Genomic DNA, 138,439 nt, shown 5'->3' with positions numbered 1-138,439 from the left:
CTTTCCCACTCTGGTGAGATAAGTGTCGGGCAGGATAGACCCATCTAGTAATCGACCGATTACGAGTCAGGGTCAACTGACAGAGCAGACTTTCCCACTCTGGTGAGACAACTCGGGCATGATAGATTGGAAAGATCTTTCTTGGTGAATCCATGTCAAGTGACTTGGATGAGATCGAGGGGTTCATCAACTAGTTGAATGGGTAGAGAAGCCAATCTGATTGACAGATTTGACAGAGGGAATGAACTCTGAAGTTGACTATCTTGGATGAGAGAGACGGCTGCCTGGCAGAAACTCTGAATTGGCAAATAAATAAAAGGATTTGAACAGCGAAGAGTTGTTTTTGACATCATATAAATTTATAAATTACAAGACACAAAACAAAAAATCAAATTAAATATAATAGCAATACTTTTATCAACAAACACAGCTGTTCTGCAGGTTCCTCCTGTACTTCCCCAAGATCGGCTGCTATTTAATCCTGGTCCCTCCCACGCTGGTCCTCCTGTGCAGCCACAGGATCCATCTGAATTTAATCTCGACCGTTCACGCGAATATCTCGTTCCTGCAGACCTACCGCACCACTATATTTATTTATTTATTCATTAGCAAGAGAGCTGGAGAGGAAAGGCATCGTTCCCTACCTCCCTCGCCAACAAAAACATGTGTAAGCGGTCCCCTCTTCCACATCGCCGTGCTCCTTGGTCTCGCGACTACAGATAAAATCATAAAAAAAAAAAAAGAAAAATACGCCTCCACCCTTCCCTTCGTCTTCATCTTCACTTGATAATTTAAGCGTCAGTGTTTTTTTTTTCTAATATAATCATCAGAGTGGAGCTTAGTCTATTGCAAGTACAGACAGATAACCGAATCCAATGATAGTTATCACAAACAACCCATTAGTGTCACAGTTATCTTTATTTTTGTTTTCGTGTGAATTAAAAAACAGATTCTTGGATCAGATTCAGAGCTGTGGGTGCGCCATTTAAACCACCTCACATGGATTCAGGTGGGTGTTTTGGATTGGAACTGAAGATCCAGTTGATTGGATCACGACCACTATTATTATGCAACTGCTAAAGGAGGCCTCCCTCCACGTGATCCCATGTGAATATCTCCTTAGGGTTCTTTTGTTTCGCGTAATATCGTGGCTGGTCTCTCTCTCTCTTTAGGTTTTTTATTTTATTTTTGCGCCCCAGGGCGTTGGAGTTGATGTCGAAGTGATAGACTTGTATCAAACGAACAATAATTCGGACTTCAGTACTTGATTAGCGATTATCGTTTTGCATCAATTGGATGCATTGTTTTTGTTGTGTTTTTGACCGTGAGAGATCTAAAACTCTATGCATGCAGAGAAAAAGACTTGCAGAGAACCAACACAAAACAGACTGAAAACAGAGCCCCCTCAAAAAAAAAAAAAAAAAAAAAAATACTACACGAATGAAACAAGAACAAACGATGATTCGATCGCTGGCGGTGGATTGGAAACTAATCCAAGCTTCTGTTTTATTTTTTTTGGATCAGGGTCCGGTGGTTCTGATCTCGTTGTGGTTAGCCGGTTGCGTCAATGAGTTTTTGCAGTGCGCTATGGCGCTTTGTATGGCGCTCTGTAGCTCCTCCATGGACGAAGGCTGCAGCGAAGCGGCCGGAGGGGCGTCGCCGGCGTAGAGAAGGCCCGAGTGGCTCGGGGAAGACCGCATGGACGATGGGCAGCTCGCCGCCCACCGCTCCTTCCTCGCAGGCGGATGGAGGCCGAAAAGGTTGCCGGAGAAGGACGACTGCGAGAAGGCCGCCGCGTCGGCGCCGGTCGCCGGAGTATTTTTCTTGCCGGGGAATAGACGGTCGGAGAAGGAGAAGGTCGTAGGCTTCTTCTTGTTCTTCTGTTGCATGGCGGAGAGCTTCTCGTAGATTGGCCTCACTTTTTTCACGTACTTCTTGATCACCTCCTTCGCGCGCTTCGCTGCCGGAGGCGGCGGCGGCGGCGGTGCCGCGGGGGAGGCCTCGATGGGGTCGAGTTTTTTGCTGCCGCCGCGGTGTAAGGAGAAGGCGGAGGAGAAGCGGTTGGCTAGGGAGGAGAGATACTTGGCGCCGCCGCCGCCGCCGGCTGCGGCGACGACGGCTGGGCGTTTGGCAGCCGGGGCGGAAAAGCGGCGGGCATCGTCTTCGGCGACGGAGCTGGGGCGGGAGGAGGAGTTGCAGCTGTCGGGGAGAAGCGAATCGGCGGCGGAGAAGGCGGAGGAGGAAGAGGAGGAGCTGGCGGTGGAGTCGCGGGAAGCGGTGGTGGCGGTGGAGGAGGAGGAGGCGGAGGCGGAGCTGAGGAGAAGGGTGCGGACCATGCATATTCGGGTGGAGGGGTGGAGGGGCAGGAGCTGCCCCTTGTAGAATAGCTCGTCGGCCGGGCAAGAGCGCTTCGAGGCGGCGGGGGAGACGGACACAGTGAACTCAAAGTCAGAGGACGAAGAGGACGACGACGGAGACGGAAAAGATGACATCACTGGTGCGGCGGCGGCGGCGGCGGCGGCGTCCGACGTCTCCATGGCCGTCTTTGACCGTTTGGAGTTGGCAGAGTGAAAAAGGAAAAAGGCCGGAACAAAGGTTTTAAAGCCTCCATCTTTGCCACATCATCTGCACTACGACCAATGGCGACGCGCCACATCATCGCCATGTTTCAACGTGGAGTATTAGAAGTATGGTTTATTAGAAGTCAGTATCAATAAAAAATCTTAAAATTAAAATTTAATATAATAATATTAAATATAGAATTATATGACTTTTTTATCAGATTTTAATAATAAAAGACGCTACCTTTTATGTCTACTTACTGAGGATCTCGTTATTTTCATAAAAAAAAAATAAAATAAAATATAAGATTTGCCAGATCCAATTAGTAGAAGTAGATCTGAGAGTAATTAACTAATGATTTGCTAATCACTTACAATTCACGTGGGGCAATGCTCCCGAAATGCATGTAAATGGGAGTGCTGATCATATTAGAGGATGGATCCTCCCTCGGAGTGATGCGATGGTTAAAATATGGAGTGTTGTCATATGAGGTCTTAGATCGAAATTTAATGTGACTGAGCATAACCTTCCTTATGTATTGACCATTTGCACTAATGGCTAGTAGCCACCCGTAATTTACCTCCTCCGTGTTGGCTTAGGGATGAGTTGACTAAGGCGCTGGCAACGAGCGAATTGTCTTTTGCCACATATTAGAGGATGGATCATTTTCTATCATTGGTGGAAAAATGATAACTCCCACTTATTTTATATATAGAATCATTACTCTTCATCAATGATAGAGAATCGTAGACTAGAAGATCTGAGCTATGTAAATAGTGGGATGAGCTTTGTGAATCTTACTCAGGGCATAAGAATTTGAATTAGTTGTTATATTGATCACGTCCGGAAGCTGAGTCGGATGAAAGCGGGCCTTGTTGTCCGAAAAATTGACGGAGAGTCGTTGAAGCGACGGTTGTATCGGGTACCCCCTGGAAAGGTTCACACGGGCGGTTGACGGCCAGAGAGGATCAGGATGATGACGCTGTTGCTCTGCAAACACTTAGACGAGTCCCACAGTCGTTAGAGACCAGAAACCAAGGAAAAAGTCCCCGGGTCAGGCCCTCCGACGCTCAAGTTGTTGGATCGTGAGAATGCGATAGAGGAGGGGTGAATATCGATTCGAAAAAATAACGAGTGTAAAGAGTTAAGCGCAGCGGAAATTAAAAACAATAGACACAGTAATTTTACTTCGTTCGGAGCCTGTGACGACTCCTACTCGAAGGCCCGTACTCCGTGAGTACTTTTGTTGGGCAATCACTATCAATTCGAATGATGATTACAAAATAATTAAGTGCAAGAATTGACAAAAAAAAATACCGACAAGAGAAGAAGAATTAGACTTAAGAAAAGCGCTTTGTCGGAATGGCCTCGCGGCGTCGCAGGAGCGTAGAGCAGTAGAGCAAGCAGTAGATTCTGAGTTCTGAATTGAATACATAAAGCTCCACCCCTGGGGCTTCTTTTATATGCTGCTCCGGGCGCCTGGATCCCTTCTGGGCGCCCTGGTGAGACGTGGCAAGTCCAACCAGCAAACTCCACGTGGCGACGACTCGGCTTGGATAAAATTTGCCTCCGGGCGCCCGGACCTCTCTTCTCCAAAAAGTCCTTCTCCTGTAAGAAAAAGGTTAGTCCGAGGCAAGTATACCTTACAACACAGATTGTTAGCACAGTTTTATAGATAAGCAAAAATGAGTATGACTTAGATTCCGTCTTTCCGAGACCGGAATCTAGTCACGATCTCGACTTAGATATCCGAAATGGATCTAAGCCGGATTGACGCCTAATGTTCCCTTCCCGGGAACGCGTCCTCGCAGTCACTCCCCTCCAGTGACTTACCTTACTTACCTGCCAGACGTCCGGTCAGCCCGTCGACCCGTTTGTACTTCGTGCTAGCTATCCAGTCAGCCCGTCGACCTAGCTGAACTTCGTGCCTAAGCGTCCGGTCAGCCCGTCGAACCGTTTGGACTTCGTGTCAGCTATCCAGTCAGCCCGTCGACCTAGCTGGGCTTCGTGCCAGACATCCGGTCAGCCCGTCGACCTATCTGGACTTAGCCTGCACACTCAATCAGAGTGTTAGATAACAACAAACTAACTTAACCTGATTTGTCATTCATCAAAACCTGAGTTAGACCGTTAGTGCTACCCGCACCAACAATCTCCCCCTTTTTGATGGAATGATAACATGGTTAAGTTAGTGAAACAGATGCAAGAAAAAGCGAGTAAATGGTTTTTAAGTTAAGTTTTGTGTTTTCAAAAATTGGTTAGCTAACTTAACGAACTTAACCACCTAACCCTCCCCCTTTGTCATTCATCAAAAAAACTAATGTCAAGTAAGCATAAATACAGACTTCATACAAAGTGAAAAATAATGTCAAGTTAACCTGGGGGAGTTAAAAATTAAAAGATGGTTTTACCTTTACTCCAAAAAAAACTAAGTCTTGAAAAATAGCTGATTTATAACTTAGTAACTTTGAAAAAAAAAAAAATTTAAGTTTGCAGACACCACTTTCAAAAAGGTAATTTCCAACACTAAGTTTTTGCAAATCAAATTATCAAAATTAAGTTTAACCTAATTTTTCAGAACTAGATTCAGGACAATTTTCAAAGTGAAGTTAAATTAAATTTAAAATTTACTTTTAGTTTTCAAAGGAGTTTGGTAAAACTAATTTTGGTAAAGTAAGATCACATTTTTAAAATACTTTTTTTTTTAAAATGAAGTACTAGTTTCAAAACCATGGTGTAAAATACTTGGAAAGTTCAATTTTCAAATACTAAGTAAAAAAGATAAAAAATTTATGATTTAAAACAAACACTTATGAGTTGATTTAAAAAATTTTCACAATTTTAAACAAGATTTTGAAGATTGATTTTTAAACTTTGATTTTCAAAATTAAGTTTAAAATTCAATTTGAAAAACTGAATTAGTTTTATTTCTCCCCTTGAACCTGACATTAAATCAAATGTCTAACCAGTTTGTTACTGACTGACTTATCAGAAGATAGCAGTTTTCACTTGGTTAGTCAAGTTAAATTCAACCTTAACTTGTTTAATGTATATTTTGTATTTAACGTCCAGACTTATATCGATGCACTGAAATAAGCATCTTAAGTCTTAGGCAAGTGGCCTATGCATCTCACCCCTTTCTATGTTTGTCAAACACAAGCAAGGTAAGCCTAGGGTTTTGGTGAGATGCTCAAAAACTAATCCTATGGGTACATGCTTTCTAAGGATTTAAACTAGTCTAAGGCTAAAAGTATTTTTAAAAATCTAAAAATAGGAAAGTTTTGAAAATGAAACATGTTTAACCTATAATTTGAAAACAGTAATTTTTTAAAATATTTTTGAAGTTTTGAAAATCCTAGTCTATTAGGCACATTCCTAGTTTTCTACGCAAATTGCTAAATTCACTTTCAGGGAGTGGTTTGGTGAATATGTCAGCTAAGTTTGACTTAGACTCAATGTATTTGAGCTCAATGTCACCCTTAGTAACATGATCCCTGATAAAGTGGTGCCTAATTTCAATGTGTTTGGTTCTTGAATGATGCACTAGATTTTTTGTTAAATTGATTGAGCTAATATTGTCAATTAAAACTTTTACATTTGTGATTTTTAAGTTGAATCTTTTAATGTGTGCATCATCCATAATAATTGGGCTACACATTCTCCTATGGCTATATATTCTGACTCAGTTGTGGATAGTGCAACACAGTGTTGCTTTCTACTAAACCAGCTAACAAGTGATGGGCCTAGTAGTTGGCATCCACCACTTGTGCTTTTGCAGTCTAATTTACACCTAGCATAATCTGAGTCAGAATACCCTATTAATTCAAAGTTATTGGTCCTAGGATACCAAATTCCTACATTTGTTGTTCCCTTAAGATATCTAAAAATTCTTTTGACTTGAGTCAAATGGGATTCTTTAGCACAGGTTTGGTATCTAGCACACATACTAACTGCAAATAAAATATCAGGTCGGCTTGCAGTTAAGTAAAGTAGACTACCTATTGCACTTCTATAATACCTTAGATCCACTGGTTTTCCATTTGGGTCATTGTCTAAAATTGTGTTTACTGCCATAGGTGTTTTTATTTCTTTTATATTTTCCATTCCGAAATTTTTAAGTAATTTCTTTAGTGTATTTGTGTTGATAAATGTAATTTCCTTCATTTGTTTGTTTGATTTGTAATCCTAGGAAATATGTCAATTTTCCTACTAAGCTCATTTCAAATTCTTGTTCCATTAGGTTAATAAATTCTTCTAAAAAGTCTGAGTTAGTTGAACCAAATATTATATAATCTACATATATTTGTGCTATAAATATGTCGTTATTTAGTAATTTAACAAACAAGGTTGGGTCAATTTGACCTTGGTTGAATCCTTTGGATGTTAAGTAAGATGTTAGCCTTTCATACCACGCCCTAGGTGCTTGTTTAAGTCCATATAATGCTTTCTTTAACTTAAAGACATAATCAGGGTGTTCTAGATTTTCAAACCCAGGAGGCTGACCTACGTAAACTTCTTCTTTTATTAGTCCATTGAGAAAAGCTGACTTAACATCCATTTAATATAGTTTGAATCTCTTATGGGCTGCATAACTTAGTAACATTCTAATGGATTCTAATCTGGCTACTGGGGCATAGGTCTCATCGTAGTCGAGTCCTTCAACTTGACTAAACCCTTTGACAACTAGCCTAGCCTTATTCCTAGTAATTTCCCCAGTTTCACTTAATTTGTTTCTAAATACCCATTTTGTTTCTATTATTTTCTTATCTTTAGGTGGTGGTACTAGATCCCAAACTTCATTGCGCTCAAATTGAGCTAGTTCTTCTTGCATAGCGATGATCCAATCTGGATCAAGTAGAGATTCAGCCACCGTTTTAGGTTTAATTTTTGAAATCAGGGAAATTTGACTTAGGTTCTTAAAGGATGATCTGATCTAAACCCTTAGGTCTGGGTCACCAATTATTTGATCAGTTGGATGGTTAGGGTTGACTCTTATAGTTCTAGGGGGTTGATTTTCTTGAGTATGTTCATCTTCTTCATAGTCTAGGGATTGATTGATTTCTTTAGAATTATTATTTTCAATTGGTTGAGGTTGAGTTTGTCCTTGGGTTTCTTCAAATTTTACATTCGTGGTTTCCTCCATTTTTAACATAATTTTATTATATATTCTGTAACCCCTACTGTTTAAAGAATATCCTACAAAAATTCCATTTTCTATTTTAGAGGTAAATTTTCCTAAATGTTCTCTAGTATTTAAGATGAAGGTTGGACACCCAAATACTTTAAAATATTTTATGTTGGGTTGTTTGTTATAAAATATTTCAAAGAAGGTTTTATTATGTCTTTTATTTACTGTTGTTCTATTTTGCACATAGCAGGCTGTACTAACAACTTTTGTCCAAAAATATTTAGGGAAGTTATATTCATTTAACATAGTTCTAGAAGCTTCCAGCAAGGTTCTATTTTTTCTTTCTACAATTCCATTTTGTTGGGGGGTTTTAGGACACGAAAATTCGTGATGGTAGCCATTTTCAAAACAGAATTTGTTAAAATTATGATTTTTAAATTCTCCTCCATTGTCACTCCTAATTCTTTTAATTTTAAGATCTTTTTCATTTTCAATTTGTTTGCAAAAGTTTGTACGGATTTCAAAAGTTTCGTCTTTATGTTTTAAGAATTTTACCCAAGTGAACCTAGAATAATCATCTATTATGACTAAACAATATAAGTTTCCATTTATGGATTTGACTCCATGAGAGTCAAAAAGGTCTAAATATAGAAGTTCTAATATTGAGTTGGTTTGTGGCTGATTGATTGGTTTGTGAGTGGATTTCGTTTGTTTACCTTGTTGACACACATTACATATGGTTGAATCTAGGTTAGGTAATTTTGGTAAGCCTCTCACTAGTCCATTTAATTTGCTTATATTTCTAAAGTTGGTGTGAGACATTCTCCTATGCCATAACCAAGTTTCTTTTTTTTTTTGTGTTAAATAACACTTAATTGAAGAAGTGGTTAAGTTGATGGCATAGATGTTGTCTTTTCTAAAACCTTTTAGGCTTATAGTAGGATTATCTAGATGTTTGATTAAACACTCTGTAGATAGAAATTTAACCTTATACCTAGTATCACACAATTGACTTATGCTCAGGAGATTGTATTTAAAATTTTTGACAAGCAGAACATTTGTAATTATGAAATCTATTTTAAATTCAATATTATCTATACAAATTACCTTGAGTTTGCCGTTGTTTCCAAAGGCTACTGTTCCTAAGCTTTTGTAAGTGAGTTGAGTGAACTTGGTGTGATCTCCAGTTATGTGTTTGGAGCAACCACTGTCCAAAATCCACTTGGTTTCCTACAATGAGTAGGAATTAAGGTTAGTCTTTTAAGATTATTATTTTTTTTATAATATATTTTTTAAAAAGTTAATTTAATAATTAAAATAATTTTTAAAATGAAAAATAAATTAATCGTAATTCATTTTAGTTATTTAATTCGAAATTTGATTAATTCAAAATTTTAACTTAACTAATTTAATTCAAAATTTAATTAACTTAATTCGAAATTTAATTTGATTCGAAATTTAATTTAATTAACTTAATTCGAAATTTAATTTTGATCCTTAGGCATCTCACCCGATCTAAGTTTTCAATCAGGAAATCCTATAATTTTGTAAGATGAATTAAATTTAATTATAGAGTTTGGTTTAACTTGTGTTAGATTCAGGTTTAGCTTTGGTCTCAACAAATAGACTTTCTTCGGATAAACTTCTAAGCTTGGTGAGTCACTTGAACGTCGTTAGAAGTAACCAACCTTTCGAGGTTGTCCGAATAGTCCTATCCACGGAGCTTAGTACTAAACCTTTGTCTAACTAGTTAGGATCCATTTAAGGGTAGCTTTGGTCAGTTCCACTTGGCCAAATGCACCAGATCGAAGCCATATCTTTCTAGACATGCGATGCCCAAGCTTCCCTAACATACTATCATCCAAAAACTTCACCGGTACCATGATTCAAGTTAAACTTGGTCCCTTTTTAATTAATCCTAATCATCTTGCCGGGTTAGTTTGTTTGGGTCACCCTGTCGGATAAGTTAGTTTTGAAGGTGCCAGCTATTCTGGAGCCTCCCCCTGAATTATTGGCCTTTAATTTAAATTTAGGTTTGTGTCTATTTTTATAGTTATAATTTACTTGGTGATAATTTATATTTTGTTGAGTTTTAAAATGTTTAAATTTTGAATTTTTTTATTTAGGTTTGTATTTTGGTTTTTGATTTGGTTTATTCGAGTTTATATAATATATTTTTTCTTTAGGTATGTAATATTAATTATGTCCTACTTGCGTGGTTAAACACGCTTTCGGAACCCAAGCTTGGTTAGTTGATTTGTATTGAGTTATTAATGATTTAAAAGTTTTGTTTGAGTTCGACTTGTATCCGAGTCCGGTTTTATTATAACACGCCTTTTGATTTTTCAGAATTAAGTCTAAATTTTTTGATCTTGTTGTGAATTTTTCTAGCATTTCTTTTAACTTATTAATTTCTAATTTTAATGATGAATTCTCCTCAAGTGTTAGATCTTGAGTTGGATTTGAATTTTTGATTTGTTCCTTGAGGTTTTGATTTTCCTCAAGGAGTGATTTGTTTTCATTTTATATTTTAATTAACTTACTATTTAAGCAGGAAATAATTTTTTAAAAAAATTTGTTTAAATTGAAATTTACCTCATCCGGGCCTTCGGAAACGAGTACGGACTCGTGGCTCGATTCGGGTTTGAACCTGTCTTCCGATTCATCTCCCGATTCGTCTTCCATTTCAGCTTCGCGGGCCATCAGCGCGAGGTGGCTCTGGTGCTTCTGCTCTTCTACCTCCGATTCGTCCGAGGAGGAGTCGTCCCATGTTGCTTTCAGGGCCTTCTTTTTGATCGGCTTCGGTTTGTCGAACTTCAGTCTTGGGCATTCGTTCTTGTAGTGCCCCTTTTTGTTGCATCCGAAGCAAGTCACGTTCTTTTGTTCCGCGGGAGAACTGATCTTTTGAAGGTCCTTCTTGTTGAAGCTCCTTTTTCTCCTGGTGAACATTTTTCTTACCAAGTTCACCAGGTGTTCTTCGTCTTCGGAATCTTGATCGGAATCTTCTTCAGATTCAGACTTGCTCTTCTTTTCTTTGGAGGAGCCTGCAAATAAAGCAATACCTTTCTCGGCTCCAGCATTAGTTTGTTCATGCAGTTCTAACTCACAAAAAAGTTCATCTAACTTTAATTTAGATAAATTTTTGGAAATTTTGTAGGCATCTACGATTGATGTCCACAAACTATTACGGGGAAAAGCATTTAGTGCCTACTTTATTAAGTCTCTGTTTTCCATCTGGTGGCCTATCGCGTGGAGTCCGTTGAGGACGTCCTTAATCCTCGCGTGCAGTTGATTTGCCGTTTACCCTTCCTGCATTTTTATATTGAATATTTTATTTAAAAGTAGGTCTCTTTTTGTTACCTTTGCGTCGCTCGTTCCTTCGTGCAGCTCGATCAGTTTGTCCCATAATTCTTTAGCGTTCTGATGCGGTCCGACCCGGTTCAGCTCTTCTCGTGTTAGACCGCAGTGTAGCGTGTTGATTGCTTTGTTTTCCGTCGACGCCTTCTTCCTCATGTCCGGAGTCCACTGTCCCGGGTCCAGTGGATTTCCGGAGTTGTCGACTGGAGCTCGGTAGGCCTTTATGACGCTGAACCATTGATCGTAGTCCGTCTTTAGGTATATCTCCATTCTTTTCTTCCAGTACGAGAAGTCATCCCCGTTGAATAGGGGAGGGCGTACTGTGCTGAAGCCTTCTAGTTGAGACATCCTGCACACAAGTAAATAACGACAAAAAAAATATCCCAAGACTTTGGTCTTGGATTAGCAGTGCGGGAAAAATAATAGAAGTATCTAAATTGGTGTTGCACCAGTTTAGATTTAATTGCAAAAAAAATTTCAAAACAGGTAATAAAAAAAATGAAAGAAAATGAAGGTTAATATTTTCACCCCCTATCTGATTGGTGGTTGCACCAAATCAGAGCGGTACCCGCTCTGATACCACTTGTTGGATCGTGAGAATTCGATAGAGGGGGGGGGGGGTGAATATCGATTCGAAAAAATAACGAGTGTAAAAGTTAAGCGCAGCGGAAATTAAAAACAATAGACACAGTAATTTTACTTCGTTCGGAGCCTGTGACGCCTCCTACTCAAAGGCCCGTACTCCGTGAGTACTTTCGTTGGACAATCACTATCAATTCGAATGATGATTACAAAATAATTAAGTGCAAGAATTGACAAAAAAAATACCGACAAGAGAAGAAGAATTAGACTTAAGAAAAGCGCTTTGTCGGAATGGCCTCGCGGCGTCGCAGGAGCGTAGAGCAGCAGAGCAAGCAGTAGATTCTGAGTTCTGAATTGAATACATAAAGCTCCACCCCTGGAGCTTCTTTTATATGTTGCTCCGGGCGCCTGGATCCCTTCCGGGCGCCCTGGTGAGACGTGGCAAGCCCAACCAGCAAGCTCCACGTGGCGACGACTTGGCTTGGATAAAATTTGCCTCCGGGCGCCCGGATCCTTTCCGGGCGCCCGGACCCCTCTTCTCCAGAAAGTCCTTCTCCTGCAAGAAAAAGGTTAGTCCGAGGCAAGTATACCCTGCAACACAGATTGTTAGCACAGTTTTATAGATAAGCAAAAATGAGTATGACTTAGATTCCGTCTTTCCGAGACCGGAATCTAGTCACGATGTTGACTTAGATATCCGAAATGGATCTAAGCCGGATCGACGCCTAATGCTCCCTTCCCGGGAACGCGTCCTCGCCGTCACTCCCCTCCAGTGACTTACCTTACTTACCTGCCAGACGTCCGGTCAGCCCATCGACCCGTCTGGACTTCGTGCCAGCTATCCGGTCAGCCCGTCGACCTAGCTGGACTTCGTGCCTAAGCGTCCGGTCAGCCCATCGACTCGCTTGGACTTCGTGCCAGCTATCCGGTCAGCCCGTCGACCTAGCTGGACTTCGTGCCAGACATCCGGTCAGCCCGTCGACCTGTCTGGACTTAGCCTGCACACTCAATCAGAGTGTTAAATAACAACAAACTAACTTAACCTGATTTGTCATTCATCAAAACCTGAGTTAGACCGTTAGTGCTACCCCGCACCAACACAAGTCAAGTACTTTTCCCCAGAAATCGCAGAGAAATGACGAAAAAGTAAAGACTAGTAAGAAATGACGAGTGAGCGTACCTGCGTAATGGACAGAGCCTCCCTTTTTATACTGCAACTGATGGTTCTGGAACCTGGCGAATGTCAGGGAATATCGGGTGTCAGGCTTTGTCTGGCGGTGGTCGACACGTGGCTTCCTCCTATAGGCTGGCGGAGGAATCGAGAGGAGTATGAGCGTTTAACTGTTAGAATATGCCCTGACATGTGATGATTATTCTCTGACAAGCGGTTACGATTCCTTGTGTATTTGCAATGTAGAGTCTGATCTCCCGACCCTCTCCCTATCTGCCTCTATTTGCTGTTATCCAAGGCATGTACATCCCGACCTGCACGCTGGGTCGGCTTCCCGACCTGTCCCTGTCCGCTGTTATCCATGGCATGAACGTCCCGACCTCCACGCTGGGTCGGCTCCCCGACCTGCCTTTGTTCGCCATTATGCAAGGCATGTACGTCCCGACCTATACGTTGGGTCGGCTCCCCGACCTGCCTCTGTTCGCCGTTATCTAAGGCATGTACGTCCCGACCTGCACGCTGGATCGGCTCCTCGACCTACATTGTTTCACCAGAAGTCTCTTCCCGACCTGCCTTTATCTGTTGTTATCCAAGGCATGAACGTCCCGACCTGTACGCTGGGTCGGCTCCCCGACCCACATTGTTTCACCGGAAGTCTCTTCCCGACCTGCCTCTATCTGTTGTTATTCAAGGCATGAACATCCCGACCTGCACGCTGGGTCGGCTCTCCGACTTGCCTCTATCTGTTGTTATCCAAGGCATGAAGCCCCGACCTGCACGTTGGGTCGCCTCCCCGACCCACATTATTTCACCGGAAGTCTCTTCCCGACCTGCCTCTATCTGTTGCTATCCAAGGCATCAACGTCCCGACCTGCACGCTGGGTCGGCTCCTCGACCCACATTGTTTCACCGGAAGTCTTTTCCTGACCCGCCTCTATCTCTTGTTATCCAAAGCATGAATGTCCCGATCTGCACGCTGGGTCGGCTCCCCGACCCACATTATTTCACCGGAAGTCTCTTCCCGACCTGCCTCTATATGTTGTTATCCAAGGCATGAACGCCCCGACCTGCACGCTGGGTCGGCTCCCGGCTCCCCGACCCACATTGTTTCACCGGAAGTCTTTCCTTCGGTGTATCTATCCGATCAATAGGCTGACCCTCGAGTTGCCCCCAACCCATGGGTTGCATCTGACCCAGGGGTCTTGTCCTCAGCTAAATTTGACCCTGTGGGTCGAACCCGTTTTCGATTCCCCTTGAGATTAGATCTGGCCCAACTCGTAAATACTGCCCTTTGACCTCCTTGTAACCCTGACTCCTGACCTCCACGATGCGTGACTTTTGACCAGTCACGGAGGCAAAACTTTTGACCTCCATGTTGGCGTGACTTTTGACTAGCCACGGTGGCTAGACTTCTGACCTCTATACTGGTATGACTTTTGACCCTTCTGTAACTTTGACTCCGAATCACATCATCTCATAGACCTCACATCAATGCACCGTATCATATATCAAACCCTCTGTATGTATTTTTTAATTTAATATCCAATGATAAATTTTTATAGGTCGAACCATAACCTTTATAATTAAACAATTCACATGGGACAATATTTAAAATTATTCACTTACAGATAAACTCAATGAAGTAAAAAAGATAATTTCACTTACCTAAGTCTCTTTCATCCATTATGTATAATAATAAATAATAGGCTTCATAATTATTGGGAAAATTTACATGCAGTCCCCATTAGCAAACACAAGTTTGCATGCACTCCCCATTAGAAAAAATCTTTCTTTTCACTCCCTAGTCTAATATACTTACCTAATTGTCCCTGATATTTTAAGTATAAAAAGCCTAAAAATGAGTATAAATCCTCTTAAATTCAGTACAATTAAACTAGAATCTAGTATATTTTCTATCAAATTGAGTACGATTCTTTTTCCACCTCAATTGGATGGAAAATATACTAGATTTTCTTTAAATGATACTCAATTAGATGTAAAATATACTAGATTTTCTTTAAATGATACTCAATTGGATGAAAAATATACTATATTTTTTTTCAAATAATACTGAATTTAGGAAGAATTATATTAAATATGAAAAAAGTCGTACTCAATATAATAGAAAATATACTCGATTCTAGTTTAAAATGCTGAATTTAATAGGAATTATACTCATTTTTAGACTATTTATACCTAAAATATATGAAGGACAATTTTAATTAAAAATATACTCGAATATACTAGATTTTCTTTAAATGATACTCAATTGGATAGAAAATATACAAGATTTTTTTTTTAAATTATACTCATTTTTGGACTTTTTATACCAAAAAAATCTGAGGGGCAATTATGTCACAATATTTGCATGAGGGAGTTGAAGCAAATAAAACTTTGCATGCAGGGAGTGGAAATAAAGTTTTTTATGAGTGGGGATTGCATGTAAAATTCAAATTTTGATTGGGGATTTTTCTTTACTCTTCGATATTTATATTTATTAATTATGAAATAAGAATTGATAATTGAACTTTAGTAATAAATTTAATGTAGTAAATATGCGGATTTCATTTTTAATTTTATATGATATTTTATTTCAAAATATATATTTGGTAAAGTAATAAATTATATATATAGTTTTTACCCTGCGGCATGTAGCTGCGGCGTATTTGTAGCTGTCGTGGCACTGCCACGTCAACAAAGGCAAAAACGACGGGAATCAAAACTCGCGGAAAACCCTATCCGCCGAAGAGAGCCCCCGACCTCCCTCCTTCTCCTCTCCTGCGGAAAACCCTAGCCGCCGAAGAGAGCCCCCGACCTCTCCCCCCTCCTTCTCCTCTCCTGCCGTTCTACCGTGCGGAGAGAACCCCCGACCTCTCCCCCCTCCTTCTCCTCTCCTGCCGTTCTGCCGCGCGAAGAGAACCCCCGACCTCTCCCCCCTCCTTCTCCTCTCCTGCCGCGAGCCCTAGGAGAAGCGCCGAGCTCTCCCCTCTCCTGCCGCGAGCCCTAGGAGAAGCGCCGAGCTCTCCCCTCTCCTGCCGCGTCCTCTCCTCGGCGCCCTAGCAGAAAAGTTTTTCCTTTTCCGGTAAAAGCTGTTTTTCCTGAACATCTAGCATTTTTTCTCTGAATATGTTGAGGTGTTGCCAGTGGATATATTTATGTTGATTTAAGAACAAACCATAATCTTGAGAGTGAACTTTCAACCCCAAAAAATATGTGAGATGCCCTGTTTCATTTAAAGCATAAGATAATCCCCAAACCCAAACATAGGCCAGATTTATTAAAAAAATCCCCAATTTTGAATTTTTTGCTTGATTTCAAATTTGCCAAATTTTCAAGTATTTAAGGTTTAATGGGGCATACTTGCAAAGCATATAAAAGTTTAATCATTTTAGTAATCAATACATGAATCATTTATTATTTTTTAATATTCTTTGTCACTTCATAAGTAATAAATAAATAGTATACAACAATGTAACCAAACCCAACACAAAATATCTCACATCCTAAAACCCAACCATATATCCCATTTATAGGTCAATTTCCAATTTGGGTCGGACATTTTGGTTCTTTGCCCAATCCTAGTTAAATGTATACCTACCCTACTAAGTGCCCTTTTTCTTTTCAAATGACTACTTGAATCCACAAGTTTACACAAGTAAGAAATCATCACAAACAAATCAGATGGTTCAGGGTATCTGAATAAGTGGATAGGGTATCTGAATAAGTGGATAGCGTAAGAAGAAAAGAACAATGAAGTAGCTTACTGATTTATGAAACATCAAATATTTCTCAGCATAGAACATGTACAACACTTGAAAGTAAAATTGTTTCATCACTGATAACCAAATCATCTCTACTGCTATGGATCAAACAACATAGAAAACTTATGTTCACAGTAAAAAATTTCTAAAGTAACTAAATCACAGTATTGTAAGGGGAGTCTTAACGCAATAGTAAAGTCGTTGCCGTATGACCTAGAGATCACAGGTTCGAGTCTCAGAAACAACCTCTTCCCCAGAACCCCGCATTGGCGGGAACTTCGTTCATCGGGTTGCCCCTTTTTGTTTTAAAATAAATCAGAGTATCACAAGGGTATAATCACCACAAAACCAGTTCTTTCCAATGGACATAGAGCCATATTTAGGATTTCAAAATATGAATGAATAAACCCTAAACCCTTTATCTACGATTCCAAAATCCAGAATGAATGACCACAGTTATGGATTCGGAACATGAATGAATGAACCTTAAACCCTTTATCTATGATTCCAGAATCCAGAATGAATGACCATGGGAACACCAAAATATCAAGATGATAACAGTAAACTGAGTTTTTACCGGTAGCATAAGGATATAATCACATTGAGACCAGTTCTTTTAAATGAACACATATTCATATCTATGGTCAGAAGCATGGATGAATAAACCCTAAGTATTGTCAGAAACATAGATGAGTAAACCCTAAACTATTTATCTAAATTTCCAGGATACAAAATTAATAATCATGGGAACAAAGACATCAAGTTAATGATATAAAATTGAAGTTTCTATCAGTAGCATAAGGATATAATCACAACAAAACCAGTTCATTCTTGCGGGCATAGAAACACATTTATAGTTAGAAACGTGATGAATAAACCCTAAACCCTTCATCTACTCTTCCAGAATCCATAATTAATGATCATGTGAACATCAAAACATCAAATTAATACTAGAAAACTGAATTTTTTACAGTAGCATAACATTATATTCACACAAAAAAAAACCGAAAATATAACCATATTTATGGTTTAGAAGCATGACTTTGTATTCACTTCCAGAATCCAGAACAAATGTTCATGAGAACACCCAAACATCAGCTAATAACAGAAACATACTTACTTGACCGGCGGTAAGGAGATCGAAGACAATTCTTCGAGGTTGCACGCCGAGAAGGGGGAGGTTCCGGAGAGAGGATGAGAACGAGGTCGTCAGATGAGAAGGCGGCGACGCCACCCGGCGAGGCCTCCAGGAGAGGGAGAGATGCGAGATAATTCGAGAGAGGTGCGACAATGGGGGGCTGACAAAAGGGTTAGTTTCGGACAATTTATATTAATATTTATTAAATAAATACTGATTAATATTTATTAAAGAGAATTTCAATTTGACCCTACAAGAAAAGTTTTTTTAAAACCACTCTCGTAATTTTAATATTATTAAGTCTCATCATTTTGATCTATTATTGAGATATATCTATTATTTCTAAGGTGAAAAGTGACTTCTCAGTAAAGTTATGTGTTTTCTTAATAATCTATGTGTCAAGCTTCGTAATCTTATCTTATCTTTTCTCCTATAAGAAAATTTGAAATATAATTTATCTACACTTGGTTTGGTGGAGTCGAGAGCCTAGATCAAATAGTATAACGTCACTGTAAGAAGTTTGATGCATTTGATGCTATTAAAGAGGTTAAAAAATATATAGAATCGTCACATTAATAGTCTCTTATAAAGGATTCATGTCATATGAAGGGAGATTCAATAGGAGCACAACTGGTAAACACATGACGGAATATATGTCGGTGATGCAATCCATGGGATTTGATGCATATACAATTCAGACAGAATACTATGTACTTTGCCAAACCCTAGGGCTTGATTAAAGAGGTTAAAATATAGCAAAATGTGATTATGCTCACTCTAGGTGTCCTTCACTGTCCGTCCCCATATTATATGAAGGGAGATAAATCATGAGATTAGCTTATAGTCAATCGTCAAATTAGCTTGAGGTAGAAAGGGTTTACAATTGTGATATTTCAATTCAGTTTTATCATTGTGATATACATTACAATTGTTCTAATGTACAAAATGATAAAACTGAATACAATCCTTAGAAAATAAATATCACAATGAGACCAAACCAGCTATTATCATATATCAAGAACTAAATTGAAACCTTTTTAGGCACAAAGAAAAAGAAAAAATAAACTATATTTTTTATTATCTAAATTAGAACAATTGTAAATGGTAGAATAGAGACAAATGGAAAATCAAATAATTTATGATTGTAAATATATTTAAATAAAAGTAAACTTAATGTCTATCAAGAAGCGAAATGGTAGAAGTATTTAACTCGTTATTGTTAAAAAATAATAAAATCTTCCATTTTGATGAGACACAATATGGATGAATGCATGAACATTTGAATTTAATCAAGCAACAAGCATCGTAGCACTGACTGCATATGTGTGTTAGTGTTAGGTGTGATTTCTCTTTTCCAATCTTAATGAGTAAGAGAAGCACAGAGAGAGGGAGTTGGAAAAGGGGAAGAGGGGGAACTTAAAAAAATTAGTATTTTTTATTTTGCATTGTATGGATAAGATAAAAATGTTTAATTCATGTTATTATTGATCAAAGGAGAAAGCATCACCAATGAATGATAAATGTAACCTATGATTGAGAGATATTGAAGACGAATATATTAGATTTTATAAAATAACATCCATAATTAAAAATAATTTTAATTTGTTTAAAAAAGAGTCCACTCTATCCATTGGAACCCTAATTAGCTCTTTGTGAAATCCGAAGTTTTGATAGATTGCGATAATGTAAATATTTAATCACGTGGGTCCTATTCTTTTCCATTATCTTAAAAAAATATACATAAAAATATATTTAATATATTAAAAATAATGATCCTAATTTTTAAAAATTTTTAGAGAATAAGATTGTGTAATTTTTTATCATGTGGGCCCTATTTTTTTATTATCTTTAAAAACATATAAAAATATATTTAATACATTAAAAATAATAGACCCCAATAAAAATTGGGGCCCTAGGCATAGGCCTTAATGGCCTATGCCTAAAGCCGGCCATGCTCTTCACCTGGCACTGTAGCTAGTGTCAATCTACCATGTTGTGGTTGAAAGATCTCAAGTTCCTTAATTTTCTAAACTCATACAAGCTAGTAAATCTATGCTTGCTAAAACATTTATACGTGTAGTTTATTTATGCTTAATAAAAAGTTTACTCAAATTTTCCAATCTCAAATACCTCAATTTTATTTCACTCATACAAGCTTTGTTGAGTGAAATAAGTTCATCTTAAAATTCTTATGTGGTAAGTCTATAAACACGAAAGACATGCATTTCATGGCATAAAGGATAAGTAGATGTATTCTTTAGGGGAAGGAATTTTTCAGAATTAGGGGAAGAATTTTTTTTTTTCAAAATTAGGGAGAAGGAATATATAAAACTCTTGGTTCGTTCTCACATGCCAGTTACTCTTGACCATGAATTATTTATTTATCGTTTAGTGAACATTTGACCTCATAGTTAATATATTTTTAAATCCTTAAGTTTGAGTTATATTTCCTTTAAATTGTGTTATGATATAAAAAAATTATTTAGTTGAATGTAATACGTATGAAGGGAAGAATTTCATTTTGTTTTCATAGAAAAATGCACTGCATTCACTACTAATAAAATTACAAGTGGCAAAAAAGTTAATGATATTTTATTTTTCTTTTCAATTTTCATATTATATTTTCTAAAAAATGAAAAATAGAAATTCCAATCCAAACAAGGTTTAACAGAAACACACTTTATTTTCGTTCTCTAGCATCAAATTGAATACAAAGAAGCCTTCTCAAGTGGTTCACAATCAATGCAAGCCTTCTCAGCAAGATAAAGGAAGGTAAATTATGTACTGAGCAACTTCCTAGGTGGGAGGACATTTAATCTTCACAAGAATGAACTCTACAGGAATTGATCCATGTCTAATAAAATAACTTTGTCATTCGAATATCAACTAGACTACATCGAAAGGCCACCTGCAAATAAACTTAAGTGGCAAAAAGATGATTTGCTCTCCCCTAACACCCCCGCCAATCCGTCCCTAGGCCAACACGGAAGAGATAGATCACGGATAACTACTAGCTATTAGTGCAGGTGGTCAAGGCATGAGAGAAGGTATGCTCGGACATGCCGAATTTTGATCCCAAGTCCTCATATAGCAATACTCTATGCCTCAAGCACATACATGTATTAAGACATCAAGTGCATTGAACTTCTTAAATTTACTTCAAGCTACTTGATCTAACACTTCTTCCCATCAAACCTTTAACCTATTTAATTGCAAAATCCCTTTCTACCTCAAGCTAATTTGACGATTGACTATAAGCTAATCTCATTATTTATCTCCCTTCATATAATACGAGGACGGACAGTGAAGGACACCTAGAGTGAGCATAATCACATTTTGCTATAATTTAACCTCTTTAATCAAGTCCTAGGGTTTGGCAAAGTACATAGTATTCTGTTTGAATTGTATATGCATCAAATCCCAGGGATTTCATCATCGACATATATTCCGTCATGTGTTTACCAGTTGTGCTCCTATTGAATCTCCCTTCATATGACATGAATCCTTTATAAGAGACTATTAATGTGACGATTCTATATATTTTTTAACCTCTTTAATCGCATCAAATGCATCAAATTTCTTACAGTGACGCTATACTATTTGATCTAGGCTCTCGACTCCACCAAACCAAGTGTAGATAAATTATATTTCAAATTTTCTTATAGGAGAGAAGATAAGATAAGATTACGAAGCTTGACACATAGATTATTAAGAAAACACATAACTTTATTGAGAAGTCACTTTTCACCTTAGAAATAATAGATATATCTCAATAATAGATCAAAATGATGAGACTTAATAATATTAAAATTACGAGGGTGGTTTTAAAAAAACTTTTCTTGTAGGGTTAAATTGAAATTCTCTTTAATAAATATTAATCAGTATTTATTTAATAAATATTAATATAAATTGTCCGAAACTAACCCTTTTGCCAGTCCCCCATCGCCGCACCTCTCTCGAATTATCTCGCATCTCTCCCTCTCCTGGAGGCCTCGCCGGGTGGTGCCGCCGCCTTCTCCTTTGATGACCTCGCTCTCATCCTCTCTCCGGAACCTCCCCCTTCTCGGCATGCAACCTCGAAGAATTGCCTTCGATCTCCTTACCGCCGGTCAAGTAAGTATGTTTCTGTTATTAGCTGATGTTTGGGTATTCTCATGAACATTTGTTCTGGATTCTGGAAGTGAATACAAAGTCATGCTTCTAAACCATAAATATGGTTATATTTTCGGTTTTTTTTTGTGTGAATATAATGTTATGCTATTGTAAAAAATTCAGTTTTCTAGTATTAATTTGATGTTTTGGTGTTCACATGATCATTAATTATGGATTCTGGAAGAGTAGATGAAGAGTTTAGGGTTTATTCATCCACGTTTCTAACTATAAATGTGTTTCTATGCCCGCAAGAATGAATTGGTTTTGTTGTGATTATATCCTTATGCTACTGATAGAAACTTCAATTTTATATCATTAACTTGATGTCTTTGTTCCCATGATTATTAATTTTGTATCCTGGAAATTTAGATAAATAGTTTAGGGTTTACTCATCTATGTTTCTGACAATACTTAGGGTTTATTCATCCATGCTTCTGACCATAGATATGAATATGTGTTCATTTAAAAGAACTGGTCTCAATGTGATTATATCCTTATGCTACCGGTAAAAACTCAGTTTACTGTTATCATCTTGGTATTTTGGTGTTCCCATGGTCATTCATTCTGGATTCTGGAATCATAGATAAAGGGTTTAGGGTTCCTTCATTCATGTTCCGAATCCATAACTGTGGTCATTCATTCTGGATTTTAGAATCGTAGATAATGGGTTTAGGATTTATTCATTCATATTTTGGAATCCTAAATATGGCTCTATGTCCATTGGAAAGAACTGGTTTTGTGGTGATTATACCCTTGTGATATTTTGATTTATTTTAAAACAAAAAGGGGCAACTCGATGGACGAAGTTCCCGTCAATGCGGGGTTCTGAGGAAGAGGTTGTTTCTGAGACTCGAACCTGTGATCTCTAGGTCATACGACAACAACTTTACTATTGCGTTAAGACTCCCCTTACAATACTGTGATTTAGTTACTTTAGAATTTTTTTACTGTGAACATAAGTTTTCTATGTTGTTTGATCCATAGCAGTAGAGATGATTTGGTTATCAGTGATGAAATAATTTTACTTTCAAGTGCTGTACATGTTCAGATGTTCGTTCTATGCTGAGAAATATTTGAAGTTTCATAAATCAGTAAGCTACTTCATTGTTCTTTTCTTCTTACGCTATCCACTTATTCAGATACCCTATTCACTTATTCAGATACCCTGAACCATCTGATTTGTTTGTGATGATTTCTTACTTGTGTAAACTTGTGGATTCAAGTAATCATTTGAAAAGAAAAAGGGCACTTAGTAGGGTAGGTATACATTTAACTAGGATTGGGCAAAGAACCAAAATGTCCGACCCAAATTGGAAATTGACCTATAAATGGGATATATGGTTGGGTTTTAGGATGTGAGATATTTTGTGTTGGGTTTGGTTATATTATTATATACTATTTATTTATTACTTATGAAGTGACAAAGAATATTAAAAAATAATAAATGATTCATGTATTGATTACTAAAATGATTAAACTTTTATATGCTTTGCAAGTTTGCCCCATTAAACCTTAAATACTTGAAAATTTGGCAAATTTGAAATCAAGCAAAAAATTTCAAAATTGGGGATTTTTTGAATAAATCTGGCCTACGTTTGGGTTTTGGGATTATCTTATGCTTTAAATGAAATAGGGCAAGGCCAACTCAAATTTCTTAAATGCGACAAAGAGAATGACAAAGAAATAAAAAAGAATTTTTGAAAAATATTTTCTATCTCATTCACTAAGAGAATTACAATATATAGATATCAAGGATTATCAAATCCCTTAATCCTAGGGTCTAATATAGGAAGAAATACAACAATATTACAGCAAGAATATAACAATAATGAGAGAGGCAATCAAGGGATTTACAACTATAAAACTAAATAAGGATAGAAGAATACGGAAATAATATATTGCATTCCCCCTCAAATTGATGTAGATAAGTCTATCAACATCAATTTGCTATTGAGAAACTTGTGTCGTTGGCTTTTCAAAGCTTTCAGAAAGACATCATCTATTTGAAGATCAGTAGTCGGATGAGGAAGGGTGATAACACCTCAAATAAAGGCCACCCTAATGTAATGACAAACCAGCTTGATGTGCTTTGTGCGTTCATGATATATTGGGTTTGCAGCTATTTGATTGACACTAGTATTATCACCATGAAGTGGAGTGGGATTCAGTGGAAGAAATCCAAGCTCAGAAAGAAGACCATGTAACTATACAATTTTAGAACAACCTGCAAACATGGCTTTAGAGACAATTTTGCTTCTTACACTCCTAGGAAATCAAGGCATCTCCCAGAAAAATGCACCAGCCTGTTGTAGACTTCCTAGTATCCCAGCAGCCAGCCCAATGCATCACTGTGCGCAGTCAAATGAAAAGCTGATTTTGTAGGAAAATACAACCTACGAGTAGATGATTCAATTAAGTATCGAATAATTCGACGAACTGCAGCAAGATGAAGATGTCGAGATGATTGCATAAATTTGCTAACTATATGGACAACATATGAGATATCAGGCCTTGTGATTGTTAGATAGATAAAACTTCCAACAAGTTGCTTCTATAAAAAAGGATCAGGCAAAAGCTGGTTTTCATCTTTTCGGTATTTCACATTCACCTCCATTGGCATATCAAACAGTAACATTCTTAAACCAGCTAGTTTAATGAGATTTTGGATATATTTTTGTTGATTTAAGAACAAACCATAATCTTGAGAGTGAACTTTCAACCCCAAAAAATATGTGAGATGCCCAAGATCTTTCATTTTAAATGTACTATGCAACGTATTTTGAAGCTTAGTGATCAGTCCATTGTCATTGCCAGTGATGATTATATCATCAACATAGACTAAGAGAAAGACCATACTAGTGGTTGTTTTGTAAAAGAAAAGTGATGAATCATATTGACTTTGTGTGAAAGAGAAGGTGAGAAGAGTGCTGCAAAACTTCTCAAATCATGCTCTTGGTGCTTGCTTCAACCCATACAAAAAGCGTCTTCGCTTGCAAACTTCATGAGAAGCTGTCATTGACATATCGGACGGACGTTTCATGTAAGCCTCTTCCTTGAGATTCCCATTCAAGTAGGCATTTTTTACATCCATATGATGTAAAGGCTAAGATTTAGAGAATGCAATGGCAAGAATGGTTCTCACCGTGGTCATCTTAGCAACTGGTGCGAATGTTTCTTCGTAGTTGAGGCCATATTCTTTTTTATTGCCAAGAGCAACCAATCGAACTTTGTATCTAAAAATCTATAAGACTTGAGTTTCACAGTATAAACCCACTTACTACCAATGGATTTAACATTTAGAGGACAAGAAATAATATCCCAAGTATGATTTTCCTCAAGGGCTTGAAGTTCTGCTTCCGTTGCTTGTTGCTAACACTCATGTTCCATAGCCTGTTTATAACAAATGAGAATGGAAATATAAGACAAAGTAGTAGACATAGCCACAGGGGCTTGAAAAACCATACCTTTCAGGAGGTTTATGAGGTCTAGAGTGTCTTTAAAAAGGAGGTGGATCATTGGAAACAGGATCAAAAGCCGCAAGAAGTTGTGGAGGATAGTAGATATAGAAGGGAATTCTGAGGTTTGTTGTGTGCAAAAGAAGGGTTGATTTAAAAAAAAATGACATTCCTTGAGACACGAGTTTGACGGGCATGAGGATCATAGCAAAGAAATCATTTTTAGATTCCAGCATATCCTAAGAAAGCACATTTGACAGATTGGGCAGTGAGTTTATTTCTTTCATGTGCAAGATGGTGAACAAAACAAACACATCCAAAAATATGAAGATTGGAATACTTTGGTGCATGCCCAAGCAATCAAAAGTATGGAGAATCACTATTCAAGTTAGGAGATGGTAATCTATTAATCAAATAAACAGCAGTAGACAAAGCTTCACACAAAAAATGAGAAGGAACACAAGATTCAATTAGAAGAGTGCGAACAACATCAATAAAATGACGATTCTTTCTTTCAACCACATCGTTTTGTTGTGGAGTAAAAGGATAAGACGTTGTGATATGATCTCATGACTTTGAAGAAAAAATTGAAATCAATTCGACATATATTTACCACTTGAATCAGATTGCAAGATTTTGATTTTGGCATAAAATTGTGTTTCCAATAAACCATGAATCATTTGAAACACAAAAAGTATCTCACTTTAGACTTAAAAAAAAAAACCCAAGTAAAGCTAGTGATATCATCAATAAATGTAACAAAATATTTGTAATGTTCATGAGAGATTACAGGGGCAATACCTCCATACATTGGTATGTATGAGTTCAAAAGGTTTGGTGGTGCGGTTTTTATGCATCGGAAAAGGAAGTGTTTTGCTTTTACCAAGTTTGCAAGATGCACAATCAACAATATTATTATTAGAAGTGGAATTTTTATTTCCATGTAAAACATATTTAAGCAAGACTCGAAGTACGTGAGAATTAGGGTGACCTAAACGTCCACACTTGATTATCACATTGAACAACATTACAAGCAACATAATTTGACACCGGAGGGGGAGATAGAAGTAAAGGAAAGAGACGTCTCACTTTAGGTCCCTACACGATCATCTTCCCGTCTCCCGTCTTCCCGAACACTTGATCTTGCATAAGACAGCCATAGTTTGAAAAATTAAATATTACAATTGTTGTCAACTAATTGACCGACAAATAATATTAGTGGACAACTTAGGAGACACAAAAACAATATTTAAAGAGATCGAAATATCACCAACAGTGATTGGCAAGGAATTACCATTGGCAGTATGAATCTGGAGATCTCCTTTATATTTTTAACATTATTTAAAGGTAAGGCAGTGTTGATCATGTGATTGGGAGCACTAGAATCAAAATACCAAGGCTTAGGATTAGAGTTTTTATTACCTGAAAGGCCTAAAGTAGAAAGGGCAAAAACTATCATTTGTTGGACCATTTCAAGAGTAATAGAAGACTGACTAGGACTAGAAACATTTGAAGAACCAACCGAGACATTGTAGGTGGTTTCAGATTTCTTTGGAGGCCGAATGGAACAATCTTGATGATATGCCCTGGTTTCTTACAATGATTGTAGAATTTTTTAGTATAATTAGTGACAATGTGCCCAAATCCTTTGCAACTATAGCGTTGGACATTAGTCGTATCTCTGCCTCCTTTAAACCTCCGTTGAGCAGCATAGGCAACATGAATTGGAGTAGAAGGTTAAGCCTTTTGTTCTAGGACAACCTGTGAAATGAGCTGTTGTTCTTACTTGAGAAGCTCTCCTACACAAATATCCAACAAAGGAACTAGTTCTCTGCTCATCAGGTTGGACCTAATTGCTTCAAACTCCCCCCTTAACTTCATTAAAAATTTGTGATACTTGCTAGTCTCATGCATACTTTGGATAGCAATGAGTCCTTTAGAAGATACACTTGCATACACAATATTGGTGTACTCAGCCGAAAGGTTTCCAAAGGAAGAATAAAACTCTTGGATTGACATACTCTACTCGAGTTCCAATTGAAACCTTCGTACTGAATTGTTTTGGATGTAAATTTTCTTCAAGTAATCCCACATTTCTCTAGAGGTCTTATAAGTCTTGAGATTGAGAAGAATGGAGAGTTCCATACTTCCAAGGATCAAAGACATAATTTGAGCATCCTTCACCTCTTATTTCACATATTTCTCCTTCTCATTCTCGTTGTTAGGTGCATGATTTGTCCCATCAGTATGATCCCATAATTCCTTTCTCTTGATAATGATCTGAAATTGGAATGCCCATGAAGAATAGTTCTTTCCATTAAATCGAACAAGAAAATGTTTAGATCATTTCGTAGTCATAATTCAACCAGAAACAAGTACTACGAGATCGAGTCAAAGAAAACAGACTTAGAAGAAACATGAGAACAAAACAAAACACTAAGATCTTGGAACTAGACAAGAAACTAGACACAAGATGAAATGATCTCACAAAGAAAATGAAAAAGAAATAAAAGAGGATTTCTGAAAAATATTTTCTATCTCATTCACTAAGAGAATTATAATATATAGATATCAAGGATTATCAAATCCTTTAATCCTAGGGTCTAGGGTCTAATATAGGAAGAAATACAACAATCATTATTGCAAGAATATAACAATAATGAGAGAGGCAATCAAGGGATTTACAGCTATAAAAACTAAATAAGGAAAGAAGAATAAGGAAAAAAATATGTTGACACAAGTTTCATATTAGGGATTTTTGTCTATACTTGACTGATTGCTATCCTCTATGTTCACCTGAAAGGATCAATTAAACATTAAGGATGGTTAGTTGAATAAAGATTCCATTTTATCACTCATTTTGGCCCACTAAAATCTAGTGGACCAAACAAGCAATGGGCAAACAGATAGTTTGGGTGATATCTTTACCTTGCTTCTACTTTTCTTACCCTATATATGTGATCTCCCATCTGAGAACTCCTGCCCTGCTGCACATGATTTCCTCACAAAGAACAACACTGTCAATGTTGCACAAAAGTGATATCTTTGGAGTGCATGTTTACACGAGCTATTTCACTTGAAGAGTACCCTTGCTTCACCAACCTCTCCTCCTTCACTGGAATAGGAAGCAAAGCTCGCTTTGCTGCCAGATACATACACTGCTACTTCCCTCTTCTGATCTGCAGTTTCTTTCTCTGTGTTGATTGAATTTATATCTTTTTTACTTTGGTTGCTTTGATATTAATGTCAACCTTTTGAATTTCATTTTCAGATTGATTGTGTTTTTACTGCATCCCAAGGAAGCCATGATAAATGATATTGCTAACTAAATTATAGCATTGTTGTCCCAGTATGTTATTGCGGTAATCTTAGCATATTATAATCATCATTTAGTATTAATGAAAAATTATAAATTTATACTTGATTCTAGTCTGATTCCAGATACTTCCCCTTCTCACCTCAACAGATCTTCAGGACCACAAGAAAAGCTTTCACTTGCTGCCCATCTCTCCTCTGCCTCCTTGTCTGCCCCTTCTCACTCATGGACAGCACCAACGTAGCTGCCACAGGGGTGGGTTGGTATATCCTTGGTGAGAATCAAGAAAATTTTAACCCATATTCCCTCTCGGATTTGCAAGGTGATTTCTTTTTCTTCTGTTTTTAAAACTTGTCTGCTTTATCAGTTTTGTTGGAAAATTAGGACTAAGAAGCTCAGAATTGACTTCTTGATGTAGCTAGTTGAATTAGGGGGTCAGTTCAAGGAAGAAGAAAAAAAGGAGGAAAGACAACCCAGCTTGTTCATACTTCAGTGATATATATTTTTTTTCCTAGTATCTTTGTTATAAATTCTCTTAAATTGAGCATTGTGTATAAGGTTTTGTTGCAGAAGGATGCCACCTTTCTTGTTCATAATGTATTGTAGATGTGGCTTCTAGTGTCTAACATATTTAACTTTCTTTGTTGACAGTACATTTTGCAAATGGATATATCTCAGAAAGCACCCTTATGTGGTCAGAAGGGATGAAAGAGTGGACTCCATTGTCTTCAATTCCTGAGTTATACTCAGGCATGCCTAATCGGAAATTTAATGGTTCTGCTTCAGCAGGTGAACTTACCTTCCTATCCCTCATTGAATACACAGCAGATTCCTTATCTGATTGTCTTATATGCAAGACATGCCAGAAGAAGAGGATGACTTCACTAAATGGCAGAAGGAGGTCCAAGAAGCCGAGGCAGTGGCTGAGGCATTAAAAAATGGCACTAGTCATAGTACTCTTGTGGACAAGGATGGGGGTGTATACGAAGGAACAAAAATAGACACTGATAATCAACCCTCTACTCCTCCAGACGGGGAGGATGAATTTACTGATGATGATGGATGCACATACAAGTGGGATCGTGCTTTAAGGAAATGGGTTCCTCAAGTAAGTGTTTCATGTCGACCTTCCTGTTTTTAAAATTTGATAGACTTGGATACTTGATCTGCTCAGCTGTACATCTCACTCCATTTGTGGTCGTTGCATTTTTCCATTCATTCGTCTATTGCAACTTGTGTGGGCACTTCTGTTACCTAATACCTCCTTTTATTGTAAAATGATCTTTTGATATCTCTGTACTTATCCGTGTCAATTAATGTCAACAGAGAGTTCTCATCACCCTGAATTTTCTAATATCAATGGAGTTTTCTTTTTCTTTTTTAAATGTGATGGTTGCTTTCTCTCTTTCTTTGAAGGATAACTTACCAAGTGAAACAAACAAGTATGCGGTTGAAGATATGATCTTCACACGGGAGGAGGAAGTATTTCCTACATCAACAATGCCTGAGTCATCTGTTACTGAAGAAAAAGAATCTGCTACAAACATTATGGAGTCAAAATCTGAGACAAAGAGAAAGCTGAATGATAAGACAACTGAAAAAAAGGTTTGTCCTTTGCTTATTGTTGTATTTTACTGCTTCACTAAATTTTCCTTCTTCCAATTTTTTGCATTGTGCATCATGTGTTTGAACATGCATGCCATGGTTTTCAGAACATCCCTTCTACAATATTTCCTCACTCATTTGAATTTTTTGAATTAGTGGAGCTCTAATATGACATAGGCATTGTATTGTTATATGTTCAATTGTGCTCAGTTTAGCTCTTGTTGTAGTCAACAAGTTCTTGTAGTAGATATGTTTAAACTTTATGAGCATTGACACTTTGAGGCTGGAATACAGGAAGCTAATAAACCTCCAGATGGTTGGTTTGATCTAAAAGTGAATACACACATTTATGTTACTGGGTTGCCTGATGATGTTGCCGCTGCTGAAGTAAGTGACCACCACAACCTTAACCTTAACCTTAACCTTTATATTTCCTTAGGAAAAGATATTTTTTTTCCCATTTCCTCACTTATGATCATGTTTAAACAAACTCTGTTATGGTTGTCACTGATTTTTCAAAACCATGCAGATTGTGGAAGTATTCTCAAAGTGCGGCATCATAAAAGAGGTGGATAAATCAACTTTGTTTCCCTTTCCTTTTTTGGTTCCTTTTGCGAGTCTTTTTTTTATCATTAATTGTTGACCTAAACAAGTATTAAACAGCTATAGAATATAGTTTTATTATTCAGCTACAACCATTTTTTGTTCTTGAAATATAATAAAAATCCTATATTGTTTACTCTGAAATCATGAACAACGAAACTTGCTTATAATGTTATTTGTTTTCACTATTAAATTCTAATCCACAGAATTAGAAACTTCTTATAGACTATCCAAAGTAATCATCTGTCTATGGTGGAAAAGGAGAAAGCAAGGAACAATAGTGAATTAAGGAAGAGGGAAAGGAAGAGAGTGAAGGGGAGTTTCCTTAATTTCCATTTGAGAAGAGAGGAAAGAATGGAAATGAGAGAATTGGACAAGGCTAATCATTTGATTTTTTGTTTCTCAAGACGTGCAGGGGTTAAGTCTTTTTAGCAATTTTTCTCCTCTTCCTTCCATTCTCTTTTGGAAAGGGAAAGGAGCTCCAAATTGCTCCCCTCCCTTGTCTTCGCTTGTACATAAGAATTTAACTATCGACACCCTCCTTTCCCCCACTATGGCTCTGTTCCCCTCAAGTAGACATGTCCTTAGTGTTGGTTTTCTTTCTCTTATCTTTTTTGAACAAGATACTCAATGGACTACATTTGAAAAGACATAAATTTGACCTTGTCTAGTCACTATTCAACTCTTCTTTAATTTCTCAATTTTCTTTTCTGTGTGACAAAAAATTAGAATTTTGAAAGCTCTTTAGAATTTATTTGAAGACAACTTATTCATTTGGCAACTGTCATGATAAAATAAACTATATTTCTTTGTCCATGCAAAAACTACATGCATCAGCTATCTAAGATTTTATAATAGTGATAGTACAGGAAGACAGATGTTTAGTTTGAATCTGGTCTATTGTGTATTGAACATGAAATTTTGGTTTGTACTTGTTTTTACCACCAAAAACAGTGCCTGTCAATTATAAGTTAAATTGGGTAATATGGATAATATAATACATCAATCAACTTGTTCCCTTAATCCTTTAGTATGTCTTGAGTAATCAGTGTAAAGACTATGATTTCAGTACATAGCCATCTTTCCACTCTTGAAGTTATAACGTCTAATTCTCTTATGACATTCTTTTCTTTGAATTGCACTTCTACAAATTCCTCTATGACATGCTTTTCACTATAAATTGCTATTCTGCTGGGCCCTGGCTTTGTCCAACATGGTAAATGAAATTGTTATTAGTCATGCTTAGGTACTGGGATTGTCAAACTAAATGCCTAGGTTTTTGATGGGATATTTCTGTCCTCTTAATTTTTTACATTTCTAATTTGAATATTCTGAGTTCCATCAGGATGTGCCTTTGCTGTTCTGATTTTGTCCAAGCAATTGGATGCCAATCAGAAACCTATTGGAAACTTCTAGGCATGGCCATAAATTACGGGAATAAAAGTAAAACACCAAGAATCAGTTAGAACCTGTTAATAGACTGGCAGGCTAGTCTTTTAGAGTCAACTGATCCAGACATTTTTCCAGTCAACCCTTGCCCAAAAAACAAGTCTGAAGGAATATAAATAATATGAAAAACAAGTCAGGCACCTGGGAACAGTTGACTTATGCTAAAAATGGTTGGAAAGCATCTGAAAAAGAGATGGAAGCACAGGTTCTGTTCAGGGTCTTCCCTAGAAAGAGGTGTAATGTTACTCCTCTTAACCATGATGATTAATACTCAATAGGCATGGAAATATATATAAATGCATTTAACAGGTAAAACCTATTGCTTGATGCTTATAGGTGAGATTGATATACATGTTAAGCGTTGAGAAATTAGAAACATTTGGCAAGATAAGATGTCAATTAATAAAACGTAGCAAGACATAACATATAATAGCTATATAATATATTATATCGAAACAATTTGTAGATTTTGAATACAATAGAGAATAAGTTCATATAATCGTTGGCTTATCATTTGAATATTAAGTATCAGATTAGCCAATTAAATCTTTAGTGCATTTCATCTTCTATTATCTTACACATCAAAATATTATTTTCCTCCTTGTTTTCAATTTTTTTTAGTTTTCCTGATACAAGCGATACTGCTAATCACAAGTGATACTTAGATTTTGAATTAACCAATCCCAAAACAGACTCTGGCTTTTTCCTTATGCTCTTTCACTGTTGTATAATCATATAATTGTATCTGGAAGTTAACCTGTAGGCTTATGATATCTTGTTCTTCTTTTTAGTTATTCTCGCTTATTAGCTTTTTATGTTGTCTTGTACAGGATCCTGAAACAAAAAAGCCTCGTGTAAAAATCTACACTGATAAAGAAACAGGCATAATAAAGGGTGACGCACTTGTTTCATACTTGAAGGTAACATTTGTTGTATTCGACATCGCACCCAAATAGAAATTTGTAGTTATCATTTAACTTCTTAAATGTAGGAGCCATCTGTTGCTTTAGCAATCCAACTTTTGGATGGAGCACCTCTTCGTCCTGGAGGAAAGACTCTTATGTCTGTAAGCCAAGCTAAGTTTGAGCAAAAAGGTTTGATGAAAATTCACTTTGAGCTAAGTCTTTTCAAAAGTTATGTTAATAGTTTATTCACACATCAAAGTATTGTTTAAATACATAAATTCTTGTTCAGGGGAAGTATTTATAGCAAAGCAAACTGACAAGAGAAAGAAAAAGAAATTGAAAAGAGTTGAAGACAAGATTCTTGGATGGGGTAATTTTTTACCTTTCTACTACGGTTTCATATTGTGTGAATCATTTTAATTTTGTAATTGTTTCCAAAATAGTTGTTTGCATTTCTATCATTAGCTATATTATTTTACTGTCAATGGTCCGCCATCTATCTTTTTGCTTTGGCCAATGTACATCATATTGGCGATGCCTTACACTCATTCCACTTTTGATTTAGCAAATATATTTTTTTGACTAAACAACTTTTTGTTCTTTTGGATCTCCATAATAATCTTTCTGTGCAAGTGCAGAAGACATGCAAAGAAGAGAACAATTTAGCATGGTGTCGAGAGTCATGCTTTGCTTCTAAGAATTATATTTATGTGAGTTAGGATGTAAAAAAGAGGCTAAATAGTTACATGTCCCAAGCATTCCACCCAAGTGAGATCAGTATTTTTCCCAAGAAATTATTCTTGATCAAGTCCTTTTGCTAGTTTTACCCCAAGAAATATTTCAATGTAATCATTAAGATAACTTCTTATTTGCCATCTTCAAAACCTAGAGTTTATTGAAACATAAGATTTGAAACCTTGAGCCAACATCTATATTTTACTGTGTTTTTTTGGTTTCTTCTCTTTGATTCTCTTAATGAAGATCAAGTTTATGTGTGGTTTTGTTTGTGTTTTTGTAGTTTTTAACTATCACTTTTTGTAAAACTTAAAGAGTTTATACTGTTTTTTGTTTAACTTGTCATATCGTTATTTGTTAAGCATTCTGATTTCTTGTTCAAGGTGGACATGATGATTCAAAGGTGCAAATTCCAGCTACTGTCATTTTGCGCAATATGTTCACCCCTGCTGAGTTAAGGGTATGCTAATGGTACCTTCAAATGATAAATCGTGCTAGTTAGTTATTTTAAGCTGTGAATTAAATCTGATAAACGTATGTTTAAAAATTTGGTTATCACTCTAAGCAGGATGATGAGACTCTTAAGCCAGAACTTGAACAAGATGTTAGGGAAGAGTGCTCAAAGTTGGGGGCTGTTGATTCAGTCAAGGTATAATTCTATTTCAATCGAGCTTGTAATTGGTGTTAATTTAATGCTGTACACAGGCAATGTGCTGTATAGGAAAATTATAATTTCCCCTGAAGTTTGTAATCTGCCCCCTCTCACTTTCAGACAATTACAGGTATTTTGAGTGCCAAATGGTTTACTAGTTGACTTCACTACAATCCAATCAATTTTGTCTTGTGCTATTTGTGCAACCACCTCTCATTTTTTTTTTCTCATTGCAATCATCGTTTGGTGCTGCTCTCAGCATGCTGCCTTGAAATTATTACCTTAAACATGTTGCCTTCACAGAACCACCACACTCCAGCACCTTTTATGTGTTGCAGCACTAGCAGTGCATTCTCAGCGTTGTGCCACTATCTCCCTACCTCACTGCAACCTTTTCTTTTAATTAGCTTCCGGCCTTTGTCAAATCCCTGCCATCAATGCCACTGGGATCCCTGCTGCTGTGTTGAACTTGCTTTGCAACCCTCTTCCGTATCTTCTTTCATAGCTAATGACTCAAAAACTGATATGTAAATCCGTGCTTGTCACATTAATTTGACTGTTTTGTATCCGTTTACATATTTTTATAGTTATGATATTGATAATTCTGTTTTGCATGCAGGTGTGTGAGAATCACCCACAGGGTGTAATTTTAGTGAAATACAAGAACCAGAAAGATGCTGAAAAGTGCATTGAGCTAATGAATGGAAGATGGTTTGCTCTCTCAACACTCTAAGTCCTTATATACATCTGATTTAAAGCTTACTATCGATATGCATTTCTATCTCTGCAATTTGATACTTTTAAGACGAAATATTGTCTGGTGATGATCCCACATGGATTGCAAGACTTGCTTGGGTATAACAAAAATAACAATTGTTCATTCATGAGTCATATCTTAGTCTTGGCGTTTTATCCCTTCATAGATTAACTGAGGGCAAGATAAACAATTTTGCTCATAGCATTCAAGCAATCACTTCCTCATTTCAATCATGATGTTGATTTTCTCCATCTAACTTGCCTAACCGAATGAGTTTATAGGTTTGGTGGAAAACAAATACATGCAAGCATAGACAATGGCTCTATCAACCATGCTCTTATCCGTGATATAGATGCCGAGGTGTCAAGGCTTGAACAGTTTGGCGCGGAGCTGGATGCAGACTGAGTTCACTTCACAAAATGCATTTGTTGTGAGTTGGATGGAATGAATATTTATGTAGCTTGCAAGTAGTTGAATCCATCTTTAAGATTGTAACTACTGATGAGCTTTGAATCTTGGTACTTTCTTCTATCCTCTATCCTCTATCCTTTGTTATCAAGTCAGGTACCGACACTTATGATCCTGCATGAGGTTGCAGATGGTCAATTCACTGGTGAGGCATTGTTGATGTCGATTAGTGAAGAGCGTAGGAATAGTTGTCTCATGGCTTGGGAGCAAAGAATGAGATAGGGAGATGGCTGGGAAGATTTTCGACGTTGTTACTTCGATGTTCAAGTCAAATGAAGAGGAAGAAGTGTTCTTAAAATAGGATTTTTAGATGTATAGGTGCGTGCTTTTGTTTATGAGAGTTGAATATCTTTTATAGACGGGATCTCTTCCTCTCCATGTTTTCCTTGTGCTCTCTTTTTTTAGATCTGTTACATTAACGATTCCTCTAGTGTCAATCTCATGGATATGAAGGGGGGTACATGTAGGTGTATAGGCGTCAAACATATGGTGCGGTAAATCTCAGGTCGTCAGTTCTTGAGAATCGATTTATGGTCATTACATCAGAGATGTTATGCGTCCACTGTCTGCGCTACGCCTTGAGTGCTTTCCTTGTGCTCTCTTTTAGGTATCGTGACTATGTTTCTCGAAATAAATGTCCATTATCATCTATTTATGTTTGAATTAATAGTTATGTTTTTGTCTTTCTCATGATAATTATTGCGTCATTCATTATCCTTTCGGAGTAGTGTAATGCTTCGTAGCTATAGTTTGCGATAGTTGGGGGTCGACCATCGAGCATAATTGGGAAGTGAGAGTTGGGAGTGGTCGGGAGTTGGTAGCTGGGAGTCGGGAGTTGAGGTAGTCGGGAGTCGGGAGTCGAGGTAGCTAGGAGTCAGCCATTAAGCGTAGTAGGGAGTCGCTAAGAGTCGACCATTGAGCGTAATTGGGAGTCAGGAGTAGCTAGGAGCGTTCTTTGTTGATCCCGCATGCCATCCTAGCTAGATTATTGACCTCTTTGGCCACATGGTGCTTGAGGAGATACCTCGACATCATTAATTCCCCTCTTAAATTTAGTCGAAGGAGGTACAAGTCTGATTGATTAGACTATAGCGTTATATGACCAGGTCTAGGTTTGGTCTATGGTATACATGGTCCAGAAGAAAATCTTTAGCTCATCTTTAAATGAGATTCTCATCTTAATTATTAACATACCTTATAAATGCTCAGCATGCTTTGTCAGTCTTGACTTTTCAATCCGAGGGAATACCTTTATCTTTGAGATTATATCAAATTAATGTGATGTGACCTTTTGGCGAAGGAGGTGCGACTGTCTAACTCCAACATAATGATTATTTCATCCTCGTAGCATAGGTTCATCTCAACGGTTAATATCATTTCCTTTTTCCTTTCCTGATCTTGATATGAAGGTTTCGATTAAACAATAACTGGTATAAATATAGTGGAACAAACCTTGTCATTTTATGCAACCATACTCTTGTGTCCGTAGACCTTCGTTGATCCGGCGGTTAGAACAGGGGACCCCTATTTTGAGGGGTCAACTCCACGTGGAAGTCAAAGGGCCAGGTGGCCGTTCGGAGAAGGGCGGACCGGTCGGCTGACCGGAGAAGGATGGGCCGACCCCCCGGCCGGTCGATCGGCAAATAACCGATGGTAAAAGGTGCCCCGACAGGGGTCGGGGTTCCGGCGCTCGATTGAACAGTAACGAAGAGCCGAGCGGAAGTCATGCTAAGCCGTAGACATAAAGTAACATACTGCTAGCAGTCCCCACATAGCACCTTACCGAAGATCTCCCCAACATACCGATGCATATGGAGGGCTGGACGTGATGTGAGTGCCGGCCGGCCGGACGTGGGACGAGTGCCGGCCGGCCGGACGTCCCGACATTGAGTAGGGAGAGAAGGACAAGAAACATCTTATGACAGCTGTCAAGTCCTATGACTAGGCCATACTCCAAATCTGGCGGCAAGGTGTTCTGCTGTCCCATCGAAGACGTGCTGGGACTGTAGCAGTATGGTATCAGGTAAGCTTTCTGACAAACACATACCGAGGTATGGGCTAAGGACACGTATTTGCCTCGGTAAGTGTGCGTGAGCTCTTTTACCGCTCTATATAAGGAGCCTTATACTTCGCCGGAGGTACGCGTTCTACAACTTTCGGAGCCACTTCTTCACTGTTAGCTTGCCTGACTTGAGCGTCGGAGGGTCGCCGCCGGGAATCCCTTCCCAGCCCGACTTTTTTGCAGGGTCGCCGGAAGTTCGCACCAGCATTCGAAGGCTCACGTCAGCAACCGGAGAGCGCCACGTGCCCAGCGTCCGTTGATTCAGCTTTCAGACAGGATCATTCGTCTTTGCTTCCACTTTCGGTTCCTTGCATTTTCATACCTGAGTAAGTTCCTAGCTTCTTTCGCTGTTTGAACATTCACCAATCTATCTTTAGTTCATTTTAGTGTTGGTCTTTGTGACGACTGCAAGGTCTTCTATCTCCTCCATTCCTTGGTATCGTTCGGTGGAGTCCAATTTTAGTGGTGCCTCAGATGGCCTAAGAACCACCTACGGTGTTCCGGATAACCACACATTGAAACTCCTTAATAGTAATGATTGTCCTAATCGTCCACCACTGGGTTGTGTCACCTTCCACAATCATCTGATAAGTGGGCTACGCTTCCCCATTCACCCTTTCTTTTCTGAAATATCACAATATTTTTGCATTCCCTTGGCCTAGTTAGGACCTTACTCTTTCCGCATCTTGAGCTATTTTTGTTCCATTTATATTGCATACCTTTAAGTGTTTGTCTTTTTCACTGCTTCTTTTATCCAAAAAAGATGGAAGATGGGGTATTTTTTCTCCGCCCAAGTGGCCATGACCTGCTCAAGAACCTTTCCACCTTTCATAAAGGCTGGAAACCCTATTTTTTTTCACCCGACCTTCTGTTCCCATGTCTTGGTCGAGCTGTTGGCGGTGAGATTTACCTACTCCAACAAGAGACAATCATCTAGTGCAAAGTTATTTCCATGCTTCTGAGCAACTTCAAGACATGAAATTTGACAACATTTCTTTACTTGAGGAGGGGCTACTTCATATGTTTGGGCCGAGCCCTCTTCCAACTCCCCTTCGACTATCTTTTGGTACTATCCTGCTCTTTTCCTTGGCTCTTGTTTTCTAACTGAAAATATTTCTTTTATTACAGCTGTCATCATATTGAAAGCTGCTTTCGAAGATGCTCTTAGAATGACTGATGTTGAATTAGGGGTGCAACGTAGCGAGATTATTTACCCGACCAAGGTAGAGACGGGTATGGATGTCGCGCATACCCCCACGTCCGTCATCACACTCACTCCCCCTTCAGCTCCGACAAAGATCATTCCATCACCCCTTGCAGAGGGTACTTCTTTGCCTCTAGTCCTTCTACCAGAGAAGGCTCCTCTTGCAAACTTAGATCAGACATTATTCGACGAGTTTAGGGTCCCTCTATGTATAAGTCGAAAGATGTCGTTCTCCTTGAATCATTCGATGATCTTCCTCCCCCTCTCAGGCTATGTCATCCTCCCACTCCTAGACTTTCATAGTCGAGGCTCAGTCCACCAGTCCTACAACTCTATCAATGCAGCCTAGATCTACCCCTGTCGGAGCCTCCACTCCTATTTCCTCTCGACGGGGAGATCCAGGCATCGGTACTTCTCACCGTCCAGTCGGGTTTATTGTATCTCTCGTACCCGAGGGCTCTAACCCTAGTGGAATAAGGGTCTCCCCAGGACCTCAAGACACCAAGGACTTTCAATATGCAATGACCTTTGTTGGTCTTACGGCTAGAAGATGGGCGGATGGTGAGGTTGTTGTCGAGAACCTCTCCTACAAGAACCTGGTCAATGACATGTTAAATACTAGGACAGATCACATGTCCCGACTGGCTTTCTTTAGCCAATGATTACCCGAGTGGTGGTAAGGTTGCTGTGAACTTCAAGCTCGAGTGGACAATTTGATGGGTTAGCTGGCCGCCGCCAAAGCAGACGTTACCATATCCCAGGGAAGGTTATCCCGTCTGAAGTAGTTAGAGGAGAACCCCGATACTACCTTATCCCTTCGATCAGACCTTGCTGAGGCTAGAGCGAACAAGCTACGAGCTGAACATAATGTAAGCCAACGACAGGTACAAATTGATAACTTTGAAACTTAGGTTAAGACTCTGGAGTCAGGGAAGAAGAAGCAGCAGAGGGAGATAAAAAATTTAAACTCTTAGTGGCCTAGGAATAGGCCAAGCTGATGGCAGCGACAATGGAGGTCAACAATACCAAGGAGGGGCTAGAGGCTTGCCAAAAGAGACTCAATCTGTAAGAGGTGTATTGATTACTACGCGGGAGGAAGCCTAATCAAATAAAGTGTTGGTTGAGGATCGTCTGCGTGAGCTAGAGTCGACCCACAGTGAAGCAGAGACCACCTTGGTGAGAGTCGAGAGCGAGCTGTAAGGAGCCTTGGAATTTGCACACCGGGCCACACAAGTCGCCCAAGCAATGATCGAAAAACAACTTCTCGACCTGAATAAGGCTCGTTCTACGACCAGTGTCTTTCAAACAGAAATTGCATCCTTAACAGTTTTCCAAGCGGAGGTACATGGTACCCTCATGGATCAACAAGATCAATCAGCTAGCTTGTCAACGGAGCTACAAGGGCATTGGGCCACTGAGGAGGAGCACTGGTCTATGAAGAAAAGAAAACTCCTCAAGTCAGAGGAGTTTTATACCATGATTGGGACCCTCGTAGTTCGCATGGTACAACATGGGGTGAATGAGACCTTAAAGCAACTGCACAAGTCTGGCCACCTTCTTGCTGATCAGCTTTTGCCACCGATTCAATTTTTCAGAATCTTGGACAACATTCCAGAGGGAGACATGACACATTTCTCATGATTTTTCTTATTCTCTCCTCTATCCCTTTGTAATTAACTATTGTATATGAACTTGATCCAAGAGATTTTTGTATCCTTGCCTAGATTTACTTTGTTCTTTACTTCATTAATCTTGTGCCGATTGCTCGCTTTAAGAGGAGCTAGACCTTGGATAAAATCCAATAGCTCACTCTAGTTAACCTCTTAGCAACCAAACCAATTGGTACTTCAATATAATTAGGCCACGGGTAGAGTCTAGGTCTTGAAAGGCATATGGGTGATACGGTATATATTCAACTCCTTAGCAAAGGTAAGGTTGATACCCCAGCTGAAAAGGATTTCGACCTCGACTATGTCCAAGTCGGGACAATTAGGTCGCTGAAGAGATCCCCACCCTGACTGTGTCCAAGTCAGAGGAGTTTGAGCCCTGAAAAGTACGCGAGTGATGCAATATATGCTCGACCCTTTAGCGGGGGTGAGGTTGATACTGCAGCTGAAAAGGATCTTGACTCTGACTATATCTAAGTCTGGAGAGTTTGGCCTTGAAAAAGACACGGGCGATACGACATATGCTCGACTCCTGAGAATAAGTGAGGTTGCCATCGCAGCCAAAAAAGATCTTGACCCCAGCTATGTCCAAATCAAGGAAGTTTGGATCCTGAAAAGGATATGGGCGATACAGCATATGCTTGACTCTTGAGAAGGAGTGAGGTTGCTATTGTAGCCAACAAAGGATCTCGACCTTAGCTATATCCAAGTCGGGGGAGTGCGGGTCCTAAAAAGGACACGAGCAATGTGTCATATGCTCGACTACTGAGAAAGAGGTTGCTACCATAGTCGAAAAAGGATCTCGGGCAACTATGTTCAAGTCGGGGGAGTGTGAGCCCTGAAAAGGACATGGGTGATATATCATATGCTCAACTTTTGAGAAGGAGTGAGGTTGCTACCGCAGCCGAAAATGATCTCGATCCTGACCATGCCCAAGCCGGGAGAGTCTAGGCCCTGAAAAGGATGCGGGTGATACGATATATGCTTGACTCTTGAGGAGTGTGGTTACTACCGCTGTCGAAAATGATTTCGACCTAGACTATATCTAAGTCGAGGAAGTTTGGATCTTGAAAAGGACATGGGTAATATGAAATATGCTCGACTCCTAAGGAGTGAGGTTGCTACCGCAGTCGAAAAAAATCTCGACCCCGACTATATATCTAAGTCGGAAGAGTTTGGGCCATGAAAAAGATACGGATGATATGACATATGACTGACTCCTAAGATGGAGTAGGATTGGTACCGCAATCGAAAAAGAATCTCGATTCCGACTATGTCCAAGTCGGGGGAGCTTGGGTCTTGAAAAGGACACAGACGATACAACATATGCTCAACTCCTAAGAATGAGTGACGTTTCTACCGTAGTTGAAAAGGATCTCGATCCAGACTATATCTAAGTTAGAAGAGTTTGGACCCTGAAAAGGACATGAGCGATACAATATATGCTCGACTTTTGAGAATGAGTGAGGTTGCTACCGCAGCCGAAAAGAATCTCGACTCCGAATATATCCAAGTCGGGAGAGTTTGAACCCTAAAAAGGACACGGGTGATACAACATATGCTCGCCTCCTAAGAAGGAGTGAGGTTGCTACCGCAACCGAAAAACAATCTCGACCCCGACTATGTCCAAGTTTGGGGAGTTTGAGCCCTAAAAAGGACACGAGTGATATAGCATATGCTCGACTCCTAAAGAGTGAGGTCACTACCGTAGCCGAAAAGGATCTTGACCCTGACTATGTCCAAGTCAGGGGAGTTTGGGTCCTGAAATAGACACGGGCGATACGATATATGCTCGACTCTTGAGAAGGAGTGAGGTTGTTACCATAGCCGAAAAAAGATCTCAACCCCGACTATGTCCAAGTCAGGCGAGTTTTGACCCTGAAAAGCACGCGGATGATACAATATATGCTCGACTCTTGAGGAGTGAGATTGCTACTGCAGCCGAAAAGAATCTCAACTCATACTATGTCCAAGTCGGGGGAGTTTGGGCCCTAAAAAGGACACGGATGATATAACATATGCTCGACTCCTGAGAAGGAGTGAGGTTACTATCGCAACTGAAAAGGATCTCGACCTTGAGTATGCCCAAGTTAGAGGAGTTTGGGCCCTGAAAAGAATATAGGGAAGTGGGGGGAAGCTGAGGAATCTGGTCAACAAAAGTTTTTCATTCACATAAAAGAAGTGAGTACATCTTTTTAACAGACAAATAACAACATAACAAATAATAATCATAAGACATGAAAAAAACAAGATAAGGAGCCACACTTAGGAGAAATGCAACTTCAGATGGTTATCATTCCACGGTTGATCGAGTCCTTTACCATCGGAATTTGTTAGATAATACGCTCCTGTGCTCACCTTTTCCGTCACCTGAAACGGTCCTTCCCATCATGGTTTCAGCTTACCCACATCTCTTATTAGTTTTATCTTCTTCCACACTAGATCTCCAACTTGGAACGAATGGGGTATTACCCGTTTATTGTAGTTGAGACGCATCCTCTACCGATATGTCGTGACTCGAGTAGCGGTCTTCACTCTAGTCTCTGAAATCAAATATAAATCGATGAGGCGTAATTCATCATTATCTGACCCATATGCCATTCTTCTGACGGATTCATCGCTAACTTCTATGAGAACCACTGCCTCACCCCTATAGACCAGATAAAATGTGGTCATTCTTGTACTTTCTCGGGGGGTTGTCCGATAGGCCCACAGAACACTGGCAGCTCCTCTACCGAACTTCCGTGAACATCATCCAGCTTGGTTTTAAAACCTTTGATTATTTCTTGATTCACTACCTCCACATGTCTATTGCTTTGCGGGTAAACCATTAAGGTAAAAGTTTGCTAAATGTTGAAACTTTCATACTATTCTTTCAGTCGTCAACCCTGGAATTATTGCCCATTATTAGAGACTAATCGGTAAGGTATATTGAATTGGCAAACTACGTTTTGCCTTAAAATTTCATGGCTTCTTGCTCATTATATGGGCCAAAGGTATGACTTCTACTCATTTAGAAAAATAGTCCATATCTATCAGTAAGAATTTCTTCTATTATTTGATGATAGGAAAATATCTCACAATGTTCATCCCCCACAGATCAAAAGGGCAAGCCTTGTAATAGTCTTCAAGTAATTAGTGGGACGATGAGATAAGTTTTGGTGTTATTGACAAGATGGAACAAGCAGTAACAAATCGGGTCGTGCCCACCTATAGGGTTAGCTAGAAATACCCGACAAACAACACCTTTCAAGCCAATGTCCTTGCTCTACCGTGGTTACTACAAATGCCTTCATGGATTTCTCGCAGTACATAATCAACATCCTCCTGACCTAAACACTTGAGGAGGGGCCGAGCAAAAGACCTCCGATATAAAGCATTCTCGATCAACGTGAATCGAGACACTTTTCTTTTGAGTACCCAAGCCTACTCCGGGTCGGTCGGAATGATTCCTTATTTGTAAATAAGCCGTAATCGGTGTCCTCTAATCGGTCGTCGCCTCTAGATTCATGATTTGGTCAACTTGAGAAATTAATAATATTTGAGATATGCAGTCTTCTGTTCTCCAATTTGATAATGTACTAACCAACTTAGCTAGTTCGTCCACCTTGTGATTTTCCTCCCAGGATATTTTTTGAAGGTTGATTTCTTGAAAATGCACTTGGAACTTTTCAAAGGGCCTTGATGTAACCTTGCAATTTCTCATTTTTGATCTCAAAATTCCCTACTATTTGTTGAGCCACTAGCTGAGAATCTGAATAGATTATGACTCGAGAAGCTCCTACCTGTCTCGTGCGCTGGAGTCCCAATAACAAAGCTTCGTACTCGGCCTCATTGTTAGAGGTTCAAAAATTTATCCGAATAAAAAGAGCAAACACATCTTGTAGGACCTGGTAGGCCAGCTGGAGTTGGGGAGGGAGGGAGGGGTAAATAGTCCTGCAATTGAAGTTAGAAATTTCTCTCGCTTAGAACTTAGCAAGGACACAAATATTAGATAAACAAAATAATTAATAACAACATAAAGAAATAAAATAATAGGCAGAGATTTTTACTTGATTACAACCTAGATGGTTGTTAATATAAGGCAAAGAAAACACTAAAAGAATATCCTTCGTTGTAGGTAGAGAAACCTTTTACAAACATTGATAGCTCAAGAAAGCAGTTAGAAATTGATTACAGAAGTTGTTGTTTTTAACTCTTAGCTCCAGGATGTTATTTAAAACATTTTGGGCAGATGTTACCGTTGGTTTTTGTCACTTGAAGATGCCTCCAATGAGGTCCAGGGAGCCTCCAAGAGGTTAGTGTTTATCCTTAATCTGATGGAGTTTTATCCTCTCCAATGGGAGGTTAACGGCTACTGGAGGTGCCTCCAACCTGCTTAAGGGTGCCTCCCATTAAAAGGTGTGAGGTTGCCTTCCATGACAAGGCGCGAGGGGGTCACTTCGGAGCTAGAGGGGGGAGGGATGAATAGCTTCTCTCGCTTCGATGATGATGATTTATAGCAAAATAGACTCGAAACAAGCTCTCAATGCTAACACATGGATTTACTTGATATTCACCTCAAGAAGAAGTGACTAATCCAAGGATCCACTCAGTGCACACTCTCCACTATGAACACAAACTCCTTTTCGGAATAACTGGAGGTGGAGAAACCTCATATAAGACACAAGCATACAACCCAAAATAAGAAGTAGATATACGATAATACAAATGAAAACCTTCTTGGTTGATCTCTTGTAACTTGTAGATGCTTCTGGACCAGTTAGAAAGTGCAGCAACACTTGTCTTCTAAGGCTCTAGGTCCGGCGAACAGTAGCGGAGAAGATGGAGTCAAGAGATCTCTCGTTTGAACCTCGCTGTTGCCTTTATATCGGCTGATCGAACTCTCCCAATCGATCGATTGAGCGATTGAGTTTTTGATTTCATGAAATCAAATTTTAGCCGAAATTAAGAAATGTCTCAATAATTCTACTAAATTCTAAAAACCATGAATATTCTTATAGACATTATTTAAGACATATACTATCAAGAAAAAAAATAATTTTCTAATAAAATAATTCCTATTTTTAAAGATTGACACAAACTTAAAAATTCTTGAAAACTTCAATGTTTTGCACTTGTTTGTGTCAAACTTTTTAATGATAATTACTATCAAAAGATAATTTTCATCAAGGTTTTCCAAAAATATTTTGAAATGATTTTCAAAATCAATTTCCAAATATGTTCTTTGGGCTCAATGCACATGACTTGTATATTAACTTTCCCAATTATTGGATAAGATAAAACTATGTGTTTTGATAAAGCTAAAACTCAAATGGATACACTAAATCAACGTTTTGAGTCTTGTTCATGATCCTAATATCTCACTTATATCTAATGTGCACTAAGATATATACAAGTCAATTTATAGTCTTTGTAAGATGTAGACTTTGATTTTGTCCTAATCTAAGGGTTCATGCATATCTATTTAGGCATTGTAAACTTGATCATCCACTTAGGATGTCACTTGTTGATAAATTTCTTTACCACATTTGTTGCTAAATGTCATTTTCCTTAATTATAAGGAATTTAAAATAATGCATGATGACTTATGATATACATCAAAATAAATATTTTTTAAAAGAAAAATCCTATAGCTACATGATGTATATATGACATGACATGATATTTTTGTTATATTTTTCATAATAAAATGAATGCAAAATATGATGTTATGACATATGATGGGCAAACAATCATGGTAATTTAGCATAAATAAATATATCTAGATTATCCATCTAAGTATCTCTAGATCTTGGCTAACTTAAAATTAATCTTAGATTGCCCTTATTTTTCTAAGAAAATGTCAAAATCTCAACTTGATATTTCTTAACTTTTTCCTATTTGTGCTAATGTAAGTTAACTCCAATTCCTCAAGTTTTGACACATTTTACTCTTCAAAATAATAGACATTTAATTCTTCTCATTTTCAAGGAGTACTACTACCTTGAAAATGTCCTCCAAGTATCAACTTCTTCAAGGTTGGGTTAACTACCTTTCCAATTGGAGTTGACATTCTCTAAATCCATCTAGGGTGTAGAGAACACACTCTTAGGAACCCAAAATTGATTGGTGCTCTTTGAGTGTTCTAGGTATTCACTAGGGATAACTTCTCTAGTTATCTTCCTTATGACCTTCCTAGGCTTCTTAGAAGCCTTAGTCATGCTCCTCTCTTCTAGATCAACTCTATGAATAACTTTCCTTGTGACCTTCTTAGTGACTTTTTTAGACTTCTTTGAAGTCTTAGGCACATTGGTCTTCTCAAAGACACTTTTAGGGATAACTTCTCTTGTATCGTTGACTTAACCCTTAGACCTAGGGTTAGTTCCATAACTATATGGAGCTCTATGATAAGAAGGCACGTTCTTTTTGGCTTTAAATTCGTATCTCAAACCTCTATGGCCATAGGATGACTCTTGCATTCCTAAACCTAGGTTGTGCTCATTTTGCCCCTTAAAGATATTTTCTATTCTTTTTAGGATATTTTCCAATTTATCAAGCCCTGACCTCAAGGTTTGGTTTTCCATCCTTAAATCCTTAGATTTTAATTTTTTATTTGGTCCTTGAGCATTTCTATTTCTAGGCTTATATCTAAAATCTATAGAATTTTTGCCTAGATTATTATTTACCTTCCTAACCTTAAGTGAGGCGGTCCTGACATGAAAAGCTACATATTTTTCTTTAATCCTATCATGCCTTCTATTTTCATGATAAATAGCATTCAAATGATATAAATTATTTCTAGCATGCTTTTTATTATTACTTAAAGGAGTTGGTTCAATAAACGATATCTTGGGTTTGCTCTTAAAAGCTCTCCCTTGGCTTGTGCTTCCTCCTTTGACTTTGATCGGGTTCTTTCCCTTTGGACATTGGCTCTTATAATGTCCATTTTGTTTACACAAGAAGCACACAATGTACTCCTTGCTCTTATGTAGCATGAGGCCACCCTCCTTGGGCTTCTCCTTGCCCTTTGATGCCACTTGACCCTTTTTCTTGGCCAATTTATGACACTTACTCTTGTAGTGCCCCTTTCCCCTACACTCGAAACAAATGATATGATGTTTATTATTTACAATTGAAATTTTTATACTTTTACTTGTAAGGATGACACTTTCTCCATTTGATCTGAATGAAGAGACTTCTTCTTGATCTGGCATTGATGTTCCATGCTCCCCCTCAATCCTTGAGGTGGAGACTTCTCCATTTTCATCCTCTTGTATATGAAACAAAGAGTATGCTCCTTCTTTACCTTTTTCGTTGCACTCTTTTGAGGATGAAACTTCTTGGACTTCTTCTTTTTCTTCCGATGTTGAGCACCTCTCAATCTCGGAGTCCTCTTCTTGTTGATCCAATGAGTTGTGCTCTTTGGATTTTTCTTGACTTGGTGTAGTGGAGGGTTCTTCTTGGATCTTTGCCAACTTGCTCCAAAGTTCCTTGACGTCTTTGTATTCCCCTATCTTACTCAAGATGTTGCTAGGCAATCAATTGACCAATAACTTGATCACTTTGCCATTGGCCTCACATCTTTGAGCTTGCTTCTTGCTCCATTTGTTCTTCTTGATGATTTTACCTTTGCTATCTTTTGGAGCTTCAAAACCTTCCATTAGAGCAAATCATTGCTCTATCTCCATTATGAAGAAGTTTTTGATTCTTGATTTACAAGAACTGAAGATTGTCATTGCGAATGGTGGAGACACTCTTGTGTCGAAACCGAGTCCATCTCGGAATTTCATCTTGAAGCTGAGTTTTTGATGAAGTCTTTGACTTAATGAAATTTGGGCTTCAACGTCTTCTTCCTCTAGCTCATTGCCCTTCCAGTGATGAGTTAAGTAAAGAGCGACCTTGCTCTTATACCACTTGTTGGGTCACTTCGGAGCTAGAGGGGGGATGAATAGCTTCTCTCACTTTGATGATGATGATTTACAGCGGAATAGACTCGAAGCAAGCTCCCAATGCTAACACACAGATTTACTTTGTATCCATCTCAAGAAGAGGTGACTAATCCAAGGATCCACATTGTGCGCACTCTCCACTATGAACACAAACTCCTTCTCGGAAGAACTGGAGGTGGAGAAACCTCGTAACAGACACAAGCATACAACTCAAAACAAGAAGTAAATACACGATAATACAAATGAAAACCTTATTGCTTTATCTCTTGTAGCTTGTAGATGCCTCTGGACCAATTGGAAAGTGCAACAACACTTATCTTCCAAGGCTCTAGGTCCGACGAACAGTAGCAGAGAAGATGGAGTTAAGAGATCTCCCATTTGAACCTCGCGCGTTCTAGGGCTCCCAATGGATTGGGCCTCCTCCCAATCGATTGCCATGTTAGATCCCAGCGATCCCAATCGTACAAAACCTACATCCTGTGCAACGGTCATATCCTAATCAATTGGGTGTAGCTGGATCGATCAGCTGATCGATCCAGAGGCTTTTTATGATTTCACAAAAAACCCCGAAATTGATTGACCAATTGATTCTGGCTTTTCCTCGCGTCACTGCCAGAAATCAAACCCCAATCGATCGACCGATCGATTGACAATGCCCAATCGATCGGTTGATTAATTAGGAACCTCTCTATGCTCGCGAGAATGTCTTCCAATCGATTAGCCGATCGATTGGGTCCCTTTTTCTTGCAGCACTCTCCCAATCGATCGACTAATCGATTGGGCTCTGGTTCAATTGATCTCCTGATCAACTTGATCAACCCTAACTTGCCTAACTCAAGTCTAGGGTTCTCTAACCCAACATCTGGTCAACCTTGACCTGTTGGGACTTCGTCACCAAGCATTTGGTCAATCCTTTGATCCACTTGAGCTTTTCTCTCTGTGTCAAGTGTCCGGTCCTCCTGGACTCACCTGGATTTCCACGTACATGGCTTCACTCACTAGGACTTTCTTACTGCCTAGCTTCACTCACTAGGGCTTCACTAGGGCTTTCACCTGGCTTCACTCACTAGGATTTCCATCTGCCTAGCTTCACTCACTAGGGCTTTCACCTATCTTCACTCACCAAGATTTTCCATCTGCCTAACTTCACTCACTAGGTCTTTCACCTATCTTCACTCACTAGGGCTTTCACCTATCTTCACTCACCAAGATTTTCCATCTGCCTAGCTTCACTCACTAGGTCTTTCACCTGACTTCACTCACCAGGATTTCCTATCTTCATAGCTTCACTCACTAGGTCTTTCACCTAACTTCACTCACCAGGATTTCTCTTCTGCCTAGCTTCACTCACCAAGACTTTCCCACCAAGTGTCCGATCAAGACTGACCTACTTGGATTTTCATCTTTTGCCATCCTTCCCGTTAGACTTTCCAGTTAAGTATCTGATCAACTTTGATTTACTTGACTCTTCTTCATATTAAACAGGTCAGCCTTGACCAATTTCTCCAAACGGATGATTGCTCCTACAATCTCCATACATTGTCAAAATAATCTTCATATATTGTCAAATATCGAAACTCGCATATTACGACTCAAGCTTGAGCTAATTCAAGCTTAGTCAACCTGATCAACTTTGACCTAGGAAAATTACACGAATAGAGGGCGCCTTCCATTATCTTGAGAGCACCTTTTATTAGCCAGCTTAAACAGTCAACCTCCAAAACCGGTTAACTTTTCCTCACTCTTCTTTGGGTGATGCTCCAGCTGTCCAAAGTTAAGCTCACCCGAGCCCAACTAACGAGATTACGAGAAAAGTAGCATAGTTGGTAGAAGCCGTCGAAGAAGAAGACTGAAGTAGATGATGAAGCACGAGTGGTTTACCCCTGAGACACTTGGGGTTTTTAAACATAAGTCATAAGAGATTCTTTAAGCTCAACCATCCGATCAAGACAACCTGATTGGTTGTAACCGTCGGATCAGAGAAGAGGGAGTGCAGTCGATTCATACAAAAAGATGTGTGTTAACTGTCATAATAGAGAATGAGGAGTTTGGGAGACACGTGACATTTGCCCAGGAAATGACATTTATAATGGACAAGACAACCAAATCATTTCACTAAAAAAATACTCTCCCATGTATCATCGGCGCACTGCCTAGCATATCAAGCATCTGACATGAGTTTTTCCAAAAAAAAGATAAAGTTGATTATAACATTAATGGGTGATCAGATGCGTGGTCAACCGGTAAGACCAGTTGATCAGACGATTAAGTGAAAATAAGACTCAGGTCTAGTCAGTCAGACATGAACCTCCTTCGACTAGACTTGAAGGAGAGGATAGTGATACAGTATGTTGTGAATAACCCTAAAGGTAATGTAGGATCCATGGTCAAGATAATATAGAAGTCAAAGTCAAGGTAAGGTGGCAGTTAAAGTCATGATAAGATGACAGTTAATGTTGAGGTTGTAAGATTGCAAACATAGTTCCACATTGAAAACACATGGGAAAGATCATGGGTTTATAAGATAAAGATATGTCCATTTGGCATGAGGCCTTTGGGGAGAGCCCAAGAGCAAAACCATGAGGGCTTAGGCCTAAAGTGGACAATATCATGCAATTGTGGAAATATCTAAACTCTTTTCGATCCAACAATTGATATCAGAGCCCGGACTGCCAGAAGATTTAACCGCCGATTGTGCAGAAGAGCTATGATCTGATTGAGCCATGTGGGTACAATATTGACATCGAACAAAGAAAGTGGAGATTCCTATGTTCGGATCAAGAGGACCAGACACCATGCAGGAAGTCCTAGTTGTAGCTAGGTAAGGAAGTCCTAGTAGGTCGGGTGGACCAAGGGGCAGGAAGACCTGGTGGGTTGAGGATCGGACATGGAAAGCCTGTGGCCCTTTGTTTGAGGGGGGGATTATTGGGGTTGCAAGGTTGCAAACATAGTCTCACATTGAAAACACATGGGAAAGATTATGAGTTTATAAGAGAAAGATATCTTCATTTGGCATGAGGCCTTTTAGGGAGAGCCCAAGAGCAAAACCATGAGTGCTTAGACTCAAAGTGGACAACATCATGCAATTGTGGAGATATTTAAACTCTTTTCGATTCAACAGTTAAAGTCTGTGTATATGCAGCTGAACGAATCACTCTCACTAGGGCTCAGCTCCCTATTGCTACAAGGTAACTTTCAGCATATAGCCGGTTGGCCCCAGCGCCGATCGGACTTATAGGGCTCAGCTCCCCATTTCTCAGCGCTACAACATTCAGCATAATGTTGGTCGACCCAAGCATCGATCAAACTTTCGGGATTTAGCTCTCCACTTCTACAATACAACTCTCAGCATATAATCGGTTAGCCCCAGTGTCGGTCGGACCTACGAGGCTCAACTCTCCACTTCTCAGTGCTAAGACACACAACATACAGTTGATCGGACATCTAGAGCTCAGTTCCTCACTCCTCACGGATAAGACCTCCAACATATGGCTGGTCAGCCCAGAGTGTCGGTCGGACCTTCTGAGACTTATCTCCCCTCTCTTTAAAGGTAAGTTTCACATTATACAACCGGTTGGCCAAAGAGTCGGTCGGACCTTCCGAGACTTAACACCACACTCTTCAAAGGCAAAACCCCTATCATATGGCTGATCTGCCCAAAGTGTAGATCAGACCTATGGAACTAAGTTCAACACTTTTCATATACAATCTCCCATCATACGACTGATCGACTACAAGGTCAATCAGATTTCCTCCGGAAGAAAACAGTGTCAGAGAATCGTAACAATTTATCATAGAATAACAATCACTCATTAAGAAATATTCCGCTACTTTGATATTTGCACACAATGAAGCCTTCCTTTAAGGATGGTCGTACATCCTCCATTATTCAATATTTTCTGACACCAAATATTTTTTAGAATATCATTATTATAAAAATTATGAGGGTTAGTATAAATTAATAACTAACTAAGGAACACCCTTTCGCAGAAGTTGTCGCCGTCTAAATTAATAAATAATAATTTTTAGTTTTTAGAATAAGATATTAGACAAGTTAACGAATTAGACAATAAATTATTTATAAATTCTACTTACGAATACTAATAAAACAAAATCACTAGTATTCAAACTTTTTTTAATATATTTTTATATTATTGAATAAAGATAAAGAATATCGTACCAAACCAAATATCATACTTATTCACAAATTATATGAAGGAGACAAACTCAAAAAAAAATTGAGATAAGTATAAAATATAAATTTTTATCTTAAATAAAAGGCATTTTAAATGTCACTAAATACTAAATTTATTGCCAACATTTCTAAATGAATAAAATACTTACAGGATATAATCTTTCAGTTTATTATCTAGGATAATGGCAAACAATTAACAAGGACCAAAAAAAAAAATCCATTTTTATTAAAACAAAAAGTTCCATTCCTTTCTTTCTATGAGGGAAATAATTTGTTTGATTAAATTATGTTCAATATTAAAGCATGTGGTCCAATAAAAGAACAAGCAATCTTAAGTCACATGAGCACAGACGACCTTGTTTTTTTTCTCTCTCAATCATCACAAGCATCCCACTTGTCAAGTATAGAGTCATCTCATTGATAGAGAAAAAGGAAGAAGAGTTCAAGTTAGATACTACAAGCTAAGAATGGATAAAGTTTATTATTTAATTTTAATGCAAAAGTTCGTGATATATATATATATATATATATATATATATATATATAAACAATGCAAAGCTTAATCCAATTAAAATTTTTAAGATGCATAGCCAAACATTTCTCCCTACTTAACAACATCAAAAACAACCCCACCTAATTCCATGGTCAATAATTTTTTAATGCAATAATATTGCATTTATATATTATATATAAATAAGCCTTATTCTTAACACTAATATCCCATCACTGTTGATCGAGCACAACCACATGAAGCAAAGCACAGCCTTTTCTTAATAAAGAAATGACTGTTGAACAACTTTGTCCCTAAAGTTACAGGAGGCCTCTATATAACATCAGCAAGCTCTATACCTTCCATTGAAAGAGATCAGAAACACATACCTTAATTTTGGTAACTCGAGTTCCATAAGTCTGAGGCCAGGAATGGGGACTGCCACATGCATAGATATACTGGTAGCCATCATTCTTCCTCCTCTCGGAGTCTTCCTAAAGTTTGGCTGCAAGGTAACCAACCTTATCAATCATGAAAAATAACAAGTATAAATTCTTTTTTTGTTAGCTGAGTTAAATTTTGAGTTTTGGGTATTTTGTTTTCAACAAATCCTTTGACGCTAAACAGGTGGAGTTTTGGCTTTGCCTTTTGCTGACACTGCTTGGCTACCTCCCAGGGATCATCTATGCAATCTATGCCATCACCAAATAAACCAATTTCAATTTATTCTCTCAGGTGTCAAAAAATCTTTCTCCAATTTCCTATTCTTTTATGAACTGATGGAAGAAACGAAATTTGAGTTCATGTTCATGGTAAGTGTGCAGAGCATGATGCGGAATGATGAAGATGGTGGTGATGCAATGGTGGCAAATTTAGCACCTAGTTGTCAACTTTGTGATCTGCATTTGTATGAATGTTGATGGATTGACATTTGTCTTTTACTTTAATGGTTTTGCCTGTTAATAGTTGATGTGATTCTACAACTACTTGTTCCCAATAAGACAGTTGCATTGGAAACATCTACTGGTTCTACGTGAAATTGTTCCTGTGCAGTGATTCTAAAACTGAACATAACATGTTCAATCTGATAATCCGAGAACAGTTTGAATGATTCAATTGGAGATGTGATTTCTACAACTAATTTATCCCTAATAAGGCAAAACAGTTGCATTGGAAACATCTACTGGTTCTATGTGGCAATGCTCTTGTGAAGAATTTCTGACACTGGGCATAACCCAGCTCAATCCGAAAATGGTTTAAATGTACAATTGTTTTCTAGGGAAAGAAATCACAAGAATCATCTGAATTGCTGGTGGTTAGATATACCTTATAAAGAAGAGTCTGGCTGGTCCTGGAATTGACAAAGTAGAATCAGAAATTGCTTTAAGAAAGAGATAAAACACTGATATATCATTGTTGTGTGCATTCTAGAGCATCCAAATTGATTTGGTGAGCTTTCAAAATCAATCAGTGGTTGCCACATCGATCTTTGTCATCTTCACTTTGTCATTTTGTTTGGATAGGCAGGATTGAATAGACCATTATATATAGGGTTGATGGATGCTTATAAACTCAGCTGCAATGTGCAAACTCAGATGTTGTCATCTCCACTAGAGCAACAAGGGAATGCAACTAAAATGTAAATCAATGCGACTCCTATGTAGGATCACACCAAGTTGGTTAATCAAGATGTTACTCATGTTTGAATTTGGCATGAACACTCAATTCTGCTATCATCAGGAAAAGTGTTGTGATTAACCCAATGAATGTAGTAATGAACGGCAATAATATGGTTACTGGCATGGTAAATGTTTAAAATGAATCATCTAAGAACAGAATCGTTAACAAAATTAGATGCACGAAGGCAATTGAAGGTATATAAGAGCAGCATTAACAGGTTACGCTAACCATTAGTCCATTACTATCGCTCAATACCCATAAACTGAGGACATAACAATGCAACCCTATCAATAGAATTCTCACTGAAATCTCAATTCTGTACAGAAATTGTTAATACAAATGTTTTGGCAACTAACTTGGAAAATGTTAAAACCCAAGCCTGCATGGAAATATCTGTCACAAAATGAAATCAGAGCTTGATTGGCAAGGTAGAAGATGTGTCGTACTTCACTGCTAAAAGAATTTTCTATCAAATTGCCACGGAGAGGACTTTTAAAATGGTACATAACATCATGCACTCAAACTACCAAAGTCAATCAATATTCGACAATGCAATGCTACTGGGTAATTGTGTCATACGACTGCTCTTTGGTAATCATGCCACTATTCCATTAGCCTTTACTTCTGCATTCTCAACCTTGATGCAGATTGACTTTTAACACAAGAACTAGACACAAGGTTAACAGTGCTAACCTGCTTGTAAATAATTTACACTAACAGAAAAGACCAAAATACTAACACACTGTTTTTTTGATACTAGAACGTCGCAAATAGCCCCATGTCTCTCTTTTCCAACATATGGACATATACATGTATAAAATCTTAACTCAAGAACAGCCATGAACAAGAACAGAACTCTTTAAAGACCTTTACAAATATTTATCCTATACCAAACATAAATATGTATACTAAAAGCTATAATCTATAATCTTCATGTGCTGCCAATACAAACAGGGATGACTTAAATTTATAAGGTATTAAAAGGGATGACATGAAGAAAATCGGATCATCAATGCTAACAATTATTCTACTAGAATTTTACATTTCATAAAACAATTCTCTGGAACATCAAGAAAATCTAGCAGCATCAAACAACAGTTTAGATGTCTCATGTTTTACCTTGTACTACCATATTAACTATCAAGATAAGCTAACACTTTAAGCATAATGAAGAATCAGAAATTTAGGCTCCATATGGAATTGACATTTCAAACATGACCACTTACCCACACTGATGATATCTTCCGAAGCCCTAGCAACAATCATTAAGTAAATAACAACTTAAGTGAAAAAATTGTCCAATCACAAAATCTATTTTGCAAATAAGCCTGACCAGCAATAACAAGCAATTCCAAAAGGAAAACTATTAGACGCATGAACAACATGCACCTTAGTGCAGGAGTCAAAAGGCTACCACTAGTGTAATGTCTAAGGGAGCATGATGACCCCAATTTTGCCATAAAAGTAAAGATGCCAGCTTCCATGTGGGGCATTTCTCCTTTGGAATGTTCAAGAGGTGGGAGACAGCTAAAGAAGTAAGAAAAAGTAGAAATTACTACAAAGGGTGAAAGCACAGTAAGTTCAAAATCCAGCTACAGTTAGAACTATCCAGATGAGCATGAGCATGAGCATGAGCATGAGCATGAGCATAACAACCTGGCCCGGGGCTACAGAGCCGGTAACCATGTGGCAGATTTGCAGCATGGAAGCATAAGAACCTGTAATCAGCTGGATGAAGACTTGAGCTCCTCCAACATTGATTTGACATGGTCTGTTACTAGTTCTATCCGCTTCAAGTAAACCTCCAGCTCCAGAATCTGCTGCCTTCTCCATTGGTCATCCACAGGCACCGCTGAGCCCACCAAAGAACTACCTCCAAGGCTCATGGGAAACAGGTTGAATGGCGATGTCCCACCAAAACCTGGAGCAAATGGCCCCCCAATGGCAGAATTAATCAACTCCTTAAACAAAGGTGAAAGACAGCTCTTCACAGTCGCCTCAATGGCGCTCGGAGTCGACGTAGAAACTGATGAAACCACCGGTGCAGCCATCACGTTCACCGGAGCGGTGTTCTCTGCGACGGCTCCTCCTACGGGTGCCACAACAGTCGCAACAGCCTCTTCCGGCGCTATCCCTCCCCCACGCCTTCTCGATCTTGGCATTCTTCTATCAGATCCGAAAGAACCCTCATTGACGGGAACCGTAAATATCTCATTCGAAAGAGTGCTCTTCGGGTTATTGAGGTCTTCGCCATCGCTCTCCTGCGCCCTCTTTGCTATGGCACTCCAGATGTTACGGGCGATATCATAGATGGCCCGCTCATGAGCACTCTTAAAGGCGAAGTCTTTCCCCGCGGATCGCATCCGGTTGACACAGTTCCGGTACTTCTTCTTCAGCCGGCGAAGTTTCTCGATGAGCTGGTTCTTGGTGAACTCGAAATGGAGTTCCTTTTTGATCTCCTCGTAGAATGGGCCAGTGTCATACTGGTGAGAGGCGAAGGTGGTTCCCCGCCTTGAGGTGAACTCGAGGAAACCCTGCAGGATTTTGATCTCCTCTTCGTCGGTCCAAAGCCGCTGGAAGAGCCGGCGGGACTCATCGAAGGTGACTACGGTGAGGGGCCTGCTGATGTCGGCCGAGTAAACGGGGATGGGGATAGTGGGCGAGGCCGTGAACAGGGGAGAACCGGAGGATGCGGCGGGGAAGGAGACGACTTGAATAGGTATCGCACCATTAAGGGGAGCAGCGGCGGGATCGACGCTACGGATAGGATCCGGAGCGTGGACGGGTGCCGCAGAGGCGTTCGGATAGCCAACCAGCGGTATCACATGAGCGTTCCTTCCGTCAGTGCCATCGTCAAGTTCTTCACTGTCGCCATCATCGTCGAAGTCTTCGTCCTCGGAGACGGCACGCTCCAGCTCTGATGCTTCGGCTGTCGACATCCCTTTTCTACTCTGAAGTCTCAACCCCTCTCTCTCCCTTCCTTCCACGAATTGGATCGATGATCGATCGAGCGGGGAAGAAGGTTTGGGTTTGGGCTTCGATCTGGATTTGGGGTTAAATTAGGGTTAGGGTTTGGTCTGGAGCAGAGATTGGACGAAGACTCAGGTTCGTACGCGAGGAAGTCGTGGTGTTCAGAGCCAGCTCGAGAATCTGTCCCGTACGATCTCGAACAGACGGTTGAGATGACAAGACGGACGGCGGATTCGGAAAGGGACGTCACAGTGCGACCAATAAGAGGAGACATATCCGTACGACGAATGTGGGCCGTCGATTACGGTGGTCAAAGATTATCGAATAAAAATCAAAGAGGTTCCTTATTTTCATCGAATGAATAATACAATCCTAATATATATAAAAAAGTTTGACAAGTTGAAATAAGGAAACATGCGAGGGGTAAAATGGAATTTCCCGAATTTTAGTTTCCGAGTAAATCATAGTAAAAATCTAGATAAATCTTGGATATTCCATTGGCTAATATAGTAATTTTCCACACCCCTTTTGTCGGATCCGTCCGATTGTACCGAATCCGCTATCCGCTTCGCCGCCTCCTTTCTTCCCCAATCTCCTCCTTCCCCACGCAAACCCTAACGACGCTCTCCCTCCTCCATCCGGCCGCGGCCATGACGACGGCGGCGACGACAACGAGGTCGAACTCCGATAAGCGCTGCGACGGAGACGGATGCGATGCCGCGCACCCCTGGCCCCTCCACCACATTCGCTACCGCGGCGGCGTCCGCCGCTTCTGCACGTCCTGCGTCCTGAAGTCCCACGCCGGCTCCTTCTGCGTCATTTGCTTCGCCGTACTCGATGCCGTCCCAGCACCGGCCATCGCGCATTGCTCCAAGTGCCCCTCCGCCTCCCACATCTCCTGCCTCCCCCACCCCAATCTGGCCTCCCGCTTCCTCTGCCATTGCTGCCGCAATCCCGACTCTTTCTCCTACTACCCTGCCGGAGAGGTCCCGATCGAGTCTTTGGAGGCGGAGACGAGGACGATCGACACCGAATCTGCAAAAGCACTTGTTGCCGCGTCAAAGCTCTCGGTAGCTTCGATGAAGAGGGCTGCGGCGTGTGCCAGGGTGGAAGCCGAGAGGAAGGTGAAGGATGCCATAATTGCCAGAACGAAGGCAAAGGACATGCTCGAGCGGGCCGCCTTGATATCTCATAAGGAAAGCGAGAAGGTCCACGGAGCGAATGATTCCAATAACAAGCTTCGCACTCCCATGGCGGCGGCAGTGAATCCAGAGAAGAAGATGAAAGCTCCCAACTCAAACAGTCCTTCATCTAACGAAGGCAGCAAACCCATGGCGGCTGAGCAGAGGCGAATCCACAGCAGGGAACGCGAAAAGTGGATGAGAATGCACGAGCCGATCTCGACGGAGCACGGGCTGCCCCAGGGCACCACCGATCGCAGAAAGTCTAAGGCCCCTTCTCTTGCCGGTGCGGAAGCCACTGTTGCAGCAGCTGACGCAAATAATCCAGTAAAAATCGCACCTTTTTCTTCAAAGCAGAAACGCATCGAACGAGAAGTGAAAAAGACTCGTCTTTTTGGCTCCATGGAGGGCGACGCCGATGCAAAGAACTATTGAGAACTTAAAGATGCATCCCCAAACAGAAGGTAATAAACAAAAGACATTTTAAGGTTAGTTACTGGTTGATCTCAGATATAATGGAGTAGCCCTTTTTTTTGGTCTTGACCGCTATGTGCCTCAATAATTGTGTGGTCATTGTCAATTCAAGAAGAGATTCATAGGGTTAAACCTTTCACCATGTCCATAACAATCCTTTGCAATTGAGTAGAGCCTCATTTGGATCTTAATCAACCCTTCTTGAATTGGATTCTCTATAGTTTTGTCTTTTGTACTGGGGTGTGGGGAAAGGGATTGTCTACTGAAGTCAATGCTAACGAGATTAAGAACTCAAGATATTTCATTATATTTTGTTTAATGTCTTTATAGCTTAATCTGAAGTGGGTGTGTGCATATACATTAGGAATCAGTCAATGCAAACAAGAATTAGGGATTCAAAGATGTTTCAGTAAACTCAAGGTAATCAAGAAGAACGGATTCTTGTGTTACATAAGAGCAACTAGAGCTATCAATATTAGACAGTTCTAAGTAATCAATGGCAATCTAGTAGTTAATGGAAACAAGAATGAGGATTCAAGTAGGCTTCAGTAACAAAAGGTAATGAAGAAAATAGTTTCATTAGGATGTTGCATTCCTGGATTTGGATTTTCCATCTGTCCTTGATGTTGTAGTGGGGCATCCTCCATTGAAGATCATTCTTGTGTTCTAACTCCATAATGACTGATGTCTGTGTTTGCATCTCTTTCGCTATTGATCTTGTCACCTTTATGAACTATTTATGCTTAGAATTAGGCAATATCGAATATGGTTATATTGCCACAACGAATGAATGTAGATTGTCATTTATGTTCTGAATCTTTTATAGGCAAGCACCTCATAAAAACCTCTTATTGTTGGGCAATAAGGGATGTTACCTCTATTGACTCAGTGAGGCAACTCAAGTCGCTTGAAGCCAAACTAAAAGACAAAATTTTAAAAATTTATATGGGGTCAAGTTTTTACAAACAAGAACAATGTTCCATGTTTGATAGAGGAATTTTTTGTTTTTTCACATTTCCAAGTCTGTGTGAATTAGTCAGGTGTGCAAGGTGATCTGAGGGATGTGGATTCGATCAATCTAGTGAGTCTTTGCAACTTGAGCGGTTCGAGTTGGTCGACTAGGGGGATAAGGCAATTTGAACCAGGCAGACCAATCGATTTTTGATGGGTTGATAAGTGAGGCTCGTTTGGCCTTTTGAGTTGGCCGATCAATCTTGGCAAGGTAAGCGCGTCAGGCGGTGCAGTTGAAGTTGAACTATCCATTGGGGTTGCACGACTCAAGCAGTCTAGGCAGCTAGGGCAGGCTAGGCTAAGTGGTTTGACAATCCATGTGATCTACGTGAACTTAAAGATTACATAAGAGGACTTGATTGTTGAGGATCCACTAGAACAATCAGACAATTCGAAGTGGCCAAACATAAAATTAACCATTCTACTAATAGCATTCCATATGAATGATAGAGGGACCATTCTCCTTTTCATTCTCAATTTTCCATTTCATTAAGTTATATTTATATATATATATATATATATATATATATATATATATATATATATATATATATATATATATATATATATATATATATATATATATCAAATTTATTAAAAAAATCTATTTTTAAAATTAGTCGAAATATCTGAATCGTATCACAGTATTGTTCTATGAATTAATAATATTAATTTCAAAATGAATTTTAAGAAGTAAAATTTCCCCAAAGGATATTTTTGCGGTTCATTGGCTCAAATATATATTTTTTTATTTTTTTTTCTTTTTTAGTTCAGTTATTCTCGCTCCTCGTCGCCTCTCGTAATGGCCGCCTCCGCCGTGGTGCCCGCTTCGCCTCCGCCCGCGCCGGCTCCTTCCTCGGCCTCCTCCGGCCGCCGCCTCGCCACCGAAAGAGCTACTCTCCGCAGCAGCATCGACTCGTGCAGATCACTGGCCGAGCTGCGGCAGTACCACTCCCAGCTCATCCGCCTCGGTCTATCCTCCGACAACGACGCCGCCGGCCGCCTCATCAAGTTCCTCGCTTTCCACCCCTCCGGAGACATCCCTTACGCCCTCCGCCTCCTGGCCCTCCTACCCCACCCGGACCCCTTCGTCTTCAACACCCTGTTCCGTGCCCTGCCTTGCCCCGCCCTCTCCCTCCCCCTCTACGCCGACATGCTCCGTCGATCCGTCGCCCCCAACGCCTTCACCTTCCCTTCCCTCCTCAACCCCATCTCCGCCGCCCGCGATCTACGCTCTGGCCGCCAGGTACACGCCCACCTCCTCAAGCTGGGATTCCACACCCACCCCTTCTCCCAGAACAATCTCATCCATTTCTATCTCAACTGCGGCCTCGCAGTCGATGGGCGCAGTGTGTTCGACAGAATGGATCAACCAGATGTGGTCTCCTGGACCACCATGATCAGTGGGCTGTCAAAGCTGGACATGGTGGACGATGCACGGGAGCTGTTCGACAGAATGCCCCAAAGGAACTCTGTTTCCTGGAATGCAATGATCTCGGGGTACACGCAGAACGGACTATTCAAGCAAGCGTTCGAGTTGTTTGACCGAATGCGATCACAAGGCATCGAGCTTGACAGGTTCGTCGCAGCGAGCATGCTCGCGGCTTGCACGGGAATGGGAGCATTGGAACAGGGTAAATGGATCCATGGCTACATTGAGAGGAAGAGAATTGAGTTGGATCCTAAACTGGCTACAACCATCATAGACATGTATTGCAAGTGTGGTTGCTTGGACAAGGCTTACGAAGTCTTTCGCGGGTTGTCGAAGAAAGGGCTTTCGTCGTGGAACTGTATGATCGGAGGGCTTGCAATGCACGGGCACGGGAAGGACGCTATTGAACTGTTCAAGGAAATGGAGAAAGGAGCGATGGTGCCAGACGATATCACACTCTTGAATGTCCTCAGTGCTTGTGCGCACGTGGGAATGGTCGCAGAGGGGCAGCATTATTTTAGGTACATGGTCGATGAGTATGGAATTGTGCCGAAGATGGAGCATTTTGGTTGCATGGTTGATTTGCTAGGGAGAGCAGGGCTTTTGGCAGAAGCGAAGAAGGTCATAGAAGAGATGCCCGTGGATGCTGATGCTGCAGTTTTGGGGGCCCTTCTTGGGGCATGCAAGATTCACGGCAACGCCGATATGGGTGAGCAAATCGGTCGGCAGGTTATCAAATTGGATCCTTATAATGGTGGTCGATATGTACTTCTAGCTAACTTGTTTGCTAGTACCGGACGGTGGGATGATGTGGCCAAAATGAGGACATTGATGAATGATAGAGGGGTGAACAAAGAGCCTGGATGTTCAATGATTGAAATGGATGGTAGAGTCCATGAGTTCATTGCCGGTGGCAAGTCTCACCCTCAAGCCAGAGAAATATACGCCATGGTCAATGAGATGCTGGAGAGGATAAGGGCAGAGGGTTATGTACCGGACACTAGTGGAGTATTTCATGATATCGATGAGGAGGAGAAAGAAAATCCTTTATACTATCACAGTGAGAAGCTTGCTATAGCTTTTGGGCTACTAAACACTAGTTCAGGCGACACGATAAGGATTTCAAAGAACTTGAGAGTTTGCAAAGATTGCCATGTGGCAAGCAAGTTCATCTCTAAAGTTTTCAATAGGGACATCATTGTGAGGGACCGGAACCGTTTCCACCATTTCAAGGGAGGAGAATGTTCTTGCAAAGATTACTGGTGAAGTATACCTGAGTTTCAAGACTTGCTACTGATACAGAAACCAATAACATGTTTACCGGAAAGATAAATAGGACGAAGTAAGTTTTCTTAAGGAAGACTATCTATCATGGTTGAAATAATATTACCAGAGGAGAAATCTTTCATATGTCAAGTGCAGTTTGTTGATTGTTAAGACAAACCGAGAAGTATTGATTCATTGTGTGAAAATCAACCAAGGTGCAACTCATGTAGAGCCAAGTGAAAGTTAAAAGAAAATAAAATGAAAGAATTGGAGGAAACAAAATGCAAGACGAGGGACAGAAAAGAGCTGAGTGATGAACTCTACTGGATGGCCTAGTTGAACTTCTTGCACCGACCTTATTGAGTAGGCAAAGCGATCCCTTACCCACAGTGCCTAAGAAGTCACCTAGGCAGTCCAGCCTTGTTAGAACATTGCACCTTATAATAAATCATTTCTATTTTGTAGAGTCGAACTAATCAATGACAACATGTGTGTACAAACTCCAAAAAGCCACGAACAGCAAGTCAAACCAAGAAAACATGCTCAAGGAATCAACTAACTTCTAAGAATGAACTCAAGTTTGAGAGATCAACATACCTGATGCTGACACAGTTACAATTATCAACTTCAAGGTACTTCAATTCTCTTCCACATAGACCTACAAAAGTTACAATGTACAAACTCCAAGCCAAGCAAATAGCAGCCACATCACTAAGATTTTGCTCAATTTTGTGACTGATGATGCTTCAGAAAATCTAAATTTATGAGACTGTTCTCTGTCATGAGGAAACAACAATGTTAGATGATATTAAACTTAATCATCGTTTTAGCTAGCTATAGAGTATTAGAAGAACGAGATGGTTGTGCATCTTACCCCTGTAAGCTTGAGAGTTCGCCACAAAATATTGAATCATTAGGTAAAGGGAGCTCAGTCTTGTTGCTGCTGTCCTCTGGATTGCTCACACTAATGTATACTTCCTGGCCCCTGTACCATGTTTCAAGGTTTTCTGCACGCAAGTTCCATATGCCGACATTATCAAGATAAACAAGGATGGCTGTCCAGGCTCCAGGATATACCTGTATCCAGCAATTGGTATTGATTTCAATTTTTTGAGATAGTCTTGGATACGGTGATGGTTTAACTCTGACAAGAAACAATATCATACTATGATTGAAAATTTCAGAAATTTAACTTCCAAGTTCTTGGTAGGTTAACATTTCTAGTTTTGCTATTTTTGAACAATTAGATAAGGATATAGTAAAAGAATCTGGCATCGCAAACAGTCAAATTTTAACCTGCATGAAAGATACCTGTCTTTTCCAGAAATTGAACTCTTCCATGGATATTCTTGAGCAATCCCTATGCTACAATGCTTGCAGGTTAAACTAGTCATCTGTTTAATACTATCTTAACTCCTCAAGTATTTACTTGTTAAGCGGGTTGACTGTGGGAAATTGTAAAACCTAAATTAGAAAGGCCAATTCCTGAGATTGAATCTAAGGTCATCCTCATTAGGAGTATGTCAAGTCAATATGTTTCATACACTCAAAAGGCTAACTTTAGCACTGGGAGGTATTCTGATTGCAAAATTTACTCTTGGCTATAGTCTAAGTCATTATTCTAGTCATTGTATAGACAGTATCTTTCACGATATCAATGAGGAAACTTCAATAAGAAAACATTGTTTTTCGCACACCTGTATTGTACTACGAGCAACTCCATCCCACTTGTTGTATGTACCCCTGCTATTTTCTGTCCAAGTTCCATAATCCATCCTACAATCAAATTCATGCAAAGAAGTCATAATGTGTGCACAATAAGTAAATTGTCCAATACAAGAATTCGGATTTTAAGTTAGTACCCCACGACGAAGAATGCATATCCATCCATGTGGTAGCTTTGAATCATAGTATCATTGTTTTGGAAAATAATTTCCATAAAACCTTTATAAGTTCCATTAATAATGGATGTGTCCACTTTTGCAGGTCTGTTCATCATTCGATTCGGGAAATCAAGCTTATAAACTCCTGGTATATTAAATTGTTGTGCAAGTTTAAGGGGTGTCGAAGGGGCAATATAAGAGATACCATTCAAAGTATTTCGCATCTGCCCATTGATCACCTCCGCTGGTGTATTAACTAGTACGTAGACATCAGTCACAGTGATCTCACCATACCGGAAAGATCCCTGTGGATTAGGCCGAGCAGCACCAGCAGAGACGTTCCATCTACAGTTAATTAACAACATGAATGTTAGGAAGGCAGTGGACCTGATGAACAAGAGGAAATGACGGTACCTGATGGACCTTGCTTGATTAACAGAGAAGTATGTATCACCTTCATCTGGACCATCCGGGAGTGGACCTGATGCTGGTCCTTGGGAACTAGAATAGTGCAATAGAGCTACACCAGTTAATCTATCCCTAGTAGTTGAGTTGACAAACCGAGCACTTGCTACGATATAGTAATCACTAGCTGGGTTTGGGTCCATTGTGACAAGAAAGGAGTATGATTGACCCACATGGATATCCATATTTGTATAATTCTGTTGAACAGTGTAAGAACCTTCTGTCTCTACAATCAGCAAGTTGTGGTTTTGTATTCGGAAATTTAAGCTAGTTGAGAATCCAACATTATGCACTCGAAACCGATATGTTTTTCCTGATACAAGAGCCACAACCATGAAACCCATGCGAATCAGAAATGGTTTTGATGTTAAAGAAAATAGAAGAAAGAAAATAGAAGAAAGAAATATAATCAGAAATGCATAAATCACATAATCATCTGTTAATCAATCCTTGAGAGATGATATCCAAGATCTTTCAATGAAGTCAGAGGGGAGTTATTGTAGCATAACTATTTGCATCTTACTGAAACAATGATAATTTGTTTGCCAACTTATCTGAACGTAGCAATTATAGTAGAGTAGAATACCTGGATCCACAGTAATTGTCGCATAGGTGATGCCTTCAGGGACGATTGATTCATTATAACGGAAGGGTCCGAGACCATTGATGACAACTCCATCAGGAACTCCGAGATCATTTCCATCTTCGATGATTTTTCTCAAGTCCTGTCAATATTTCAGTTAGTAGGCGAGAAAATCACTATCATGCTTAAGACTGAGTCCTGAATAAGTATAGAATGACCTTGAAATCCTTGATGTACCAGTCAGAAATCAAGATTGTTATATCTCCATCTGGCAACCCGAATGGCAAAGGAATCACATTTCTGTTGTTTATTATAATTCCACCATAGCCGCCTGCAGCTTTCTGAAAGTTGATTGAAGGAATATAAAAGAAACTTCCAATCTGATCTTTGACTTGGAATTCGTAAGTCCAATTCCATCCAGAAGGAATGGGGCAGTTTGTCCCTAAAACACCATCCTGCCAAGAGTTCTTTCTGTGCTGCAAACCATTCCTATTGTACATTTCCATAGCTTTGTTTATGTAACAGTAATCTTAAGCACCAAAAAGAACTATGGATGAAGCTTGTACCATGTTACTAGAAAAGGCTCGTCTAATTTATTCAGGATATTGACAACAACGTTCCAATTTGTTGTTGCACTCAGAATTGGTCCTGGAAATTGTCCGTTGATTGCAATAACCTGCAGTTACAAACCCAAAAGTTCTAAGTTTCTTAACTATAAGATCAATATGAAACAAGGTCCTTGGTACTTTTGCTCTGTTAAGTTTAAGATTTACCAAGTGTAACTTCTTCCAAGGATTTTCTAACAGTGTTAAAATTTCCAAGTGTTTCTACATATCATAGCCCATCATAAAAAGGATTTATCTCCTAGACCCAAGTTTGACAGGAGTTTCCATATGCTTCCCTCCTCGAGAAGCCAAGCACCTTGGCTGAGCCAACATCAACTCCCACCTCCGACAAACTGTCTACTTGACACGAGCCAAACTCATCCCTTGGAAGCCACCTCTACCTTAGCCAAAATGTATCCCACCTCAAGTGCACTCGCCAGCCTCACAAGGCACCCTGACCCAATTACGGTCACTTCAAGCAGAATACATAACCGTTACTCTGACTCGATCAAACTCAACTCAACTTGTACTCATCTAATCGCATGTGCATTTTGTGATCCAAGCCTAATTGATTAATTTGGCATACTCCTTTTAATCTAATGTGACCGGACCTCAATTGAACTCAACAGCCTCACAAGGCACATTGTCCAACCTATGGTCACTTCAGGTGGAATACATAGCTTCCACTCGATCTCAACTGAGCTCAACTTGTACCCATCAAAGGCTGTCCATTTTGTGACCCAAACTAATGAATTACTTTGGTACTTTACCTTTTAAATCTATTGTGACCAAGCCACCAAAGTAGCAAGGGTTGCTAACTTACAGCATCCATTCTCCTTGTTAACCTATCACACACCCTCAGATACTATAACCAACATTTTTCTATCACTTATAGTCTAATCTTGATCTACATTTCACTATCACCATTGCAATTACGCATAACCAGCCATAATAGAGAAGGCAAGGCCAAAAGAAGACTCTTTTGAGCTCCTGCGAGATAGCAGCCCCGCCCAATCTTCTTCTACTTTCCCTAATATCAAATTCTTGATCTACATTTAGCAACCGCCATAAGCTTAACCAAACAGAACAGAGAAGGGAAGGGAAGCACCAAAGAAGTCTCTTTTGAGGTCCTGCTAGATCGCATCTCCGTCTAATCTTCTTCTACTTACCCTAGCACTAGCATCCAACTTCAAAATGCGCCCTTCAGGAAAAAGAGAGGAGAAATGGGTGGTTCTGACCTGTTGCTTGACCCCGAGAGGGGAGGCGGAGACGTAGCCCACTTCCCACTGGTAGAAGACGTAGGGATCTCCGCCGTAGCCCGCGCCGATGAGCGAAAGGGCGAGGAAGAAGAGAAGACTAGAAACTCGGAGCGAGGAAGACGGCGAGGGGAGCATTTCGATGCCCCTTTTACGTCGATATCTCTCGGAAATCGCTCGATTTCGTCGTCTTCTGTTGGGATTTGGAGCTGCGGAGTGAGAGTGCCTGACTGCCTGAGCGAGCAGCGCAGCGATGGCGAGGAAAGCGAACGGATTAATGACTCATTAAAGAGATGCTTTGGAAATGTCATTCTACCCCATGAAATTTCTTGCTTTTCCAGAGTGCTCCTGTAATTTCAAATTCATCACAATTTTTACCACGGCTCATGAAAATATATTTTTTATTCTTTTATCTTTTAACCATCAACATTATTATCATCTCATCTAATAAAATAATTACATAGCAAATTTTCATGATAATAAAATAATGTTATATATTTCCTCAAGTGGAATAATTAAGGTTAGTATTAAAAAAATATGAGTTTGATTTTAATTTATACTAAGTAAATTTATTAGTTTGATTTGAAATGACAAACTGTAGGGGTAGATTTTGAAAATTAAATTGGCATTGTGTCCAGATTTTGAAAATTAAATTCGTCTTGGTTCATGTCACGTGGTTACATGAACGACGTGACATGCCCGTCATCTTTTTGGACTATGTACATATTAAGTTGTGCTCCGGGCCTCCGATGTAACGGTTAGATACTCAAGCGCTTAATCAAGTATTTAAAGTTCGATCTCAACTATGAGGTATTATAAGACAATTTTTTTTAATAATTATGGATGAATTTATTTCAGGATTAATCAGATTATAAAATTTAAATATCTGATATAAAATCTGAATATCTGATATATAATTGCACATATTTAAAAATAAATAAAAAGTGATTGATTTCAATTCCCTTTTTAAATTTTGATTAAATGATTCAAAAATTAAAATAATTTCATAAACAAAATAATCATATAGGTTAAAAAGGGGTTGGATTGGGCATCTCAGAAGAGTCTCTAACTCTGAATTCATTGTTAGTAGAAAGACTCAATTTAGATATTCGTTCTCGAACAAACTTAACAAGAAACTGCGAAGAAGAGGTACCACAAAACTTCTTCACATGGATTCTTTTTTGTGGAAACACAGCTCAAGTTCCATTTGTTAGGAATCTGACCGACCGCCGCAAGATGAATACTGATACAATACATGTGATGGGGTATCCCGAGCTGATCAAGTATCACTTTGTGATCTTGATGTCCCAATGTCTGTAGTTTGGTTTGCTCTTAGGGATTCACCTTGAAAAAATGCCCAAGTGGGGAACAAAATGATACCTAGATGAAGAGTCCATGAGTCTTTCTAACAATTTTGATACGATCACTAACCTTGATGCAGACATATATGTAATGGACTTCAGGATTTGAACCTAGAACTGCGGCCACCGATGTACCATCCTCATCTAACGGCAGTGGCGTGGTCAGTTCCCAAATTTCTTGCCCTGAATTCTTCTTCAGTCTCTCTGTATGGACAAAGCGATGATCATACTTCACAAAACTAAATACTTGATGCATAATGGGTATCTATAGCTTAAATCCACAGGCATTGTAAATCAAGCACACTAAGTAGGTCAACATGATAGCTGCATCAAGACTATGATCGACGAGGATCCAATATCCATGACAAGCAAAATCCATCATTGTCTTCTTGTTCAATAGTTTAAAGTAGCTAGGTGAAGCTAGGTTATAACACAGAGATCTAAAAGATTATGAAGATCTGAAAGAATATAAAGAAACACTCATGATTCTGGAGCTCAATTAGGCATATAATAGTGAGAAACAAAATAGTACAAATTGATATGAAGACTCATGTAGAGATAGATTCAGGTTCGAACATGTAAGAATATTAAGATTATAGAAGAATTGTCTTGGAGCTTATGGAAAATTTTTACTTCCTTTCCACACCCATAAAAGCAAACAAGCAGGAAACATGCTTGTGGAAAAATGACAGTAAAACATCCCTGAATCTGATTGGAAGCACCAAATCATGTTGACTAAAAGTGACAGTGAAACATCTGTGATTCTGAGTGAACGTAATAAAACTGAAACCACTGTTAGCTCAGCCGAAATCCAATGAACTACCCGTTAACAAACAAACAATATGCATTAGTCGTCAGAAGAGCTATAATTCATTCTTTGATGAAATGCTAAGATGCATAGAAGCTTAGTTGAAAGAATGACAAATAATTTTGGTCTTAACTCATGAACACATGATTTCCATTAGAGCATATGCAAACCCACCATAATTCCGATAAGTCATGGTTGGGTTAGTAACAAATTCTTTTTAATTCATGACATAGTCAAAAGGAAATTTGAAGATACCAGGTCAACAATTTGATAATGACATTGCTAGAATTGTGGATGAAGAATATCAAATCATTTGAAGAACCAATTAGAGAATTAATAACATAAAAAGTAAAAATTGACCTATCACATGCAGATCTATATTCCATAGTTCGACACTCCTTAACAAGTTCAATCGATAATTTGGATCACCATAAGTGATCTGCATTAGTCAAAATGAGTTAGTAACAATACTTCTTTCCTTTATTTCCTAAAATGCAATGAAATCCATGCCAAGGATACCGGAATAGATGCTCCTTTATCCTTGAGAACCCTGACAGATTTCATATTGACATTTGTTCAATGACCAAAAGTTTTAAGATAAATTCATTGTTAGATTTAAAGGATTTGATAAAATTTTGGATAGTCAAAGACCCAATAATGATAGATCAAATTTAGGATACCGATCATCATCTCCTAAGCCCAAAGAAAGGGAGCATGCAATGATTGCACGTGTTAATGGCAAGGGAGAAATCTCCAAGGTCAAAGAAAAGATATATGCAAGGATTGCATATAACTATGGCAATGAGAAGAAATTCAAGGTAAGTCAACCAAGGTTCAAGGATAAATCATCCAAGGTTAAGGATAAAAAGAAATTAACCAAAGACAAGGTGTCTAAAGTTAAAAGAGAAAAGTGGTTAGGTCAATTATCACCCGAGATGCATCATAGTAGTCTAGCCATAATAGATGAGTTATCTAGGAAGGTGGCTAGGGTTAAGAGCTCTAGGGGGAGTTTAAAGAGTCAATTTGAGACTCATGATCAATGGATCTTAAGTGGACTTTTCTTGGAATTCTATATGGGTTATAAAATGTGTCAAAGGTGTAAGTACCCATGGTAGTTTTGATGTGATCAACTAAGTCAGGTTAGGTCTAAGTCAGGTTAGGTCTTGTTGGTTTTTAACTCATGTATCTAAGTGTGCAAGAATTTAGGAGCACGAAAAGTCGAGCAACAGACGCAGCTAGCGAGAAGGACGGCTCAGGAGAGAGTCGACGGCTCAGTGCAATTAAATCTCATGGATATCAGCAATTAAACAAGTAGTCCACACAATCAACATTTGTAAGGGATATGACAAGACACCATAGAAATATTCACTTAAAAGATCCAGAATGAACTTTGTCTTCATCCAATTTTGAATACCCGATGATCCTGTCCGAAAGCTGAATCAACGGACGCTGGGCACGTGGCGCTCTTCGAATTGCTGACGGAGATCTTCGACCGGTTGTACGGACCTCCGGCGAACCTGCAAGGAAGTCGGGCCGGGAAGGGGTTCCCGGCGACGACCCTCCGACGCTCAAGTCAGGCAAGTGGACAACAAAGAAGTGGCTCTCAATATCAGAGAATGCGTACCTCCGGCGAAGTATGAGTCTCCTTATATAGAGCTGTGAAGGAGCTCACGCACACATACCGAGGTGAATACGTGTCCTCAGCCCATACCTTAGTATGTGCTTGTCAGATAAGCTTACCTGACACCATACTGCTACAGTCTGAGCGCGTCTCTGATGGGACAACGGAACCCTCTATCATAAGATCCTGCGTATGGCCTGGTCGTTGAACATATCCGCTGTCAGATGATGTTCCCTTGTCCTCTTCTTACCCCTTGCCGAGCGTTCGGCCGGTCGGCAATCCCCTCACGTCCGGTCGGTCGTATGTGTTGGTCCGCTCGGGAGGTTCCCGATCGGGTGCTCTGCTGACTGTTCAGTATTGCTGTTCTCTGCCTCGGCCGAACGGGCTACCCGATCGGCCCGGCGACCCTGTTCCCCATGAGCATCGGAGACCCGACTCCCCGTCGGGTTATTTTTGATTCCGCTGAGACCCTATTCGGCCGACCGATCTCCCCTTCTCCGGTCGGTCGTTTGACCCTTTGACTTCCACGTGGCGTTGACTTCCCTCAGAGGAGGGTCCCTGTTCTTACCTCCGGATCACTTGTCTCCCCTTCAAGTCTAGTCGAAGGAGGCGATTAGTCCGACTGACTGGACCATCAGTTGGGCCGAGCGGCGTCCTGCAACTACCATCCGCTCGAAAACAAGGGGTAGCTAAAACGCCAGTCAACGCCAACATTCCTCAGCATCTCTTCAAAGTTTCCGCCAATCTCCATCATTAAGGTTGAGCACGCGCTCATTAAATGCGTTCTAGTGGCTGAATGCCACGTGGCGGTGCTGCCGTCATTGTACGGCGGCGGCGTGGTGTTTTGACGGGATCGAGGCGGTTCGAAATGAACGGTGCGATGCGTGCTCCGATTCTCGCGACCTAGATCCGACGGTGGGGGCCGCTCGGGCTCCACCCTATAAAAGCTTCGCTTTCTTCCTTCGCTGCATTCTTGCTCTTGCGTGCCCCACAGCTTCGGCGTCTTCAGTGCTCAGGCGACTCCGATTCTCCCTTTCTGGTGATCCCGCGTTCTTCGTCGATCCTCCTCCTTTTCTGTAAGGTTTTCCTTCTTTCTCTCTTTGTTTCTTGTGTTTTCTCTGCATTTCTTTCCCGAGATTCGATCCTCGGGGCATCGTTTCGTTTGCCGTCTTCTTTCTCCTATCCTCTACCTTTCTTCGCCTTTTTTGATTTCGTCCGCTCGGACAATGGCTAGCTCTTCCCAAAGGGCTATTTGTCCGGGCGATGATAGTATGCGCCAAGAAATAGGGGCGGAGTCTCCGAGCGGCGAGGACCAAGGCAAAAGCCAGCTTCTCGAGCCCAGTGTAGCGAGATTCAGCGTCTTTTAAAATATGGCTTAAGAAATACACTGGTTCTTCCCCGCTCGCCCTCACTAGTGCCGAGTTTACTGCTTGTTCAGTTGAAGATAAATAGATACAAAGCGGCTCACCCACAGCTGGCTTGGCTAGCACGGGCAAAGAGTTCAGATATGTCTTCAGTTCTTCGAACGCCCGATCACATTCTTCATCCCACTGAAACTTGGTGGCTTTGCGCAAGATTTTGAAAAACGGGAGGCTCTGATTGGCTGTCTTTGAAATGAATCTGGACAATGCTGTTATCTGACCGGTCAAGCGTTGTACTTCCCTCATATTTCTTGGGGGCGACATATCTTGTAGTGCTTTTACCTTGCTGGGATTTGCCTCGATGCCCCGCTCGGTCACTATGTAGCCTAGGAAACGCCCGCCTTTTGCTCCGAACAGACATTTCTAAGGGTTGAGCTTGACTCCATACTTCCTCAGCGTTCGGAAGGTCTCCTCCATGTCTTTAAAAAGATCGTCCGACCGGATGGACTTGATGAGAATGTCATCTACATACACTTCCAAATTTCGCCCGATCTGCTCCTTGAACACCTTGTTCATCAATCGCTGGTAGGTTGCCCCCGTATTCTTCAATCCAAACGGCATCACATTATAGCAGTATGTGCTGTCGGCTGTAACGAAGTTAACCTTCTCTTGATCTTCTCGGGCGAGCGGCACTTGATGGTATCCCTGATAGGCGTCGAGCATACATATCAACTCACAGCCGGCTGTGGAGTCCACCAGTTGATCGATCCAGGGTAGGGGATAAAAATCCTTTGGACATGCTTTGTTGAGATCCCGGAAATCGATGCAAACTCTCCATTTGTTGCCCGGCTTGGAGACTAGTACCACGTTCGCCAACCAGCTCGGGAACTGTACCTCGCGTATGTGGTCGGCCTCCAAGAGCTTCTTAACCTCCGCTCGGATGATGGCATTTTGCTTGGCGCTGAAGTCCCTCTTCCTTTGCTTCACCGGCCGAGCATTCGGTTGGAGTGGAGTTCGTGCTGCGCTACACTTGGCGAAATTCCGGGCAGCTCGTGCGTCGACCAAACGAAGACATCACAGTTTCTCTGGAGGCATTTGATCACTTCCTCTTTCTGACTCGCCTCTAGATCGGCCGCAATGAACGTGGTGGCCTCTGATCGGGTCGTGTGAATCTGCACTTCCTCTTTTTCTTCATAAACTAAAGAGGGTGGTTTTTCGGTTATAGCGTTCACCTCGATCCGTGGCGTCTTCCGAGCGGCATTAGATTCAGCTCGGACCATCTCGACGTAGCATCGTCGAGCCGCCAGCTGGTCTCCTCGTACTTCTCCCACTTTATCTTCCACCGGGAACTTGATTTTCTGGTGGAAGGTGGAGACGACCGCTCGGAACTCGCTGAGCGCCGGTCGCCCCAAAATGACGTTGTATGCAGAGGGAGAGTCGACCACGACGAAGTTGGCGGTCCGCGTCCTTCTGAGCGGCTCCTCTCCCAGCGAAATAGCCAGTCGGACCTGTCCGACCGGCAGAACTTCATTGCCCGTAAACCCATAGAGGGGGGTTGTCATGGGCAGCAGCTCGGCTCGATCAATTTGTAGTTGGTCGAAGGCCTTTTTGAATATAATATTGACCGAGCTTCCTGTATCAATGAAAACGTGATGAATAGTGTAGTTGGCTATTACCGCTTTGATGAGGAAAGCGTCGTCATGCGGCACTTCGACTCCCTCCAAGTCCCTGGGCCCGAAGCTGATTTTGGGACCGCTCGCCCGTTCTTGGCTACATCTGACCGCATGGATCTGAAGTTGTCTGACGCTCGCCTTCCTTGATCTGTTGGAGTCTCCTCCGGTCGGCCCGCCAGCAATAATGTTGATTTCGCCTCGAGAAGTGTTACTTCTATTTTCTTCTTCCCGAGCGGACGGTCTGGGCCGCTCCCTAGACATTCGGGGATTGTCCTCATGCCTCGGAGTATGATGCCGCTCAGGAGTCTGTCTTTGTCGCCTGTCGGATGTGATCCGATCGACTTCACGAGGTCGCTGTCGCCTGTCGGATGATTGCGATCGACGGTGGCCACCCTAGGGCACGGGGTGGGCAATCAGGGGAAGGCTCCGGCAATCTCTTATATTATGAGTGTCTGTCTGGTGAAATGAGCAAAACATTAGGGTCCATACCTTCTTTTTAGGTTTGGACTGCTCGGCAAATACTTCTTGAATGGCGTGGGATCTTACATGTTGCTGGGGGCGAGCTGCTTCAACTCGCGGTCCTCTAGGCGGCTGATGAGCAGTGTGCGGCTTCCGCTCGGCAGGGGGCGCCCGTTCGGTTGGAGTTTCCTTCCTTCGGGCCGCTTGGGTTTCCTCCACATTGATGTATTCATTGGCCCAGTGTAGCATATGATCGTAGTCTCGGGGCGACTTTCGAATGAGCGAGCGGAAAAAGTCCCCGTCCACGAGGCCTTGCATGAACGCATTCATCATCGTTTCTGAGGTGGCCGTTGGAATGTCCATAGCCACCTGGTTGAATCGCTGGATATAAGCTCTGAGCGACTCTCTAAGCTCTTGCTTGATGGCAAATAGGCTGACACTTGTCTTTTGATAACGCCGACTGCTTGCAAAGTGGTGGAGGAAGGCCGTGCGGAAGTCTTTGAAACTTGTGATGGATCGATCTGTCCGGCAACCTCCGAAACCACCGTTGAGTTGATCCCGAGAGGGTGGTAAGGAAAACCCGACACTTCACTCCATCTGTGTATTGATGAAGGGTAGCTGTGTTGTCGAACTTACCCAAATGATCGTCCGGGTCGGTGCTTCCGTTGTATTCACCGATCGCCGGGGACACATAGTGCTTTGGCAGAGGGTCCCGCAGGATGACTTCTGAGAATTGACGGTTGATCCGTTCGGGAGAGGCATTCGCTCGGGGGGCCTTGCCTTTTCTGTTGTCTCGTATTGGTACTTCATCTGATGAAGATCCTCGATCACGATTCACTGCTGCGGCTTCAGGAGGCGTGCGGAATAGGGCCCAATGAAATGGAACCGTGGCATGAGGTGCTTCCGCTCGGCCCCCTGATGCTGATGTTGCTTGCTGCTCAATCCGCTCGGCTTGCGACTTTTGTCTTTGTTCCACAAGCTTAGCTGCTCTTGTCTCGATCAAAGCGTCGAGCTCCTCTGCGGAGAGCATCACCGAGTGCGATCGTTCAGCCTCGTCCATTGCTTCCGATCGGATGCAGGAGCGTTCCCACAGATGGCGCGAAATTGATCCTGTCCGAAAGCTGAATCAACGGACGCTGGGCACGTGGCGCTCTCCGAATTACTGACGCAGATCTTCGACCGGTCGTACAGACCTCCGGCGAACCTACAAGGAAGTCGGGCCGGGAAGGGGTTCCCGGGGACGACCCTCCGACGCTCAAGTCAGGCAAGTGGACAATAAAGAAGTGACTCTCAATATCAGAGAATGCGTACCTCCGGCGAAGTATGAGGCTCCTTATATAGAGCTGTGAAGGAGCTCACGCATACATACCGAGGCGAATACATGTCCTCAGCCCATACCTCAGTATGTGCTTGTCAGACAAGCTTACCTGACACCATACTGCTACAGTCTGAGCACGTCTCTGATGGGACAACGGAACCCTCTGTCATAAGATCCTGCGTATGGCCTGGTCGTTGAACATACCCGCTGTCAGATGATGTTCCCTTGTCCTCTTCTTACCCCTTGCCGAGCGTTCGGCCGGTCGGCAATCCCCTCACGTCCGGTCGGTCGTATGTGTTGGTCAACTCGGGAGGTTCCCGGTCGGGTGCTCTGCTGACTGTTCAGTATTGTTGTTCTCTGCCTCGGCCGAACGGGCTACCCGATCGGCCCGGCGACCCTGTTCCCCATGAGCATTGGAGACCCGACTCCCCGTCGGGTTGTTTTTGATTCTGCTGAGACCCCATTCGGCCGACCGGTCTCCCCTTCTCCGGTCGGCCGTTTGACCCTTTGACTTCCATGTGGCGTTGACTTCCCTCAGAGGGGGGGTCCCTGTTCTTACCTCCGGATCACCCGACAACCATCATCTTAACTCTTTTATCTCCCCTTTTTTTTTACTATGCCGCGGAAGAGTACACGGGCGGACGAGAAGGAGGCGCGCGGTGTTTCCGAGGGACGAGAAGCCAGAGCGGAAGACTGCTCGAAGGTGGGAAGTTGGGTTCAGGTGAACCCTATTTCAGATTACCGAGATTACTCAAGTGAGCGGAGCCGAAACGGAAAACCCGGACCAAGGCTAGTAGAACCGGAGTGGAAGATTGGGACCAAAAGTCAACAATATGTTTACTTTCTTGGTCTGAGCGCCCGGATCTAGTTCGGGCACCCGGACTCGCCGGACTCTAGGCACCCGGAACCCTTCCGGGTGCTCGGATCGAAAATTTTAACCATTCACAATGTAGCGTGTTGCGTCGCAACAGGGATAAAATTTTATCCCCCTTCAGGCGCCTGAAACCCTTCCAGGTGCCCCGACCAGGGCTATAAATACAACCCTGGTCTTAGAGGTTCAAAACAACACTTGTGATTCATTCTAGCTTTGTTTTGTTCTGTAATTGAGTGCTTCAACTACTGTAAGAGGCTTCTCCACCTGAAGGAGATTGTTTACCGAGCTCCAACTTCCTTGGATTAACATCTTCCCTGGTTGTAACCAAGTAACCCTTTCGTGCCTCTTATCTTTTAGTCATTTATTTTGTTTATGCAAGTGTTGATACTTTTTAAGCTATAAAGATCAAGAAAGGTTCGTTTTAATTTTGCAGGGCTATTCACCCCCCTCTAGCCGACCACCAGTGATCCAACAAAAGGGTATAGAGATGAACTTGAGTCTCTAACCTAGTTGGTTGACACAATTAGGATGAGATTCATGCATGAAAATATGAATTGAGATTCATATTGCATAAAAATTGGTTTTAGATGTATAAATGTCATATAAACTAATGTTAGGGATGTATTATGATTTAGCATGGGCAGATACATCAAGATGAAACTAAAACAAGATTTTAGGTTAAGATTTAATTGAACCATTTAGATAGTTTTGAGTTTTATATCTATCTTGGGATCCATGATGAATTAATTTTTAATTCTACTTTTCCCAAATAGAAAATGGTAAAACAGACCTCTCTATAAAATTTAAGAATTTTTGCAGGTCTAGGCAATTTTTGATGTATTTCTGAAATTGAGTTCAGAAATAAGTTTAGGCTAAAATTTTGGTATCAACTAACTGCTATCAGAAACCAGTCGATTGATAACACTGTTCATCAAACACAGAATGACTCTATGAGGTTGATTAGATAAGGATAGTCGACTGGGGACTATGACAGTCAACTGAGACAGTCTAAAACTTTTTTCAACAATAGGAAATGACCAAAAGGATGATATACATATATGTAATCATATAAGGGATTAATACATGATGATTATAATCATTAGAGGTACAAGAGTCCAATAATTAAAATATTATTAAAGCTATTTTGATGTATAGCAAAGGAGGAGAAGTTTAAGTTTAAGTGGGAAACCTAAATACCTTTGTAAAGAATCCGAGCTCAAGGCGGAGCTTAGGTGAAGGGGGAGCCAAGGACTAAGTTCCATTATATATACATGAATAGATTGCATATTTATTTACATATATGCATTGCATTATTTATTTTTCTAGCTTAAATGGTTATTAAATATTAAAAAGAGAAAGATTATTGGAGCAATTAGTATACCTTTAGGTTTTGATATTTGGGCAAAGGGTTTTAAGTTAGGATTTACATCTGTATTTGATATGCTCTATTGAGGGTTTAGGGTTGGCAAAGGAAATCCAAGTGTGATCTTGGCAAAGGTAAAGTCTAAGCATGGGAGTTTTAGCGGTGTAAGTCCAAGCTTGAGGCTACCAGGATTCATAAACTCTAGTGCTTAAGCCTGGAGGTCTAGAGTTCGAATCCTGGGGAAGGAAAAAATCCACTGGCCGGGGGTGGAGGACCTAGTGAGTAACGGCACGGCCGAAGGATCGTCGGTCGACGACATTAGAGGTCACGAAATGGGCCGACGACATAAGGGGTCGCTAGTGGGCCGCCGCAAGGGTTGCCCAAGAGGCCAAAGGGTCGGGTCGTTACAATAAAAAATAAAAAATGGAACTTCATGCTCACTGGAATAACCAATAGAATCTGTAAGGGCTAATATAAGCTCACAGCAGTAACTAAGGCTCTAAACAAAAATAATAATAAAATTGTTCTTATTCCTTGTATAGCAAGGAAACTAAATCTGAAATCACATGCTCAGATACCCGGTTGTTCTTGCTAATTACATGCTCAACGAAATCCGTACAGCAAGCTTAAGGTAAAGTCGTTCATACTCATTTGGGAAGCAAGAGATTGACTGCATACTCGGAAATACAAGAAGAAACAAGAATCCGAAAGCTACTCCTACTGTAGGTGAGAAGCACCTACATTCGTGCTTGGACTTACAATCCAAACAAAAGACCTCTAGGGTTTCGGAGGTTTGCAACTTCCGGCCCCTTCTTCTCGCCCACAGCTTCTCCTCGACGAGGGTATCGCGAGGATGGCAAGAGCTCTCGGATTGGACCCTTGGCCAGCCACCGGAGTCGAAACCCAAGCCTCCTTTGTGTTTTCGCCCGAGCAGAGAACGACGCGCGCGAGAGAAGGGAAGAGAGGAATTAGGTCTCGGGAAAATTAAGTCCTCCTTTTATAACTAGGGCATTCTGTTATTAACTATCACTTAAATAAAATTCCGCTCTTTCCTTAATCAGCAATGCCTGCTTGGGCACTTGGTCAGCCGGATTCGCTTAAGGTTCGGGTTGGAGGTCGCGGGTTCGAACCTCGACCGAACCTATTTATTTTTTTAAACTTCTCCCTTTTGGTAAAAATACCAAACGAATTCCAAAAATTACACAAAAATACTCTAAAAATCCCTAAAAATCTTTAGAATATTTCTAAGGCATTTCTAAATATTTTTAACCACTACTAGAACTCGAAATGAGGAAATTTGGGTTGTTACAATTCCTCATACCTTATAAAAAGTTCGTGCTCGAACTTAGAATAATTATGGATATTTCTGTCTTATACTGTCCTCACGCTCCCAAGTGACTTCCTCGCACTTCTGGTTCTACCAGATGACCTTCACTAGTGGTACTTCTTTGTTCCTTAGTCTCTTAACTTCTCTGTCCACTATCTGTGTAGGTCTGCTCTCATAGCTAAGATCCTCCTGAATCTGCACTAACTGAGGCTGAATCACTTGACTAGGGTCGTGGAGGCACTTCTTTAGCATGGAGACATGAAATACATTATGTATTGCTGACATGTCTTGAGGTAAAAGTCCAGCTTGTAAGCTACCTTCCCAATCCTCTCTGTGATCTGGTAGGGTCCTACATAGCGAGGACTTAACTTGCCCTTCTTGCCAAATCTCATCACTCCCTTCATCGGAGCAACCTTGAGAAAGACTGAATCCCCTACTTGGAATTCAAGTGGTCTACGGCGAGTGTCAGCATAACTTTTCTGTCTGCTCTGGGCAATCTCAATCCTCTATTTGATCTTCTGGATAGCTTGTGTGGTTTCTTCTATCATCTCGGTCTGCTTGCCCAATTCTGATTCCATCTCTTCTCTTTCTCCAGCCTCCAACCAGCATATGGGTGATCTGCACTTCCGACCATACAATGCCTCGTAAGGTGCCATTTTAATAGTGGCCTGGTAGCTATTGTTGTAGGCGAATTCAGCTAAGTACAGATACTTGCACCAACTTCCCTTGAAATCTAGCGCACAAGCTCTGAGCATATATTCTAAAATCTGATTTACTCGCTCTGTCTGTCCATCAATCTGAGGATGAAAGGCTGTGCTAAACTTGAGTTTGGTGCCTAGTGCATTCTGAACACACTCCCAAAAATGAGAGGTGAATCGCCCATCTCTATCAGACACAATAGATTTTGGAACTCCATGAAGTCTGATCACTTCCTTAACATACAGTTGGGCCAACTGCTCTATAGAATGGGACACCTTGATGGCTAGAAAATGGGCAAACTTAGTCAATCTGTCTACTATTACCCATATTGCATCATATCCGTTCGTGGTTCTTGGAAAACCTGTTATAAAGTCCATGGATATGTCTTCTCACTTCCATTCTGGTATTGGGAGATGTTGTAACATTCCTCCTGATCTCTGGTACTCTACTTTGACTCTCTGGCATGTCAGGCAGGTACTGACATACTTTGCAACATCTCTTTCGAGTCCAGACCACCAGAATCTCTGTTTCACATCCTGATACATCTTGGTGGAACCAGGATGCATGGAGTAAGGTGTACCATGAGCTTATTCTAAAATTTTCTTTCTCAGTTCTTCATCATTGGAGACACAAAGGCAGCTTCCCTGATAAAGAATTCCACTGTTTGATACTCAAAACTCCGAATTTTCCCCTTTTTGTACCCCTTGCTTGATCTTTTGGATATCTGTATCTTCACTTTGCTTTCTCTGTATATCCTAAAGCAGGGTTGACTCTAAGGTTAATGCAGAGAGTTGCCCATAAATAATTTCCATTCCAAAATCTGACAACTCCTTCTGCAGTGGCAGGGCTAATGATGACAAAGACATCAGAGATGCACTGGATTTTCTACTTAGTGCGTCCGCCACTTTGTTAGCTTTACCTAGGTGGTAGAGTATTTCACAGTCATAATCCTTGACCAACTCTAGCCACCTGCGTTGTCTCATGTTTAAGTCTTTCTGGGTGAAGAAATACTTTAAACTCTGATGGTCTGTGAAGATTCTGCACTGGACTTCATACAAGTAGTGTCGCCAGAGTTTCAATGCAAAGACCACAGCTGCCAGCTCAAGATCATGAGTGGGGTAGTTCTTCTCATAGTCTTTGAGTTGTCTGGAAGCATAAGCTATAACTTTTCCTTCTTGCATGAGTACAGCTCCTAGGCCCATCTTGGAAGCATCACTGTATATGTCAAAACTCTTGTCACTTTCTGAAACTATCAGGATGGGAGCACTGGTCAGTCTCTTCTTTAGCTCTTGGAAACTATGCTCACATTTGTCTAACCATTTAAACTTCTTGTCCTTCCTCGTTAGGGCTGTTAGTGAGAGGCTATTTTGGAAAAGTCCTCAACAAATTTTTTGTAATACCTAGCTAAATCAAGGAAACTTCTGATCTCTCTAACATTCTTGGGCCTATGCCAATTATTGACTGCCTCTATCTTGGCAGGATCCACTTGGATGTCTTCTTTAGAAATAATGTGACCTAGAAATGCCACATGATTTAACCAGAACTCGCACTTCGAGAATTTGGCATAAAGCTGTTTCTGCTGTAGGGTCAGTGCGTGGCATGCTCCTCTGGGGTTTTGGAATAGACTAGAATGTCGTCGATGAACACGATGACAAATTTGTCAAGGTATTCTCTGAACACTCTGTTCATCAAGTACATGAAGACTGCAGGTGCATTAATCACACCAAAAGGCATGACTACGAACTCATAGTGTCCGTATATGATCCTGAAAGTTGTTCTGGGTATATCACTTTCCTTCACTTTCAACTGATGGTACCCAGAGCGCAGGTCTATCTTGGAGAACACTGTTGCCCCTTTCAATTGATCAAATAAGTCGTCGATTCTGGGCAGTGGGTACTTGTTCTTGATTGTCACTTGATTCAGAGCCCTATAATCTATGCACATCCGCATAGATCCATCCTTCTTCTTGACAAACAACACAGGAGCTCCCCATGGTGAATGACTAGGGCGGATGAAGCCTTTGTCAAGCAGCTCCTGAAGTTGGTCTTGTAACTCTTTCAGCTATGCTGGAGACATGCGGTATGGAGCTTTTGAAATTGGACCGGTACCAGAAACCAATTCAATTTCAAACTCCACTTCTCTGTTGGGAGGTAGTCCAGGTAGCTCTTCTGGAAATACCTCTGGATACTCGCAGACTATCCGAACTTCCTCCTGTTTGGGTCTTTCTTGTTCTTCTGTACTCACAATGAATGCAATAAAATCAACACACCCTTTAGCTAACATTTGGTGAGCTGTCAGAGAAAAGAGAAGCTTCTGGGTCCTCCTCCTTAGCACTCCTGTGAATTCAAAGGTTGGTTCACCCTCTGGACTAAAGATCACTTTCCTTCTGCGGCAGTCCACTGAAGCACTGTACTTACTGAGGAAATCCATACCCAAAATGATATCGAAATCCTGCATGGCGAGGACTACCAGATTAACATATAGCTCTCGGTCTGCAATTCTGACTAGTACAGCCCGAAGCCACTAGTTGGATTCCATGACTTCCCCAGAAGGTAGGGTCGTCAGGAACTTGGAGTTCATGCTTTTTGTAGGTACTTGTAATTCTTTAGCAAAGGGTACTGATACAAAAGAATGGGTCGCCCCAGTATCAAATAGTGCAGTAGCTAAATGTTGAAAAATAACTACTTGACCTGTTACGACCGTGGAGGCACTAGCAGCTTCCTCTTTAGTGAGGGAGAATACTCTAGCACTGGCTGGAACTAGTGGGGCTTCCAACCTTCCTTGCTGAGCTGAGGTCCTTCCAGAGTTGCAGGCATATAATGCAACTGAGGTTTGCCTCCATATTGTGTTGGTTGTGGCTGAGGTGCTTTGAACTTGTTAGGGCATTCTTTAGCCATGTGTCCTTCCTGCCCACGTGAATAACATCCCGTCTTACCCAAAGGACAGGCTCCTAGATGTGTTCTCCCACATTTAGGACAAAGAGGGAACTTGGTCTGCTTGTTTGCTGGTCCTCCCTTCTGGTTACCTCCTGAGTTCCACTGCTTTCTCTTGTGACCCTTACCCTTCCAGTTCTAATTACTTGACTGGGGTTTCTGGCTCCCCACTATCTTGTCTTCGATCTTGACTGGCTTGTGTTGCGCTCGTTGTGCCTTGATACTGTTCAGATAGTTCTCAGCGACTAATACTCTGCTGACCAGCTCTTCGCCAATCTGGGGCTGGTGAGTTCCACTACTCACATTAAGTACTATCACTGGTCTCAACATTCTGAGCATCAGTCTGACTCGTTCCTTCTCCGTACTTACTAGCTCTGGACAGAAACGAGCTAGCCTATTGAATCTTTTAACTGCTTCTTCCACTGACAGGTCACCTTGTCTGAATTCTATAAACTCTTCATAGTGCTTATTGGTGATCCGTTGGCGGAAAAATTGTTCGTAGAACTCTGTCTCGAAGTCAGTCCAACTCATCTGATTGACTGCTCTCTTGCTCTTAACTCTCTCCCACCACATACGAGCATCTCCAGCCAGGAAGAAGAAGGCACACTTGACCTTCTTGACTTCTGGCCAGTCAAGAAGCTTCATTGTGCTCTCTAGTGTCTTGAACCAAGCTTGAGCATCCCAAGGCTCAGTCGTGCCTGAGAAGTTTTCTGGTTTTAGCTTAAGCCACTTGATGAGGTATGCTTCTTGCCTTTGAGGTGTTGTTGCGACTTCCTGAGTAACTGGTGGGTCCTCAGTCACCAATGGAGTCCCCACATTTATGGTTGGAGGAGTGGGAGGAACTGGTTGCTGATTGGCCATCAGATTGGCAATCACTTGTTGCTGCTCTGTCACTTGTCTCTGGAGTTGGGCAACAACTTCAGAAAGATTAGGCTCAGTTGTTCTGGGCTCTTCGTTCACCTGAGCTCGGTCCTCAGTACGAGCGGTACGGGGACACCCTCTTCTTGACATCTAGTTATGCAGAGAAAAATTCAAAATCGTCCCTATGCTTTCTAGACATGTATACATATGTAAACAAAAGAAAACAAGAACTTTCATCTTACTTAAGTATATCTAAGCAAATACTCTATACTGCAAATAATAAGGAAAAGCATAAAAGAAAACTTAAATACTTTTTTACTTGAAGACGTTAAGACTGGTGCTGATGTGTGATGCTGGAGAATAGGAACTTGGCTCTGATACAAACTGTAACGACCACCCTTTCTTACTACTAATAAGGGTGAACGTTACTTAACTTCTAACTCTACTTTCTAGCAAATGTTGCCGAGGCTAACAATAGCAATACCAAATATAACTGGTTCAAGAAAATAAATCGGATGGGAAGCTTTTCTCGCTGTTCTGTTCTTTTCATTTCAGCAAGTATCACAAAACATGAAATCCATAAACGAGCATGGTGAAGTACTTAAGTAGCTAATCAACTGGAATTCCACATAACTTAATATCTACTATTGACAGGAACTAGAATAAGGTTAATGATTACATTAATGCTGACAGCTTACTGATACAAAAGAAAGATGAGTAAAGTAGTTAACAATTATTTCTTCCGAACAGCATCCTAACATTTTTCTTTCATAAGCACTAAACTGCCTTTGCTGGTCCTTTCCCAGCATTAATTAACACAACAACAATAGTAACAAAAGTAGCCAATTCCAGCAGAATCGAAAGGCAATTAATCCAGCAAAACCAAAATAAACTAGTTCCAGCAATAGGGAGGAACAAAACTGGTAACGCAAAATAAATCAAATCCAGTAATACAAAATAGCATGTGCAACCTCTAATTTCTCTAACAATTAAAAGAAAGACTCCTAATAAACTCTTAACAAATTCTTAGCAAGAATCCAATTAAATCCTTTAGCAAGGTCCCAGGCTTCCATGGTTCCAACCATCACACACCATCACCACCACCACCACCACCACCTTGTCACCTTCCTTCATATACTTTAGCTTTTCCTTTATCTGCAGTAGGAGGAATGCAACTATAAGCGAATTTCTTAGTAAGTACTAATCTAACTCACAAAACTCAAGTATGCACATGCACAAAATCCGGAAGACAGGATAAGAAGTTACTCATGCGCATTAAATAGCAAGTAAAGTACAAACTGCATACTTAAATAACAGAGGTTGTTCATATTCAGGGAACATGGAAATCCAAGGTTAACATACCAAACTTGAAGCTAATCATGTTCATAGTATTAGCAAGGAAAAACTAAACTACAAAGTACACTATGTATGGCTGTTCATGCCCATCCGATAGCAAAGAAAACTATATAACTGAAATTAGCTAACTTGCTGAAATAAGCTAAAATAACTAACTTGCTGAAATTGAAACTGATATAAAGTTTATTTTGTTTGTTCTAAAACATATACTCTTATACTTCAAAATAATAATAAAGCTTCTCTTGGGCCCAGACTTAGTACCAATGCACGCTCCCTAATAGAGACTGTGGTAGCTAGTCACCAGTCCTACGAGGGTAAAGACCTTGGTCTTACCAGGGCCAAGACCTTGGAATTGGTCACCTGAATTTTTTTAACGACAACCTTGGAAGTCGGGTACTAGCCTTTTAAAAATAAAATACTTGTTATCTTTAATATTCTTATAATAAAATGTCTTGACATTTCTTTGAGCACTTGGTGTGCTGCTGATCCCAATTCTTAAAATTTAGGAATCCTATCAAGACCTTAGTCTTTTCTTACTTATATCTACTCATAATCCCCTAAAAAGGTTTAATAGAACACATAATTATTTCACTAAAATACATGGCTACTCATGCTTGTTAAAATAGCAAAGAAAACTAATTGTATGCTTCAATTCAAAGAGCTATTAGAAGCAAATGAACGCATATATGCATATGTATCAAATCCGGAACATGATCAAGGACTATCCTGCTCACGGCAGCCACAAAAGAAAGAACACTAAACTACATCTAAGAAAAAAAATGGAACTTCATGCTTACTGGAATAACCAACAGAATCTGTAAGGTCTAATATAAGCTCACAGCAGTAACTAAGGCTCTAAACAAAAAAAAATAATAAAATTGTTCTTATTCCTTGTATAGCAAGGAAACTAAATATGAAATCACATGCTCAGATACCCAGTTGTTCTTGCTAATTACATGCTCAACGAAATCCGAACAACAAGCTTAAGGTAAGGTCGTTCATACTCATTTGGGAAGCAAGAAATTGACTGCATACTCGGAAATACAAGAAGAAACAAGAATCCGAAAGCTACTCCTACTGCAGGTGAGAAGCACTTACATTCGTGCTTGGACTTACAATCCGAACAAAAGACCTCTAGGGTTTCAGAGGTTTGCAACTTTCGGCCCCTTCTTCTCGCCCACAGCTTCTCCTCGACGAGGGTATCGTGAGGATGGAAAGAGCTCTCGGATTGGACCCTTGGCCGACCACCGGCGTTGAAACCCTAGCCTCCTTTGTGTTTCCGCCCGAGTAGAGAATGACGCGCGCGAGAGAAGGGAAGAGAGGAATTAGGTCTCGGGAAAATTAAGTTCTCTTTTTATAACTAGGGCATTCTGTTATTAACTATCACTTAAATAAAATTCCGCTCTTTCCTTAATCAGCAACGCCCGCTTGGGCACTTGGTCAACCAGATTCGCTTAAGGTTCGGGTCGGGTCGGAGGTCGCGGGTTTGAACCTCGGCCGAACCTATTTATTTTTTGAAACTTCTCGCTTTTGGTAAAAATACCAAACGAATTCCAAAAATTACATAAAAATACTCTAAAAATCTCTAGAATATTTCTAAGGCATTTCTAAATATTTTTAACCACTACTAGAACTCGAAATGAGGAAATTTGGGTTGTTACAGGTAAGAAGCCTCTTGATAAAAAAAAAAGACCCGACAACAAGAACAAGGTCAAAGGAAGCTCTTGAAAGCAAGGCATGAAGGATGAGGAAGTATCTGGGGGATGCAAGACTGATGGAGGAAGTTAGAAGATAAGGTCAAGGTTGTGCGAGAAAGGATGAGTGTATGAGTGATTGTACTCGATGGTAAAACCCTAAGTAAGGGTTTACCAGTTGACTGTTATATGTCTCAGTTGACTGGTGGTTGAGAACTAGCAAATTCGAAATGGAATTCTGGGGTTTGTGGTTCTAGGGGTACCAGTCGATCACACAATCGACTTGGAGCAAATAGAATACTTCTATTCACTCAACCCATGTGGTTTAGTTGACTGGAATCAAGCCGTTAGGTTGTAATGATCGAATTCCACAGAGGCAGTCGACTGATAAGTATAGCAATCGACTGGTGGTGGAAACACGCCCTAGGTGTTTTCTCTTGAGTTCTATATAATGGAGCTCAGGGCGGCTAGCTTAGGTGACAAAAATAGAATTGGTTAAAGCCTGTTAGAGTCTTCAAAGCTCTCAGTATGATCTTTGTATGTGATCAAGAGATTGTGGCGAGGTTTCTCCACCGAGAAGGAGAATTGAGCTAGTCGAAGTTCCGGGGACTAATCCACCGATGGATCGAGAGATAGTCCACCTCACGGACATGTTGTGGAGTAGGAGCATCATCTCTGAACCATGTTAAATCAACGTGTTAGCGGTTTGATTGTTTTCTTTCTTATTTTTAGTATTAGATTTTGTATTCGTATTAGTTCTATAATTTCATCAGCTTAATTCAAACGACAGTGTGAAATATGACAAACTGGTCAAGAAATAGGGGGTCTTGAAAATACTAACGGCTAAGTATAATATTCGTTCGAAGAAAATGAGTGATCCTTGAGCCTCAATCTCTTGAACATTGAGAAAGCGCAAAGCCAAGTATTAACGAACTTGACTGAGTGCTTTAGCTGATCGGACATACTGGACACTTAATCCACCAGAGCGAAGGTCGAGTCACCGACTGCATTCACTAAAGTCGATCGGGTGGCTCTTGCGAGTGATGGTTGATCGGACTATATTAAAGACTTAGTCGGTTTGCCGGGTGAACCTATTATGGGACTTGCGGCTCAACAATATCATATTCATTTTTGGTGTTTTATGCTACGAATGATAGAGAATATTCTGTATGTAAGTTGCATATTCGAAGGTTCCATCCCGTCAATCGCAGAGATTGCGGATCCATTTTGGAAAAAGTATTAGAGCTCCTTTATGATCTATCCTTTTTTGGAAATACTTTGAGATTAATATACAAACACAACATAAAACTATAAAAAAGGATCTCCATCAACAAGCACAAGTATGCGACGTTACATAATTTTACACACTTATTAGTACTGTTCTTTCCACTATTTATTCCCAAAAATCAATCAATGATTTGAACGTCAGAGAGCCAACGTCGGGACCCTTCCCTGGCCCGGTTGCTAACATTCTTCTTGCACGCAAGAGCATTTGGAAGTTACTTGGATACAACGAAGAGTCTTCGTTTAATCCATACCAGAGCCATGTGTCCAACATTTCATCTCCATCGATTTTAAACACGATCATACGTGGATGTCGACGTTAGCGACACTGACACCAACGGAGATGTAGTGTATCTAGCATTTCATCTCCACCGATTTAAAACACCATCATGTGTTGATGTCAACATTAGCATCGGCGCCGAGATGCTGTGTCGCCTTCCAAGATGAGGGAATTGCCGGTGACGATACCGTCGGCGTTGAGGGTAAGGGCAGGGGAGGCGATGCGGATGAACTCGACGGTGACGTTCAGGCTGTCGTGGAAGAGGGGGCTGGTTTTGAACTCCGACGCCGTGGACGGTCAGATTGGAGTTCATGAAGAATCCCAAAGGCTGAAAAGATTAAATTAAATTACATTATATATATATATATATATATATATATATATATATATATATATATATATATATATACGTATATATTACATTGATCAATATAGGGGCATTAGCCGTTAAATCGAAGCTGGAGTTGCAGGAAGTCTCGTTGACTGAATCCTGCGGTGGAGCTGTGGCGGCGGCGGTTGTCGTTTACTGAACCCTGCGGTACTCTGTTTTGCGGGAGGGTGAACGAACGAGTTGGGAGAGGGAGAGATCGCACGATTCACTGAAATGAAAATTTCTTAAACTACATGGATTGAACCGAAAAAATATTGTAATATTTTGGAGGGTCAAATTGAAAAGTTCCCGTGTTTAGGTACTCTCCACCGTTGAAATTGGATTAGAGCAGAGAAGAAGATAAAAGAGTGTCGAGGCCGGCGAGCGAGCCGAGAATGGCGAGCTTTGCCCCCCACCAGTTGGCGGGGATCCGATGCCCTCCGATTTCCTCCTCCCCTATCTTGAAGCCGTCCACCACGCCGGCGAGGCCCTCTTTCTGCCCCGCGGCCGTCATCATGGGCACTTATGCCCTCACCCCGGATCAGAAGGAGCGGCAGCAGCTGAAGGAGATGTTCGAGGAGGCTCGCGAGCGTTGCCTCAACGCCCCCATGGAGGGCGTTTCCTTCACCGTCGAGGACTTCAATGAAGCCCTCGAAAAGTACGACTTCAACTCCGAAATCGGCTCCAAGGTCTCGTCTTTCTCCCGTCTTGGATTCTCTAGGTTTCTATTTAACTTTGGAACTAGCCTTTTCTGTGTCTGTTTTTGTTTTTACGATCATTTCATCTCGAGTTTGTTAAGCTCCAGAAGTTGGACACGGAATCGCTATGGATTCTTGGAAAGACGAATGGGAATACCTTTGTCATATCAGTTGGTAGCATTGATGTTCTAAATTCTTCCTCTTTTTTTTTCATGAAGACTTGGTCTACTATAAATCTTAGGAAAGGTTATTATTTTATCCTTGAAATCTCTTGTATTATTGAAATATTCATCGACTTCTAACTTCTAACACAAGAATATCTGGTCATGTTTGTTAAACTTTATTGCATGAATTTGCAATTATTTAGGTTAATCATTTGGTTGGCTTGGTTTGTATAGAAGAGAAACGAGAACAGGTTAGACATATGAAAGAAAGGAACTAGAAATTTCTTGTTTGGAACAAAAAAGGAGACACTGCTGTGTTTTATTCAAAAGTTACATTTCATCCTCAAACATGTCAAGTTGTCAAACTAGATGAGTTCTGGATATGCTGACTTCTGTCTGTTGCTTTTATTTTGTATGAGATTAGAGATTTGTTTTCCTTCATTTGAACATATGTGGATGTGTCTTGCAGTAATCTAACTGTTCAAACTTGATAGGGAAGTTATGTAGATTTCTGGTTTCAGTTTTTGTACTGTAGTTTCCTAGACTCATTATTCCTTTTGATTTCTTACCTGTCCCCAGGTTAAAGGGACAGTTTTCATGACAGATTTGAATGGTGCACTTGTGGACATAGCAGCCAAGTCATCAGCATACTTGCCTGTTCAAGAAGCATGTATCTACAAAATTAAGCATGTCTCTGAAGCAGGAATATATCCAGGATTGGTTGAAGAGTTTGTCATAATTGATGAGAATATGTCAGATGATAGTTTAATTTTAAGTCTGCGGTCAATTCAGTATGACCTGGCATGGGAAAGGTGTAGGCAACTTCAGGCTGAAGATGTTATCGTCAAGGGCAAGGTGAGTAGTATCACATATGTGATACTCCTTTATATGCTTGCAATTTTATTACTTTTGAACCAGTAAACTTCAACCATCTTTGGGCGTTCATGGTTGCTACTAGTTGAATAAAATCTTCTAGATAATGCATCTTGTTATTTTACATCGAGAATGCCAATGCCAATGTCGTAGCTACAATAGATGTTATTGCAAATAACCTAAAATATCTAGTACAAAAAATCAAGATCTATATGCATGGTAAATAAGTTATTCAAACAAAACCAGACTAGATGGATGTACCTTTTGTGCAAGTACTCATCAAACTGATACTTCTTTTTCTTGTCATAGCAAAATAAATTCATAACTGACGAAGTAGTAGCTACATCATGTAATAATTTGACATCTCATTTCCTAAATCCAAAGATAGGATACTTTGCATGTGCTTTAAAGGACATGTATTCATTCTGGTTTTGGATAGCTATCCTTGTTGTGTTAACTTATCTCTGGCTAAGTTTTCAAATAATCATTAATCCTGTAGATTTTTTAACATTCTAATTGATGGGAATACAAGCAGCAGATGTGTGCCGCACACAGAAGTATTCTCAGAATGATCGTAATGGATGATTTACTAATCCTCAATGCTTGGAACGTTATTGTTTTACACAATGATAGATTAAAATACCATTTGGTATTATGAAAAGTACCATCGCAATATTTTTCTGAAACTAGTAGGCTCCTGATTTATTTAGATTATTTCAGTCCTGTTTTTAGCCTAGTTAATCGTTCATTTTGGTTCTTGAATGGATCAGACTTTTACCATTATTAAAGTTGCATCTTGGATATTAAAATTATCTCACCTGTCTTTTTTTATATTTTTAGACTTGTTTTCTAGACCTTGTTATGCTCTTTTGTTATTTGACAAGTCTATGTGTTAACAGGTTGTGGATGGAAATAAAGGCGGTGTGGTAGCAATCGTGGAGGGCCTCCGTGGTTTTGTTCCATTTTCACAGATATCATCTGTTTGTCCCTTGACTTTTAGCATTTTGCATCTTCCTCATTACTTCTGTGTCCATGCTTGATAGTTTTCATCCTGTTAATTGTGAAGTGAATGTTATTGACTGTTTTAAATCTTAATTATTTTCTCGTAGAGTATCTTTTTCTTCTTCTGATTCTCTTAGCATATACTTTCTTTCTTCCTTCTTTTGTTTGGATACTGTTGAATTTTAATTGTTCATGACCAAGTTTTCTTTGTAATATCGATTATCTATTGAGTCAAAAATGCCCTTTTATCTGTTTCATTATTGTCATCTTTTATGTTTGATATCTGAACTTGAAAAAATCTTGCTTTTTGTTGAATGAAATCTACATCTCTGAGGCAGAAATCAGCAGCAGAAGAACTCATTGACAAGGAATTACCTCTTAAGTTTGTGGAGGTTGACGAGGAACAGTCTAGGCTTGTTCTCAGTAACCGCAAGGCCATGGCAGATAGTCAGGCTCAACTTGGTATTGGATCCGTGGTGGTAGGGACCGTCCAGAGTCTTAAACCATACGGTGCCTTCATCGACATTGGTGGCATCAATGGCCTTCTCCATGTTAGCCAGATCAGTCATGATCGTGTGTCGGACATCTCCACAGTGCTTCAACCCGGCGATAGCCTCAAGGTATTTGATCAATTGAGCTTATATTGTTATCCTCATCATCAGTAATCTGTCACTGATGCTCCTCGCCATCATATGATTTCCATTCATAGGTAATGATCCTAAGTCATGACCGTGAAAGAGGCCGCGTAAGTCTCTCGACTAAAAAGTTGGAACCCACTCCTGGCGACATGATTCGTAATCCGACGCTGGTATATGAAAAGGTAAATTTTATGCAAGAATTTGCTTGTATCTGAGGTTCAATGATCGGTAACTATAATCTTTGGTTTTGCTGGCTCCAATCAGGCGGATGAGATGGCACAAATCTTCAGACAAAGGATAGCCCAAGCTGAGGCGATGGCTCGTGCCGACATGCTAAGGTTCCAACCTGAGGTAATAGCACATCCTCGTGTATATATATCATAAATCAGTACATTTAATTGTCAGAGAAGTAGACTTTCTAGTATTTTTCTTCACTCTCTTCATCGTGCTATTGGTTTTCAGTCAAATCCACAATCTTAAATGTTTTTGTTGCTTCTCTTTCTTTTCTCATTATCATGAGCGTTTAAATCTGGACACTGTGGCTAATGATCGATAACTTACTGATTGCAACCTGTTCATTCTCGCAGAGTGGTTTATCTCTTAGTTCAGAGGGAGTTTTAAGCCCCTTTGCGTCAGACTTGCCTGAAGAGGGCTTGGACTTGACTGACATTCCCCCAGCAGAAGATTAATTGTTTTTGTGAGAATCTGGTTGTAGGAGCCGCATTGTTGTTTATCCTGTTGTCCACCCTAAATAGTTGTGACTTAACTGGATTGATGACGATCAATGTTTCGATATTTTTGAAGCACATGTGCAAATGAAACTTTTATTTGTTAGCAATTGTCCTGCTTCATGATGCTGATTCTATGCTCACATCAATGGCTTTCATATCTTAATTCCATTTCATTACCAACAATTCAATCTATTTGATCGATTCAATCAAACAACAATTACAAAACAAAGTACACAATAGATGAGTTCTGTCATTTGTGACCCAAATATTGATTCTAGGATAAGAACAATGCCATCGACAAGCCTTGTTTATTCCAATTGACAAAATCATATTTTAGTAGCTAAGGCAGATGCAAAATTATCCACCAGTAGTTAAAGGAATCAAATTCAAAGAATAAGGTTCGTGTTATTGAAGGTGAAAAAAAATCAAAACATCGGTATCAGCCAAAATCTCTGGCTCGATCAGTGCTTGCTTCACCATCCACATTGATACAAGGAGTAAAATGATCATGAATTGATCATCCATTGTGCAGTCAGCCCTGTTGAGAGTTGGAACATAAGCATGAGCAGAATCCTGGCTCCGGAGCCAGGTATCAGACAGTTAAAACCTGGAGATATCGAGAAACATCCTTGGTGCAACACTCTTGCATACATTATGCAGGCACATAAGACTCTAGCATTAACTGGGCAGGAGATGGAGACTTAATCTCGACAATCAAGTATGTGAAAGTCCACTTCTTATCAGCTTGGTTTTTGAACATTTCCGCATACGCCTGCCCAAATCCATGAGGCCCGCGAATATGGAAACTTACCTGCATATTTGAGACCAAATCAATCTTTCCATTCCTAAACCAAAAAAGAATGCATTTAGCCTCTTCAGAAAACATGGCCCCAAAGACAAGTTGATAAACAAGCAAGTAAAGCTAGATTTCAAAGGAGAAAGGTTCGTGTGTGTTAACACTTCCAGTAACATATAAGCAGCTCGCAACTGAGATATCAACCAAATATGTTGTGATTAAACAGTTAAGCAACTCATTGAGCAATATTCAATTTCTTTCCAAGGCAAGTAGAAGATCAAATCTGGAAAAACGAATATTTTGTTTTGACTATGCTAGAACCAAAGTTACTGAGTGCATGGACTATCAACCAAAAAGTGTATGGATAATGATGTTTAGACTTATATTATGGTGTTTAAATAGGTGGATGATTGATGGATTTGAAAGTTTGAACTAATGACCTCATTTTGGTGCAGTTGGATTGTTTTGTGTTATTGATATTAATTCTTGAAAATTTACAGAGTCGACAAGTTACATTGCACATGTACACTAAAAAAAATATAGACAATGCAAGCTTCCATCCCAGATACTCAAGCCAAGCACCTAATTAATGCAAGCATCTCGACGTGCTGAAATTCGAAACGAAATAGTTTTGCTAAGATTGGGAGATAATAACCTCAACGTGCTCAACACCATCTTCATCAGTCCAAACTCTATTAGGGATTCGTTGACGAGCAGCGCGGTTTCTGCTTTCTTGACCGTATCCAGTAACAGGGTGACCAATTCTAACAGTCACCTGGTAAATATTGTAAGGTAGCGTGAGCAATGATATGGAACAACTTCTAAATGAGTGATTAGGGCACTAATTTGGTGATTTAAAAAAAAACAGAAATGAACTCAATAGGCCACTCAAACATACCCGGCTATCATTTTGTACCCTTTCAAGTGCCTTCCCAAAAATCTTATACCTACATAGAAGATAAATGCATGAGAAATGCTTTTATCTATATAATGATACAATCAAACAATTACATAAAGAAAAACACTCAGAATAGAATATTGCACTAAGATCATTTGACAGAAAAAATTGGACTGATTTAGCTTTCCATTTTCAATCTTAACAAAGACCTAAATCTCAGTCCCATTCCAATACCAATCCATGCTCAGATCTGTTAGAGGAATGTAGTGTATATTTTATCACATTGGCACACAGTATAGATCAACAAGAAACAGGCAGACCAATCAAGTGCTGTGTCGCCTGACTTGCATGCTTAAGTTCAGAAATGTGTTGGCTTGAGACAATATGAATAAACTAAGATATGTTGGATCCAGACAAATTGGAAACAAAATGCACATCCAACAGCATGTATTGAACAGGTGAGTGCCAAGTTTAGAATTCCAACACAATCTGTTAGCAGCAGCAAAAGCCCAATCAATTGCAATTAGGAAAAGAACCACGATGGAATGGTTGCATGACTAACAGCAAATATTACTAGTTTATTCATCACACAACGAGGCAAAGCTGTAAATGATTTTTTATATCATTCTTCGTGCAGGATTAGTTGAGTCAAAACATATAATAGAGCCGACGATATCAAAGTACCAGAAATTATGTAAATCTTACTCTTTTGGCTCAAAAATTAACTCTTTAAAAACAGCATAAGCAGCCACGCCTGCAACACCCAATCCTGCAAGTATTACAAGACTGTATGAGGCACCCTCCGTAAATGTCACTGGCTTTTCTGGAATGTTGTATGTAGGTGCATCAAAGGGATCTTCAATTGTTGATATATCTTTTCTGTTCTGTTGAGGTAGGTGTATGAATATCAGTTTGATAGACTACAATTAACATATAGTTGTGATACAGCATTAAAATCAATTTTGGGTAAATAAAGCAGGAATGAACAAAAATGGAATGGAAAGTGGATTAAAAATAAATCACCAATTCAGTTTATTGGGTTATCTGAATTATCTTTTATGCATTCTCAGAAATAATATTTCTTTCTTTATAAAACACAACACAATAATTTTCTATTGTTATCATAATTTTTTCCAAGCCAATACAAATCATATGCAAATCCTTCTTTTCTCCATCAAATCAATGATTCCAATATCAACTCAGAACTGAAGCTAGAAAAGATTAAGAAAACATGAAAATCAAAACATGGCAGTAAAGATGAAAAATGACAAATCGATATTGTGATTTTTTACTTCAATTCAAACCTCATTTCTCCTTTGTTCTGATGCTTGTGTGGAATAATTTGATGCAAATGTTCTTACTAAATGTGGAAAGATGCCAGGCTTTCTTTCATAAATATTAAGTTGACCTGCAGAGTTTGTGTTGATCAATTGCCATCTGGAGAATTTGGCAGATTTTTCTGAAAGTCAAGTCAGAAACCTATGTTAACTCACAATTTACTGTTGAAACATTTGATTACAAATATAGAAGTTAAATATAAAAAAAAACACAGCAGAAGGAAAGGAGACGAAGGCATATAAAAGCACTTTTCTGTACAAGGAAACTTTCTTTGCAAGTCAAGCCAACTGGAAAGTAGCCAAGTTGAAAATATAAGTTCGTCAAGTAAATAAGCTCCTGCAAACCACTCATTCTGGCATCGGTGGTAGGATTTTCAACATAAGTCAACATAAATGCAGCTACAATGGTCAGTGCTAGTTTTAGAAATGAAAAATTGTATTTCATTGATAAAGCTAGATGGAAAGAACTTGATATAATAAAGCTAATGATTGACACAGACATGGGTGGTACCTAAGCATGATGTATTTTTTTGCTCTCGCAACTTTCCTCATAACTTGTTCTTTCATATTTAAATACAGGGTTCTCGAGTACACCCAAAATTTTCTTTAATTAAATCCCGAAACAGCAGAAAAGACTTTAAAATAACAAAGTCAAGATTTCAAGTGCAAGGATCTGTTGAATATTGGTCAGCGATTTGGACTAATGCTATACAGGTCAGAGAGGGATGGCACAGGAAGCACTTAGATAGGAAATAAAGAGGTGAAAGAAGGGAACTGGAAAGGAGGGAGGAGAGAAGAGCAGGATTTCTGTCAATTAGCAGATTATTTATTGACTAAGCAGAATTAACTGGAAGAATAAAAAAGGGGATATGATGTAACTCCAGGTTTATATGCCAAAATGCAATAAAATTATATTACACATCCACCGGCACACTATGTTTATTGCAACTTATAAAGGAATATAAACTAATACAAAGATATAAGGAGTAGTCTCCAGTGGGCATGGCAAAAACTAAGATTTTGTATTTCTTACAACCAGAATAAACAGCTCCAAAAAAAAGTTGCATATGCGTTGTTTCACTCTACATTATAGACTCTTTACTAACCTGTCATACCCATAGCAAACAACCAATACTCAGGCACTCCAAATCAGACATCAAAAACCCATTGACCAATGTCTATTTTTTTTTCAGAAAATGAGGGGTCAGATACCTTGTTCCATACCTATGACAAATACTCATGCTCAAATGGTATTAACATAATTTGCACTCCTTTTATATATTATAAATTACAAAAAATTGAATTTAAAACACAACAATGATCATAGAAGGATGGCTATATCCATACATGCATCTAATTGATAGAAAAGGAAAGATGAAAGGTATGGGAAAAAACAAGCTGACAACTTTTCATTACTTGAGGGCAAGATTTATGATTGACAATGGAACATAAAGGCTTCAAAATTAGCTAACCTTCAGCATTTGGTATATCCTGCAAAAGGAGGGAGAAGAAAACTATAAAATTAATGTAGGGCCTTGATCTAATATTTCAGTGTGACTTTCATAGTTTAATACATTGCACTGGGAGTAGAAAATGCATGGCAGTTATAATGAAAATACTTTCTGTATCAGCTATCAAGCAAAAATTAGATAGGGAGAAAGCCTGTTGACGTAGCCTCAGAATTGAGGAATATCAATGTCAAGTTACTACAAAGAGAAACTAAGCTACCATAACTTTTTGAAATTAAATCTACTGGCACATGTAGGCAAATTTACAAATGGTTCATTTGCAGTGATGATCAGTATTGAGAAAATTGGATGGGCTGTGTAATCTTTATTTCAGTCACAAATATGTTGATCCAAATTAACTAGTTTATTGACAATGAAGACTAATTCCTTAGTCCCAAATTTCAGAGAAGATCTTTCAAGACTTATCCAAAGGATTACTCAACAAAAAAGAAGTTTTGGCTTTCCCTCACCGAGTTAGGGGCTGAAAAAGAAGGATTCTCATCAATAAGTACCTCCAACAAACCTGAACTCATTAATCTTACATGAATACATGCAATTAGCTAGCGTATTTAGCTTTTGTGACGCCAAATTCATTATGTGATTCAATTCTATAATAAGCGTAAAGCCAGATTTTTTTTTAAATTTCATAAGAAAGATGATCATGCGTCGTCAAAAATACAAGTTCTCAGTGATATTTCACATAGTCTAATCCTGTCCGAAAGCGAAGAAGATGGTAGGCTGAGAACGTGGCTCTGCAGTTGACCTAGTGAAGACTCCTCGCTATCCTACAAAACCAGGAGCGTTAGTGCTGGGCCGAGAAGGGGTTTCCGGCGTTAGCCCTCCGACGCTCAAGTCAGTCTTTGATCTAGTGGAGAAAACTGTAGCTAGAACGTGTAGAATAACAAAATATCGCATACCTCTGCTTGTAGATAGCATCTGTGCACGCATCTCAAAGCGTATGCACATTTTCCAAAGCGTCCTAGGGAAAGATAAATAAAAAGTGTCCTAACACCTTTCCTTAAGCGAGCACACAAATCTTTGATGTGACAAGCTGGAAGCTTCTAAAGTATGATTTGTCTACTGAACATGCTCTGTTGTCAATAGCACAAACCGCCAAAAGAGTATGAGGAGATATGTCGATTGGTCCCCCTTAGGCCGATCGGAAGCCGCTCGGCAGGGACAGAGGCCACTCAGTGGGGACGTCCCAGTTCAATTACATCGAACAGAGTTGTTTTCCTTCAGGCGGCTTTCTTGTTGTCGGAGGGCTACCCTTCATCCGACCGACCATTACGTCTGATCGGTCGGGACGGTAGTCCGGGGGATTCATTGTTTGTCTCTTAACCCTCGCCCCGTCTGGCAGTCCGAACGACCACATCCGTCCGATATTGGGGCCCGTTCGGCCAGCTACGCCCAATCAGTGAACCTGAGCTTCTAGCTGTCTTGACTTTGATCTCCACATCGACCGCTCTTCGTTGCATTGACCCATCTTTGGTGGGCCCCTCTTCATCACCGTATCACAAGTCTTCCCTCAAGTCTAGTCGAAAGAGACCATAAGTCAAACTGACTGGACAATTAGTATGTTCTGCAACTTTTCTTCCCGACCGGATATTCTAGGGTTTAGAGTCGTCACTCGGCTATGGCATTTCGAGGTTGATGTCGCTCGGAGCCATCATTGATGACACTTACCTAATTTTTTAACTTCTTTCTGATCATTCTCCCGATCGGCTACTCAAACTCTGAGGTTAATGTCGGTCAGATCTAACACGGACAACACTTAGTCGTTTTGTAACTTCTTTCTGATCTCTTCTCCAAGCAACCACCTTCACTTAGTGTCTTTTAATTGTCGCTGACATCACCATAATTTCTTAGAAACCGTTCAAATCCTATACCATAAAGCACGCAGACCACGCCATTTAATCATGCACTCCCATTCCTCATTAATGCCACCTGTAATCGAATGCCAGATGTCGCTTTTTCCTACCGATGCATGTGTGATGTGGCAGGCGAGTGTTTGGATCGGATGCGACACTGCCTTTTCGAATTCAACGGCCAAGATTAAACCTTGTTTTCCTAAACCCTTGATCGAACGACTCCCCAGGGTTTTTAAACCCTTCATTTCTTCCTTCAACTCTTATTGTTTCCTTTATTCTCGTCGACGTCTTCCTTGCTCCTTGCTCTCTGCTTCTCACCAACAATCTTCTCCTAGTAAGCTCCTTCTCCTTTCTCCCTTTCGATCTTCGATTTCTATCATTTGTTCATGGCGTGTTCTCCTTCTCCACCCCTGGCTGTGGTATCCTCCACCGTGCCCGATTTCAACGGTGACGAGGTTGATCAAATGAAAATGACCTACCACATTCCTAACGATTACAAAATCACAATCCCTTCTGCCTATGCTCACCACCATATGCCTCCAGATGGCTTCCTCTCTTTCTTCAAAGACCAATTCTATACCGACTCACGATATCCTATTCACCCTTTTTTCTCTGAAGTTTGTAGATATTTTCACATTCCTTTGCAATAGTACCCAACTCCTTTAGGTTACTGTGCGGGGTGGTTATCCTATTCCGATTGTATGAAATTCCTCTTTTACCCTGCATTTTTCACTATTTTATTATTCAAAATTATCCGAGTCATGCACCTTTCTCTTCTAGGTCCAAGTGGGCGTCGTATATTTTGAAAAGATGTCCACCTCTAATAAAGGCTGGAAGGATCATTACTTATTCGTCCATCTTCCGGTCTACTTTCCCGATCGGTTGGCAAATGGAGCTGCCAAAATCTCCCGCGCGCTGGGGAAATATCGTTGGGAGTCGTCCTACCTATAAGCAGCCGCGCACCTGGATGGTTAGAAATATCATATCCATAAATTATTGCTGGAGGACGTTCTATATATATTTTGGATGAGTCCCATCTGAGCCCGACTGCCCGACTCCTTAGGTAAGCCATTTCTCTATCCATCACTTTTGAATCTAACTGATTTCTTTTTCTTTCTTGCAACTCAAGTCATGTTTAAGTCGTTGATGAGCAACAAGGGTAAGCTAATTGATGTCGAGATCAATGCAAAGGGGGCGACTGAGCTAGAAAGTCAAGGGTGTCTACCGATCAGCACATCAGAGCAGACCGGAGAAGCAAGCCGAGAGGTAGGAAGCGACGCCGCGGCTACCACAAGTGAGCTTCCACCCGCCAGCCCTCCATAGTCCCAGTGGTAGTTCCTTTCGAGTCGACCACCTCCGGCGAGCCCTTGATCCAGTGCCAACGCCGGAAGAGGCTCCGATCAAAGGCTTCCTCCCGCTCAGAGACCTCTAATCCCCAGCCCTCTGCAGCCACGTTGGCTCCTCGGCCCCTATCCGAGCGGGGCGAGAGCTCTTCATCCGCCGTCCGTGAGCGAACAACGGCCTACCGACACCGCCATCGTCTAATCGAACCCCTTCCTTGGCCGAGCTACCAGCTGGGACGACAATAGCACAACTAATTTCCTACCTATTGCCGTCACCGACCGACCCAGCGCCCCCTACATCAATTATCCGTTCCTCCCCAATGTCCAAGTCCAAGAACAAGGCTACTTTAGAGCCTTCAGATCCGAGCGACTATAGGCACATTATAGCCATTATCATATTACCAACTGATCACTGGTGCCATCTAGACGACGCCAAGTCGTCCTCCCCCGAACACTAGATCAGGATACAAGGTCCCCTAGCCCAGAACCTAGGCAGATGTTAGGGCTAGGGCGGCAACAATTCTGCTCGAAGAGCTCGTTGCCAGCTTTAGTCAAAAATCTACTTGGGGTAAGCTTATCTGGAATTTCTTATTCATTTTATCCGGTCGGCCGTAACAAATTTCCTTTACTTGTAGTTCTGGGTGGAAAGCTTGACTATGTGTCAAAGACTAGCCTTCCTTGAACATGAAAACAGGCAGCTGCAACTCAGTAGCTTTTGTAAAAATTTCCTAAGTCTAATTCGATATGCATTCATTCGGCATTTTAGAGGTTCTCGTTCCCGTTACGTTCCGTCCTCAAGAGTCAAGACTTACTTAACGTAAGCGCAATGCAGAGCACGAGAGCTAGGCCCACCCGGAACTTAGCTGAATGGCTCAAGAGCAAAGAGGCATGAGAGCTTAGCTCACCTATAACTCGCCTGAACGGCGCGAAAGTCTTTGACAATTAGAGCAAGGGCTTTGCTCGCTTATAACTTGGCCGAACGGCTCAAAAGTCTGGAGGCGTGAGAGCTTAGCTCACTTATAACTCGCCTGAAAGGCTCAAGAGTCTTTGACACTTAGTGCGAGGACTTTGCTCACTTATATCTTGGCTGAACGGCTCAAGAGTCTAGAGGCGTGAGAGCTTAGCTTACTTATAACTCGCCCGAATGGCGCGAGAGTCTTTGACACTTAACGTGAGGACTTTGCTCGCTTATAACTTGGCCAAACGACACAAGGGTCTGAAGGCGTGAGAGCTTAGCTCACTTATAACTCGCCCGAACGTTGCGAGAGTCTTTGACACTTAGCGTGAGTGCTTTGCTCGCTTATAACTTGACCGAACGACTCAATAGTCCGGAGGCGTGAGAGCTTAGCTCACTTATAACTCGCCCGATCGGCGCAAGAGTCTTTGACACTTAGTGCGAGGGCTTTGCTTACTTATAACTTGATTGAATGGCTCAAGAGTGTAAAGGCGTGAGAGCTTAGCTCACTTATAACTCACTCGATCAGCACAAGAGTTTTTGACACTTAGGACTAGGACTTTGCTCGCTTATAACTTGGTCGAACGACTCATGAGTCTGGAGGCGTGAGAGTTTGGCTCACTTATAACTCGCCCGAACGACGTGAGAGTCTTTGACACTTAGCGCGAGGGCTTTACTCGCTTATAACTTGGACGAACGACTCAAGAGTCGGGAGGCGTGAGAGCTTAACTCATTTATAAATCGCCCGAACGGTGCGAGAGTCTTTGACACTTACCGCGAGAGCTTTACTCACTTATAACTTGGCTGAACAGCTCAAGAATCTGGAGGCGTGAGAGCTTAGCTCACTTATAACTCGCTTGAATAGTGCGAGAGTCTTTGACACTTAGCGCGGGGGCTTTACTCGCTTATAACTTGGCCAAAAGGCTCAAGAGTCTGGAGACGTGTGAGCTTAGCTCACTTATAACTCGCCCAAACGGCGCGAGAGTCTTTAACACTTAATAATTTTTCATTCAAATCTACCTGCATTCATAAAACAAATATTTTTACAATTTATATGAATTGAATCACAAACTTAGGGAGTGCTTGGTTGGAGGTAATGGAAGTGAGGAATGGGAATGAGATTGAAAGATAGTGTTTGGTTTGGGGTATTGATGGCGGGTCCCACGGATTCAAACCCCCACATATGGGATTAAACCATTACCGAATAAAATGGGGGGGAATGGGAATGGTGGGTCCCACAGATTCAAAACTCCCCATTCTCATTCTTTACTTCAATGAATCTCATTCCTATTCTCATTCCCTTCCATAAACCAAGCGCCCCCTTACTACCCGACCCGATAGAGCTGTAGATGGTTTGCGCTCCAAGGTCGATTTAGATTCCTCCCGTTCTTATATTGTAAAAAATAAAATCCCGAGTTGAGCTTCTGAATTACTTTATACATTCCACCCTATGGGACGTCTAACTTACTAACGTTGCCGACCGGCTTGATTCTTTTCCGGACTAAGTCGTCGACCTGGAAAGATCTAGGAATCACCCTTCGGTTGTAATTATGTTTCATCCTTTGCCGGTACGCCATTAGCTAAACGGTTGCTTTATCTCTGATTTCATCTACCAAGTTTAATTCCATGAGACACCGCTCGGGATTATCTTCATCGTATAGTTGTCCCCGATCGAACTCTACGCCTATCTCGACCGGCACTACTGCATCTTCTCCATATGCCAAGTGAAATGGGGTTATACCAATGTCTTCTCGAGGAGTGGTGCGGTACGCCCACAGTATGCTAGGAAGTTCATCGATCTAGCTTCCTCCTAGGTGGTCGAGCCGAGTCCTGAGTCTTCTAAGGATATCTCTATTGGTGACTTCCGCTTGGCCGTTGCTCTGGGGATAGACTACTAAAGTGAAGGGATGTAGAATACCATAGCCGACACACCACTCCCCAAGCCTTTGTCCTTGAAATTGTCTTCCATTATTAAAGACAAGCTTGTGAGGAATGTCGAATTAGCACGCAATATTTTGCCATAAAAATTTAATAACCATTTGTTCAGTAATCTTGGGGAGTGGTTCGACCTCTACCCATTTAGAGTAGGGATGACAATTTCACCCGAATCCGATGGATAATCCGACATCTGACCTGAATAGAGGAGGATATGAAGGAAATTTTTATACTCGATTATAATAAATAGGTATTCGGGTATGGGTATTTCAGGATGGATATGGAGGCAGATGTGGTAAAATCCTACTCATACCCTACTCGATACGCAATATATATATATAAGCCACATTTTTTATTGGGAAAAAAACTTTAGCCCGTTTTCCGTCTTAAAAAAAAAACTTAGTTTGTCTTTTTATCCGATCATCAACACGTATTTCATGTTCTTTTCCATGGCAAATGTTCACCCGATTGAAGGAGCGCGAAACGAGGAAAAGCTAACAAGTACATTGAAATAATTTTTTTTTAAAAAAAACAAGAATGGTAGGGAGTAATAGAATGATGGGTAGGATATGGATATCCAAAACTCCGACGAGTATGGGGATGAGTATAAAAGTTAAATACCCGATGAGTATGGGGATGGGTATGGGTATAGATATAATAAATGGGGATAGGTACAGAGGATATGAAATCCTACCCAAATCCTACTCGTTGTCATCCCTAATTTAGAGAAATAGTCCACAGCTACGAGCAGAAATTTTCTCTGACTAATCGCCATGGGGAAAGGTCCGATGATATCCATGCCCCACTTGTCGAAAGAATAAGAGGAAATGGATGATTTCAGTTCTTCGGTAGGTCAGTTGCCATTGTTCGGGCGGCATCTGCTTGCAAGTTAGGCCAAAAATATCTAGCCAGTATTTCTGAGCTAAAGAGCGGCCGCTCGGATGACTACCACGAGAGTCTTAATGTACGTCTTGCATGATGTATTAATGTCTTATGATCCGATGCACTTGAGCAATGACCTCGAGAAAGCTCTTTTGTATAGGTGGTCTCCAATTAATATGAACCACCCGTCTCTCTTTTTTATTAACCGAGCTTGCTCCCGATCGGTCGGCACGCCGCCCGATCGGAAGAACTTAATAAAAGGTGTCCTCTAATAACTTGAGACTCTCATTTCAACTGTTCTCTCGATATGAGCTACCAACATCACTTGCTCGATCAGCTATCCAATACTACAGGGCTTAAGGAACTTGTTAACTTGGTCAGCTCGTCCGCATATTGGTTGTCTGCCCGGGGGATCTTTTGCATGATCACCTTTTGGAATCCCGCCTTTAACTTCTCGAAAGCCTTAGCATATAATTTTAACCTGGCGTTATTAATTTTGAAAGTACCTAAGAGTTGTTAGGCTGTCAGTTGGGAATCCGAGTGAATAAGGACCCGTGTAACTTCCACATGCATGGCTGCTTGCAGACCAACGATCAGTGCTTCGTATTCTGCCTCACTATTTGTAGCTCGGTAATCCAGCTGAACGGACAGCTGTATTCTGTCTTCCCATGGTGATATTAAGAGTATTCCTACCCTGCTTCCTTGTCGGGTGGACGACCCATCTACATATATTCTCTAAGTTGCTTTTAGCTCGACGTTCTATACTTCAGTTACAAAATCGGCTAAGGCTTGCGCCTTGATCGCCGATATGTGCTAGTACTGTATATCAAACTAGCTCAACTCCGTAGTCCACTTGATTAGCTACCCGAACGCCTCTGGGTTGAGGAGGATTCTCCCTAGCGTGCTGTTAGTTAACACAATTATGGGATGTGAGAGAAAATAAAGATGTAACTTCCGAGCGGAGCGGACCAACCCGTACACCAACTTCTCAAGACAGGTGCAGCGACATTTGGTATCTTTCAATAAGTGACTCAGTGCTGTTTGTCGCACCAACGCCGATCCAACCACCCGCTCTGTAGATGACAGGTACATCTAGAACAACTCGCCGACGATAGACTTTGCTAGTACAGGTAAAGAAGTTAAATAATTCTTGAGTTCCTCCTACAGGTAAAGAAGTTAAATAATTCTTGAGTTCCTCCGGCGCTTTATCGCATGTCGCATCCCATTGAAACTTCGTAGCTCGACGTAGAATTTTGAAGAATGAACGGCTTCAATCAAACGACTTAGAGATGAATCTTGACAAGATTATAATTCGTCCGGTCAGCCGTTAAGCTTCCTTCAAATTGCGCGAAGGGGGCATGGCATGTCTTAGTGCTACTACCTTCACTTTGCTTGGATTCGCTTCGACTCCCACTCGATTACGATATAACCGAGGAATCATCCTCTCTTTGCTCCAAACAAGCATTTGCTAGAATTCAGCTTGACTCCGTACTTCCTCAAGGTCTAGCATGTCTCCTTTATATTTGCACAAAGGTCAGCAGATCGAAAGGATTTTATCAATATGTCATAGACATATACCTTCATATTTCTGTCAATCTACCTCCAAACACCTTGTTCATCAATCTTTGGTAGGTGGCCCCGGCGTTCTTTAGCCCAAATGACATGACGTTGTCGCAGAAGGTCCCGTCTGTCGTGATAAAGATGACCTTTTCTTGATCTTCTTTGGCGAGCGGAACGTGATGGTAACCCTGATAAGCATCCACCATGCAAATCAGCTCGCAACCAGCTGTGAAGTCCACCATTTGATCAATGTGCAGTAAGTAGTGCTTCGGGGAGGCTTTATTTAGATCTCGAAAGTCAATATAAACCCGCAATTTGTTGCCCGGCTTGGAGACCAATACCACATTGGCGAGCCAACTAGAGAACTATACTTCGCGGATGTGTCCGGCCTCCAATAGCTTCTCTACCTCTGCTCAGATAATCTGGTTCTATTTCGAGCTGAAATCCCTCTTTTTCTGTTTCACTGGCCTAACGTTCGGTCGAACGTGTAGCTCGTGTTGCGCTATCATTAGCAAGATACCCAGGAGCTCATGAATTGCCCACGCGAACACATCATGGTTCTGCCTTAGACAGACAACCAGCTCAGCCTTCTTTTCCGTGCTTAAATAGGCCACGTGAAAGGTAGTGGCACCCGGTCGGCTAGGATGCACTTATACTTCTTTATCCTCATAGACCAGCGTGGGAAGCTTCTCCAGAATTGCATTTACCTCCAGTTGTTGAGCCTTCCAAGCCGCTCGCAATTCAGTCTTCACCATTTCCACGTAGCAACGACAAGCTACTAGCCGGTCGCCCTTAACTTCGCTGACCAAGTTATCCATAGGAAACTTGATCTTTTAGCAAAACGTGAAGACAACCGTTCGGAATTCGTTCAGCACCAGTCGGCCCAATATGACATTATAAGCGAACGGAGAGTCCATTACAATGAAATTAGTCATCCTCGTCCTCTTGAGCAACTCTTCCCCAAGTGATATGGTCAGCCGAGCCTAGCCATACGGCAACACTTCATTACCCATGAAGTTGTATAAGGGAGTCGTCATGGATTGGAGCTCGCTCCAATCAATCTGAAGTTGATCAAACGCCTTCTTGAATATAATGTTCACCGAGCTGCTTGTTTCTACAAAAGTTCAGTGAATGTTATAGTTAGCAATTACCGCCTTGAAATCCTAAGGACCAAAACTGATCTCTGGCCCTCTGCTCTTTTTTTGTTGCACCCGACAGCATGGATTTTCAATCACCAAGCATGTGACTTCCGAGCCCGGTAAGAATCACTGTCGGTCGGGCCTCCTGCAATCATGCCAATGTCGCCCCAGGGCAACATTGCTATGGTTCTCTTCTTCCCGGGCAGACAGGTGTGACCGCTCAGATGACGCCTGGGTAAGCCTTTGATAATCTCTTCGTTGGGGCTGTGGTTGGTGTTGTTCAATCAGCGGCCTGCCCTTCTCATGTTGTCCTCTCAATCGATGGGATGGCGGCAATCAGGAGACGGGGATCGGCTGCGGAATCTTGGAGGAGTTAGTCAGTGTGGCTTTAGTTTGAGATGATAGCAATCTCTGGTGTTATGAGTTGTCGAGCGGTGATAACTGCAGAAGAGTGGTGTCCACGATCGGGACTCGGTGAACTTCACCTGCTCGGCCTCCATATGCTGGACTATATGAGTTCGGGGCTCTTGGTGTTGCTGCGCCAATCCCGCTCAGGGCCCTTTTAGCGGTTGATGGGCGTGGACCGCTCGGCGCTCCCGGACAATTGTCGGCTCAGAAATTACTTCCTTCTTCAGAGCTGACTAGGCCTCCTCGACGTTGATGTATTTAGTAGCCCGCCAGAGCAAACAGTCAAAGTCCCTCGAGGGCTTCCAGATGAGTGAGCAAAAAAAGTCATCATCTATAAGTCCTTGGGAAAAGGAACTTACCAAGATTTCAAGGGTGGCCGATGGGACATCCATAGCCACTTAGTTGAATCTCTTAATGTAAGCCTAAAGCCCGCAATGCTTCATTGGGCCCTTGCTTAACTGCAAACAGGTTTACGTTCGTCTTCTGGTAGAGGCGGCTGCTAGCAAAATATTGTAAGAAAGTCGTTCGGAAGTCTTTGAAGCTGTAGATGGATCCGATCGGCAAATGTTTGAACCACCTCTACAACGATCCAGAGAGCATGGTGAGGAATACTCGGCACTTAACTCCATCAGTGTACTAGTGGAGCATGGTCATGTTGTCGAACTTGATTAGATGGTCTTCGAGGTCCATTGTCCCCGTGTACTCTCCAATCGTCAGAAGCCTATAGTGAGGTGGCAACTGATTGTCGAGAATTTCTTGGGAGAACTGCCTATTGATCCACACAGGAGTCGTCGAGTCAGGTGTTTTGCCTTTCCGCCCATCCCGGACGGGCATGTTCTCTGAAACGGATCCTTGCGTCCTATCCGCACGGCCCTACTCTTTCGAGGGCAAAATAACACTCGATGATACGAAATTGGCGTGTTTGGTGCTTCCTGTAAGGTGCCAGTTAGCCTGTTGTTCGGCTTGCGGCCGGTGTGGTCTTCCGCTCGAGCTCTTGGGTCGGCTCGTTGACCTGTCACCGACGTGGTCGGGTCGTTCGACACTCGACAATCGGCTGTTGTTTCTTGTTGTTGCTGCACCATCTTTGCAGCTCGAGCACTTATCAGTATCTCCAAATCTTCCTGGGTTAGTGTCACTGTGGTGAATCGTTCAGCGTTTTCCATCTTCACGTTTCGACTACAGGTATTGTTCCCACAAACGGTGCCAAATATGATTCTGTCTGAAAGCGAAGAAGATGGTAGACTGGGAACGTGGCTCTGCAGTTAACCTGATGAAGACTCCTCGCTATCATGCAAAACTAGGAGTGTTAGTGCCGAGTCGGGAAGGGGTTACTAGCATTGACCCTACGACGCTCAAGTCAGTCTTCGATCTAGTGGAGAATAGTAAAGACAACTATAGCTAGAACATGTAGAATAACAAGATATCACATACCTCCGCTTATGGATAGGAACCCCCTTTTATAGTATCATTGTAGCGTCTATGCACGTATCTCAAAGCATATGCACGTTTTCCAAAGCATCATAGGAAAAGACAAGTCAAAAAGTGTCTCTGACACCTTTCCTTAAATGAGCACATAAATCTCTGATATGACAGACTGAAAGCTTCTAAAGTATGATTTGCTTGTTAGACATACTTTATTGTCAGTGGCACAAACTCCAAAAGAGTACGACAAGATATGTAAGTGGGTCTCCCTATAGGTCGATCGGAAGCCGCTCAACGAGGACAAAGGCCGCTCGGCGGGGACGTCCCAGCTCAGTCGCATCGAACAGAGTTGTTTTCCTTCACTCGACTTTCATATTATCGGAGAGCTGTCTTTCATCAGACCGGCCATGACGTTCGGTCGTCTGGACGATGGTCCGAGGGATTCATTGTTTCTCTTACCCCAGCGCAAGTCTTCCACAGACGGTCGTCCGGACTAGGGCTGCAAACGAATCGAGCCAGCTCGCGAGCTTTTCGAGCCAACTTGAAAAATATTGGATTCGTATTCGAATTTATCAAATTCAAGCTAAACTCGAACATGTTCGAACTTTTTTTCGAGCCGAACTCGAGTTCAAATTATATTGTTCAAGCCGCTCGCGAGCTGCTCGCAAGCCTTAATATTTATTAATATAAGTTAAATATATATTAAATAAATAAATTTCGAGCCTTTCGAACCTATTTTCGAGCAATAATTCGAATAGTTCGTGAACATGTTCGAATATGTTGAGCTGAATTCGAACCCGAGCCCTAATCCGAACCGAACTCGAACCAAACATTTTTGAATTTTTCGAGCTTCGAATCAAGCTCGAACTCGAATATACCTATTTCGAGCTGAATTTGAGCCTTAAATTTTTCTGCATATTCGGTTCGATTCGATTCGTTTACACTCCTAGCCCGGACGACCACGTCCATCCGATATTGGGGCCCGTTCAGCTAGCTATGTCTGATTGATGAACTTGGGCTTCTGACTGTCTTGACTTTGACCTTCACGTCAACTACTCTTCCTTGCTTTGACCCATCTTTGGTGGGCCCTCTTCACCAACGTATCATAGTCAAAGAAAAAAATGACAACAGGAAAGTCATAACACCCTCAAAGTGAGATGGTTATATGATAAAAATAGGCCCAAAGTTCTGGAAAAGGATGATTTCTAATCCAAATTATCATTCTGACAAACGGCCCAAAGAACTGAGTTGGTTTAACAGATAGGAGGAGTGCATACCAAAGGGCAAGGCATATACAGAACTAAAAAAAAAAACGATCTCAGTAAAGAGTCGCCACTGAACAAGAAAAAGATCTTTTTCAAGTTTAACTCGTCAATAGAATATCCATTTTATTTTTGTAAAAATCAAACACAAAGACACAGCAAAAAATGGCAGGATCAACTATAATAAATAAGGTCCCAGAATAAAAGAAACAAAAACTTACCTTGATCGATGAATTCGCCGAGGAGGTCAAAGTCGATTCCTTTACAGAAGGGAAGCCGCCGGTGGCGCTCTCCAACGCCCCCTGCCGAGAGAAGGGCGACATCAGGCGGCGCGAGGCGGCGCGTCTAGCAATCCCTGACAGAACCCTAGACGCCATCATCAACCAGAAAAAAACTGGACGAGACCAGAGTTCGCCGTCAGACGGACGCAGAGTCGCGGTTGAGAAATTTGATGCGGCGAGGGAAATGCTAGAATTTATCGGCCGAAAGCCGGCCCGAACCAAATACTGAACCGGCACAGGACCGTTCTCAATAAATCTAAATTTGTCATATAATTTTCAAAATAATTAATTTATAATTCACTATTTAAAAAATAATAAATTAATAACATAAATAAAATCGGTTAAAAACATATTTTCGTTCTTGTGTTCATCTTTTACCATATCGTATTAAATAAAAAATTCTTTAAAAAAGTTTTTTTTAACAAATATTAAAATAATATTTTAGTATATCTCTTATTTTAAAACAAATTATTATTCCCATATTAACCAGTCAACCACGGAGAAACTGTTGCAACTCGTTAAAATAAAACAATTCAATTTGATTAAAAAAATTAGTGAAAAATCAAAAGTTACTCCAAATTAGAAACAGCCAGATGTCACTTTTTCAAAATAAAAATTAAAATTAATAAGCGACATGATTTTATTTTAAAAATATTTTTAAAATTTTGGGTAGATAATTGCTATATACATAAGGTATGTTTAAGATATAGGATGGTAGAAATTATTATTATATTTATTTTAAAATAATTTTGATTAAATTGATAAATAGTAATGTGATATAATAGTATTAAGAGACTATAAATCTTAAATTTAAAACCCATCTTAAACACATTGTGATAGCTAATGAATAGTTTCTATACAATATAAATCTTAAATTCTAAATTTATCCTCAATATATTATAATAGTTCGTTGGATCTTTACATATTTTGAAGATAAAAATATTAAAGGAGGCTTTTTTATTTTTTTAAAAAAATTAAATATTTTAATGATTTACCAAATTTGGTATTTATTTTTTAAAAATATATATTGTAAGTATTCCCGAATTAGTCATGATATGGTCAACGAGTTAAATTTGGTCTTGTGGTTTTGATGTCCTGTGCCTGAATATGTAGGAACTTAGGAATACAAGAAGTCAAGTAAAAGACACAGCTAGCGAGAAGGATGACACGGAAAGCGAGTTGATGGGTTCAGTACATATAAAGGACGAGATGTTGCAGAATAGTACACCGGTGGATGAGAAGGATGTGTATGATATTCGAGGGACGAGAAGTCGGGGAGGAAGCTTACTCAAGGAGAATACCAGAATTGGATTTAGGTGAGCTCAACTCCGGATGACTAAAGCATTACCCAAGCGGGCAGGATTAAAGAAGATCAAATTGGAGCTTGATCTTAAAGACCCGAGGCGCCTTACTTGTGATTGAGATTGCCCCGGGTGCCAGAGTTTGAGCTCTCTAACAAAGGTGTGAAGGCGTCTCCAAGGTGTCTGAGGGGCCTCGGATGAAGGCACCTTGAACAAGCACGAAGGCGCTTCAAGTAGAGTCTCAAAGAAGCCTGCAATGACATTGAAAGCGCCTCTAATTAGTTAGAGTCATTGGCTGACCGTTGGGATGCCCTTGAACTTTATCTACGTTGAAGATGCCCTTAGATTGCTTTGGAGGTGTCTCTAAACAATAGTAACATTTTCCAAGAGGATATAAAAAGCTCCCTGGAACTAAGAATTATTCAACAACTCTTGTATTCAATTCATAATCTTTTCCTAAGCTATCAAAGTGTGAAAAAAGTCTCTTCGCCTTCAATAAAGGAGATCTTTTAGGTGACGTTTGGTTTAGAGTGTAGGAATAGGAATGAGAATGAGTTTGATAGTAGACTGGAATGGAAATGGATTTAGTCATTCCAATATTGTTGTTTGGTTTATAAGCTTTGATTAGGTATGATTACGAATATTGTTGTTTGGTTTACCAAAGGTTTAGAAATACAAATAATACTGTTGTCAGAAGTGTCATGGGCGAGGAGGTGGAAGGTAGCCGACTTCTTCTTATCAATAAACTTCTTCCCCATAATACTGCTGTCAGAATTATTTTGAACTGGGAGATCAGTTAAGCTTCATCAAATTGAATCTTTCACTTGAAGATACTACAACAAATATGAGAGGACGAATAGTCAAACTACAAAATTTGTTCTTCACTGTGGAAGAAACAAAACCGAAACTCCTAACAACAAATCCAAATTTAGGGAGTGTGGAGTACATTCTTGAGAAAAGAAAAGCCAAGATTCAAGTGCTAATTGGTTCGAAAGCATGTAAGATATATCTAAGCGTTATGTCGTTTAGGACCTGGTCAAAGTAGGAGGGGGAGCAGCGCTGGTCCTCGAAGACGCTGGGGAGAGGAAATATGGAGAAACAGGTGAGAAAATCGGAAAGGGGCAGTTCTCCGATCGAAGGCGAAGCCGCCCTGGCGGCACCGGCAAGCGAAACACACAAGGTGTGAGGAGGGATCGACGAGAGCATAAACGGGGGCAGCGGGAAGATCAAAAGTGATGGAGTTGTGTTGTGGAACCAACTCGAGAAGGGAAAAGCAGCGCAGGTTGCGATTGGAATCTCGTGGAGAAGACGAGCTCGTAAGATGTAGGCGAGAGAGGTGGCTTAAAAAAATTATCAGGAACAAAAGTCATCCATGGGAATGAATTCTAAACCCACCTAGTTAATTGAGTTTTATTCATTCCCAAATATTTAGGAATGATTTTCAAATTTTTATTCCTAAACCCATTAACCAAACACCATATATTTTTATTATTCCATTCCCTCATTCTCAAACCCTTAAACCAAACACCCTCTTAATGTCTTCAACTACTTTGAATTAACTACCATTTATGTTGTAATCAAATAAATCTTAGTCTTCTTACTCATTGTTTTTAAGTTGTTACTCTTTTAAATGTTAACTGTTCATGCCTAATTAATCTTGTGTTCTTGCCTAGTTCAAAAGCAAGATAATATCTCTAACTTATTTTCAGAACTCACTATAAGAAATTTGGGATTCAACCACATCCAATAGATAATAATTTTTCAAAAAATTATTGTTTTTTTTCCATTTACCAATGATTTTGTTAAAAACCGCTGTTGTTGACCTTCTTTTTTAAAAAAAACAATGATTTTTTAAAAATCATTGTCTTATACATGTTAAAGACAATAGCTTTTTAAAACTATTATCTATAAGCTTATTTGTTAATCCTACTATTACAATTTTAATCAATCATTGTTTATTAGTATTGCCTATATAGAAATAGACAATATTTTTATTAAACTACTGCTTATGTAAATATTTTAGGGTCTAAGACTTTTTAAAATAATTTTTTTAAACATACATACTTACTTACACTTACACATACATGAGAGCAGATCCTCTGAACCACATTTTATAGTCCAAAGAATGAATCATTTTATTCATTGGTCCATTTGAATGGACCCCTTATATTAAACAAGTGGAGTCCATCTAAATAGATTAATCATCATTTGTGATTCATCCTTAATTAGTCCATAAAATGAAGATGAGGATCCCGCTTACACATACATACTGAAGTATAAATATATTAACCTTTCCTATTCCTATTCTCCTCCTTGTCGTAGTCCCCCGACACTGCCTCCTCATCGTGCGCATGCCATGAGATCGCATCTACTTGTCGCCATCTCCACCGACTCTTCTCCCCTCTCCCGATTGACATGTCCACTCCCCACCCTCGCCGCCTCCTCTCCTCGTGCGCCGCCAGTGTTTTTTTCCGGCCCCAACCGTCCCGTGGGCTCCTCTGCCAAGAGGTCACAGCGAGCAGCCCCATCGCAACCGCCATCACATTCTGGGACACCAATGCACCTCCTTTGACCAAGCAAGCGACCCCTTCTCCGTTTCACAAACCAGGTGTCTGCCCCTCTTCATATGAGGCTACCTCAGCGATGTTGTGACCGTCGCCGTCATCGTTTCCCTCTTCACCAATTGTCTTCACCCGACGCAGCTCTCCTCTTCAACGAGCAAATTGACTTAACTCAAACATAGGATGGTGCCTTTCTGCTTCCTAGCTGCTATGATCCCTTAAACAAAAAAGCCCTCCGAGCAACCCGTGGAGCATCCTCTCAACTCCCTCTAGTTTTTGGTTCCTGGTCTCACCTAATAGCTCTAAAGTCTAAACATGATATGAAGCTATTGGTAGGTCACCCCGAGAGTACTACGAACAGATCCAATGCAATTCGCTCACTATCTCATGAACTCATGGAGTTGTTGATAGATAAACCATGCTTGGTATTAGGCAGTGAAGGGAAGGGTCTATCTAAGCAAATTGTCCAGAACTGCGAGCTATTGAGTATACCCATAGCCGATGGTTTTGAAGAAACTGTCCAGACCTTCAATAACAATTTAAACGGCCTACGATTAAGGTGAAAAATTGTTGTCTTATGCCTTTTTTCTTATAGTGTATAATAGTTTCTCAATAGCTTCCTCTTGTAGTTTGCTCGATATTTGTATTTCCATCAGCCCATTTGATATGTCTACGTCTATTTTCTAAGCTAGTGTTGCTGCATACATTTTCTATGAAGTTTATTTTGCATCACTTTTAAGTACTTCGGAAATAAATTTGCAAAACTTAAGAGGCGGCGAGACTTTATATCAATTTGTTAGGTATATAATTATGATTTCTAATTAATTTGTAATATATATTTATTTAAGTAGGAGTCCTCAAGAGTGGTGGGAAAAATATCGGAAATCCGAAAATGAAGATTTCAACATGTTAACGAGCAATGTGAGCTACAGTACTGCTTTTTCATCAGCATCTAAGCAAAAAGTCTCATGTTGCTTTATTACTCTACCTTTGTTTATTAGTGTCCTTACTTGTCATTGGTTGCTTATAAAATTTCTTCATAATATTGTAAATATTATTTTTGAATACTGGGAAAATGTATATTAAATTTTATTTTCAAATTTTATATTTTAAATGATTTATAATATTAAAAAAATTATTTTATTCTTTATTTTTTATATGAAAAAAGATAACAATTTTTCACTGTTGTAAAATTATTGTCTTTACCTTCAATGACAACGGATTTTAACTGTTGTCTTTGATTATTCCCTTTAACTACACAACCTTTAATAAGAATTTTAAAGAGGCTACGATAGTAGTGAAAAACTATTGTTGTTAGACTTTTTCTTGTAGTGGCTATTCACCCCTCCCCCTCTAGTCGACCTAACGTAGACCAACAATTGGTATCATAGTCCAACCACCTTAGAAGGATTAACCGCCAACTGAAGCAGCAAAGAAATGGTCGGACCAAGTATCTACCCGCCAAAGTTCGAGAGGGAGTTCACAATATTGAAAAAGAAAATGAAGGTATTTTTCAAAACATATTTCAATTTATTATTAATAATCAAATATGATTTTATAGTACTCAAAGATCAACATGGAGAAGAAAAGGAAGAACATCTGTGAATCAAGAATGAGCAGAACGACTTCATAGCAAATGGAAGAGTTGAATTCCACCTACTAAGTGTACTTCAACCCCAAGAAGTCAACCAGATCGACAGCTACAACTTGACAAGAACTTTGGGAGAAATTTCTAAAACTTCACAAAGGGACCTCAGAAGCAAAGCTCGCAAGACAGAACCTTCTCCGGAATCAAGTCAGCAATCGTCAACTTGAAGAAGAAGAAACAGTTGCTCAACTACATGCCAAATTCAAGGAACTGATCACCGGACTCACCAACCACGGAGAAATGGTAAACAATCGAGACACCTTGAGATACACACTTAATGCCTTCCTGACTGGATATCTATAATTGATTCCTACTATATCTCTAAGGATCTCGAGGTAAACATCTTAGAAAAGTTTATTTTTTACCTTAGAATTACACGAAACTTGATGTGTAGGACTAAGAAAAGAAAAGGGGTCACGTCAAAACTTAGCACTATAAGTTAAGCAAACTGGACCAGATTCAGGTTCATTAGCGGACGAAGACGAGCAAGCATACATTGTAAGAAAGCTAAATAAGTTCTTTAAGACTACTAAATTTAATAAGATGCAAGCCAAGAAGTTCATCCCTAGAAGAAGAAAAATTTGATGCTACAATTGTGCTGAAGAGGGACACATCAAAGACAATTGTCTAAAGCTGAATAGCAAAGAAAAAGATAAAGACAAATGGACAAGAAAGTTCAAACAATGAAACCTCAGAGCAACGTGAGATGAGTTGTCAATAGAAGAATCAGAGAATGAAGAATACATTAGAATCACACTTGCAGCCAACTACCTAGAGGAAAGCATTGATGAAGGGAGGGCTACTTTAGAGGAAAATAGCGATGAAAGGGGAGCATCCAACTTCGAATCTGATACGATAAATGAGGTATGTCTTCTACCTCCTCACCAATTATACAAAGGTATTAAACTCATTTCTAGATCTTTATGTAAACTTAGATTTAAGAATATTAAATTGAAAAAGGACAATATGGATTTGAAAACGATCTTAGCTAAAGCATGTCCACTAGAAGAATTTAATAAAATTCAAATGGAAAATTCTAAATTAAAAGAGCAATTAGAAAGATTAACAAAGAATGATGCATGCTCAAAGTTTTCAAATTTTAGAAATAATAGAGTACTAAATTGGTATATTAGGAATCATGATGGTCAAATTAAAAAAATAGCTAGACATTATGTTCCTAAAAATTATTTGATAAATCTTGTAATAGAAACTTATATTTGATTCTTAAATCATACTTAATCTAATTTAACTAATTTTTATATGAATGCTCAAAACTTAATTTGTTTTATTTTAATATTGTTTATAAAAATTAATTAAGAGACCTCCTGTTTATATTTTCTCTTCATTTTCTTTTTGTGAAAACTTAATTATTATAACCAAGGCTTGAGAGTTTGGTAGAAGTTGATGAAATTAATGGCGGTAAACCCTAATTAGTAGTCTACTTATTCTCAAGTGTTTGTGAGTGTTGTGGTGAGATTTCTCCACCCACAAGGAGCTACTTAAGATAGTCGGAGTTTGTCGGGGGCTAATCCACCTACAGATCTGTTGGTTGGTCCTAGGAATATCGTACCGGTTCCCCTGTACAAAACTTTTGTACAAATCCTGAACCTTTCCTAATAACCTATTGTATTCTTTAGAAATTAAATTCGGAATCGCAAACGGAACTTAACATTATTGATTCCAAATTTAACTTATCTGTTCTTAGTGATTTAGACTTGAATCGCAAACGATACTTAACATTATAGATCCAAATCCACCTATATTACAAATTTAATTAAATATTTATTTCAAAAATCGGCTCACAGGTCAAACATGGCGAGGCACTTAGCCTTCTTGGGTATGGGAACATCAACCACTGCCTCGACAAAGCCTCTTAACAAAATTCAATATTTAATTTCCTTATATAACCCTAGGTTTAACCAAAAAGAACAATCGAATCACAAGATCGAAAAAAAATAAAAGAAACACAACTTCGAATTATAAATCCGAACATCTAGAATCTCTAGCCTCTTGTGTTTGGTATTTCAAAACTATACAAAGAAAACTAGTATGATGCGGAATAAAATTACTAGTTATACCTTTCTTTGTAAGCAACAACATCTTGATCTTCTATCGTATTCCTCTTCTTATCTCGGACGTTGTGTGGGCAACTATCTATCGAGATGAGAACCACCCAAGCCCTTCTTCTTTCTTCTTCCAAGTTTCGGCCAAGCAAGATTCTCCAAGAAATTATAAGTCTCGGCCACCAACCACGCTCTAAGGAAAAATAGGAAACAAAACCTCCTTTCTCTTCTTCTTCTCCAAGCTAGATCCGGCCACCAAAACAAGCTCCTAGAGGTTGATGAGGTTCGACCACTAAGGAGGAAGAAAAGGAGGAGATGGGGAGATGATATGGCAGGCCACAACCAAGGAAGAAAAGAGAGAGGAAGATAGAAGAGAGTTGTCACCCATAAAGGCATCCCTACCCTCTCTTTTATATTCCTTGGTCTTGGCAAATAAGGAAAGTTTTATCAAAACTTCCTTATTCTCTTTTCCAATGAAAAGGAAAGTTTAATAAAATTTCCTTTCAACCAATACATGGCCGGCCACCTTAATCCCTCCCAACATGGCAAGTTTTAATCACAAAATTAAAACTTCCTAATTTGTTTCCAGAAAATTTTTAAAATAAAAATTTCTATAATAATTTTCCCTTCATGGTTGGTTATAAAAGGAAACTTTTGTAAATTAAAATCTCTCTATTAAAACATGTGGATGAATTTCAAAAAAGAAAGTTTTATTAAAAATTAAAATCTTCCTTTTAATTCTACAAATAAGGAAAGATATCAAAACTTTCTTTTAATCTTTTGTAGAAAGCTATAAAAGGAAAATTTTATAATTTTTAAAACTCTCTTTTAAATCATGAACATGGTTACAAAAAAGAAAAGTTTTATCAAGAATTAAAATATTCCTTTTAACTATAAATAAGGAAAGATATCAAACCTTTCACTTAATCTTTTGTAGAAAGCTATAAAAAGAAATATTTAAATTTTAATCTCTTTTTTAAAACCATGGCTTCCACATGTGGAAAAATTTTAAAAATCAAAGTCCTTTTATTTACTTGTGGCCGGCCCGCCTAGCTTGAGCTCCAAGCATTGGCCGGCCACCACAATGGCTCAACCTTTTGGCTTTCGCCGGCCCAAGCTTGGACTCCAAGCTTGCTTGGCCGGCCACCTAAGGTTGGGTAGGAAAGTGGGTATAGATGGGTATAATTCTCTATATACAAGAGGCTACAATAGGGACCGAGAGGAGGAATTAGTTTTAGTCTCCCGATGAAATTAAGCTTCCCGTGTTTGCCCCGAACACTCAACTTAATTTCATCAATAATAATTCATACCACTAAAGAATTATTATTGAACTACCGCACCAATCCCAAATTACATTTTGGGCTCCTTATTATGAGTGTATTAGTCTCCGTGTGTTTAAGATGTCGAATGTCCACTAATTAAACAAGTTACTAACAACTCACTTTAATTAATATCTTAGTCCAAGAGTAGTACCACTCAACCTTATCGTCATGTCGGACTAAGTCCACTTGCAGGATTTAACATGACAATCCTTATGAGCTCCTCTTGGGGACATTATCAACCTAGATTACTAGGACACAGTTTCCTTTTATAATCAACAACACACACTATAAGTAATATCATTTCCCAATTTATCGGGACTTTTGATTTATGGAGCTAAATCTCATCCTTTGATAAGTCAAATAAATAAATACTAAATATATGTGCTTGTTATTATATTAGGATTAAGAGCACACACTTCCATAATAACTAAGGTCTTATTCTTTTATTAAGTCGGTATAAAAAGAACTTACCTTAAATGGTCCTGCTCAATACACTCAGAGTGTACTAGTGTAATTTATTAGTCAAGATAAACTAATACCTAATTACACTACGACTATACCAATAGTTTGTTCCTTTCCATCTTAGTCGTGAGCTACTGTTTATAATTTATAAAGAACCGATAACATGATCTTCTGTGTGTGACACCACACACCATGTTATCTATAATATAAATTAATTGAACAACTACACTTAGCATATAAATGTAGGCATTTGATCAATGTGATTCTTAAATGTTTATATAAAAAGCTAAACTTTTAGTATATACTCTAACAGGATCGGGATCGTCCACCTTACGGACAGTCGTGGAGTAGGAGCCCTAATCTCCGAACCATCTTAAACAACGTGTTAGCGATTTGCATTTTCTTTCTTAGTTTTAGTCTTTAGCTTGTTTGTTTTGTATTATTCCACTGCGCAAGCTAACAATAGTGTAGGAAGCAATTATTTGGGGGTGTCGTCTATCCAACCCCTCTTCAAACCGACCACCGATCCCTTACAAGTGGTATTAGAGCAGAGGTTGCACTTCACCGGACTAATCGCCGAGAAGAGCAAATACAAGAAGATGACCGACTTGATTGAACCGCCGAAGTTCAAAGGAGGAAGCTTATGGGACATCACCTTTTGGATGGTGGAGATGAAGAACTTCTTCAAGATGAATTGGGACACAATGATGGTCGTCAAGGAACCATTCGAAGTCCCGAATGACAAGAAGGGAAAGAAGCTCCGACCACGACATTGGACGAAGGAGTAAACCTCAAGATTGGAGGCAAACAATAAGGTAATATCGTTTTAATTGATATATTGTCTTCTAATGTGATGAGGTGTGTAGGTGAGTACGAGAATGCTCACGATTTGTAGAGCAAGATAAAGAAGATACAATGGGAAGAACTCATCCCTACACAAGAAGAAAGAAAATCCGAAGAAACGGATGAAGAAGCTCAAGTAGAGGAGGAGCAACCGGAAGGTGACGAGTGCTCAACTTCCGAGGAGGAAAAGGATTAAGAAAGGCCATCCACAAGTGTGGATAAGGAAGATGAGGCATCATCCACATCCTCAAGGATTGAAGGAGAATCCAAGACAAGTGAAGAGGATGAAGAAGAGGTCTTGGAAGTGGTCAACCTAGCAAGCACCTCCACCGAAGTCAAGTCAAAGGACCATATCATTTGCTTCGGTTGCAATGAGAAGGGACACTACAAGAGTAGGTGTCCAATGGGTAAGAAGAAGGTATCTCCTAAACTTAATTCAATTCATTTTGAATCTAATTTGAATTGTAGGAAGAAGAAGGAGAAGAAGCACATAGTGTGCTTCACGTGTGGTGAGCGGGGTCACTACCACACCAAATGCCCCAAGAAAGGAGAAATCAAGAAGATAGCTCAATTAAAGAAATGGAAGAAAGAGAAGAAGAAGAAAAGCTCAAGTCGAGGGGGAGCTTCAAGGGTAAGCGAGGTATACCCTAACTTGAATCGTAATTCAAATTCTTATGTTTCCATGCATGCTAGGAAAAATAATGATAATCATTATGTAGCAATGAAAATTTTCAGATTTAGATATCATGATAGAAGTAGGGTTAATGTAGATCAAAACCCTAAGGCATCCATTCATGATAACTCTATAAAAGGTATACCTAAGGAGACTCAAGGCATTAATCCCAAGAAGGGGAGACATATGCCTAGAAAAATGGGTAGGTCTAGGAATGTCCATGGTGGATATGTTGACTCTAGGTTTAGGAACCCAGAAAGAGAAAATCAAGCTTTGAAGGCAAAACTTGATCGTTTGGAGAAAATCCTAGAAAGATTTAATGTTGGATCTAAGAGTTTAGGTATGGTGTTGGGTAGTCAAAGACCCAACAATGATAGATCAGATTTGAGATACCGATCTAGTGGCTCTAATGCTAAGGGAAAGTCATATACTAGGATTGCATATGACTATAGCAAGAAGAAGCCAATAAATGACAAGGAAATGTCATTTAATGGTAAGAATAAATTAACCAAAGACAATGTGTCCAAGGTTAAAAGGTTAGGTTTGTAGGCCAAGTGTCATCGGAGGTGCACCGATGTGGCCTAGCCATTGTGGATGAGTCACCTAGGGAGGTGGTTAAGGCTAAGAGCTATAGGGGAAACTCAAAGAGTCAATTTGGGACCAATGGCAAATGGATCTCAAGTGGGTACTACTTGGGAGTTTAGGTTCGGTCATAGAATGTGCCAAGTGGTTTAGAGACGAACTTGAGTCTCAAACCTAGGGAATTGGCACAAATGAGATGTGTTTCATGTTTAGAAATATGACATTGGGGTCATATAGCATGATAATTTATTTTGAATGTATGGATGCCATATAAACCAGTGCTAGGGATGCATTGTGGGTTAGTATGGACAAATACATCAAGAGGAAACCAAAATAGGACTTTAGGTCAAGCTTCAATTGAATTTTTTAGCTAGTTTTATGTTTTGTGTCAATCTATATATATATATATATATATATATATATATATATATATATATATATATATATATATATATATATATATATATATCCCAAGTAAACATTGATAAAATAGACCTCTCTACAAAATTTGAGAATTTTTGGAAGTCTATGGAATTTCTGGTGCATTTCTGAAGTTGACTCAGAAAGGCTGATTTTTGCATGAATAGTATACCAGTCGACTGGTAACAGTGTTTTTGAGCACAGAATGTCTCTGTAAGCTCGTTTTGGTAAGGTCAGTCGACTGGTACTTCTGGCAGTCGACTAATACCAGTCTGAAATTGTTTTCAACACTGGATTTTGACCGTGTTAACTCGTTCAGATGTATGAGATCCATGGGGGATAAATACACGAGTTTAGGGTTAGTTGGATGATAAGTTTTCAACAATTGAGATATTGTTTGAAAGCTTTTTGGATGTTAGGCAAAGGGGGAGAAATAAGGTTTAGTTGGGAAAACTTTAGTGTCTTTACGTAGGGGATGTCTTGTGATAGGTTCTTAAATATCCCTGTTGGAAATTCCTAACTCAATGGGGAGCTTAGGTGTAGGGGGAGCTTTGGGATAGGTTCTAATGCATGTTGCATTTTGTTTCAGCGGTGTAAGTCCAAGTGTGTAGCCTTGGCAACATAAGTCCATTCGGTAGTGTAAGTCCAAGTGTGTAGCCTTGGCAACGTAAGTCCATTGTTTTTAGCATGTTTATTTGCTATTTATTTTCCCTAACTTAAACGTATTGTCAAACATCAAAAAGGGAAAGATTTTTAGCATCAACGTAAGTCCATTTTGTTTCAGGATAATAGTAGGATGTGCAAATAGATTAACTCTGTGGTTGTATGCTTCAATTATTATGGCCTATTGTAATTGTGTGTGATTGGACCCTTGGACATGTCAAGGACATTTTATATGTGTGCATGATTGTACTTATTAAATACAGCAGGAGCTGTATTAGATTTAGGATTTTACATTTTGTTTGATCTAGACTTTATGTACATTCCCTTATGGAATATAGGATCGAAATATATAAAATTTTATTTTTGTCGAGGATCGTATCCTTGCGAGACGTGGTGCTATTTGAGGACTAGAGGCGCAGCAGAAAAGGAAGCTCGATGGACGCGACGACATGAGCCCTAAGGCTGGCGGCTAGTTTTGACGACTACTAGGGCTGGCGACACACGAAGGACAGTGATGGAAGAGGCCATAATAGTTGGAAAATTATTTTTCCATATTTATTGTTTTTTATTTGCTATGATGTGTGCGTGTGCATGTGATGTGTGCTTACATGATAAAATCCTCATCTTAAATAACTAAGTGGGAGAGAGATTTATAAATAAATTCCACGGTCTTTATTATTGGTTTGTAAGTGATGCAAATAAACTTATGCGTTGGCTCTGAGTGCCTCCCTCTACATCGGATGAGTTTGTTTATGGATCACTAGATCAAACTTTCTTTATGGATGGTTATAGGAAATTATTTAGGAGCATGTGATCTTCTCTAACTGAAGGGACACAATCCTATTTAATGGACTAAGTATCAAGTAATGTTATACACTTAGACGCATTTAATAATATTCTCCCCATCGGAGTCACTGCTATTATTTATGTGACTAAAGGAATACCAACTATTAATTTTATTTGCCATAAAGTTAGGTTGACAAGAATAAAATTAACGGGTAAAAGCTCCTCTTGCAAATGATTGAATTTGTATACGTCCACACTATTGTGACATACAAAATTCACGGTGTTTTGAAATGTTGGTGAATTTAAATAATATTGTTTGAGGACTCAATATTATTCTAAATTCTAAAGTATTGACCAAAACCTATTTTGTGATTTTTAGGATGACTTTCAACCCACTGGCTATTATTCTGAAAGAGAACAAACTTACTTGTCTAAATTACATAGATTGGAAAAGAAACCTGGACATTGTCCTAACTGCTGAAGGCTATAAGTTTGTACTATTAGAGATCTGCCCTAATGAGCCTAATAGTGATTCTAGTGAAGAGGAGATTGAGTATCATAAGAAATGGGTCAAGGCAGATGAGATGGCGCGGTGTTACATTTTGGCTTCTATGTCAAATGTGCTGCAACATCAGCATCAGTCCATGCCTACTACCTATAACATGATGTACAATCTCATGGAACTCTTCGGACACCAGAATCGGACTGCTAGGCAAGAGGCTATGAGAAATTTGATGACAGCCACCATGAAAGAGGGGACACCCGTAAGGGATCATATCCTCAAGATGATGGCTTACTTGAACGAGATACAAATCCTTGGAGCTGAAATCGATGGGAAAACTTAGATCGATATTATTCTCCAAACGCTACCCAAAAGTTTTGAGCGGTTTCCCCTGAACTATAATATGAATAAAAGGATTTATTCATTGGCAGAACTACTGACAGAACTTCAAGCAGCAGAAGGGATATTTCGTCATAATTCTCAAATTCACTTTGCTGAAAATATTTCTACTTCTAAGTCGAAAGGCAAGAAGAAGAAAAAGAAACAAGCTGGCTCGGCAAAGAAAGTGAATCGATCTCTAGGTACTGGATTAGAAGAAGGAATGAAGAAGCCGAAGGGAAAGTGCTTCATTTGCAAGTAGTCTGGACATTGGAAGGCGGACTGTCTTCATAGGAAAGAGAACAATAAAGGTATATCTTACTCTCTAGTAGTTGAAACATGTTTAGCGGTGTTATATACTAGTACATGGTATGTAGATACAGGAGCCACTGATCATGTCTGTAATTCATTGCAGGGGTTCTAGGAAACCCGTCAACTATATGAAGGAGAGATAACCATCTACATGGGCAATGCTACGAAAGTGGCAGCTGTTGCAGTGGGAGATGTCTACTTATCATTTGATAGGAATAGAATTTTGATTTTGAGAAATTATCTTTATATACCAAGTTTTAGAAAGAATGTAATTTCAGTTTCTAAACTATTTTTGGGTGGATATACTGTTTCTTTTGATGACAAAGTGATTGTTAAGAGAAATAGGATAATTATCTGTTCTGGTACATTAATAGTCAATTTGTATACTCTAAATCTGATAACTTCCACAAAGTAATAAATGTAAATTAATAACACATCCTCTAATTCTAATAAGAGAAAGGAACCTTCAAATATGAGCCAAACATATCTTTGGCATCTAAGACTTGGTCATATTAACTTGAGTAGAATTCAAAGGCTAATAGCCGATGGACTCTTGGGTTCATTAGTGTTGGAAAACTTTCCAACTTGCGAATCTTGCTTGGAAGGAAAAATGACCAAGAGACCTTTTAAGGTCAAGGGGTATAGAGCAAAAGATGTATTGGAATTGGTTCATTCTGATTTGTGTGGACCTATGACTATCCAGGCGAGAGGTGGTTTCGAATATTTCATCTCTTTCATAGATGACTATTCGAGATATGGGTATATTTACTTGTTGCGCCGCAAGTCTGAGTGCTTTGATAAGTTCAAAGAGTACAAGGCTGATGTGGAGAAACGTCACGGTAAAAGTATCAAGACACTACGGTCTGATCGTGGTGGTGAGTACCTCTCAGGAGAATTTAGAAATTACTTATCAGAGGTTGGGATTCAATCCCAATTATCTGCACCTGGTACACCCCAACAGAATGATGTGGCAGAATGAAGGAACAAGACTCTTATGGAGATGGTTAGATCAATGATGAGTTATTCAGAATTACCAAATTCGTTATGGGATATGCTTTAGAAACGACAATGTACATTTTGAACTTAGTACCTTCTAAATCAGTACCCTCTACTCCCACGGAATTGTGGAATGGGCGTAATCCTAGTCTAAGTCATATTCGAATATGTGGTAGTACAATACATGTACTGAAGGGAGATACTGATAAGTTGGAATCTCATACAGAAGTTCGCCTGTTTATAGGTTATCCCAAAGGAACGAAAGGTGGTTTGTTTTATAGTCCTAAAGATCAGAAGGTCATTGTTAGCACGAATGCCTGATTTTTAGAAGAGGACTATGTAATAAACTATAAGCTCATGAGTGAAATTGTTCTAGAAGAAATGAGAGATGACACGTCTACTTTAGTACCAATAGTGCAAGATGAAATATCACAAGAAACTGCAACACGTATCACAAATGATACACAACTACAGACAGTGCCTCGTCGTAGTGGGAGGGTTGTGAGGCAACCTGAAAAATTCATGTTTTTAGGAGAGTCTTCGAACTTGATCCCAGGTAAACATGAACCTGATCCCCGAACATATGACGAAGTGCTCCAAGATAAAGATACAACATCTTGGCAAGGAGCAATGAATTCAGAAATAGAATCTACGTATTCTAACAAAGTCTGGGAGCTAGTAGAACCATCAAATACTGTAAAAGCTATTGGATGTAAATGGATCTACAAAAGGAAAAGAATGACAGACGGGAAGGTGGAAACCTTCAAAGCAAAACTTGTTGCGAAGGGGTATACTCAGAAAGAGGGAATCGATTATGAGGAAACTTTTTCACCAATAGTTATGCTTAAGTCTATCTGGATACTCTTATCTATTGTTGCTCATATGAATTATGAGATTTGGCAAATGGATGTCAAAACAGCTTTCCTTAACAGAAGTCTTGAAGAAAACATCCATATGAAGCAACCAGAGGGGTTTATTGCAAAGGGCAAAGAGCATCTAGTATGTAAGCTCAATCGGACTGAAGCAAGCTTTAAGGTCTTAGAACATCCGGTTTAATGAAGTAATCTAGTCTTATGGATTTATTCAGTATCCGGATGAGTCTTGTGTATACAAGAAGTATGATGGAAACGTGATGGTATTTCTTGTACTATACGTAGATGACATTTTGTTAGCTGGCAACAATATCAAAGTGTTATCGGAAGTAAGGGTATGGTTGTCCAAGCAATTCGGTATGAAGGACTTGGGAGAATGTGTACATATTCTCAAGATCAAAGTGATAAGGGATCGCAAGAAAATAATGTTGTACTTATCCCAAGCTTCATATATTGATACGATCCTAGCTCATTTTAGCATGTAAGACTCCAAGAAAGGTTTTTTACCTTTTAGGCATGAAGTATCTTTATCTAAAGAGATGTATCCGAATACATCAAAAGAGATAGAAGAAATGAAAACAGTTCCTTATGCTTCAGCTGTAGAAAGAGATAGAGAAGTATACTAAAAGTCTAGCTTTTATAAACATTTATTTTGAAATAAGAATCACATTGGTCAAATGTCTACATTTATGCTAAGTGTAGTTGTCCATTTAATTTATATTGTAGATAACATGGTGTGAGGAGACACACAGAAAATCATGTTATCAATTCTTTATAAATTATAAGTAGTTGCTCACAACTAAGATGGAATGGGACAAACCATTCGAATGGTTATAGTATAATTAGGTATTAGTTTATGTAAAATACCGAACTAGATAATAATTAAATAATAAGGTTTGATAGGCCAATAGCCTTAACAGAATTTTTAGGAATTTTTAGAGATTTTCTGAGAATTTTTCGGATCTCATATGACATATTTTAAGGGGATCAATTATTAGGTTGTAGGAGAGCCCGTTTGGATATCCCAATTAAGTGGGAGTTGATTGAGAAATTAATCTAGGGCTTAATCAAAGATACCTAAGTTTATAAATCCTTTTCTCTTCTTTACCCGTGCCTAAGCCCTTCCCCACCGCCGACTCTCCCGATCCCTTCCCTCTACCTCTTGCGCCGACTCCTCTTTCTCCCTCTCTTCCGCACGATCGACGCCGATGACCCTCTCATCGCCGGCGTCGATTCGCCCTCTTCGGTCGCGAGCGAGAAGTGGTCCCTCTCCGAGCTTCCTCACGCCATCACAGATGCCGCAGAACGTGATTTTGGCTTTTCCTTTGCCCTAGCACCGGCCGCCCCATCACCACCCTCTCCTCCTCACGCGAGAACCAGAGACGCACGCCGCCACACCCGATCACTTGGCGTTGATCGAGCTGCAGCTCGCGGGAGCCTTCTAACCCCTTCACCCCGCGCCGATAGCCCCGCTAGGTATCCCTCTCTTCCGATCCTTGCCCCGCACCGATCAATCTTCAGTGAAAGGGAAGAAAATCTGAGCCCTAACTTCACTGGATTTGGAGCTTGCTGGATTCAGTGGAGGTCTGTTTGAGGTAAGGCTTTGTTTTGGATTTTTGGGATGTGGGATGCTTCTTCTAGATAAGTCCATCATTTTTCTTGGATTGGTTGTGTTCTATTTGAAAGGGATTCGGGATGTATAGATAGGTTTCGATTTTCGTTGATCTTGCGTTGTTTTATTTGCGAGGCTTTTGTACTCTTGGATGTTGATCAGATTTGGGTTTAGATGCGATGAAGGTCTTGTTCTTCCTCTGGTTAGCGATAGTTTTGGTAAAGGGCAGATTGGTTTCAATGTTGTGTGGTTTCTTCATGGTGGATTTGGTTCTTCCTTTAGTAGGTTTCGTAGGTTGCAAATTCGTTTCATTGTTGAATGACTTCTCTATGTTGGGTTTGATTTTCCTGTAGTAGATTAAGAGGTGGTAATGAGATTTTAATATGGTTTAAGTTTTATGATGATTTTGGTTTTTAGTTGTTCAATGGAACAGATTCCTACTGGTGTGATTTAGGTTGTGTAGTGAACAAAATTAGGTTGGTTTTAACTTGAGTGTAGGTGCTGTGAGAAATCGTGTTTTACTGCTGCCTATTAAATTGGGTTTGGGATTAGCTAGTTGTAGTTTATGCAATTAGTTAAACTGTACCTTATGTGATTTACAGGGCTATAATTCGAGACGAGCACTTTGACGTGAAGATTGTTTAGCTCGGCCTACATTTAAGGCGAGTACTTCTTGCTTTGTTTTCTTTTAGTACTTTGACCTTAGTGCATGAATTATTTTGGATAAAAGACTGTTTACCTTGACTCCACTCTTACTTTCCTGCCCTTGATACTTCCACGCAATCTTTGAGAAATTCGTTCCATGTCTATACAGTCTCTTATTGTTGTCCATGATCAGTAGCAGATACTAGATACCATGTTTGTATGCTTGGACTGTTGCTTATTTATGTACGATATTGAGCATGCTGGCTTCATATAGCATACCTGTTTCTGCTTATATATATACGATGATTGTTGCATTGTTCGCATCATGTCATTGCATGCATGCCGCATCCTCGGCCACTCGAGAGAGTGGTAGCTGGAGTTGATGTCGCTTATCCTGTCGTGCCGCACTCGGCCACTCGTGTGAGTGGTAGCTGGAGTACGAGCAGCAGGGACCCCGTCGCAGATGTAGCTAGTTAGCTACTATGCAATTGTCCCCTCGGCCACTCGTGTGAGTGGTAGCTAGAGTGGTGTACAATCTGTCACTGACCCGGCCTCTCGACCATACAGGGGTCATGGTGCAGAGAGGTGGGCGGGAGTGACCATCCGTGCATACGCTGTTATTATATTTGTTTTGACTGCTGCTGTCTATATATGCTGTTATTGTTTACTGTTGATGTTGTTGTTCACATATGCTAATATGCTTACTTAAGTTGAGATATATTCTCATTGTGGATGTTTAGTCATTGGAAATTTGTATATATACCTTGCTTATTACCTCTATAGTTATGAGCAGTATTGTAGCAGATTAGTACCAGTTCTGACCTACTATACCTAGCCTAGGATATGGTTTCAGGTATGAGCATTTATTTTGGGTTCTATTGTAGTATCTGCTATTCCTTTATGAGACTGTATACTCTTGGCTCACTTTCTAGTTGTACGTTATATTCATGCACTATCTTTCTATACCCGCTAAGTTTCAATACTCACCACCTCGCAAATTGGTTTTCTTTCGCCAGGTAGCAGTAGATTATTCATGGATGCTTGGAGAGATGCCGGTTGCCAATCCTGGGTCCCGCGTCATATTCGAAAATTGATTTTGGTTCTGTTTCTCTTTACTTGCATTTCGTATTCGTTGGATTTGGTGTTGTGAGAACTATGTTTTGATACTTGTTAGGTGGATTTGGTATTTGTGATGTTTTGATAACTTTGCAATTGGTGGGTTTTCTCTTCGTTTTCTTTCCGCTGTGCTTATTTTATTTTTTTTGTCCAGCCGAGTAGGCTGAGTATATTAAACTGCGTGGTTGTGTTGTTTCCATTTTCTATGGTATATATATTCCAGCCGAGTGTGACTGATGTATATTTTGTATGTAATAATGTTTCATATTGTCCACCGTACAAGGGAGGTGCTGTCGAAATTTCTTCGGACAGGGGCCCCCCGGGGCGTGACAGTTTATTTTGACTAATAAATTACACTAGTACACTATGAGTGTATTGAGTAGGACCATTTTAGGTAGTTTCTTTTTATACTGACTATATAAAAGAACAAAACATCTGTTATTATAGAAGCGCGTACTCTTAATCATGATATAATAACAAGCATGTATACTTAATATTTATTTCTTTAATTTATCAAAGGGTGTGATTTAGCTCGTTAAATTAATAGGCCCGATAAGTTGGGAAATGATATTATTTGTATGGTGTGTTGTTGATTATAGAATGAAACTGTGTTCTAGTAATCTAGGTTGATGATGTCCCCTTGAGAAGCTCATAAGGATTGTCATGTAAACCCTGCAGGTGGACATAGTCTAACATGACAATAAGGTTGAGTGGTACTACTTTAGGAGCTAGATATTAATTAAATGAGTTGTTAGTAACTCATTTAATTAGTGAGCATTCAATATCTTAAATACAGGGAGACTAACATACTCATAATAAGAAGAGCTCATATTGTAATATGAGATTGGTGCGGTAGTGCAATAATAACTCTTTAGTGGTATGAGTTATATTATTGATGAACTTGAGTTGGGTGTTCGGGGCGAACACGGGAAGCTCAAGCTCATCGGGAGACCAAAGACAATCCCTCCTCTAGGTCCCTATTGTAGCCTCTTATATAAAGCCTTATATCCATCCAAAGTCTAGCTTCTTAAGGCTCAAGCTAGGGTCGGCTAAGCCTTGCTTGGAGACCAAGCAAGGGGCCGGCCAAGCTAAGCTTGGAGCCCAAGCTAGGGTCGACCAAGCCTTGCTTGGTGCCCAAGCAAGGGGCACCAAGCAAGGGGTCGGCCACACCATGATTAAGAAGGAAGTTTTATTTTTTGTAAAATCTTTCCTTTTATAGAGATTCATAAAAAGGATTTAAAAGGATGATTTTAATATAAAACTTTTCTTTTTTAGATTTGTCACAAAAGGAAATAAAAGGAATTTTATTTTGTTAAAAACTTTCCTTTTATGTTGGTTTTAAAATAGAGTTTTAAATTTTAAAATATTTCCTTTTATAACTTTCTACAAAGGAATAAAAGAGATATTTGAAATCTTTCCTTATTTGTAGTTATCTATAATGTAAAAGAAAGATTTTAATTTTTTGATAAAACTTTTCTTTCTTGAAACCATGTTTTATTTTAAATCTTATCTTTTATAGATATCTATAAAAGGATTTAAAAGAGAGAGATTTTAATTTATAAAATATTCCTTTTATAACTATCCACAAAAGGGATTTTAAAAGAGAGATTTTAATTTTGTTTAAAAATTTTCCTTGCTTAGAGCATAAGCTTGTGGCCGGCCATATCATGATAAAAAGGAAGTTTTATTTTTTGTTACAAAACTTTCCTTTTTTGCCAAGACCAAGGATTATAAAAGAGAATGAGGGGTGTCTCACCCAATAACACATCTTCTATTCCTCTCTTCCAATCCTTAGTGGTCGGCCCTTGTTCCTTTTCTCTTCTCCTTTCGTTTTCTTCCTTGGAGGTCGGCGGTATCAAAGGTGGGAGATCTCTTGGTGGCCGGTTGATTGAAGGAGAAGAAGAAGAGAAGGAAGCTCTCTTGTCTAGCATCCCTTGGAGGTTAGTTGGTGGCTGGATCTTAGAAGCCTTGGAAGAAGCTTGGGTGGATTTTCTCTTGGAAGATCGTCGTCCACACGACGTCCAAAAGAAGGAGAGGAATACAATAGAAGATCAAGAGATCTATAAGCTACGAAAGGTATAACTAGTTATTAGTTTCCGCATCATAACTAGTGCATCCTTTTGTATAGATCTTGTAAAACCAAACACAAGAGGTAATCGGTTTTAAATTATCATTTTTGTTATCGATTTTATTTTTTGATTTCATGTTTCGATAATGTATTTTTATTGAGGTCTCTGTAGTTAAACCTAGTTTACTGTAAGAAGTTAAATATCCAATTTCTTTGTGAGGTTTTGTCTAGGAAGTGGTGGATGATCTTATACCCAAGAAGACCTAGTGTATCGCCATGTTTAACTTGGAAGTCGATCTTTGAAATAGATATTTGATAACTTCTGTAATATAGTTTAACTTAGGAAGATCACATCGGTTGAACTTGGAGTAAGAATGTTAAGTTTCGTTCTCAATCCAAGTTTAACTTCTAAAGAGAAATTTGGATTAATAATGTTAAGCATCGTTTGCAATCCAAATTTAACTTTAGTAGAACACATGGGTAGCTAGGGTAGTTTTATGCTTGCATAAATTTTTGTACAAGGGAACTAGAACGGTATTCCGAGTAGCAACCAACAGTTGGAGCAATCCCAATGGTCCGTGCGATCATGTGTTTTGGTGTTTGGGCAAAGAGTTTAAGTTATGTTCGCCCTTATATTTGATATGTATATGTGAGTATGCAGGTTTGCAGGATACACATGTGACTCAAGTTGACGTCTTTGGGTCCGGTGAAGGATGGAGCATCCAAGGGACCGTGGACAAGGTAACAAGGACAAGGGCCGAGGGAAGCGACTTCGAGGCATACGTGAAGGATGATATTGGGGACGAGCCGCGGGCTTGTATGCATCCGAGGGACGAGAGCCAAAAGAAGTAGGCTTAAAGGCAAGAGGTCAAGGTTGCAAAGAAGCGTCAAGTGAGTCTAAAGGTGAGGGTCCGAGTGTTGAGAGATTGTACTCGGGGTAAAATCCTAGGTTTAGAGTTTTACTGTAGCAGTAGTGTAGCAGTCGACTGATGTTTTCATCAGTCGACTGGTGCAGTCGACTGGGAGCGAACAGAATGCTTCTGTTCGTTCGGTCAGTGTGGAGCAATCGACTGTTACTTTTACCAGTCGACTGTATCGGGTCGTTGGGATGTAACGGTCGAATTTCCACAAGAGGGCAGTCGACTGATGGTTTTGGCAGTCGACTGGTAGGTGGGGTTTCCAACCCATGACCTATATAACCAAGGCTTGGGAGCTTGGTAGAAGTTGTCGAAATTAGTGGTGGTAAACCCTAATTAGTAGTCTACTTGTTCTCAAGTGTTTGTGAGTGTTGTGGTGAGGTTTCTCCACACACAAGGAGTTACTTGAAATAGCCGGAGTTTGCCGGGGGCTAATCCACCGACGGATCGGGATCGTTCACCTTACAGACAATCGTGGAGTAGGAGTCCTAATCTCCGAACCACGTTAAACAACGTGTTAGCGGTGTGCATTTCCTTTCTTAGTTTTAGTCTTTAGCTTATTTGTTTTATATTATTCCACTGCACAAGCTAACAATAATGTAGGAAGTAATTATTTGAGGTGTCATCTATCCAACTACTCTTCAAATCGGCCATCGATCTCTTACAGAATTTGGTAATAAAATTATAATTCATCTCTAATTTTGTAGTAATTTTATGATGAATAAAATTGACAATGAATTTGTTGATAAAAAAACATTCATAGCTATTTTCCCTAAATTCATCGTCAAATTAGCAATAAGAATTTTGGGGAAAAACAATCATCCTAGATTTCGTATCCAAAATTTTTACAATGAAATTTTTTTATAAATTCATTCCTGAATTAATCCCTAAACATTGTATTTATTGTAATGTATGACTTGACTGTCATGTTATATTGATCTTGATCGTCATATTATCCGTGGAGTCTGCTCGTTATCACACGTATCATACAATCTAAAATAGATGATTCAATTTCATATTCCACCTATTAATTAAATCTAAAAAGAAAAATAGGTAGACTCATCGTCCGACGGTCAGCACATTAGGTTTTTGAGCATTATAGACTTTAAAAAGTGCACGATTGGAGAATTGAACTCTCAACGCTGAGTATATTTGTTGTACTGACTCAACGTGTCTGACGACGATATTTAACATTATTAACTGAACATGGTGGATAGTTGCTGTGGAAATTATTTAATTATTTGATAGAAATAATTAAGGAGCATCTGCCAAAATTATTTAAATCATAAAAAAATATTTTAAATTATTTAAATAAATCCGTAATAAATGAGATCAAAGTCTAATTATTAGAAATCTTAATTTGCTTATTGGCATTTGATGTGTTGATGAAGAGGGGTCCCGCCTAGGGCTAGGGCTAGGGCTAGGGCTGTAAATGAATTAAAAATTTATAAATAAATTTGTTGTTGTCTTCGTAAGAGATTATTTATGTTTATTTAATATACACAAGATTAATTAAATAAACAAACTTGAACAGCTCATTAAACTAAACAAACAAGCTTGAATACATATGTGTTTAGCTCGTTAACATTCATAAATAACATTCGTGAACAATGTTCATGAGCCATATTCATTAATAAAACTCTTTTCAATATACTAAACAAATAATAAAAGAAAATAAAATAAAAATAAATAAATTTAAATTATCAAGCTCAATAACTCATCAAATAACTAAAAGTTTCAAACAATTAAACAAGCTTAAATTGAGAGCTCAATAACATCTAAACGAACCAAACTCAAATCAAGCTCAAACCAATCTTGAATTGAGAACTCGATAATATCTAAACGAACCAAATTCAAGTCAAGTTTCAAACAAGCTCAAGCTCATAAAAAATAAACCAAGTCAAATTTGAACAATTATTTCAAAAACTTAGTTCATTTTAAACTCGACTCAGCTCGGTTAGCTTATCAAACAAGCTTGAGCAAAGTCGGCCCTGGGCCAGGGCTATCAGGACACCTACCCAGGGCCCAAAATATATATATATATATATATATATATATATATATATATCTTAATGGTTTTTTCTCTTAACTTATTTTTTATAAACATTTTCTTTATCCCTTGTCAAAACCCTTGCCGCTTTCGCCGAATGCCAATCGCCATTGATTCTCCTCACCGAAGCGCCGATTCTCCTTGTCGCGCCCTTGTGATTCTCCTCACTGAAGTCCTCCTCACCACACCTTCCCTCTCTCACTGCGACAACTATGGGCCCTCTCTGGCTCTCTCAAAGGCGCTGAAGCCCTCATCACAGCGCCTTCCCTCTCTCACTGTGACGGCGACAGGTCTCTTTGGCTCTCTCAAAGGCGTGTCTTGTTACTTCACGCTTCTGTAAACTCTAAAAGATCATCATCTTTGCTTTCTATTTTGATATCTTCTATTTCGATCAAACTGTACAACTTTGAATTAAAGATAGTGTTGGTTAATCCTAGGAAAATGTACCGGTTCCATTGTACAAAAATTTAGTACAAGTGTCGAACCTTTCCTTAAATAACCTATTGTGTTCTTTAGAAGTTAAATTAGGAATCGCAGACAAAACTTAACATCATTGATTCCAAATTTAACTTATCTGTTATTAATGGTTTATATTTGGATCTCAAGCGAAACTTAACACTATTGATCCAAATCCACCTATGTTATTAATTCCATTAAATATTAATTTTCAAAATTGGCTTCCAGGACTGCATGGCGAGACACATGACCTTCTTGGATATGGGAGCAACCACCACCGCCTAGACAAAGCCTTTTAAAGAAAGCTAATATTTAATTTCCTTAAATAACTCTAGGTTAATCAAAAAGAACAATCGAATCACAAATTCGAAAAAGAAGAAAACACAAACTCGAAAAACTAATTCGAAAAACTAGATCTAATTGTCTCTTGTATTTAGAATTCTTACAAAGAAAATAACTAGTATGATGCGGAAGAAAATTACTAGTTATACCTTCTCTTTGTAAGCTAATGACCTCAAGATCTTCTGCCGTATTCCTCGCCTCGCCTTGGACATCGTGTGGGCGACGATCCTCCAAGATGAACACCACCCAAAAGCTTCCTTCCTCTTCCTCTAAAATCCGGCCACCACCACCACCAAGGAGAAGAGAGCAAAGGGAAAGGGAGAAGAGAGAGGGTTGACCACCAAGAGATCTCCAAGCAAGAAAATAAGAGTTGTGTTCTATGAGGCCTCCTCTCCCCCTTCTTTTATATTACTTGCCCAAGGCAAATAAGGAAAAAACTTTTAAATCTTCCTCTAGTTTTTCCATTTTTTTTTATTTTCCTTTTCTTTCCTCTTGATTGAATCAATCACCAAATCAATGGTTGACATTAATTCTATTGGCCGGCCCCTTGCTTGGGCACCAAGCAAGGTGGCCGACCACCTTATTAAGGAAAGAAAAATAATTTTTATAAAATTTTATAAGCCATTATAAAATTTTACAAGCTCTCTTCTAATTTCCTAAAGTGGGAGTTAAAAAAGGAAAGTTTTAAAAATTAAAACCATGTTTTAAAATTTAAAACTTCTCTTATAAAATTTCCTTTTTTAACATGGTGATAGAAAATTTAAATTTTAAAATTTCTCTTCCTTTTTTCCTTCAACCATGAAGATGGTTTAAAAAGGAAAGTTTTAAAACTTTTAAAACTCTCTATTAAAACATGTGGCCTAATTCAAATAAGGAAAGTTTTAAAAATTAAAATCTCTCTTTTAAAACATATAGTTTTCTACAAAGAGAATATTTTAAAAAATTCAAAACAACCCTCCTTGTTTGATTAATGTGGCCGGCCCCTACTAGTTTGTTCACCAAACAATAGGGCCGGCCCCATTGGAAGAGGATGTGGTCGGCCCTTGCTTGGTCACCAAGCATTGGGCCGACCCCCTTCTTGGACACCAAGATGGGCCTTTCTTTGGATGGACTTGAGACTTTAATGAGGCTATAGAGGAGAAATTGGTTTTGATCTTCCGATGTGCTTGAGTATCCCGTGTTCACCCCGAACACACAACTCAAGTTCATCGATAATAACTCATTCCACTAGAGAGTTACTATCGCACTACCGCACCAATCCCAAATTACATTATGAGCTCCTTCTTATCATGAGTGTGTTAGTCTCCCTGTGTTTAAGATAACGAATATCCACTAATTAAGTAAGTTACTGAC

At 39.9% G+C, this 138,439-nt stretch overlaps 9 protein-coding genes across 24 annotated transcripts; 5 read left to right on the top strand and 4 right to left on the bottom strand.

Annotated features, from left to right (window-relative positions):
• Positions 1–1,348: 1,348 nt before the first annotated feature.
• Positions 1,349–2,553, bottom strand: LOC121994342 (probable membrane-associated kinase regulator 1). The gene has a single exon (XM_042548412.1). It carries the CDS (start codon positions 2,535–2,537, stop codon positions 1,521–1,523), a length of 1,017 nt encoding a protein of 338 aa, XP_042404346.1. The 5' UTR covers positions 2,538–2,553; the 3' UTR covers positions 1,349–1,520.
• Positions 2,554–15,547: 12,994 nt separating this feature from the next.
• Positions 15,548–35,859, top strand: LOC121997669 (splicing factor U2AF-associated protein 2-like). 10 transcript variants are annotated; one of them, XM_042552211.1, is made up of 15 exons: positions 15,548–15,882; positions 28,578–28,668; positions 28,748–28,944; positions 29,274–29,411; positions 29,480–29,730; positions 30,039–30,227; positions 30,522–30,614; positions 30,757–30,795; positions 33,110–33,199; positions 33,271–33,373; positions 33,474–33,554; positions 34,303–34,379; positions 34,485–34,568; positions 35,191–35,282; positions 35,610–35,859. In XM_042552211.1, the coding sequence occupies exons 2-15, from the start codon at positions 28,658–28,660 to the stop codon at positions 35,731–35,733; spliced, it is 1,569 nt and encodes a 522-aa protein (XP_042408145.1). In that variant the 5' UTR covers positions 15,548–15,882; positions 28,578–28,657; the 3' UTR covers positions 35,734–35,859. The 10 variants fall into 10 exon arrangements, with proteins under 10 accessions (XP_042408145.1, XP_042408143.1, XP_042408141.1 ...); XM_042552209.1 differs by lacking the exon at positions 28,578–28,668 and adding an exon at positions 21,635–21,812 and having other exon boundaries at positions 28,773–28,944; positions 29,489–29,730; XM_042552207.1 differs by lacking the exon at positions 28,578–28,668 and adding an exon at positions 21,635–21,812 and having other exon boundaries at positions 28,773–28,944.
• A 17,795-nt stretch (positions 35,860–53,654) lies between these two features.
• Positions 53,655–54,377, top strand: LOC121997668 (hydrophobic protein LTI6B). 2 transcript variants are annotated; one of them, XM_042552206.1, is made up of 3 exons: positions 53,655–53,857; positions 53,973–54,080; positions 54,163–54,377. In XM_042552206.1, exons 1-2 carry the CDS (start codon positions 53,777–53,779, stop codon positions 54,054–54,056), a joined length of 165 nt encoding a protein of 54 aa, XP_042408140.1. In that variant the 5' UTR covers positions 53,655–53,776; the 3' UTR covers positions 54,057–54,080; positions 54,163–54,377. The 2 variants fall into 2 exon arrangements, with proteins under 2 accessions (XP_042408140.1, XP_042408139.1); XM_042552205.1 differs by having other exon boundaries at positions 53,658–53,857; positions 54,170–54,377.
• Positions 54,260–58,147, bottom strand: LOC121997666 (probable transcription factor At3g04930). Of its 3 annotated transcripts, none has more exons than XM_042552202.1 (2): positions 56,682–58,147; positions 54,260–54,921 (listed from the first exon to the last, which is right to left on the bottom strand). In XM_042552202.1, the coding sequence occupies exon 1, from the start codon at positions 57,962–57,964 to the stop codon at positions 56,750–56,752; it is 1,215 nt and encodes a 404-aa protein (XP_042408136.1). In that variant the 5' UTR covers positions 57,965–58,147; the 3' UTR covers positions 54,260–54,921; positions 56,682–56,749. The 3 variants fall into 3 exon arrangements, with proteins under 3 accessions (XP_042408136.1, XP_042408134.1, XP_042408135.1); XM_042552200.1 differs by having other exon boundaries at positions 56,415–58,146; XM_042552201.1 differs by lacking the exon at positions 54,260–54,921 and adding an exon at positions 56,392–56,552.
• Positions 58,148–58,211: 64 nt separating this feature from the next.
• Positions 58,212–59,841, top strand: LOC121997667. The gene has a single exon (XM_042552204.1). The coding sequence runs from the start codon at positions 58,646–58,648 to the stop codon at positions 59,609–59,611; it is 966 nt and encodes a 321-aa protein (XP_042408138.1). The 5' UTR covers positions 58,212–58,645; the 3' UTR covers positions 59,612–59,841.
• On the top strand, positions 59,502–65,474 carry LOC121997663 (pentatricopeptide repeat-containing protein At5g66520-like). 4 transcript variants are annotated; one of them, XR_006116340.1, is made up of 3 exons: positions 59,502–59,640; positions 61,431–63,435; positions 65,346–65,474. XR_006116340.1 is itself a non-coding variant. In XM_042552198.1 (3 exons), the coding sequence occupies exons 1-3, from the start codon at positions 59,595–59,597 to the stop codon at positions 63,357–63,359; spliced, it is 1,884 nt and encodes a 627-aa protein (XP_042408132.1). In that variant the 5' UTR covers positions 59,502–59,594; the 3' UTR covers positions 63,360–63,503. The 4 variants fall into 4 exon arrangements, 3 of the variants coding, with proteins under 3 accessions (XP_042408132.1, XP_042408130.1, XP_042408131.1); XM_042552198.1 differs by lacking the exon at positions 65,346–65,474 and having other exon boundaries at positions 61,431–61,907; positions 61,999–63,503; XM_042552196.1 differs by lacking the exon at positions 65,346–65,474 and having other exon boundaries at positions 61,431–63,503.
• Positions 63,900–68,422, bottom strand: LOC121997665 (monocopper oxidase-like protein SKU5). The gene is made up of 9 exons (XM_042552199.1): positions 68,134–68,422; positions 66,857–66,966; positions 66,509–66,779; positions 66,294–66,432; positions 65,657–66,020; positions 65,222–65,587; positions 65,057–65,135; positions 64,234–64,436; positions 63,900–64,135 (listed from the first exon to the last, which is right to left on the bottom strand). Exons 1-9 carry the CDS (start codon positions 68,287–68,289, stop codon positions 64,027–64,029), a joined length of 1,797 nt encoding a protein of 598 aa, XP_042408133.1. The 5' UTR covers positions 68,290–68,422; the 3' UTR covers positions 63,900–64,026.
• Positions 68,423–90,126: 21,704 nt separating this feature from the next.
• LOC121997661 (30S ribosomal protein S1, chloroplastic-like) lies at positions 90,127–94,006 on the top strand. The gene is made up of 7 exons (XM_042552194.1): positions 90,127–90,482; positions 91,235–91,510; positions 92,428–92,508; positions 92,869–93,150; positions 93,240–93,350; positions 93,433–93,519; positions 93,756–94,006. The coding sequence occupies exons 1-7, from the start codon at positions 90,189–90,191 to the stop codon at positions 93,855–93,857; spliced, it is 1,233 nt and encodes a 410-aa protein (XP_042408128.1). The 5' UTR covers positions 90,127–90,188; the 3' UTR covers positions 93,858–94,006.
• Positions 94,007–94,131: 125 nt separating this feature from the next.
• LOC121997662 (probable mitochondrial import inner membrane translocase subunit TIM21) lies at positions 94,132–111,681 on the bottom strand. Its single transcript, XM_042552195.1, has 7 exons — positions 111,437–111,681; positions 98,403–98,421; positions 96,898–97,052; positions 96,299–96,477; positions 95,594–95,642; positions 95,351–95,470; positions 94,132–94,710 (listed from the first exon to the last, which is right to left on the bottom strand). The coding sequence occupies exons 1-7, from the start codon at positions 111,593–111,595 to the stop codon at positions 94,552–94,554; spliced, it is 840 nt and encodes a 279-aa protein (XP_042408129.1). The 5' UTR covers positions 111,596–111,681; the 3' UTR covers positions 94,132–94,551.
• Positions 111,682–138,439: the final 26,758 nt, after the last annotated feature.

This window comes from Zingiber officinale, chromosome 6A, assembly GCF_018446385.1.
Source record: "Zingiber officinale cultivar Zhangliang chromosome 6A, Zo_v1.1, whole genome shotgun sequence".
Taxonomy (NCBI): domain Eukaryota; kingdom Viridiplantae; phylum Streptophyta; class Magnoliopsida; order Zingiberales; family Zingiberaceae; genus Zingiber; species Zingiber officinale.
This window is presented reverse-complemented; position numbering and strand designations above follow the sequence as displayed.

Excerpts from the sequence above, each read along its gene's own strand:
- LOC121997667 (XM_042552204.1), top strand. The coding sequence starts at position 58,646 with ATGACGACGGCGGCGACGACAACGAGGTCGAACTCCGATAAGCGCTGC.
- LOC121997662 (XM_042552195.1), bottom strand. The coding sequence starts at position 111,595 with ATGATGGCGTCTAGGGTTCTGTCAGGGATTGCTAGACGCGCCGCCTCG. Across the intron at positions 95,643-96,298 it reads TTAATTTTTGAGCCAAAAGA|GTATAAGATTTTTGGGAAGG; the intron begins GTAAGATTTACA and ends TCTTCTATGTAG. Across the intron at positions 95,471-95,593 it reads GGGTACAAAATGATAGCCGG|GTGACTGTTAGAATTGGTCA; the intron begins GTATGTTTGAGT and ends AATATTTACCAG.
- LOC121994342 (XM_042548412.1), bottom strand. The coding sequence starts at position 2,537 with ATGGAGACGTCGGACGCCGCCGCCGCCGCCGCCGCCGCACCAGTGATG.
- LOC121997663 (XM_042552196.1), top strand. The coding sequence starts at position 61,464 with ATGGCCGCCTCCGCCGTGGTGCCCGCTTCGCCTCCGCCCGCGCCGGCT.
- LOC121997661 (XM_042552194.1), top strand. The coding sequence starts at position 90,189 with ATGGCGAGCTTTGCCCCCCACCAGTTGGCGGGGATCCGATGCCCTCCG. Across the intron at positions 92,509-92,868 it reads CATTTTCACAGATATCATCT|AAATCAGCAGCAGAAGAACT; the intron begins GTTTGTCCCTTG and ends TCTCTGAGGCAG. Across the intron at positions 93,520-93,755 it reads TGCTAAGGTTCCAACCTGAG|AGTGGTTTATCTCTTAGTTC; the intron begins GTAATAGCACAT and ends TCATTCTCGCAG.
- LOC121997668 (XM_042552206.1), top strand. The coding sequence starts at position 53,777 with ATGGGGACTGCCACATGCATAGATATACTGGTAGCCATCATTCTTCCT. Across the intron at positions 53,858-53,972 it reads TCCTAAAGTTTGGCTGCAAG|GTGGAGTTTTGGCTTTGCCT; the intron begins GTAACCAACCTT and ends GACGCTAAACAG.
- LOC121997669 (XM_042552207.1), top strand. The coding sequence starts at position 21,723 with ATGACCTCGCTCTCATCCTCTCTCCGGAACCTCCCCCTTCTCGGCATG. Across the intron at positions 33,374-33,473 it reads AGCTAAGTTTGAGCAAAAAG|GGGAAGTATTTATAGCAAAG; the intron begins GTTTGATGAAAA and ends ATTCTTGTTCAG. Across the intron at positions 33,555-34,302 it reads AGACAAGATTCTTGGATGGG|GTGGACATGATGATTCAAAG; the intron begins GTAATTTTTTAC and ends TTCTTGTTCAAG.
- LOC121997666 (XM_042552202.1), bottom strand. The coding sequence starts at position 57,964 with ATGTCGACAGCCGAAGCATCAGAGCTGGAGCGTGCCGTCTCCGAGGAC.
- LOC121997665 (XM_042552199.1), bottom strand. The coding sequence starts at position 68,289 with ATGCTCCCCTCGCCGTCTTCCTCGCTCCGAGTTTCTAGTCTTCTCTTC. Across the intron at positions 65,136-65,221 it reads TATGCATTCTTCGTCGTGGG|GATGGATTATGGAACTTGGA; the intron begins GTACTAACTTAA and ends ATTTGATTGTAG. Across the intron at positions 64,136-64,233 it reads GAACTCTCAAGCTTACAGGG|AGAACAGTCTCATAAATTTA; the intron begins GTAAGATGCACA and ends TCCTCATGACAG.